At 42.8% G+C, this 116,297-nt stretch overlaps 5 protein-coding genes and 2 non-coding genes across 10 annotated transcripts in view; 2 read left to right on the top strand and 5 right to left on the bottom strand.

Moving 5' to 3' along the window:
- maml3 (mastermind-like transcriptional coactivator 3) overlaps nt 1–35,237 on the bottom strand; it is a 93,664-nt gene extending 58,427 nt beyond the window's left edge. The window contains exon 1 of the mRNA XM_070924944.1: nt 34,866–35,237. Within this exon, the coding sequence (XP_070781045.1) occupies nt 34,866–35,237 (372 nt within the window). The remainder of the gene's footprint in view (nt 1–34,865) is intronic.
- Nucleotides 35,238–55,993: 20,756 nt separating this feature from the next.
- On the top strand, nt 55,994–62,736 carry scoca (short coiled-coil protein a). 3 transcript variants are annotated; one of them, XM_070916111.1, is made up of 4 exons: nt 55,994–56,057; nt 59,645–59,716; nt 59,825–59,905; nt 60,896–62,736. In XM_070916111.1, the coding sequence occupies exons 1-4, from the start codon at nt 55,994–55,996 to the stop codon at nt 61,036–61,038; spliced, it is 360 nt and encodes a 119-aa protein (XP_070772212.1). In that variant the 3' UTR covers nt 61,039–62,736. The 3 variants fall into 3 exon arrangements, with proteins under 3 accessions (XP_070772212.1, XP_070772219.1, XP_070772227.1); XM_070916126.1 differs by lacking the exon at nt 55,994–56,057 and adding an exon at nt 57,860–57,960; XM_070916118.1 differs by lacking the exon at nt 59,825–59,905.
- Nucleotides 62,553–72,010, bottom strand: clgn (calmegin). The gene is made up of 15 exons (XM_070916100.1): nt 71,939–72,010; nt 69,105–69,377; nt 68,884–68,957; nt 68,645–68,703; nt 68,079–68,220; nt 67,814–67,895; nt 67,346–67,538; nt 66,999–67,188; nt 66,730–66,843; nt 66,452–66,608; nt 65,814–66,029; nt 65,552–65,668; nt 65,299–65,437; nt 65,018–65,202; nt 62,553–64,304 (listed from the first exon to the last, which is right to left on the bottom strand). Exons 2-15 carry the CDS (start codon nt 69,375–69,377, stop codon nt 64,230–64,232), a joined length of 2,016 nt encoding a protein of 671 aa, XP_070772201.1. The 5' UTR covers nt 71,939–72,010; the 3' UTR covers nt 62,553–64,229.
- An 859-nt stretch (nt 72,011–72,869) lies between these two features.
- On the top strand, nt 72,870–77,715 carry exosc9 (exosome component 9). Its single transcript, XM_070921284.1, has 12 exons — nt 72,870–73,010; nt 73,384–73,478; nt 74,365–74,484; nt 74,711–74,813; nt 74,902–75,039; nt 75,298–75,380; nt 75,882–76,014; nt 76,258–76,346; nt 76,433–76,579; nt 76,673–76,848; nt 77,106–77,184; nt 77,313–77,715. The coding sequence occupies exons 1-12, from the start codon at nt 72,945–72,947 to the stop codon at nt 77,371–77,373; spliced, it is 1,290 nt and encodes a 429-aa protein (XP_070777385.1). The 5' UTR covers nt 72,870–72,944; the 3' UTR covers nt 77,374–77,715.
- Nucleotides 77,716–78,103: 388 nt separating this feature from the next.
- trnaq-cug (transfer RNA glutamine (anticodon CUG)) lies at nt 78,104–78,175 on the bottom strand. Its single transcript has one exon. It is a non-coding gene; the product is annotated as a tRNA-Gln (tRNA).
- Nucleotides 78,176–78,494: 319 nt separating this feature from the next.
- trnai-aau (transfer RNA isoleucine (anticodon AAU)) lies at nt 78,495–78,568 on the bottom strand. The gene has a single exon. It is a non-coding gene; the product is annotated as a tRNA-Ile (tRNA).
- Nucleotides 78,569–85,937: 7,369 nt separating this feature from the next.
- LOC139292652 (high affinity choline transporter 1-like) lies at nt 85,938–106,434 on the bottom strand. 2 transcript variants are annotated; one of them, XM_070915017.1, is made up of 9 exons: nt 106,169–106,434; nt 99,169–99,377; nt 98,910–99,023; nt 97,465–97,620; nt 92,748–92,896; nt 91,284–91,427; nt 90,850–91,003; nt 90,450–90,667; nt 85,938–89,172 (listed from the first exon to the last, which is right to left on the bottom strand). In XM_070915017.1, the coding sequence occupies exons 2-9, from the start codon at nt 99,350–99,352 to the stop codon at nt 88,627–88,629; spliced, it is 1,665 nt and encodes a 554-aa protein (XP_070771118.1). In that variant the 5' UTR covers nt 99,353–99,377; nt 106,169–106,434; the 3' UTR covers nt 85,938–88,626. The 2 variants fall into 2 exon arrangements, with proteins under 2 accessions (XP_070771118.1, XP_070771126.1); XM_070915025.1 differs by lacking the exon at nt 91,284–91,427.
- Nucleotides 106,435–116,297: the final 9,863 nt, after the last annotated feature.

Below are 116,297 nucleotides of genomic sequence, written 5' to 3' on the forward strand. Positions count from 1 at the left end.
GAAAAAGAACAGTACAAGAAGAGGGGGAAAGAAAGAGTGAAGGGAGGGACTCCTGGCTTCACGGCCAGATGGTCACCAGGAGGGGCCTGACAGCTGTGTGTGTGTGTGTGTGTGTGTGTGTGTGTGTGTGTGTGTGTGTGTGTGTGTGAGAGAGAGAGAGAGATAGAGAGAGATAGGGACAGATTGTGTCCAACACCTGTCCTCCCTGGACACAACAACAAAAGGGAAAGCAAGAAAGGCCAGCTAAACTCAACACGGGCAACATCAAACACACACAGAGCAAGAAACAGAAAGACGGTGAGAGGACGGAGTGACAGAGAGAGCAACAGAGGACGATATACAAGAGAATGAATGAAAAAGATGATATTTAGTGGGAGGATATTCACCATTGTTTCTTCATTTATTATCACACATGTAGAGGATGACGTCTGCAGCCAAAAACAAAGTGTGTTTGTGTGTAATATCAGCATTAGTCTGTGTATGAGTCTACTGTATGTGTATATATGTGTGTGTGTGTGTGTGTTTCAGAGGGGCTCCTCTGATAGGCTCGGTCGGGCGATGTGCCACAGAAGGCCAGCGCACGATTGGCTGTGTCGAAACCCAGTCGGCTTCTGCCTCTGCCAGAGCCTGTCGTGAGGGCAGACTGGTGCACAACACACACACACACACACACACACACACACACACACACACACACACACACACACACACACACACACACACACACACACACAGATTTATGGATGCTCAGTAGCAGGAACGACTGTTTTCTCCCTCTTTTTCACCAGTTTTTCCCTCTCTTCGCTGTTGTCTCTGAGCTGAGGGGGGAGAGAGAGCAAGAGCTACAGTGAGGGAGAGAGGCTGCTATGGTAACAGATCACTGTGGCAGCGAGTGGAGGGGCCCTGATGGCTATTTGGCAGCACTGCCAGAATCTCACTGGCTGCACACACGCGTCAGTGTCAATGAGTGTGTGTTAAGTATGTGTATGTGTGTGTGTGTGTGTGTGTGTGTGTGTGTGTGTGTGTGTGTGTTGACAAGAAGACATGCTGAATGGGGAAGTGTATGCGTGAGCCTTTCTGGGAGGAATGAACCCATTGAGCTTGTGTGTGTGTGTGTGTGTGTGTGTGTGTGTGTGTGTTTGTGTGTGTGTGTGTGTGTGCGTGCGTGAGAGAGAGCGTGTGTGTGCTCTGTGCTCCAGATGTCCTTAGTCGTGCAGATCGATGGCCACACGAGAGCACATCCCACTAACTTGAGTCACGACACCCGTCTCCTTATTCCTCTCTCTGCTGTCTCTTGTATATCTACTTCTTCTTCTTCAATTAAAGATGTTTTAATCAGCAGTCGATCAACTCGCTTTACGATTTCAGCCACGATAAATCAGCTGATGAGACAGCAGCAGGATGTTGTCTGAACAAAATAAAGTTATTCCAGTTCTCTCTTCCAGGCTGCCTTCACTCTCTCTAATTTTTCTGTGTGTGTATAACTAGGTCATGCAGTAGTAGACTGCTGTTGCCTCGACGCCATGCAATTCCTTGAATGTGTGTGTGTGTGTGTGTGTGTGTGTGTGTGTGTGTTTACACAGCCTAAACACACATTTCCACTAGACCTGGAAAGAACAAAGTCCAACCCAGTGTGTGTGCATTCAGGAAACAAATGCAAGATCGTGAAAGAAAGTGTGTTTGTGTATGTAAGTATGCACGCACACACACACACACACACACACACACACACACAGATCATTTATGTCCTGTATAACGGGTTGGCATTTGGAAGAGGTTTTATGACCGACAGTGTGTGTCTGTGCCACACTTCTGTGTGTGTGTTGAGACTTAGGTTTACTCTCTACTGTACTTGACCACAGATTTGAAGTACTGACACTTTGCATTACATTTCAGAGGGACACATTAGTTTTGCTTCTGAGTAGTTAGAGCAGTCTAACCACACAGTAGCCACATACAACATCTGCATTTTCTTGCAGGTTAATGTGTCAATATTTTAAAGCCACTGCACACCCTTGGTACACCCACACTGGTGTTTTCACCGGCCTGACTAGACATGCGTGTACAGACTGTGCCCGACCCGACTCTTTGTGTTACTTTGTGCCACCTGTTGGAATGAGACAACTTCCACCTTTATCAGGGCTCAATTAGACCAACATTAATGAGACATTTTGGAGGAAAATTTCAAGTCTATCTCTCGGATAAAAAATGTTAACAGGTCACACACACAGCCCCACAAGTAGTCACTGTAGTCCAAAATCCCACCGCCATTCAGTTATTCACTTGTCCCTATATAATAGACAGGAGCGTTTACTTTGCAGTGAGCAGAAAACTGAGATTTCGGTCACTGATGAATCACCATCATCATTTTGCGTCGCTTCTATAGAATGAAACACTTTGCGTTTTGTTAACAGAAAGGAGTGCACATGCCACAGACACTACTTCTATTTGTTGCATTGTAGGAATTTCTGAGAGCAGTATATACAGTTAACACTTCAAAAAAATTAGGGTAAATGTAGTTCACTATATCGTAACTAGGGAGTGATTTCAGACACGGCTTTGGTCACCAACCTTCCAGCACCACACAAACGATTTTTGCTGTGCCACTTGGTCTGACTGGGCATTCTTATAGGTACATGTAGTTTCCCAGCATAGCTCCTCCCAACTTCAATCAAAGCAGAAGTCCAATCAGCCAGAATCATTCAAAGCACTTGTGTGGGTGTGCAGGGCCTCTGGAAGAATGAATACTTCTGCTTTTGATAATAATGTAATCTACACATTCTATACTTTGAGTTAAATAATATTTTAAATGCAGAGCGTGTCCTTTTAACCATGGTATTGCTGCTTTCAGTTCGTGAAGGACTTGACTAATTGTTCTGCCAGTGTAAACTCTTGGATCTATGTTTCCAGGCCTGGCATGTGTCTGAGTGTGTTTGTTCTCCACTCTGCCTCTGGGCAGAAATCATGAGAGAAGCCAGAAGATGGAAAGACTAATCTATCAAGACCTCGACAATACACCTCCCAATCCATCTCTGCCTCTCCTTCTCTCTCACTCGTTCATCCCATTGATCCCATCTCATGGCAGAATGCCTACAACTACAGCATATGCTGTGGTTATTGTTTCTGTGTGTTTATGTGTGTGTGTGTGGTCACTCTGGCTCTCCTCATGTAAACTGTACTTTTTATACCGAATCAAACAGACTTTTACCCTCCCTCTAGAAACCCATCTCTGCCCCACTCTTTTTCAGAATCTAACCCCTCCTCTCTGTTCCTCTCACTACATCTCCCTCCATCTATCCCATTCTGCGTTATGCATCATCTCTCTCATCTGTGCAGAGCGGGCAGACCCATCATTACCCCAGCATGCAAGTATTGATCCACTGCCCCAGTGTGTGTGTGTTATTTTAAGACGCTCAGACCTGTAATCAGTGTGTTAATGATAGTTATCGCCAAAGCGACAAGCTCTGTGTGGTTATTCGAGGCCTTTGGATACCAGCGAGAGGCTGGCAGCCCGAACGCACAAACACACATATTCGACCACGTCACGAGGGTGGGTGGAGGCGTGCTGGTGTTCTAATGAGGGTGAGTGCTGCTCTGGGGCTCGCTGGGTCAAGTCTGCAGCGAGGTTTTGCTTCCTGCTGTCTGTCGGTCATAAAAATGAGAGTTCATAGCACAAACACATCTCCATTATCTCCCCAGGGCCGCTGCAGGTGAATGTGTGTGTGATTGTGTACGTGTATACAAAACAGGTATGCATGGTGGCTGCCATATCTGAGAAAGGTGACGTCATCTGTGCCCATGAGCACTGTGGTTATAAAGATATTAAACACCTGAAGGAGAGTCTGGGATTGCATCTTGCCTGTTTAGATCATCTTTTATTTCTTGCATTAACTTCAACATGAATAAGTGATATGTGTGTGTGTGTGTGTGTGTGGGGGGGGGGGGGGGGGGGGGGGTATGGCTGTGCATGTGTTTGCACGTTGCTGTCCATCAGCAAAAGGGGAAGTGAGGCTGCGGGCTGTGACTTGCTCCTGACCAATGACTTCTGCATTTCCCCAAAACACGGCAATTTCATTCCAATTCCTATCAACAAAGGGTATCCTAACCGCTGTGCCCACACACACACACACACACGCATGTAAACACACACGGGTAGACATATGCCTTCATGCATGCACAAACACACATGCAGATACAATTCATCTTGATATATTACAGGATACAGGTGATGCACCCCCACACTATCATTCCAAAAGCAAATCCATATTCACACACACACACACACACACACACACACACACACACACACACGCACATGGATAAGCCCTATTTGGCAGTGTTGAGGAAGATGCATTTCAGAGGTAAATGACATCATTACCATATAAATGACTTCCAGCCAAACACATCTGCTAATGTAGCTACACACACAGACACACACACACACACACACACACACAAATATGATATGGGTTACACATACTAGTGCAGACGTTCGCAGAGTGTGCACACTCAACCCAAAAAGTCAGCCTTAACCTCACATATCACACACACCATACAATGTAAAAATAGACACACACTGTAGGCCCTGACGGGGTTTAACGATCGCAGGATGGGACGGCCAAACCCCGAGTTATATACACATATACACCACGTGGCACGCGCTAACAACACAATGTCAGCGGATTTAAAAGGGGAGTCTGAAGCCCAAATGAAGTTACACTTCAAATAATTACTGCTGTTCTAATGCTTACTGTGTAGAAACCTTTATTTATGCGGAGAAGGTTGAGTGGAAATATATTCAACTGCTCTGCTTCACGTTCATATATTTATTGTTAACACATTCACACCTTTCATTTGCTCAGAATAACACATATAGCTTTGTATTAATGGCCACTACAAGTGAAATGCCTTGTTCCAGCCACGGCGCTGGTGTTTGTTGTTGTAATATTGTCTGTGTTGTGTGTTTTGTATTGTGACGAGGTGTGTGAATGACATGTTTTTCACCATGGCTTTCGTAAGAGCAAACGTTGTACTCCAAAGTAAAACACAGAAAAGGTTACAATTAGGGCTGGGCAATAGAAACATCACAGAATACAAATCACATCACAGAAGCAAGGCTATTCCTATACGATCAAATGTCATTCCTTTAGAAAGCCATTTCACACGGGGGTAACTCAGAGAAACATGCTTGCATCTTCTTAAAATGGTAATGTTTTTGGGGGTTTTTTAATGGCAAAAGACATAATGTTAATACGGATGGTCAGAAATGAGGGCTTTATACTTGTGAACGTATCTGATCCAAGATATGAGCTCCCTGGCTGAAACACTTCACCATGCAGGATTTATAATGATTTGTACTGACTGGTGGAAGATTTGTGTTTATTTTTGTAAAACAAATTTATTTAAATTGAGTTTTTATTTGTAGGTCATATAATTCTATAATTTTTCCAGTTCTGAGTCGACTACTAGGAACTAAGGACAGCATGTGTGAAGTTCACAGCCCTCTTCTTCGGTGGTGCCCTTAATTTTCCAGCTTGCTGCTGTTTTCCAGCTGTGCTGCCCCCCATGGTGAATAAAAATGTCCAGAACAGTGCTGTAATGGCCGAACAGGCTCGACGCAGAATTTTTTTCCATATAGGAGACCTACACTATGCGTGAACAAAGAAAAGAGCTACCTTACCCAGATACAGTACCCTGCAACGATGCAGCTGCACGTGTGAGAGGAGCTTATGTGACGAGTACAAAGGAGTCAAAGGATTTGGTGTGACACAAGAATAAGCTCAGATAGAAGCACCGCGGCACCTATACAGACGGTCACTGGCTGCGTGTAGTGGGCGCTAACATAAAGCTGGCACCGGAGACACTCTCTCATGCTACAAAGACAAGAGGAGGCAGGTAGGCTACGCCGACTGCAGCAAAGCTGTGATGGCCGTTATTGTCCTCAAGACTGGGACGGCTTTTATCTGCTCTCCAGGCTCACAAAGAGGAGCGGGAGAGAGAAAGAGAGGGGTGGGGGGGTGGGGGGTGAAATAAAGAGTGAGAGCACACAGACTGCCTGCGGCTCGCTTTCAACATCTCAATGACTACATACACTCCTCTCTCTCTCTCTTTCTTTTCCACCCTGTTCTCCTCACTGGTCCTCCCCTCCCTCCCTATCTGTAGTTCTGCCTTTTTCTCCTCCTACTCGCTCTCTCTCTCCCCTCATGCCCCCAGGCCATAAACATCCGCATGTCACACACATGCCATGAAACACAATGAGCACACACACAAACTGCTGCGGACACACACACACACACACACACACACACACACACACACACACCACCAACACTGAGGAACACCAGCGGTAGGCTTTGTTCCAGAGCGCTGGTTCTGGGGTCCTGAGGAACCGTTCATGCAAAGAATAAGTGTGTGTGTGTGTGTGTGTGTGTGTGTGTGTGTGTGTGTGTGTGTGTGTGTGTGTGTGTGTGTGTGTGTGTGCGTGTGCATACACACATACACCCTTAACCCCCCACTGCACGAGCGCCCTCCCACCCAGACTGTCGCTTCTTAACACCATCACTTATTCATGTGAGTGAACATTAGAACAGGACTCTCCCCCTCTGTATCTGTCTCTCCATCTCACAACAGCGTGTGTGTTTTTCAGATGAGGGGGTTTGTTAGTAGTGCATGATTACATGGGTTATGTTGTAGTGTGTGTGTGGTGTGAATTTAGGAAGTTTATATTTCGGGGAAAACGCCAAAAATCAGCCAGACAACCAGTTCGCTCTTTACTTGCTGTTTACCCACCAATGTGTGTGTGTGTGTGTGTGTGTGTGTGTGTGTGTGTGTGTGTGTGTGTGTGTGTGTGTGTTTATACATATGTGCAGCATCTGAATGGGTCCCTGTGTACCAAGAGAGAAAGAGAAATAAAGGCAGAGAAAGAAAGCGACAGAGGAAGTTATTAATTATTTTAGCTCCTATTAGGAGGAACATGTCGAGTCGATACCCGGGAGACGTGTCATGAACGCCTCTTATTGTTCTCCAGCTGACACACGCTGCCCCCCCCCCCCCCCCCCCCCCGCCCCCCTCTATCCTTCTCTCCCTGTCACATGTACCTTTCCTCTCCTCCTCCTCCCCTTCCTCCTCCCTTCACTCTCTGTCCTCCCTCTCGTTCATTCCGGCTGTGACATGCACATCTCTCCTCCTACCTCCCTCATTTTCCTCTCTTTTTTTTTTGTTTTCCTTCAGCACCACATGTCTTCCGTCTCAACATTTTCACTCTAATTTCCCATCTCTGCTGCGGTCCCCACATCTCCAATTTCCCTCTCTCCTGTCTTGTTCTCATCTTTCATCATTTCTACCTCCTCCTTCTCTCCCATGATATCGCCATCCTACCTAGAGCACTTCATCCGAGCTAGCTATCCCGCCCCTCCCTCCATTTCTTTTCTGCATTTACTTCATCTCTGCTGCCTCTCCTCCTCTTCACCCACACAGACACAGCTCACTCATCTCTGTTGAACTGTCACACTGTTTTTCTTGTGTGTGTGTGTGTGCCGTTGGGAGATCATCTGGAAACTCACAGCCTGCCTCGGCTCAGAAGCCGCCTCGGCTTTTATCCCCTACTCAGTCGCAATGACTATAACCCGCCCACCATCCACTAAAGCGGCCAATGAGAAGATGGCAGGCCACTTCCTTATTTCAAACGGCATGTGGTTTAAAGAGGCATTGGACAATTACACACAGTGAGAAGAAAACAGACAGAGACGGAGGGAGACAGAGACAAAGAAAGAGGAATTCCCAGATTATAGATGCAGCTCTCGCTAAGGCAACTATCAGAAAAATCCTATTTGCTGTTGTTGGGTCAACATGGGTTAATCCAACCTGGCTCTGCAGCCCTGTTTATGTCCAGGTAACTCTGAATAGGTGAGCACGGGTTATGGCAGAATACCTATACTACACTGTAATGTGTAACTAGTTGCTATAATCCTTCTATAACACAAACAGAATAACCCACAGATAATCACCGGACTCTGCAGTTCTTCTCAGCTTTCCAGAGGGTTTGGTTTAGTCTCATCACCCCATCCAGCTGCAGCAGGCAGATGTATTCAGACCTTCTATTCAGACCTCTAATTTCTTGAAAATTGTGATAAGAGTGTATTTAGGTCGGTAAGTTCAGTTTGTCACCCAGCCCCAATCTCCTGTGTAAAGTTTCACTTTTAATGACATTAATGCAATAACCCTGTTTAGCCCACAGAACCTCATACAATCGGCTAGCATCTAGCTAGCACATAAGGAACTCTCTAATAAGCAGTCAGCAGGACGCAAGTCAAGACAGGAAGATCTTTGACCTTGGAATCCGTTAGGAGTCACCGGCCTAATACACAAATGAGACACTAATCATCTGTGTGCACACATGTGTTCACACACATTTGTGAATACGCACACACTAGCTTAAGCACGCAAACCGAGATCAAAACCGTGACAGTGTAGAGGTCTGCGACCAGGCACGTACACCCACAGCTCTCTACTGTCCCCCAGACAAAGACGGGAGTGCATCCCCGTGCAAGTGCCCCTAGGGGAGACCTGATTCTGCACCCACCCCTTAACCCCCACATGAATGCACACACACACACACACAGAGATATTAACCCACCCCCGTGCTTGACGGCCTATTTTGAAGAGTAACAAACAGGCTAGCAGACAGAAGTGGGGGGTGGGGCAAAGGGGTCCCTCTATGGTAACAAGGGCATTATAAGCCAATTAGGAGTGCCGCCTGAGTGACTGACAGACAGGGGGGAGAGCGTGACACGGCTCGCTGTCTGATGTGAAGAAGGTGTGTGTGTGTGTGTGTGTGTGTGTGTGTGTGTGTGTGTGTGTGTGTGTGTGTGTCTTTGTATCAAATTGCATTCCCCTCTCTTATAACTAAAGCTTTGGGCTAAAGGGCTCTAATATGTGCACATAAACAGAGTCTAACACACACACACACACACACACAGGGCAAACATCCACACGATCCCCTCCCTTGAAGTTCACCTCCTACACGCGAAGGCATTCAAAAGATCTCTTTGTCTCTCTATCGTGCCAGAGAAATAGAGGAGAAAGACGAGAGGAGGAAAGTGAGAGGGAAAAAAGAAGAGAGCAAAGAGGAGAAAAAGAGCAGCGAGAAGGAAAGGGTTTGCAGGAAAGCAGGGAGACCTGGGGGGGGGGGGGGGGGGGGGGCAGACAGAGACAGAGGGAAAACATGGAGCAGGAGAGGAACGGGAGGGGGAGCACAGAGGAGAAGAGAAGAGATGGAAGCTGGGAGAGAGCAAGAGACAGCCGGGCTCCAGCACTGCTCTGAACTCGTTTGATCCAGTTCGTCTCGCCAGGCGTTCCTCGAGATACATTCCTGTGGCTGGCTGGGCGCAGAGTGAGAGAGTGAGAGAGAGAGAGAGAGAGAGATAGTGAGAGAGAGAGAGAGAGAGAGAGAGATCAACAGAGACGGAGAAGTAGGGAGAAGCTTGTAGGTAATTTGTGAAAAGTAGAGAGACGAAGACCCACTAGAGGAAATTAAAAGACAAGGAAAGCAAGGGATCGACGAGCAACACACAGAGAGAAACCAAGAGAGGAAAATGTATTCAAGAGCAAAAGTTCACTAAGTGCCAAACATTACCTGATACAAAAGTTCAACCCACCCCTCTTTTTCTTTTGGTTTTTTTGAGTCAAGCAGTCAAGCAGCCAAGAAATAAAAAGCAAACACACAAAAAACCCTGAACAAGGAGAGGAGAGCCACAGAGAAAGGTTTTGTCACATTCAAAGTCACTGAAATAAATCCACGACAGAAGCAACCGAGAGCAGATGCGAGTGTGCGCGAGAGAAAAACATACCTCGGCATTGTACAGACTCACACCCCAGAGTGAAGACTGAAAAAAAGGGGCACCATGAGAAGTAATGGAAACCCAGGGTGAAAAGATTTATGAATCCTGTCAACACGGCCAATGAGAAGAAGATTAAATTGAAGGCCATTTTCTTATTTTCAATAATTTTTAAGTATCAAACTGCAGAAAGCCTTCCTCCTGTAAACACATTGAGAGTAGTAACACCCTGACATTAGACAATGAAAGTCATGTGTGACATTGCATTTGTATAAGGTCTACTTCTATTCAATTGGATTTGCTAATCACTAGGCTGCCTGTCTCCTGCCTGTAGGAGGTGCCACAATTTCAGTACTTTCCACCGCAGCAGGAAAGATTGAGCTCAAACAGCTGATTTCATAGTAATAAGGATGTTCCTAATGGCTCTAAACATGTGTTTAATGAAAGTATGTTTTGCATTTTTAATTGTCTATGCTGTTTCTAGATATGTGTCGGTTGGTGATGATTTTGGTCCACGTTTGTCCATGTAAGTCGCCCGCAACATGTAAAGTGACCGTGGGGTATCATGCACCATAAAATCCGCAGTTATATATTTGAATGTGAACCAAATGGTGCTTTTTTTTTTTTTTCTTCATCGGTAAGAACATGCTGTTTCCAAACCTTCCAAACCAGAAATATTCTAAATTCATCTTTCAAAAATCTTTCTGAACTTTCCTGACTGTTTCAACTATATTCCTTTATTCTAAACCAACTGTCAAAGCAAGACACCTTGACTAAGAGGGCCACTGGTGGTCATGGAGCGTTTGGGGCTGACTATTGCCCATCATTCCTGCAGTGCGTCCCGCACTGTTGGCTTTAGTTGGCCGTTATCAGAGACAGTTCAGCTGACTCAGTATGTTGAATTGGCATCAGAGGCAGTTGGTGGGAAAGAGCTGTCTGACTGGCTGCTCCAACCCAATAAAGGATACATTTGGTTTATTACACCTTGGGTCTTATATTTGTGATTTATTATTGCTTTGGTGAGTCCGACAAAGTCCGACGGGGCAAGAAAGAGCTGTCAGATGATCAGACATGTAAACAAGCCAGCAGTTTAGCCAGACTAAATCCCTTTATTTGGAGATAAAACCAAAAGGGAGTGCACCTAAAATGGTGGTAATAATCCCTCATTGTAGAGGAAAACTGTGTGCTTGTGAACAGAAGAAGCGAGGCATGGTGAGGTGACTGGAGGCTTTGATCAGACACCCTGGCGTGTCAGTGCCCAAACAGCGCTGCAGCTGTCTCAGAGCTTTCTGCTCACCAAGAACTACTTTATAGTACACCTCTACAGTTCAGACAGGAGAGACAAAGCAATCAAGAGTACAATAATGCAGGATTGTTATGCAATAAACCTTTCACCTATGGACGTGTTCCTTTATCTGTGACTGCACAAGAATATATAACATCAAATGCATGGTTATAGAAGAGCATGCCATCGATCATGTTTTGTCACTAGCGTTTATCACTGAACCACGTTGCAAAGCAGATGGTGGCAGCAATGCACCACTTTGTGGTTTTCCAGCTATTTAAGGTTTTTTTCAATGCTAAACTTTTAGACAATGATCCGATGACACCAGTGTGAAAAGAAAATCTCACATTAGTTTGATCGTAGTCTCAGTATGTATAATATGTGGCAAAGCTGTGGACGTAGTGAGCACATGAAGTCCAAAGCAAAGGTTCAAATTCTTCATGCGTGTCACTTTTTCAATAACGTGAGGGTCCCCACCTGCTGGAGGTTCCCCGCAGACTCACCTCACCTTCAGATTTTACACCTCGAATGTCGCCGCTCCCTCCCTGAACACGCCCCCCCTACACTCTCTCTCCATCCCTCTTTTCCTCTCACTCTTCCTCAGCTCACTGTCTGCCTCTCTTGTTCACATCTGGTGTGACAAGTCAAAGAATGGTCATCAATTGTGTGTGTGTGTGTGTGTGTGTGTGTGTGTAAAGATGGTCTAATTGGGGGGATAAAGGAAAGAAGAGAGCGATGGGTCAATTACTGCAGGAAATAGAGAGCGACTGTGTGCATATGTGTGTGCTTACGTTGGTGTGTGTGTGTTTGTGTGTGTGTGTGTGTGTGTGTGTGTGTGTGTACATACTCAGAGGTGGGGGAGGGTTAGGTCTGTCATTACTTCCTTCAGGGTCCCTTTTTACGCATCTATAAAAACGCCTGAGCTGCTCCAAGGCCTGCTCCCTGTTACTTCTCTGTCAATCTCCCCAACTCATTCTCTGCCCCACCCCCGAGCCACCTTCTTTTTACTGCCCCCCCCGCCACACCCCAACACACACACACATGTATATGCTCTGTATGAGCTGTTATTAGTGTGGTTCATGCACTTCTACTAACCTCCGGCCCAGTCCTCCAAGTACTGTACATAAAACAGCTGGACAAATTCACATCCACAAACTGTAGTCCATTCAGCGAGTGGATTTACAGAACAACAGTCAAAAGCTGTAAAGCAAACCCTCACATATACAGTCTGTGACAGCCTTACTTTCAGTTCCTTATTAGAATGTGACATACAGTCTTCATCACAATTGACTTCAGCATATTTCCCAAAATGTTGAACTATTCCTTTAATTGCTTGCTTGTCAATTTAGTTGCGTGGGCTTCTGAAGCTATTTTACCATCCAACAAGCAGATCCGACAGAGTATACTGGCAGCTTAAGGTTGCCAGGCAACCAGAGGAGACTTAAGGAACTCGCTGCACCCGACAAAGAAATAGTCCCAAACAAAAACCCTGAAAAAGCACAACATGGCGTGTCAACACATCGGTATTTATACGGATTAAACAAATATAACATAACATAACATAACATGTTCATTAGTCAGCTTTAGCTGGATTTTGTTACCTTTGAACAGAGCCAGGCTAGCTGTTTCCCTCTGTTTCCAGTTGTTATGCTAAGCTAAGCTGCTGGCTAGCTTTACCATAGTACATTTCTTGTTACAATGATGGCTCAGTAAAAGGCAACGCACACACACACACACACACACACACACACACACACACACACACACACACACACACACACACACACACACACACACACACACACACACACACACACACAGCACGTCCTCTCTGTCTCCTTTCAAGGCCTCAACCTCTTCCCCAAAGACCAGGGGATGACTCTGATTAAACAGGTTCAGAGGTCTGGTAGCCATGGTGACAACAACCACAGCAATGGTGAGACTTACAGTATTTACAGTTCACATGTTAACATGCATGTGGGTGTACATGTAAATGTGCAAACAGGCGCAAATGTCAATGTGTGCAAAGAAGCTAAATATCTGATCATATTAGCATACACAGCTACAAGAGATCTCAGAGACATGAAACAATGCAGGGGTTTGTGTGTGTGTGTGTGTGTGTGTGTGTGTGTGTGTGTGTGTGTGTGTGTGTGTGTAGAAGAGAGAGGGGGACAATACAGACAAGCCATTTCAGCACAGTGGCAGAAACTAGCATGGGGGAATGTAAGGTTCCTTGTAAAGTTTTTGGCCACTAGTGATGCTGTAGAGCAATGTTTTGATGAGCAAGTCCCCATATTGTTTGTATCTTGTGTTCTAGTGGTATCCATTCCAGTATGATCAGTATGATGCAGGAAGATACACTTCTCTGCTGACTGCAGAGGGCAATAGCAGTAACGTAATATGCCAATATTAGGCTTTAAGGTTACACATTTGTATTATTTGTAATATTGACTGTAAACAACAGTGCGTGTTTGTAATGGAGACCATGCAAAAGAACTTTTGCATGTAGCACTAGCCACGTGCTAGTAAATGTGGCTGGTTTGGGGATTACAAGACTGTACTTCCTTTTTGGGTAAAAAAACATTATTTTACTGTCCCACATTTACTGTACACCATCTCGAATGTTGATACCAAAATTGTGGTTTCTAGTTTCTAGTGTTTGTGTCTGAAAACAAAGTTTGTTGCCCTCTGAAGAACAGATGAGCGAGATGAAAAGCCCATTAATACATAACACCAGTCAGAGGTATTCTTTGTGTGTGCGTCACTATGTGTATCTGTGGAGTTAGTCTGTGTGCACCCAAACAAATGACTCAGTTTGGGTACAAGAATGGATTTCTGTGTGTGTGTGTACTTGTACACACAGTACATGCAGGTGGACACTCTACTTTAGTGTAGAATTACACACTGTAGCACTGTGTGTGTGTGTGTGTGTGTGTGTGTGTGTAAAAGTGTGTCTGTGGACCAGTGTCTTTAGTAGACTTGTGGTAATCCTCTTAGCGTATGCTGCTTGAAGCTCAGAGCGCATTATGTAACCCCTCTAATCCAGCACCGCATCAAGACAGACAGCAAAAGACCACAACCCATGCTCCCTTACACACACACACGCACACACACACACTGACTCCTAGAGTCCCAAAGACACAAAATGTCACTGGACGTTAAATCATAGGGTCTGTGTCAAATCACTGATGAACAAACACTCTAAATACCAAGAAGTGATACCCAGTATACAGAAAGACACTGATTATCAACACAGTTTGAGCTTTCAGTGCCGACGTCCAGTGAAGCTGCAGAGAAACTGAAGCACAGACACTCTCTCTTTGTGTCCCTGCTGCCCTCTTCACATATTCTCTGTATCTCCCCGATAACCTGAACATCCAACCAAAAAGAAGAAAAAAAATCTCTCACTCTCTCCTCCAGTGCTCTCCATTCTGTTGCCAGGGCAACAGCGGCCATCTTGCCGTGCCCCATCTGTCTTGGGTACACATCACAGGCCGGTCATGAATGTGGAATGACAGTCGGAGAGCGAGAGCAGAGAGGGTGAGACAGAGGAAGAGGAGAGGGGGAGACAGAAGGATGGAGATGGAGACTGACCACGACAATTCACAGATCGTCCGTCCAGGTTAAATAAAAAGCAGGGTTGGCCATCTAGGCACAACCTGATCTTTACCTACTATCACCTTTCTGACATGCTCATACAACACTAACCAGCCAGTTCTTCTCTGATTATATCATTGGGTAGAGCTGCAACAATTGGCCTCATTTGATAATCAATTAATCGTTTCAGTCAAGCAAAATGTCAAACATTTGCTGGGTCCAGCTTCTTAAATGTCGGGATCGGCTGCTTTTCTTTGTCCTTTATGTTAGTAAATGAAGAGTCTTTGGGCTTCAGACTGTTGGTTGGACAGAAGAAGCAATTTGAAGACGTCACTTTGGGCATTGTTCACGATTTTTTCCCATTTTATAGACCCAATGATTAATCGTGAAAATAAGTTGCAGGCCTATATCATTCAAAAATCTTCTATACTTCTACTAATACTAAGACAAACACCTTTATTTGATAAATATAAACATGTTTTTCAACAAAACCTTTTTTTTTTTTTTTTATTTAACAAAAGAAGCTTAAGTCCTCAGATATTAACTGCTGTCCAAACACAAGAACTTTGCCTACATAAAATACAGGCTAAACTTGGCCCAATTCGGATTTGAATCAGGAACCGTGTGATCAAAATGGACATGAAAACAAATCTGACCCGACATTCATCATCATCTTTCGGTACTTACGGGCACATTTAGGTCGGAATAATAAAAGCACTGCGACTCGATACCCCGCCTTACTGCCAGAATCTTTGTTCAAATATCGTGAAATGACACAACACATCACCTGAGGCCTCAAACAGCTCTCATCGATGCATCACACTTACAGGCTTTACAGTAATTTAAATCTGCATTACTTCCATCCATTTTAAGCTGCAGTAGATGTGAGATTGTTTATAGTTTAACTGCGCAAAAAGAGAGTAGACCCGATATAAAAAGTACAATATTTTCTCCTGATGTAGACACAGTAGTATAGTATAGGCCTGTAGTTGCAGTACAAACCATGTGTCTGTCACTCAGAAATCACTACTAGGATACTAACAACGTGAATCACAGTAGCAAACTCAAACACACTGTTGTACTTTGGAAGACTTGAGCCTTAGATGTGGCTCACAGCGACCCGATGATCAATCACTTTTTCACAATTCCCAAATCTAGGCTGAACAATGGCGGCTGGAAAATTCACTTATCACTGGACACCCAGACCTCATGAGTCTACTTAGCACTGACACACTGACCCCAACACACACATTTATCACTGAATTACTTTTGTCATTTCCATCACAAAGGGCCAATCAGGACAGAGGCACAGACCTTGTGACTGTGTGTGTATGCACTGCTACAAACTGGGATCCTCTTCAAAGTCTCCAGGTTGGACAAAAAGGAGTCGTAAAATACAACATGTTCTCAGCATTAAGAGGCCTGTATTTCACACTTTTTATTTTAAAATTGTTTTCTTTCTTTTCTGAACTCAAATAAAATCAGTTTGATTTGCAGTAATGGATGGTGATGCATTAAAAAAAACAAAAAAACAACCTTGTCTGAGACCTGTTTACAAAAAGCAAGATCACTCGAACATAAAATCCAAACTCAAAACCACAAGGTAACTGACTTCACACACACACGCCACTATAGAAAGAGTGTGTGGACTGCAACTGAACACAGTATTGGAGCTACAGTGGAGGCTGGGGGGGGGGGGGGGGGCAGCAGACACAGTCCTCTTGGTGTCAAGAACATTTGACACACGACTGCAACAGAGGCTACACAGAGAGGGGCTGAGGGAAATATCAAGGAAGTATGCAAGAAAAAGAACGCTAGCAAAAAGGAAAGACGGGGGTAAAACAAAGACAAGAAAACAAGACAGAGAGGACAAGAGAGACACAAAAAAACAAGAAATGAAGAAGAAGGGCAGTGAGAGGTGGAGATAATAATAAGTGTTGCTCTGGTCCTTCACTGGGTTGGGTTGGGTGTTGAGTTACTGTACGTGCACAAATACAAATGATGAGTCACTTTCTAAAACACACACACAGGCATAAGCTCGCACACACACAACTTTAAATATAGACTCATTATGCTCAGATTCACAGCAAGTCCACCACTCTCTGTAACTAGCCAGCCAGTCCCTTTTAAGTCCTGACCAACACATAGACATGTACTAATTCATGACAAATGATTACCTTTTTTTTTTCCTCCACTGCAACATTTCCATGACCTTTTTCCCAAAGCTCTGAGAGCAAAGAAAAAGATTATTTTTTTATAGAGAACCCCCCCCCCCCCCTTTCGCTTCTCTCTGCTGCCCCGTGTGCACGTCCATGCACACGTCTAGGCCTGCTCTTTTAACATTTTCTCAGAATTTTTGTCATCTTAAAGAGCACTAATTACAGGCTTAAACATGTGGGCAACTGTAGAGTACACACACACACACACACACACACACACACACACACACACACACACACACACACACACACACACACACACACACACACACACACACACACACACACACACTCCCACCCTCCCAACTCACTCAGCAAGTGAACATAATTAGAGACTTGAGAAGGCTATGAATGAGTGGGGAGAAAGGGGGGAGTTGGAGGAGAGGAGATTAAAAGACGGGAGTACGTTGATCTTAGGAGTTGAAGATCAGGGAGGAACTTCACACTGAGATCTCACAGTTTTCACTTTCAGACCACAGTTTCTTTGCTGGGGTTGAAGCTTTCGCTCGGCGCTGACCGGGGCCCGGACTGGCCATCGGGAGCACTGGGACAGCTCCAGGAGGCCTAGTCAGCTGATTGTCCCGGGAGTATCAGGCCAGTGTTGAATGAAATTAATCAAAGCGGAAAACACAGGGCATCAAGGGACATGGTTAGCGTTTAAAAAAAACAAATGACCAACAGATGAGTGTGCGGTGACTGTAGAGTTGTGACATCACAACCTTACAGAAGTCCTGACGGCTCGTTTAAAGGCACAGTTTCTGAATACGGGCTGTGTGCATTTCTCTGTGGACTGAGCGTTTTGATACTTTCACAGTATTTATACAGTACCTAGACCTGCTTTATGATCAAACAAGGCATGGAAATCTCACTTTCTACAATATGAGACCTTTTAAACATCACCTTCTAGCAACCACTTCTTTCCTTTTCTGTCAGTACAACATGACTTGTGGAGCCATAAAACGTGCTTGACACAGGTAATCCATCACGATACACATTTCATTGCCTTTGTTGTGAGAGATATGTTATCAAGCAGTGTCTGTTTAAGAACTCTTCCTTGCGTGACAGCGACCGATTAGCAACCTTTATATTCAAATAATCACTGAACTGACATTATCCGTTTCCCAACATCCATGCTTGTTTATCAAGGAGAGAAATAAAACAATTCAGTTATCATCATTATTGCCATGACTACAAACCTGTTCGTTTTTAAAGGTATGTAATTGTTGTTTTTTTCTGTGTTGAAAAAGAAGGTTAAAAAAACAGAAAACGCAGAGCTTAAACAACACATTCACTTCCTTTGTTTATGAGACACACACACACGGAAAGAAAGCAAAATCAAACACAGAGGATGATTTCAGGCACACCTGCCAAGGTTACATTCAAGTTGTGGCTCAGTTTTGAGTTTCATGCACACTAAACATAAACTAAAGCTTGTGGACTACAGCTGTGCAAAGGCACGTATGGAGGTAATATAACAAAACACAAACAAGTCACTGCTAACACCATATGGAGCTAAATGCTGAGGGAAAAGAAAGCTGCTTCACCTGTCGACAGACTCTGGGAACCCGCCTGTGAGGTCTGTTCCTAAAACTAAAGCTTAACAAAACTGTAAAGACACACCCTGAAAATCCATTCTCTCAATCAGCTTCTTAGGAGCGACATGAGGGTCTTACATGAACATTTTCTGCTTAAGTTTGGTTTTGGTTTTAGAGATTTCTGAATGTTTTGTTTGTCTGAATCTGAATCTGAATGTGATGACAGTTGACGGTTGTTTGCTTATGTTGCCAGCACTGTCAATAATTACATTTCCATCCGCCTGTTTTTATGAGCATTTTCAATTTGTACATAAAAAACCAGAGTACAAAAAACTTAAACATCCACTGAAGAGGTGAAAAATAGCAGCACATAAAAACATCAGATCTGCGTGGAGCAATGAGGAGACTGCAACCTTCCTCAAACGAATATATGAAACAAACACAAATACAATCAAACTGAGGAAAGAACAGGACATTTCTTATTTCTTTGTTTGATGAAAAATCTAAATTAAACTGATCTATTGGATTCAATTGTATCCCCTTAACTATTAGAACTCAGTTCTTTTCTGCAGCTGACTCTCAATCGGACATCAGAGCTTCCTTGAACGCACCATCAAGAAAGAGTTTTCAAACAGTCTCTGCTTGTGGCTGCATTATCACATGACAATAATGTTACTTTAACCAAAAATAAAGGAAAACTAAACAGTCACATGATGGAGTAACTCCAGTGGGCAGTGGGAGAGCATGTTCAGTTTGGTTCTGCACTGGTGTAAAGTGACTGCTCAAAAGGGAGACCATTTATTTTGAAAAACTTACGGGATGTTTTCAAAAATGGCAGGTAGTCAAATATTCACTTTGTAGCAAATGGGTTAAAACTCCCTTAAAGTGACAGCAGGTCCAGAGGACTGAACAACTCCTGCTGCTTTTTAATGTCATTTCCTTGATGCAGTTCTTATGTACAGAACTTGAACACAACACTTGCAATTCTTTCTTACATTTTGCCAGACTTTTCAAAACTTTCTTGCTGTTTACAACTCTTTGCAACTCTATCTCGTCTAACTGTTCATCACTACCTCTCTTGAACCCCTCTCTCTGTCTGTTTGCGTCTCTCTGCCTCTATTTTTAGCTCTCTCTTTCGCAGATTAGGGGCCTATTAATAGACCTCCTTATGTTGTCCAATAAGAGGGCTCTCCACGGGAGAATGGCAGCGTCACAAGGATTCACACACCTCCCACTTGGCACTGAGCCCAACCTCCCTCCCTCTCCTCCTATCCCATCCCATCCCACTATTCTCCTCTTTTCTGCCTCCCCTCCCTCATCTATACAGGGTGGCTCCTGGCACAGAGCCCACAGCTTCAGTGGAAACTTTACACACAGGAAAGAGCTTCACATTAACCCCCGACAGCCTGATTGTGTGTGTGTGTGTGTGTGTGTGTGTGTGTGTGTGTGTGTGTGTGTGTGTGTGTGTGTGTGTGTGTGTGTGTGTGTGTGTGTGTGTGTGTTTAAAAACTGTGTCCTACTTACATAAAGAGACAATAAAGACAAAATATCTACACCTAAACATACTATAATAACCATGTCTCAAACTGCACAGCACTCATAAACACTACACTCCCCTGGTATACAGAAACATATGCAGACAGACAGACATACAGATGGACAGATCTTTTTTTCTTCTTCTTTTTCTTAACTTTTTCCCCCTTGAAAAAAGAGGACATTACATAATTCTCCAAACACTTCCTCTCTAAGCCGAGAGCACTCTGGCGTTTTATCAGACACACACACACACGCACACACACTTGACATATCCAAGCAGACAGGCAGCCTGTTCGGGCTGTCTGCATCACAGTCGCTATGACAACGACGGGAGAACAATCCACAAAAACAGCCACTCGGGGGGGGAGAGACAAAGAGAGGGAGAGAGAGGGGGCTAATGGGAAGCTCATGTGTACGTGCAGCTGTGCCAACTCGGGCTGCGTGCCATTTCTTTGCCGGATCCCCAAGTCCATTTCCTTTACCTGCCCTCTTCAGGAAAGCAAAAGTCTCACAAACAGCGGAGTCGCATTTCATTTTCCAGAACATTTCCCAGAACATTTCCCTTTCTTTGTGGCGTTTCCAGGACTTTGTCGAACTGAGAGTCACAGATAAGCACAGTGACACAAAATCAAGATGCTGCCATTTAGGGCCGGGCGATATGGCCAAATATGTTATCTCAATAAATGTCAAATCATTATTTCTTTCAAGCTTAAAGAGGCTGATTTTTGCTCCCGAGTGAGTTTTATTCGGTGTCACTCATTTCGCTTACAGGTATTTTGCTTATTCCGCTCCAAATACAAGCCAGTTAGCGCCTGTGTCTGTAAGCATACCTCTATTCCTGCGACATGACTGGCTGTTCATCTTATTCATCTTCTGTTTAATGGCACGTGGTAACTAGTATTTAAGGTGCATTAGTGCCCCCACTCTCCCGGTGTATAGGAGGTTTAATTATATCGATCATTTAATATATTTCTATTGACGAAAATTATATCAAGAGAATTATCGCTATTGTTTTATCGCCCAGCCTTACTACCTTAAATTCCTACTGATCACACACAATACATATATAATTCTTCTACAGTACAATCCTCAACTGGATCATTTTGATGCTCAGGGCATTCAAGTCTGATAATCAGTGCAGATCATGCTGCAGAATGAAAAGACCCCAGACAAGAGACTGTGGCTGTCTTGACCACTCAGGTCCACAGCAGTCAAGTTGAAACTTCTTCAAATGTACAGAGGCATGCCCCTTCCAGTAATGCTAGGTGCAGTAGCTTTTCCTATTCTAGAAAAGCCACTTGTATTCCCCAACAGCACCATTTTTATTCCACATCACAAAGTGAATTTTAATGTGATTACTTCATGTATGGATTGAATATGCAACACGGGTACTCTGGCTGGAGTCAAAAGGAACAAGATGACAGAGAACTAGAGGCCACTTTCTACTTCCACTCAGAGATTTCACCACAGTTAGGAGTGGACAAATCTCTATCATGGTATGTGCAATTATATACAGCAATACCATTATATATTGAGATATAGTACACTTTCTGGAAAATCTATTAAGAACCTGTTTATGTATAAAAGAAGACTACAGCCACGCTGGTGGCTATGTGAGGCTGCACTTAGGTGCAGCAAAATGACATTTCTAATAATAATATGTTCAGTAGGTATAATGTTCAGTGCATTCAGCGTGTTTAGTTTAGCGTGTTAGCATGCTAACATTAGCTAATTAGCACTAAATGCATTGTGCAGTTGAGGCTGAAGGGAATGTCATTAGTTTTGCAGGTATTTATAACCGATGTGTCGCATGTTGCGCCAAAGTCAGAACGATTCATCCTCCGGGCACCATTGTAAATCATTATAAAAAGATCCAAAATGACCGTAAAGCAGCCCTGCTCATTCATTTACAACATCACCCACAGTGGCTCAATACAAGCAGAGATATTAGAGGGGTGGCTTGTGATGGAAAGAGATGCTATTCCCAACATGTCCTAAAAAGAGCTAATCACTGGGTAGTTAGCATGTCAGCAGACGTTTACATGCAGAAATATTTTAGCAACATGGTGTTATCATTAGCCACTTTAAGACAGCACGAGAAGAAAATCATCAGCCGTGACCCAAAGTACACAGTGTATTTCTGAATGCTGCTTTACATTTGTGACTCCTTGTCATCGCCATGTCTGAAACCACAGAAATCTTGTGTTTAGTCTGAACGGCCATCACTGCATAGGCGTTGAACAGTCCTGTCATCTATTCCCAGAGTCTGAATCCAGCAAGCAAGAGAATATCTCTATGTGTCTGTGTCCTTCTGCATACTGAAAGCAGCTTACATTTGCACAGACCATATTGTTGTTTTTTTTCCCCCAAACCCATTTGCTTAGCACACAGGTGTAATGAACTGGAAAAGCAATGGTGTGGAAAATACACTGTTAATGTTCCAAAATATTTAGTGTACTTGCAGATGAAGATTAGGACTTTTCCATCTCTCCAGGGACCTCCATTGGCTGACAGTTAGGATCCTCGAGGGGCTCTCTTTGTTATGTTTTGTGCGCTAGTCATTAAGTATCCATTAAAAAACTCAATGGCTCCTTAACTGACAACAAGCCAAAAATAAAACAAGAATCCCACACTTGCCATTTTCATGAGCAGGGAAAAGTGACAATTACAGTGCTTGAAAAGAGCATAATCACTGCTCTTCCGTGCGTGCCGCATTTTCAAACTGTTACAACTTTTCACAGACAAAAGACTTTCAGGGCATTGTCACTAAAGGGTTTCAGCTGAGCTTTAGGCTGCTAACTCCACAAAGCTCGCTTGACAAAAATCACACCACGTCTGACCCGAATCTGCTCAAAATCTTGGCTATTTTTGCTACTCCGCACTCATCTTGTGAGTTCCAGTGCGTTGCGTGATACGCTGAACTTGAACAGTTTGTGACAGCAGAGAGCAGGGTAAACATCTGTAGACCTTGTCTCCTCAGTAGAGTCCACAGTCTCTGCAAGAGGAGAAGGGAAGGCAGAGGGAGAGACAGGAAGGGAGAAAGAGGGGTAGACAGAGCAGAAGGTTGAGAAGATGTGGGGATATGCAAAGGGTGGCAGGCGGAAAGACAGTGCTGAGGGGAGGGGATGAAACAAGTGAGACTGAAAGGCGAAGGGAAATAGAAGACAGGAAAAGAAGAGGCACAGAGTGTCAAGAAGAAAGAACAAGAAGCAGAGTTAAGTCAGGGCACAGACAGTGTAAGAGATAACAGAGACAGACTACGAGATGCCGAGGCAGAAAAAATGCTCTCAGTGACATAGACAGACATTCTTAATTGGTCCAAACTGAAATAAAATATTTCAGGATAAACCATGCAACTACCAGGTCATACGTGCCATATATATGATTAATAAACCACACAACAACATGTCAGGCATCTCCACTACAGTCCAGCATGGTCACTCTTTCTAACAGGAATGCAGCAACACAACAGTCGAGGCAGTCTGTTGACATTCTCTGCATTGCAATCATGACAAAGCAGAGAAAGCTCTTAAAAGGTTTGGCCAAATTTTATAAAAGCAGATGAAAACAGCACAGGCTCATGTGATTTACGTTACATAGAAAATGGGATTGGGAAAGCAGTAACGGCAATCTTAACATACACAACTGCAGCTGCACATGCTTTTCTGCGAGCTTTCTCTCAAATGTCTCCCATTAAGGGAAAAGTTCAACCTTTTGGGGAAATACGCTTTAGGCTACAGCCAGCAGCCGGTTAGCTTAGCTTAGCACTAAGATGGAGACAAGGCCAGTTAACAAAATCTGCCTACCAGCAAAAGGCTCACTCATTGCTTTATTTAACTGGGTGAACACACAAGCAACACGTTAATTACTAAAAATCTAGAGATGCTAGTTGGAGGGTTTTTTTCCCCACTTTGGACAGAGCCAGGCTAGCTGCTTGTAGAGTGATAGAGTCTCAGCAAGACAGCGTATTTGCCAAAATGCCAAACTATTCCTTCAAATAAACAAATTAAACAACTGCGTAACTCATGAGATACTAAGGCTACGTTTTCCTCACTTGTACCTATCTCTCTCTCTCTCTCTCTGGAAAATATGTTCTAATATGATTACACGTTCCTGCATTCTGTTTTGGAAAACGGTAGATGATGTTCTGTTGCTTTTATTAACGTGAGACATGGTAGTTTTTCCATCGCCGGTCTAAAGATAATGAGCCACTGATGGCAAACAAAAGGGTGCTTTATTTTTCAAGTAGCTTTGTGACTACAGCTGGTTTGTGTGTAACATGAAAGGGTCATGATTAACAGAGGATGGGTCCTGGCCAAAGCTGTTTTTTATTATTTTGGTGTAATGGTGCCCCTTTGTACATGCAGATAGTCCTGGCATCGACTTCAAGGCAAATACAGTATATTAGTACTGTCTGGATCTAGATCCTTTCCAACATTTACGAACACTTCTCAATAATCTTATGACCATCCACAACTTTTATTTTCTCATTTTAAGAATTGTCGTAGAATTGCTGCAATTCATATCCAAAAATATAGGGTGTCCACTACGTTTTTGCTGAAAGTGTTTATTACTAGTAGAGCTTTTGGTAAAATCCTTATAATACCCAAGCCTAAGGAGAGAGGGCAGAAAGTGAGTGTGGTTTTGAAAAGAGCAGCTGGTGTGTTTCCTTGGTTGTGATCGTTGTTGCAGCTATTTTAGGAACCATTCAGGAAGTGATCTACAGACAGGCCGCTGACGGAGTATTCAGCTCAACCAAACACAGCTCAACCAAAACAAGTACAGCTGAATGGAGAAGGGAGACTGTGCCCACAGAGCAAAGAAGGCAGAGTAACCAGGAGGGCTGTTCTACTCAATCAATTTCTAAGTTTACTTCTGAGTAATTAGTTAAGTGGTGCGGCACTAGCTGCTTATCTCGGGACATGCTAGCACAGACCATGTACTGTGTTTGAGCCAGTTTCAGTGAGAGTGTGAGATGTTTGTTATCCCTTGCTGGTTTGCATCTTTAGTGATCTGACCTTTTCTCCCCATAACAACTTCAAGAATCAAGTTCCACAAGATTACATCTGATACGTCTTACAGCACTGTACATCATATTTTGACCATTGGACATTGCTTTCGTAACATTTTGAGCACTCCTGTTCCACACCTGCTGTAACCTGTCCAGAGGTTTAAACTGCACCCCCATCCAACTGGAGGCTGCTCCTCTCAAGACCATAAGATGCAACTGAAAGCTTCGAAAAGCAAAATGAGTGGACCTTGAGTTGAGATTCGTTTTTTGTCAAACTACCGTTTCCAAGGCCAAGAACGAACAACCCCGCTCAACATTCTTACAGCGACAAAACACTGTTTCCAAAACAGCATTCATTTAGACCGGTGTGAGGCAAAATAAGTCAGCTGACACCGACAACATCCACCTCAGAGACTCTTTCGCAGCCAGATGCGTTGGCTTCAGGTCATCAGACAATCACATATTTGTAGGTCCCACTGCTGCAGGACCATAAGACTTCCAGTCATCTGGTTATCAGACAGTAGCATAGCAACCATGTCGCTAACTGTCGGACCACACGCTTAATATCCTCCCTCACACTGTCCTGCTTTGCCCCACAGTGTCCTCGCTCCATCTTTCCCTCCGTATTGCCCTCTGCAGTATTATCAGATAATGTGTGTGCACTGCAGCCACTGTGGCACAATTACCCCGGCTGCTGCACTAATGGCTATTGATGCAGCTGAGGGCCCCACACACACTTGCACACGCAAACATTCATAAAAAATTCATGATGCTGGCTCAATAGGAAGGTGCAGGGGGTCTGACCAGCCCTGGAAAGAACAACAAATGTCATTTAACAAAAGAGGGAAGAGGCAGATGATACAGGTCTCGACAATATGACACAGAAAAGCAGAGACACACATGAATACAGATAAAATGTGAGCACGGTAATTGCATGAAGAGTCATCAGGTTAACTTCAAACAGACCTGTTACCTGCAATTGAACAGATATCTGTGTGTGTGTATGTGCAGATTTGTCGGTATACAGTAACAGCCTTTGTATATGTGTCTGTGTGTGTTGCTGGAGTCCGTGTGGTGGGTAATTCCCTCTTAGTGCGGGATTTCTCCCTGCCACCGACCTGCGCTGAGAGAGCTTTACAGCGCTAAGCCTGCTAGCTGAGACTGAACCAGGGATCACCAGAGACAAGGGGCTAAGAGATGGAGAGGGAGAGAGAAAGAAAAGCGCAGGTGGGTGTGAACGATCGAAAGGAAAGTATGGAGGGAAGATTACAAAGAGGGAAAATGAAAGGTCAAATGGTGGTAAGAGTGGAATGGTGAGGAGGAGAAGGAGAAGCAGGGAGGAAAACAAGACAAGGGCCCTAGTTGGGAATTAGCAGAGGGCGCTGTGTGATGGGTGGATGTAATAAAGGGGAAGGGAGGAAGGATGGGGGAGGGACATATGATTTAGAGCAAGAAAATGATTTTTCAGGGGGAGGGTTTTTTAAATGGATCCTGATTGACCCGAAGTTTAAAAACAGACAAACCGGGAACAGGGAAGTCAGTGGGTTGTTGCCTGGCACCAACAGGAAGCTGAACACTGGCCGTCAAAGAGGTGATATTTCCTCAGTTGTCACCGCTGACTAAGCACTCCTTTACTGCATGTGCACTTTATACTTCTACTCCACCACATTTCAGAGGGAAATATTGTACTTTTTACTCCACTACATTTACTTGACAGCTGCACTTTACAGATTAAGATTTATACATAAAATAAGTTTATAAATTGCATTATTAAAGATGAAACCAGTGGCTCCCAATGTTTATCGCCTGTGTCCCCTTACAAAAAAAGCAGTTGGGACCCATTGTTGTGTTTCAGATGTCTATCAGTTGTTAGCAATTCCCCCAAGGAGACATTTCAAATATGGTTTAAATAACCATCAGAGGCCTGAAGAGGTAAAATTATACAATATTTCACAAAAAGGCAAAGAGGAGAGGAAAGTTAAAAAACCAACCCTGAACCCATTGGAGGGGAACCACTAGATTACACCTAACTGTATATATAATGTGGTTAGAACTAGCTCCACCTCAACCTGCAACAACAGTAAAATGCTGCTTACACATTGCTGCATCAGTATTAACAAACTAATAATGTAATAATATACATAGTATAGAGTATTGGATTCTTAGTACAATTCACAGAGAGCAAGTAGCGAATAAGGGGAATGATCAGGATAAATACAAGATGAAATGAAACGATTGGCTTGAAGACTTGGTTGAAAAAGTACTGAACAAGTTGTTAACACTAAAGTTTTAATATCATGCCAATTTCCCTCGTAAGAGAACACAACAATTACACTATGGTGTCAACCAAAATAATTCAGCCGAGACCTTGTTTAGAGGGTTGTCACGGTACATTTCCTATCTAGGTTTTGTTTGGAGTGAGGCCTTTTAAAGGGAAAATAATGCTGGAGAAAACACCGACAAGCAAGGACACTGAAGGTTTTTGATCCAGAGGCCACATTTGATAATACATTCTTTATAAATAAAGTCACTTTAATTGTTATTAATTGGATTTTGAAACCAAAAGAAAGTCCCTAAATGATGGCTGAGAGGAAGATAAACTGCAAAGCTGCCAGAAGTGACCAGCACTTGGCTAACGACTACTTGCTGCCACTTGACTGCAACTTGTAGCAAACATGCTGACATACAAACACACACACACACACACACACTGTGGTCACGTCTGCTGTTGACACACATGTTCCTGCCAAGACAAAAGTGTCTTGCTTCCTTATGTTACACAGTAACATCACATTAAGACATGCATACTATTCTCTTAGCCATACAGACAAAGGTAGTGTGGGGAATGAAGGTGGGTGGTCAATTTCAGCACTTACCAAGGTCATTATTTTAGAAAGCCTGCTTGGTGGTAGAATAGTTTCCTAATAGGTGGTCACCTGCCTCACAAAGCGCTGGTAGTCGAGAAAGAAAAAAGCCACAGCCAAAATTAACAGGCACTTGGCAGAGGCTGTTTTTAATTTAGCTCTGTGGTGTGTGTGTGTGTGTGTGTGTGTGTGTGTGTGTGTGTGTGTGTGTGTGTGTGTGTGGTATGTACAGATGAAATTAACATGTCGTAAGCTACATGTCAGATGATGAAACAGAAAATTGTTCACATTCGGTCACGACAGTGGGAGCAAAAATCTTTTCCATCACACATACACTCAAATATCTACATGCACGATACATTCACTCTACTCTTACATTTATGGGGAATGCAACGCACATATGCACGTTAGCTCACACACTCACACAGGGCCGAGGCATCTCTGATAACATCCTCATCTATAATTTACCGTTGTGTGTGTGTGTGTATGTGAGTGAGTACATGAGGGATGAAGGGAACAAAGATGGGTTCCCACCATTCAAGTATCAATAAGTGTGTGCTTCTTTAATGCTATGTTACGCAGAGGAGCAAGCTAGCAGCCTTCTAACAAAATCCAAACAAAAGGACAGCACCAGCACGCAACCAGAAGAGAGATAAGACAATAGCACTGGAGATACTGGAAGAGTCCTTCCAGTGGTTGCCTGTTTACTTTGGAACATTTGTTCTGTCCCTCAGTGAGCCAGTGGCTTTGTATTGTTATTGGACTACATTTCAAACTATATCTTATAGAGCTAGAGCGAGCCAGGCTGGTGCAATGGCCAATATTAGGTTATTGTGCGTACATGTCCGCTGGTAAATGACAAGACGTTGCCGAACAGAAATGCCAAACATTGTGTGTCTCCATTAAATAGTTTGTCCTCAAGAGATCACTGACAGGTTTATTTTTCAACTGTAAAATGTCCCGTTCAGAGCATATCTTGGTCACATTATTCCGTGTATTTATATGACAAAGAGAAGCTGGAACCTGAGACCGTGTAGCATTTTTTCACTATTTTTGCTTGAAAACGACTGAAATGATTATTTGATTTTCAAAATGGTTGCCGATATTTTTTCTGTTGACCCACTCGGTTTATCAACTAATCGTTTCGGCTCTGATAATAAGTGTAGTAAATTTTAACTTACTCATAGAACATCAGCACTTGGCTACAATAAGTCTTGACTACAGCAGAGCCATACACCACCATCATCCATAATGACTTCACTTTACCTGAATGGGCTGCCCAACTATTAACATGCTTTGGAAATTACAACACTGCCTTCTGAGATTTACTACTGTATGTAACCCATTAATAGGACTTGAAAAATCTCCTCTCCATCGACAAATACCAGCAAGCAGGTGTTTTGTCTGAAGAGTGAGTAACTACGACAGTGTGGGTTTGAACGCCCTTTGTCACATGTCACCTCACTCTCGTTCAGCCATCGCGTCTCACATCACTGTAAGACTGGTGCATAAAAACACCCAAAGTGCAGCAAGTCGAGCTGCTCTGTGTACAGGAGTGGAAGACGGTGGCTTTATAGTGTAGCTGCAGAGTGCGAATGAGTGTAAATGTATAATTATGAAGCACAGAGAAACACAATATAACACAGTTGGCAGGAGGTGAGAAGACTAAAAAATATAATACAAATATTTGAGGACTGAAACATAAGCAAGGCCTTCTGCCATTCCCTGTTGAACCACCACTGATTATGTAAGTGCAATCTTCTTAATAGGTAGACTAAGCTAACTGTTATTAATTGCCAGTGTGATTAGCTTTGAGCTTTATTTAAAAGATCTTCACTTTAAGTAACTAAAACTTTCTGGACAGGAGTTTGTTGTTGCTCCTACAGCCCAAATGGAGGGAAAAGTGCTCCCCCGCTTATTCAAGGGTCTGTGCTGAACGTGTGTGTGTTCCTGTAGAACATGTGAACTAGCGTGGGTGGAAGGGAATGTGGTCGCAGCCGCCCCAAATCAAAAACATCCAGAGTTTTTTTTACGTGTGTGTAGAGAGAGACTGGGGAACAAGGGTGAGAAGAAGCTAAAAAAGAGTGGCAAACATTTGAATAAAGTGCACATGAGAGCAGAAAAGATAAAAAAGGGAAGAGTTTGACAGACACAGTCAATAAAGAAAACAGAGGGAGTCCATGAAATTGGCATGTAATGAGTCGAAAACAGCATGCCTGTGATGTCACGGTGTTCGTCGACGTCACACTCTGCGTGTGTGCACGTACGTACTGGCAAGTGTCAGCTCCATGCCAGCTCAGTGGTTTAAATATAGCACTTGGACAACAGTCCCAGCTGACGTTAACAATGCTATAGCCACCAAGACCCATCTACACTACATTAGCGCTGTGCTAACGCTGAAACCAGAGAAGTGGTGAACAGAGGAAGGGAGGGAGGGAGGAGAGGAAGGGAGAGAGAGAGAGGGAAGGCCTCGGATTCATGAAAACTCAGCCGCCCACACTCTGGCCTCTGCTGCCAAGAGTTGAGCAGGACAACAGTGTGTGTGTGTGTGTGTGTGTGTGTGTGTGTGTGTGTGAGAGAGACATTCCTCGGCGAGGTGGATGCCAAGGAGCGAGCAGAGCTGAAGACAGACTGTCCTGAGCTACTGTGTTTTAGTGGAACTAACGAGCCCCTCACTGTGCACCTCGGCCTCGCAGCTGTAAGCGTTGTTAGCGATTAGGTAATCAGATCTGACTGGATGTTTTGTCAAAAAAGTACAGGTCACAATTCAGTTTTCAAGCAACGTCGTGGCCCGTTGGTTCAGAGACACGTGCCTGTAGCCGAGAGGTCACGGGTTTGATCTTCACAACATGTGCCTCAATCAGGATCTCAACAGCCTGCTTGCAAAAACAGTGACAGCTACTGGTCAACTGTTCTGCTGTTTGTCTCTGCCCTTAGATAACTAGTTTTTAGACTTTTAGTAGTATAAAGTATAAAGAAATTACTCCACCACCAGTGACCTCAACAGGCCCGAATGCAGCACAGACAGAGGACGTGTTGTGTTTTGTGCCGCGACGCTGTTGCCGCCACTAATTCCATCTCTAGCAACATATGTAATGAACGAGCTCACACCGGGTCCCTGTAGGTTGTCAAATGTCATTCTGGGAGGATGAGCACACCGAATAACCTCGAATGCAACGGTCATCACAGACTGATGATATCTAACAGTACAAGATCATTGAAGAATGATTTCTGTGTGTATTTCAGATGCTCCGGTGTTGTAATGGTCCACCATTTAAACTTCATGCGAAGGACGACATGATCTCCCCCCCACTCCACTACAGCCCAACAAACATGTCACCCCACAAATATTGGCCTTGCATTTAACACCATAATGCATTCATATTTTAAAGAAAAGACTGCATTGATGCAAATATATAAATGGAATGAATCTATCAATATCATGTGTTGTGTTTCCCCTACACTAATGACTAATGGTCTCAGTCTAAAATTGGTTAAAACTGGTGAAGCTGGATTAATACTTGACGTAAGGGGTTATTGAAATTCCTGTAGATTCCTATGACGTGTGTTTTGATCTGTAGTTCAGATCAGATTTGACACTGCAACACCAGCTGGATGTACTGCATGTTACTAAAAAGGAAAAAAATTACTGAGCCTTTCTTCAACTTGCTTCACGTTGTCCTCAATCTTCAATGATATTAGAAGCTTACAGGACACAACATAAACTGACCAATCACAGTTCTTGCAGTACCCACACGGTACATGTAGTTACATTTTTGCACAGAAGCTATGGTGTAGCCAACAGTGGCTGCATGCAAAGACTCAGTAGCTACGCAGTAACTCCCTAATGCACAACTATAACTCCGGCTTTACACTTTCTTTGCTCTTTGTGTCCACATAGCAACAAAGGCCTGCATGATGCAATTTTGCTATCTGCCCATGTCCTGCATGGACCTCTGAGCATATATCCGTGTGCAGCGCAAAGTTTCTGGCCATGCGGGCTGTACACGCTGTCTGCACAGGCATAAACACGTTAGTTTACAGAGACACCCAATGTAGTAAAAACAGACATGTGCACATGCATGCCTGTCCTGCTATATAATTGGTCCTCATGGTGTTATGTGCCTTTTATGACTTAAATATTAGATTCATAACCACTGACAGTGACTGGGAAAACTGACACTTAATTCAGTTTTGTTGTATGCCCAATGAGGAGTTAATAAATATGTAATACATTACTAAATTAGTAAGATTAAACAGTTATGTGAGGTTGTCGTAGAAGCCACTGTTGAGGACCAACAGGGAGCTAACAACACTCCCAGCTGTACTGGGAATCAGTATCCCAGGTCCCCTTTACCTGTAGCTACTGCTTTGAACGTTTTGCAGTTTATACTCCTTGAATGATGTCAAAGAAACGGTGGGAAAGACAGAAGGGGATCCCAGTGTCTTCTTTTCCTTTCTCACTAATAGTTATCCTATAAACACAAACACACACTTTCCATAATTATAGGCTTGCCCCTGCCACGACGTGGGTGTGTCTGAGAACCATTAGACCCAAGCACACTGTACTGGGGTGCACACGACAATACAAAACGCTCAAGAAATCACCCCAAAACAGTGTGGGCCGTGGAATTAGGAGTCTATTACTTCCAATTGATAACTATAATCTGTCATAACAGGATAACCAATTTCTTGCCAATTTGTCAAACATTGTCTTGCTGCTTTTATTTCTTAGAAACACACTGATTTTCACATATTTCTTATTTACTTTTTACTCATATTTACTTTTTGTACATTGTAGACATTCCTGACATTCTTTGAACTGACAATCGACACTGCAAACCAACAAGTACAACAGCACACACACTTCACAGCCAAAGGGTCATTTTAGTTTTATGTTATGAAGTCTTAATATACAACTAAAACACAATATGAGCATATTTGCCACTGAACTCATCTTTTAGGTGTACGTGAAACTGCCTGCAAACACACCTTCTCAACACAATATGCTTCCAAGAACAGTCTGTAACATAACCCCGACAGATTAAGGCCCTCTGGGTATTTGTGTATGCATGTGTGCATGCAATGTGTGTAGCTACATTAACAGCATCCTTTGCTTCCCTAGAATGCCTGTTTCTGCAGTGACTACATACAGCCATCTAGCTGCAGCTCTGCTCTTCAGAGGAAAAGCAGGAGAGGGATGGCAGATTTTTCTCTCGTTTCCTTTTATCTCCTTTACAGTTCATGCCTAAACAATGGCAAGACCTTGTAGCATAAAGGGGTAATAACACCAAGGTCCCTGTAATTTAGCTATTGAATGCTGTGTGTGTTTGCATTCGAGGTGTCGCCATCAGTGACTGGGAGAGGAGCAGAGAGGCACAGAGGGACAGAGCAGAGGGATGCCACTGTGTCTTTAAGCAGTAATCCCTCCATTCTCTGAGCATTTGTTGCCGGCCATCTAATGGGCGGTTCGGTTTAATGTCCACAAGGGCCGCTGGGAGGTCCTGCACTATTAAAATCACTGCTGCTCTCTCAAGCTGTAGCTGGTCAGGCTTGTGTGGCTCTTAAATAACGGCCGAGGCCGTCACGAAATTAAAGACGTTCTGATTTTGCATTTCAAAAGGGGAGGAACTGGGCTCATTGCAGCAACAAAAGGGGATAACAATGTTGACATTCCCGACATGTATCCTTTGGTCTTTTCTAAAGGAAACCGGAGCTTGCCCACAGGAGATGTGGTGTGAACAGGGGAGACAGACACAGAGGGACAGAGTGTCTGTCGCCGTCTCTGTCACGTGACAGCCAAACATAAGGACATTTTCTTTGATAATTACAAAATCCGATCATTTAAAAAATGTCTGATCTGCAGACCTGCTCATCAATAAAAAAAAAAAGACTCCAAACCAAGATCCTCGTTAGACATCAGTCATGTGAAACTCAACAATCCTCCATGTTACCACTGCCCCCTACCAACAGGAAACCACTGTAGCATTCCTATAAAATCTACTGTGAGTTTATATCAACTCTGTTGGACTTACAGAGTATATATTTCCTAAAGCGTCATCGCATTATTTTTTATTAAGGACAAGCAGTTTTGTGGTACAAGTTGGGCCTCTTCATAAAATGTGTCATGTGATCACTGTATTATTTTGTGTGAGGCTCCCCAGTTAACTATGAATGAATCTCCAAAAGTTACTTACAGTATAAAACATGTGGCAACAGTGGCAGCCACCTAAAGTAATTTGCAAGTCTGTAGGCAGGGTACCTTTAATGAGGAGGTGGCTGTGATTAAGTGTTTGCAACACTGTGGGGACTGGCTGTTGATTTTGAGAGTATGTTACAAAGGTTACAGAACAAGCTGGAGCATAAACTGCTACAAGGAAGCAATGCTGCAACGTTTATGCTGCCTGTCTTGCAGAACAATTTGCACCCAAAAAAACAAAGAACAAGAAAGGAGAAGTTGTTTTCATGCAAAAAAAGGAAAAAGGCAGCCTACAAGGCTGCCAAAAGTTAGTTAAAAGTTTCTGAGGTGAACATCTTAACTTGACAATTAGCAGTGCCTTCCAAACTTTCAGCCTTCCTTTGAGCATAAAGCAGCACTGATCTTGCAAAAGATCAGACATCAGCTGTCAGGCTTGTCATTTCCAAATCCTGCAGCATTCAAGCCCCTAGCAGCCTGTTTTCTTCAACAAGGGCTGGATTTCTCTGTAAACAAAAGCACTAGTTGGCACTCTGGTTTGAAAAAGCGGAGTGTGCGTTTCCAAAGCAATTGCCAGCGCTCAGTGAACGTGTTTTCAACAAGTTTTCACAGTGGTGAACAAGTAGTAGTAGCGGAGCTTGCAGCTTGATGGGGGCCCAAGATTTTTGGAGACAGAGAAATGGAGGAGGGAATAAAAGAGTGTATATTGAAGTGTGTGCTGTGTTTATGTGGGAGTGAGGGGGTGTCTCGGGGCAGTCTTGGCCGTGATTCAGAGCTCGTCCTTACCGCTATGAGCGTGTTATTCCTCTGTTCCGTGGAGGAGGCAGAGTCCGGGTCCGGCTGCTTGCTCTGCGGCTGCTTGCTGCTGCCGCCGGCCGACTTCTTGGCCCTCTGCTCCAGACTCCGCTGGTACAAGCTGACCGTCTCCCTCCGCTCTATCTCCAGCTGCTCGGCGTGGGCTTGCTGGTACCTGTTCTCGCAGTTTACGTGGTGTCTCCGGCAGCCCTCTATCCGCTGCCTCAGCCTCTCCACCACCGTGCTGTGCTTAGGTATACCCACCGTCCCGGCGGGCACCACGCTCCCGGCGGCCGGGTTCATGCTGTTGTTGATGCAAATACTGCCGTTGGGTCCGGCAGCGGGGGAGGCGAAGTCCCCCATCACTGCGCCGAGTGGCTGCTATTTTGGAAGAACTTTTCTCCCCGTCAAGCTCACCGCCACCGCCGCCACCTCCTCCTCCGGCCACCTCCACCTCCACCACCACCACCTAGTGTCCTCTCCCTCTGTCCCCCCGGTGAAGGGTCCCAAGCAGCCGGGCAGCGGACGGAAGGTACGACCGACAACAGCCGCCGAGGCGAGCAAAAAACCGGGAAGGTTTAAAGGGCTGCGAGCCGAGCAGTCATATGTTTAATGGCTCGCGAGTGACCGTTTCTTCTTCCTTCCTCGGCACTGTTTCCAAACAAACCGCTCCCGAAAACACAAATAACACCTAGCTTGAGTGAGACCAGAGCAAGCCCCAACTGAATTCAACAATAAAGCCGCTGCCACGCTGCTAACAACAACTCCGCTGGAAAAAAACAACAATACCGTGAAGGTATGAACGTTAGCAGGCACTCTACGGTCATATACACACAAACCGTCCCGCGGAGGAGCAGCGGCGGCAGCAACAGCAACAGTCCATTCGCCGTTTTACGGCGTTGTCCTTTGAGAAAAAGTTTTGCTGCCTGAACCGAACGGGCTCCGGAGTTTCCCAGTGAACTTGCATCTCATATGGTTTTGGTTTGAAAGAAATCCCGGTGAAGATGTTGTTGAGTTGGGTGAAAGAGCACAAGCGCCCTCGGTAGTCCGGTTGTGAAGCAACTAGAGTAGCCCAGACGGCGCAAAACGCGGATATGGGAAGCAGTGGCGGAAGTCTGTAGTCACTGGCTGCCGCTTGCCACCATCACAATAATCAGATCCGCTTCTCCTCCATGCCAGCGGAGTGATATCAGGACAGGAGTTGAGTAAAAACCAGCTAGAGGCTGTGAGGAGCCCGCTGATGGACACTCGGAAAACCCGGAGTGGATTCCGGAGTGTATTCCGGAGAGGACCGGGCTGATCCCACCTACGACTTGTCCTGTGTTGTATCATAGGTTGCACCCCCTTTCCGGTAAGTTAGGGACAAACAATCTGTCTGCCATTGGTGTAAATGGGTCAACTAGCTTGCTAGCTAGCAAATAAGTAGCTAATTTCTTCATTGCTAGCTCACTACTTCATTACCTGAACCTGTTTTTGTTTTCTTTTTTGAACAATTAAAAACAAACAAATGTGTCATTAAGATGTTGATAAACAGAGATGTATACAGAGGCCCATGTGGGTAATTCACATAAGCAAAAGGACAGCAACAAAACAGTAAACAGTAAGTAAACAAAAGTACAGAAATAAGCACAATCCCAATAAGAGAGAATTAATAATAATAGGTCATGTCTAGATGGTAACCCTAACTAATAGTACAAATGAAATAATGGGCACCATAACACATCACCTGAGTGGTCAGGCCAAAAACAGCAACCCTGTGAAATGACACCATCATCTGACCGTCCACAATAACACATGAGCACTATAACTCTGTTTGATATGTTGAACTTAAGTTTTAGTGGCAAAGTGCAATACAAACAATTTAACCTTACAAACAAAATTATAGTATTAATGGATTACCGGATACTATTACTGTCATATTTCTTATTTACAGGGTACTATAATACTATTACACATTTTGGGTTTAGCAGTGAAGTGTTTCCGAACTATATATTCAGACCTGCATCACATGTGAATGGTGACTGGTTCTAACCTGGGTGTGAAAGTGGTTATAGAAATCATACCAGCTACTTGTACTTAATATACTAATTAACCCTTCACACTCAAACTTTATAGGATTTTTTTTTGCATGTGGCCAGCTCACGAGAGGTTAATGCAACATCTTGAATGTGTTTTTCTCAACATTACACTACATTGCAATTCTTAAATGGACCGAGAAGAGCGGAGTTTGGAAGGTTCATTGCCAATATCTACCACCCAAGTGGTATTAACCCTGTAGTAATGTTATTAAAATGCACCACAGAAACTCACCATGCTCCAGGGTGCGCGTGACATGCACTACTAAAACCACAAATCATCGACTCAGGCCAAATATATTGAGATCCTCTTTCAAAATTTAGGTAATACCCTCAGAACTGTGAAATAACAGTTTTCTGTGGCACAGCTAAAACAATTTAAGCAGGAATTGCTAATAATGACATAAAATAAGTGCATAGTACTGAGTAATATGCAGTATGTAGTCAGCTGAGGGCTATAGTATATATCCACAAGCTTCTGTCTCTTAAGTTTTACTTTTTTGTCATTTCAATCAGAGAATACCTACATGGAGTATAACTTTTCTCTCAAAACATGTTTACAAAATTAAAATAAGAAAAAAAGCTGAATTAATGATTTCATATCAGTGGATCAATCTCCACTGGCAAAACTACAAATAATATAACGGTGAATAGATAATGATTGTTTAAAATGTTGGCAGCTAAATCTCAGGAAAAAAAGGAACATAGGTGGTGGGGCAACAGGTGCTCCAACTTAAGCAAAACTCTGTTTTAGAGAAGAAGAACTGAGTCTTTATTTTTAAACAGCAGACTGTAGAGACAAAATAAGGAAAGTTAACCAGTTTACATTTTAGGGTGTTTAGGTGATTTTGCCAGTAGAATACGTTTCAGTTCCATTTAAATACCCCGATAATGAGGTGAAGTACCTATTGTGCTTTAATAATAGCTGTTAACGATACGTCTGCCACATACAAGAAAAAGAAAAGTAAATAAGAGATTTTTTTTATTTCAAATCACTTGTAAGCACTTGCAAGGTCCTGCTTGTCCTTTATGACAACCATGTGATTCACATCTTCCTATCATCTTCCAGGATCTAACATTTGAGTAATAGTTTCTCATGAAAATATGACCTTCAATGCAGTGAGAACTGACTGATGATTGCTTGTAACAGCAATGTTGTGAATCACAGGTACTTTTACATTGCATGGTGATAACCATACATGGCACTCCTCTTCCCAATCATCAGGTCAACGCCAAAGAATGATCACAGGCGCGCACACACACACACACACACATTCACACAAACAGACTTAATCTTATCCTCACAACTGCATGTGGTTTAATTCAAGGTTATGTCTCAGAAGAGGCCATTTCTCTCTCTCTCTCTCTCTCTCTCTCTCTCTCTCTCTCTCTCTCTCTCAGTGTGTGTGTCTCTCTCCTGCTTTTATTTTTATCTGCCGTGTCATGTGGGAGTTCTGAGTTCCATCCCCAACTGTTCAGGCCATATGTGCTCCCTTGTCTCTTTCTAACCATCCGACCAACACACACTCATGTGCTCACACACGCAGTCATTCACCACCACACATGCTGTAGACCAGCAGAGACACGGATTTGCACGCTCACACACACTCGCGCAACATGCACGGCAATTAAAAGACCACTTCATTGGGTGTTATAAATTTCTGTGTCCTGTTTCAGTGTTAAAAGACAATTGACGAGGGGATTCTTGCATGAGCATCAGTGATCAAAATTACATGTCAAAGTCAAATGTGTGTGGGATAGCAGTTAGTATTTGCTGGCGGGATCACTTACCCTGTGTACACGACTTTTTCCTTTTTGGCTGGACCGCTTCATGTCCCATACTTACTGAGTGATGAAGCTACACCATTGGTTGGTCATGTGCTGGAGTTTCCCCATTAGCTGTTGCTTTTTCAAAATGAATAGGCGCAAACAGTCCTGAAACGTCCCCAGGGGGCTTTTGCGTTGTTTATGCTTGCACGCTATCCTAACACCGGGGGGGGGGGGCTACAAACAAAACAATCTGTGAAGAAGCAAGAAGTCATTGAGAAGTATCAGAAGTACCAAACATGGCTGCACACTCTGCTATTCACATGGCAGCCATTACCCCTGGCGTCGTCCTCAGGATGGGAGCTCAAATGCTGTTATCAAAAGGATAATGTCGTACTGCTGTGTTCCAGGTTAGGAATATGACAAATCGTATGAATATTTTAACCCATAAGAACCCAGACCCATTTCCCCTCAAAGGAAAATTATGGGGAATACACCACAGACCAAGTGGACCACACTGAAGACATTTCTGATGTGTTTTTTTTATACTACCCCTTAATGTCAAAGATCTGTGATGGGCGTTTATGGTAAATTTACCTGTTTTATTGTTTTATATTAATTTGTTCAAGAAATATGGTCAAAACAGGTTGACTGTATACAGGACTATTAAAGCATTAGAATCGTTAAATGGGTTTTAACTTACCTTCAGTATCAAAATACAGGCTTTTTGAAATGAGTTGCTTCCTTCACTTGTGTTTACGTGTCACACCACCATTTTGAAAAGGTCCCGACCTGTCACAGTCACATGACTGCGACATGACCACCACACCAGGATGTTACGTATATGTCGCTTAGGGACTTAATGAGTTAAGATCAAGCACAAAGCTGTATAAGGAAGATTCTGGGGCCTTTGAAGTGTGTGTTACACTGGTGTCACCATGGGTTCTTATGGGTTAAGGTTGACGGGTTAAATGTTAAGTGGAGCTCCTTCCAGAGAAAAATCTTGTGGAGGCCACGGAGGAGGGCACAGCAGCGTCAGAGTAAATAGAAGCAAAACAAAGTTATCTGGAGCAGTTATAGCTGAATGTACAAAGACATTATTAAAATATGCAGAAATGCAAACTTCATCAACTGAACATCCTAGAAAAAATTATAGTACTGGAGACACTGTCTGATCACCAAGTAAGCTGTGTCTGTGTATCAGTTCAATACAAAACCGCAACAGCAAAAACACATATCACCAAAATGTAAAAACAGGGACCTCACATTCCTTTTTGATCGTGACATGACAATGGCATGGAAAGAATAACAGTATCAGAAGCAAATTACAACTGCACTGTTTCTGACTATTTCATCATCCCCCATCTGCCAGACCTGAAGCCATGAGGATTTTCTTGGAACATCTTGGCTTTCTCTCTGCTTTGTAGACGGAAAGGCTTTGGTTCGCTTGTTGTTGTTCTGGGTTGAGAAAGGTGATGTCTCCACTGGCCCTGGGCGAAATATTGGCTCAAATAACTGTTGCTGGAGCTTCTTTTTACGTGCCTATAGTGCGCTACACCTTAGAGGAGAGTAATCTCTTGACTGAGACAGTGCCTTACAGATTTCAGCCAGTGACTCTAGAATTGAAATTCAACAGCTGATTCTTCCACCAATGATTCTTATGTTTCTGTCAGAAGCAAACACACTGTACAAACTTGACTATTTGGCCTCAACTACTTTCTCCAGATCCACATTATGTCTATAAACCCATGAGATGTCAAATAAAGAAGTATGGTAACCCTGCAAATAATTGTTAATAAACAGCTACATAGATGTCCATTTCTGATAATACTGACAAATTGGTGGTAAGTTACCTCTGACAATGTAATTGAAAGTTTTGATATCTGATCCCTTGATATGCAGCTCTACACTGTAGCAGCTGAAGCTAACATTAGCTTCACAGCAATGAATCCTGGAGGACCAGATTCAGAGCTTTTAATGTAATAAAACATTGGGGGGCTGTACCTAAAATCCATCCAACAGATGTTGAGAAATTTCAGTCTGGACCAAACTGGTGGACCGACCAGCAGACAAACATCGCCCTCCCTACAACCACATTGCTAGCATGGCTAAAAATGAACATTTCAGCTTTTAGGTATTTTAATTGGTTTACCATTTTTATTTCAAGCTTGTTCAACATTATTCCTTCATTTGATCAAATGAAAGAGAGAGATCCTAAGGCTTTTCTGGTGGCAAACATCATGTTTTCAAAAGACGTTTTCAAACCTCATTAATCAACGGGATTCCCACAACTCCCATAAGTGTCCATCAGTGTTGGGAATGAAACCGAAAACATGTGAGTCACATTCAACTGGGTTGGACAATGACAGAAAAGTACTTCAAAATCAATGTAATCCTTATCCGCTTTTTATTCAGTTCAGATTTAAGACAAAAAACTTGTCTGGAAAATATTTGACTTTGGTCTGACTTATCACTCTAACTTCCTCTTCTACTCCCCTGTGCACCACGAACCGTGACCACTACTTTGTGTCACATCGACCAGCTAACTCTACAAGCACAGTTTGATAAAGACACTCAGCTGTGTGTCTGCGGATGTGTGTGTTTTCGTGTGTGAGTGTGTGGCTGTAACTGGTGCTCTGGTGCTGCTGGTTTAGCCTTCAGGAATGAATGGAATGTTGTCTTACACACGGCACAAATTATCCACATTTTCAAGTACTTGCTTTCACCTAATTTAACTCTGTCTTCTGTGTTTCTTCTCCTTGTCTGCTGCCACAATACTTACAGATTTCCTCTTTTGAAATTTGTTGAAATTTGTTAAACTGGTTGACTGGTTTTCACTTTCCGTCCATTTTGGTTGTCAGCAGTGACATTGTGGGAGTGGGTGGTTGTGGATGTTTGCAGGATTTTGGAGCGGGGGAGTGTCCAACTGTAGTTTGGCTCTGAAACAGCCATTGTTACGTTTAAAATATGGGTTTCCCTCCATAAAAGAGCTCCAAGCTGAGCTCTCTGTGATGCATTAGGCTAGTGTAGGCCTATGCTACATTGTGCAAAGGTATAACAGTGCTACAGATGGCTTTAAACACTTGCACTTAGCCAGTCATCCCCATTAAAGAAGAGAGTTGTTTTTGAGAAGTTAAAGTGATTATTAAGAGATGTTAATAGCTGTTTTCACTGGATCTGCCTCTGCGTTGTGCTCTTACACAAAAGCACAAACGATCATTTGTTTTTTGCTCTCGAACAAAGGAGAGACATATTCCTTTTCTTTTCTCACTGTCATGCCGGTTTGTCTGCTCACGACTTTAAGTGTGGGAGGTAAAGAATGAGTTTACACACACACACACACACACACACACACACACACAAACGCACACACATATTCACATAGAAACATACTCAGGGTTGAGAACTGAGAGCTGGAAGGAAGTATTGAGTGTTGTAAAAATCAACAGGGCAAACAACGAGGTCTGTCTGACGGCGTGTTGCTCTCTTTGTTACACCATAAACCAATCAAACAGATTCAGACCAAACACAAACATCCACAGAGAAAAAAAAAGAAAAATGTGCTTAACCCAATTTGAGGATTTCCTCCCACACTGACGCCACATATCTCCTCCTCCTCTTTTTTTTTCCATGTGGCCTTTTCTGTCTTCCTCTGCCCTCACCACATCGACTTCCACAGCGTTTTGACATTCAGACCACGCTGTTCACCCTGTGATGACCCCCTACACGCGCTCAGTGATACCCAGGGGGGAGAATGGGGCTCTCCTACCCTTCGGGCTCTTCCGGAGACTCCCCTCCCTGGAGTGGCAGAGAGAAAGACAGAGAGAGAAAGGACCCTGCCTTCTCTGCCTCGCTCTGCCTCTCTCTCTCTCTCCCTCTCTCTCTCTCTCAGTGGAGCGGTTGCATTATAACGCCTGTCTCTAAATATTTAATGTACGCATCACTGCCTCAGAGAGCAAGATAAAGAGAGAATCAGGGTGGCTGATATATTGATGAGCCTCAGGGAGGGCAGGGGATTGGATGGAAGGAAGGAGGAGGGGTGAGAAATAGAGGAATAAAAAGAGGGAGGACAGAAGGATGTGAGAGACAACCTTGCTCAAGGGCACACTGATGGTCGTTAGTGAGGGAGTGGGGAGAGTGGCTTGTTTGCTGTCCACACCCAGACTTTTTTTTTCATCCTGCTCCAAGATGGTCACTCGAATACAGGTCAAATGCAGTGAAAATGTTCCATTTACACAGTGTTTCCACATTGTTTTCTAACACCTGACCATCTTGACCTGCGGATGTCACTAGTGGAAGATTATTACAGACTATCCTTTGGGGAACATGATTGTTTGTACCACATTTCTTGCCAATCCATTCAATAGTTGTCAAGGTCCTTCACTTCAAACCAAAAATGTCAACCTCATGGTGGCGCTAGAGGAACAGTCAGGAAAGCACCAAAGTTATGACAAAGACAATCCATCCCATATTTGTCCAGATATTTCAGCCTGGACCAAAGTATTTAACCAACAGAGCAACATTACCACCCCTTGAGCCTAAAAGCTATGAAAATTCCTTGTTGTCCACACTCCTTGCTGAGCTGTTTGCTGAGACAGCTAGATGTCACACAGACTACACAGACTGTAGATGCTTTGGGATATGAGACGTAAAATGATCTGTAATAGTGAGTAAACAGTGATTAAACCTTTACTTTTTTATGAATCTTGTAATAAGCTGAACCATGATGGTGAATGAGAATGGAAAACTCCAGGACATATTGAGCACACAGTGTGCAAGGTGAAGGTATGAGGAATGTTAGATAGGACATCCATAAATCCGTTTTTGTTTTTGTTGTAACAAGCTTGATACAAATTATAATTGTGTCTGGATCAAGGGAGTGTCAGTGAGCGGTCAAACAGACAGGGTGCGCTCTCTCGTGGAGGGGGAGGATGATGTAGATGCCATTGTTTTTGGGAAAGGAGCATATTGGCAGCAAACACCTGACATGAGAGAAAACATTGGTGTCTAACAAAGCAGAATGTAACCAAGGGGCAGATACATGCTACAACAGGTGGAGTCTGTAGTATAAGAAAAGGCACACACACAGAGTCCACTCAGTCGCTCCTGGGACAAGCTCGATTTATTGAACTCTGTTCTATTCTTCAATAAATCTACAATGTACCAGACTCTTAAGATCTAGTACGGACAGTGTGGCAGGGCACCTGAACCCACCTGGCCTTCTCCCACAATACCTCATGTTTTTGCTTGTTGCATCTGACACAAGAGATAAGCTTCTATTTAATCAATACAGTAATAATGGCTCGTGTTTCACTCGCGCTATATGCCTGTAATCGCAACCAGAAGTTCTATGTCTATTTTGTTCTATTTGATGTGCATAACTACAGTGATTGTGTGTTGGCAGCATTCTGACTTGTTTACGTGTAACAATTACATTTTCATAGTGCTAAATTGGTTGTACAACTTGAAGAAGCGCACTGGACAGGCTAGTTAGCTGGCTAGTAGTCTTGCATAGCCAGAGCCATAGCTATCTCCACACTCTGTTTTAGCGCTGTGCCAGTGCTGGAGAAAGGTCTGGCTGGACCCATTATCATTCTGGTACCGAGGCTGAAGATGATGCACACAATCCATCCTCTAGACTAGACTATTCTTTGTCTGTAGATACCATTAAGGCAAGCAAGCAGGTCTCATTTTAAGTCACTTCCTATTGCACATGGTCTCATGGGAAATGGAGAAAAAGATTTTGAGGAGAAAGAAAACTAAAATCAATCGGGCTACAATTCTGTGAATTTCACTCGTCAAACTTTTAAGGAAAAAAAGTTTCTTATTAGAAAATATGATGAGCCAATGTACATTATATGAGTGTGTGTGTGTGTGTGTGTGTGTGTGTGTGTGTGTGTGTGTGTGTGTGTGTGTGTGTGTGAGAGAGAGCACATATGTGCTCAGTGTGTCCATGGCCTAGCATTAGACTCTGATGTGCTGCAATAACTGCTGCTTTTCATACAGGAATGCTATTGTTACCCACACATACACACACATTACCACAGTGTTTACTCCCAGTGCACGGTGCCGCGACGGTCTAAAACCTCTGGCTGGGAAACAAGAAGTGGTGACCACACTCGCCGTGAAGGCTGGAGAGGAGAATTATATTGTTTTCTGCCTGATCAGCTGTTTCAGGAGAGTAAGAAGCACAAACACAAAGGATGTGAAAAACAGTTTGAAACCAGACTTCTGCTGAAAAAGACGTTAGAGATTTTCTTATTGTTACTGTTGGTTACATTCCAGTTAAAGAGGCAGGCGGTGGAAAGAAAGAAAAGAGGTATTAATGAAGAAAAAAAAAACGAGGGGGTGGACTGCTAATGACAATAAAAAAGGCAGAAAAAAATAATCTGCCCTGTAAACAATACAAACACACGCACACATACGCACACCCACATGTGCGTGTCATGATCACAAAGGATGCTGGGTAATTATGCTAATGATGCCATAATGAGATGCATATGCCCTCTCTCATTAAGGAACGACATCTTCTTTCCTTTCAAAATATGTTAATTTCTTAAGTACCATGCACACGCTACTGCGACATCCAAGGACACACACACACACACACACAATTATGACTGACACATCTCCTCTGCTTATAGTTAGTTAACCCTGTATACATACGCAAGCACAAAAACACACACAGGCCTACTACACTTTTGCAAACACAAATGCTTAGAACCACACACACAAACACACCTACTACCCCCCCCCCCCCCCCCACACACACACACACACACAGATATAAACAGGAGGCTCTATTTGTATACCCACAGCAGACTGATTTACTGATGGACCTGTGGAAACGATGGAGATTACATGGCTGCCACAAACAATGCTGTGACATCAGACTTCATAGAAAACAAACACGCACAGACAAACACACACTCATGTCTCACAGATCTACAAAGAATCATACAGCGTACAAGACCAACACACACTCATGGCGGACAGACCTTAAGAATTAAAAGATAAAGTTGAATTGATGATAAAAAAAAAAAAAACGCTTCATCAAACCAAGTCTGTTTTGATATAATCATTCAGTGTGAAGAAAACTAGGATTTAAGACACACTCACACACACACACACACACACACACACTGACACACAACAATGTGACAGTCTGACTCTAAATTTAGATCATAATATGTGTTCATGACTTCATGGGTGCGTTTATGACTTCATGACACCATCGAGACATTCCGTGTCCACACAGGTCAGCAGGAGAAGCACCACCACAGACTGATGTCAATAACTCGACCACACACACACACACACACACTGAGTCACAGAATCCTCACTCAATATCCCTTAATGACTGTTATTTGGCACTTTCTTGCCATGTCATGGTGACGCAAGGCAAAGAGAACAATTAAATCGGACTGTTTCGTCTGTGCAAGAAACAGGAAAACAAGGTGGCGCCGACGCTGCAGCTCTGATGCCAAAATCAATCGTTTATCAAGATTCTTTCTCTTTCTCTAAATGTTTCTTTTTAAAAGACTATTTGCCCACAGTGTTGCAGCTTACATTTGATAGCACAGCACCAAACTAACTGGCGTTCGCAGGGCACTGCGAAATGTTTAGGAAGGTCGTCACCAAGAGGAGATCTTGAAGTTTGAAAGATTGTGTTTTGTGCTTCTCAAAGTCAAAAGACTCTCCACTGCTCCGCTGTGAGATAAGGAAAGTGGGTGAATGAGTGGTATCAAAATGTTGCAAATGTAGTAAATTGCCAATTCCCACCTTGTGCTATAAGCAGCTATTATCACTGTATTTATAATAATGGATCAAATGATTATGTGTGAAGGGCCGCCCCCCACTCTGCAGCTCCCCCCAGCTCTACTACTACTTCACTGTCTTGGATCATTCTCCCAGCTGTCGTCAGCACAGTTTCACTGCAGCAGTCAGACAACCAGCAACTAGCTAGTTACCAGAGTGGCGCATTTAGCAGCTACAGAGTTCAATATTTACCCAGTGGAGACCAAATACAGAGCTAAAAGGAGAGTGAATATTGGACTTACATTCATCACATGACTCTAGATGAACGATAATGTGGCTCCATATCTGCTGGATGTGTAAACGAGCAACTGTTTGCTAACAAGTTTGCAACATCACCTTAAAAGGTGCGTGATGTGTCAATGTTTGTGGCAAGTGGCCAAAAAAAAAAGAATTACTGCAGGTTCAAAGCCTCTGTGTTGAGTGATTCTGCTGTGATTATGGACTTCTGCAATATAACATGAGGTGTGAGGGTCTCTGATTAGGATCCACAGCTGAGTCAGGCATTTTTAAATCCAACGCATTAAGTCTTTGAGTGATCCACTCAAATATTTTTCAACATGCATCTCAACCATTTTCCACGGTTGTATTGATTTTCGATATGGTTCTGGGCGTGCATGTGCATTTGTTCATGTGTCTGACTGTGATTGATGTTGCAGTGGACAGAGAGAGGATGCTGGTTATTCTGTTTGGTTGTGCTTTTATGATTTTTTTTATTTTTTTTTATGGGCTGCACTGCTATACAAGGGTAAACACATCATGTACCGTACTGTCTCACGTACAGTGTGTCTCACTTAAAAACACAGTCATGTGCAATATAGAAGTTGTTTACTCTTTCACATCTCCACTTCTTTAACACATGCTTACACATGTACATGTACAGGAGGGTAGACAAAATGAGCAAACTCTACTTTTCACTAAAATTCAAATAAGTTCACTTGTCATGGGGAGTAGAATTTAGCCTGCGAACGCAGTTGTATAAAATCTTCTGTGGCTCTGAATGGACCTTTGTAAAGTCTGAAAGAATATCCTTGATGATGGCACCAGGTTTATTCCAGCTTGGGCTTGGAGACTACAAAGGCTTTGATACAAATTGGGAATGTGAAGTTTGAAAGACAACAAAAATAGTCTATGAAGTTGCATTATGGGAAGTGTAGGATCCAGGGTTTTCGGAGCTTGACCCTTAGAAACTAACTAAAACCCCAGGAATGAGTCAGCATTTTTACACTTTGTTTCCCTCATCTCAAAGTCAACTGGTTTTTGGTTAGATGCCTGAAATAAGCTCTGTGGTTAAAACAAGCTTAAGAGGTTTTCACATTTTGTTCTATGATGTAAAATACGTCAGTAGGTACCCCCACTTGAGAATTTTGAAGCTTTTACGTGTCTTAAAAAAGGTGGTTGCTAACAAGCGGCTAAATGAGACTACAGAGGTTGTTGCGGACATTAACGTCTTCATGCCGAACACGGAAAGTCATCTACTCACTAGTCCGCCTTTACAGCCTCGCTGTGTTTATACTCTATATCTATCCGTCTATCTGTCTATATTCTCTTCTTAAAAGTTGAGCTTAGTGGTGGTGATGTTAAAGTCATGCGGCCGTGGTGTAATTCGTTTACAGCCTAACGTTCGCTTTTTACTTCTGTCGATTCCATTTACGCTTCAAAAATCCCAACAGTGGTGTTCATTAGTGAAAATTATCTCACTGAACAAAACTTCTAAGTATCACAGCCTTTTGTTTGCACCACGTTTCTGCAATAATCCAAAAGCCAATGGAAAAATCCCATTGGCTTTTTGTCGAGGGAACCAGGATGATGTTAACTTCCGGGTTGGCCTATAAAAATACATCCTCCCTGCAGCCCTCTATTTACCTCGCGATCATTGTGACGAAAGATAATAAATAATAGTTGCCATCGTAATAACTTTCCAGAGTTGCCCTGTCTGTGAGTATTACAAACTTGTGTTTTGTCATCTGAGAAGCCTCTAAATACACAAATCTGTTTCTCAAACTCAAAGTCCTGGATCGCATTTCATTGCCTCACCGGTTCTTAAAACAGCACGCCCCCACCAACACAGACCCATGTTTTAACGCAGGACTGTTTTCAGACTGAATCCCAGCTAAAAGTCAGGGTATCCTGGCCGCTGTAGCATGCTTTTTGACCTTTTTTTTTTTTCTTTCTTGAATCTGTCCCCTGCAATGGGCTGCATGCAGTGTCAGTGTGTTATTCTGGTAGACAGTGGAGCAGGTGAGGTTGATGACTGCTACAATCCTCCACTGCTGACGAATCTGCAGCTCAGTTCTGTCCTGTGGTTTCTGGCAGACAGAGAGTCAAGAGAAATGGCAGTTCAGAGTGCAGACTACTACTCTACTCACTCAAGTATTCTTACAGGAGTGTGTGTGTGTGTGTGTGTGTGTGTGTGTGTGTGTGTGTGTGCTCCCCCTGCAGAGTATGTGTGAGTGGGATGAGATTGAGGCAGGAAGAATAGAGTGAGGGAGAAGGGGGGAGAGGAGAGGAGGAGGGGAGGTGAAGGGGGGGGGTGGCATGTATGGTGAAGATCGTAAACTAACACTGTAGCCACTCATGGCTGCCTGCAAACCCTGGAGTGGATTTTTACTGGAACAGGACGGAGATACATAGATAGATAGATAGATAGATAGATAGATAGATAGATAGATACATAGATAGATAGATAGATAGATAGATAGATAGATAGATAGATAGATAGATAGATAGATTACTGCTCAGTTCTAATGAGAGGAACAGTGAAGACGAGAGGGATGATGACACAAAACACTGATCCTCATTCAAATGCTTAGTTTGCCCACAAGCTGCTGAATATTTTAGAGCAATTCAATTAGTCAATGGATAAGGCTACAAGGTGGGACAAACACACACAAACACACACACACACACACACACACACACACACAGGCAAACCCACACATTTGGACACCGGCACACACATGAACATGGACAAGGAAAGCTGGTTACCTCGATTAGTTGGGGGCTGGTGACCCTCTCTGGAAAGTCTGAGGACATTCGGTGTAGTGCTACGGACTGTGTATGTGTGGGTGCGTGAGTTTGTGTGACTACTTTACTTTTACTATGTCCACCGTCTTTTTTTGTCCCAGCTCGGCAAGTTACAGATTCCTCTCACAGATAGAGATAAGCTTTATTGTGCCATTGCATCTGTCTGTATTTCTCACTTTCCCCCTCAATAAGAAACAAAAGGGAATGAAGTGAAAATGCAAGCACACAGCCATGTTTTTGTGACTCACAGTCCCTCCCCATAAAAAGAGGAACAACTGTTTAAAACTCAGCAAATGAATGAATAGAGGAACAAAACAAACAAACAAAGACTGATCACTCCCACCAGAATTGTGGGTAAACATGCAGACAGCCAACACATATAAATAATGTCCAAAATATACATTTCTTTCTCTCCTAACAACTCTTTTTGAAGTAAAATCTCAAATTCAACCTTTGTTTTTGTTTTTGTTTTCTTTTTGCTTGTATGTGCATCTCACCAGACCTCAACTGTCACACGGAGCTGTGATTGTGCATGCTAAAACTACACACAATTAAAACTTCTAACGTCTACATCTTCTTCAGTTGGAGGTTGAATTCACACAGTGTGCTTGTTAAACTGCAAATCCGCAAATCTTGAAAGTTGTGGTTGTGACGGATTGTCCGAGTGGTGGAGGGAGAGCACACAGAAGCTGGAGGAGTCTTCACTCGGTGTATGTTTCATTTGTAGTTGGTACGGTCTGAATCCATTGGATGCTCTCACTTCCTGTTTGGTAGTGTGGACGCATGGCCAGCAGGTAATATGGAGTGGAGCTCATGCAACAAATGTTTGGTTAATTGAAGTTGAAACAACCAATAAATTCATTTGAACTGAATGTATTGATAGATGAATTGAGTGGTTTCTCACTTTCTTATGATGTTGATGCGTCTGTGCGGTCTATGTCTGACAGAGGCTCCGTCATAAATTGACATTATATCCAGTTTTAAGCGACAATTTTATGCTACACTTTTTTGATCCATGTTGTTTTACCTACATGTTTTAACCGAGTTAAAGAGCCCTCACATTGACACCCGTGTGTGACACCCGTGCTCTTAGGCAACCATGGCAACAAAAGGCAGAACGTAAACAGAAAAAAGACAGGTTTTATTAGAGACACTGAAAGGCTATCTGGCAAATTATCAGCAATCTGTCAAAGGTGCAAGAGCGAAATATTTTGCCACTGTCATCTCTAGAAACCTCCACAGTCCCAAAGCTCTGTTCCACACACAACTTTTTCCCTCTACGAAAACTGATGGCATGCGATCTAATATTTCACCGCCCGCCTACGATCCCTCTCTGACGTCTGCCTGCTCTGCCATCCTTAATGACTTTCAGCCTGTGTCTCTGTTCCACATTTATGACACAATCTCTCACACAAAGTCCACCACCAGCCCCCTGGACATTGTTCCTACATACTTTTTAAAGGAAGTATTGGACACCGTAGGCCTCACGATTTCCCTTATTATAAGTGGCAGTCTTGCAAATGGAACCGTCCTGTTTTGAACATGCAATAGTCCAAGATCTTTTTTAAAAGCCTAACCTTGACAAATCAGTACTAAACTATTTCTGTCCCATCTCCAAGCTCACATTCCTGTCCAAAGTACCGGAGAAAATTGTCTACACACATCTTCAGTCTTGTCTAGACAATAACAACATTACGGAGAAATTGCAATCAGGCTTCAGGGCTCGTCACAGCACAGAATCTGCCCTTGCGGCTCTATCATCCACAAACACAACGTTTCCTTTCACTGTCACGCCGATGACATGCAAATATACCTTCCACTGAATCAGGGGGATTCAAACTCCATCACATTCATCCTAATTGCCTCCAAGGATGTGAAATGCTGTTTGGCAAAAAACTGTCTGTTTCAGTTGAGTCGTAACGAGACAGACTTGTTTTTGGGTCCTCCAAACACCACAGGCGGTAAAGCTAGCCACTTAGGGCCACTGACCTTGAGCCTTCATGTCAGGAATCTTGGTGTGAAATCTTGGTGTCATCTTTGACTCATCACTGAAATTTGACAGAGATCAACTCTGTGGTGAAAGGTTGCTTTCCAGCCTTCGAAACCAGCCACAACTGAACCGTGTGTGTACACGCATGCATGTGCGTCATAACAACAGATTTTTTACTTAGTAAGTAAACTTTTACTTACTTATTAAGTAAAAAAAACAAACGGAGGTGTTTTCTGTTTTTAAGGTAATTTATATTTGTTGAAGATTGTAAATGTATATCATCTGTTAGACCTATCTGTAGGCTAAGTATCAGTGAAGGTTTAATTTAACATGTTAGCCATGGTAAAGATGATGGAGACAGGGAGGGAAGGGACGATTATAGTGTCTTGAAGTAGTATAACATCATTTTACTATGCCGTTAGCGTTGCCGTTAGCATTGTCATTAACAGGTGGCTATCTTTTAAAGGTTCATTATTATGGTTTTGTATGTCTATGTAATGTAGCAAAATGTTAACAATTTTACTTTCTCAGTCCTGGAAACCCTAACCCCAACCCCCATAAACTAACCCTCAAACAATTTTCTGATGCCCCATAAAGTATATATTTAAATAATTAAATTAATATCATAAACATGTAGCGATTAGTTGGCTAATGGCTTGAACTAATGACTACTAGTCGACTAGGAAAATCTTTGATGGGGGGTAGCTCTAAACAAGACTAAGCCATTCTTGTGGCTGTGTTTAGGCACAGAGGTGCTTTGAGCTAAATGCTCATGGCAACATGCCCACAATGATAATGCTGACATCCTGATATTTAGCATTGGTCATGAACTAAAGTATTGGACAAATAAAATATTTTACCTTCTGATGGTGATAGGTAAAGTCAAAGGATCACCAAGGTTCAAGTTATGCAATTCACCCTCTGGAGAACATGTTTGTACCAAATCTCACAGCAATCCAGTAGTTGTTGAGATATTTCAATCCGGACCAAAGTGGAGGACGGACCAGCCAACCAACCAACAGACGGACTTTTCCGTCCCTTGAGTCATGCCACTAGCACGGCTTAAAATATTACTCAGTTTTTTGAATGTGTCATAAGCCATGACAAAAAAAATGTTTCCAAAACATCAATAGATGAATCAATAGAAGAACAAAAGCTTTCATTATTCATTGTTTTTAAGACACACAAAGAAACATGTTCAAACGTTCTGTTGGAGAGGTCAGAGGTTACGGCAGATGTAAATCAGCCTGTTCACTTCCTTTCTGCCACTCTGTCCCACTTCCATACTACACACTAATTCCAAGTGGGTTTTTAACATGTGGTGTGTCACACTGGGAAAATGCAAACAATCAGCACAATCAAAGATTCCAGCGTGCATACTAAATTTGTATGATTTTGACAGCTACAAAGTCACTGTTTGATGCCAGTCTACACACATCTTGTATATATAAAAAGGTCAGTATAAAGTATCGGGACCCAGCTTGAGTCTTTGAGCCCCCCTCTGTTCCCCATAACTTGCACTCCTTATTTTTCCTGAAATTCATCCAGGTCTCTCAGGTGACTTTCATGTTGCTATGGCAATCAAGATGGCAATCAGGGAGGAGTAGAGATGAAGATGCATGAAAGATAAGATGACAAAGTTAGAGGACCGAGTGAGACAAAATACTTGAAGTTTAATCACATCTTATCAAACTGTGAAAAATCACACAGTTTGATGCTTTATTAGTCCTGTCTGGATTTTGGCCTTTTCTCACCAAAGGTTAAGGCTTTTTTTTTCCATCACAATTTTTGTTTGTTTCCATGCCTTACTGCATCTGAAAATTGTGTCATTTTATTACTTGAATTCCGTGATCACTGAATAATAGAAAACTAGAGGAAACAATTGATTTTTATTTCTCTACAGCGCTGAATTTAGCTTCCACTCCGCAGAGATTCATTGTTGGGTTCATTCATAGACATGCTCATACACACACACACACACACACACACACAATGTTGAGGACACGGTAGGGAGACGCAAACATGCTGATGTGCTCAGTACCAGAGTAGCCGGGAGATGGACAGATGGACGAGTGCTCTTTTTACAGCCTCTTCTCTTCCCTGTGTGTGTGTGAGTGTGTGTGTGTGTGTGTGTGTGTGTGTGTGTGTGTGTGTGTGTGTGTGTGTGTGTGTGTGCCCCATGCCTAGCATAACACTGGCAGAGCGTTGGTGCCAAAGTGGGCATCTGGTCTGTGGACTATCACAGGGGAGAGAGAGAGAGAGAACAGTCACACCAATATACACACTCCTCTCTCTCTCTCTAAAGTTGTGGATGCAACTAATCCTGCTACACATCTTGCTCTGGTTCTTGGATGTCGCTGCACAGCAATAATTAACTGCACACACACACACACACACACACACACACACAAAGAAAGGGAGAGAAAGAGCACACTGGTTGCATAACAGTTGTTCAATATACAAATAAAGAGAAACGTGCACTCACACACAGGGGCCAAAATAAAGGTCAGACACACTCTGCTCCTCAGTGGTTTCATTTTCTGGCAGAATGGTGTTGGGGGGGGGGGGGGGGTATTTCAGTGGACTGCTTCCAGGTTGTGTAGGGGGTCAAACTGTCAAACTTGAGTATCGCAGGTGCTACAACCTAACACTGGCCACTAACCATCACACACACACACTACACTAATAAATACACGCCTATCTGTTGCAGTCAGAAGTTTACTCGAGTGTTTTGGGTGGAACCTCTGCTTTAGTGTCACCAGCCAAGTTTAGCTGGCAGTGTCGTTCTTTATGAGCGTGAGTTACAACGCTGATCTGTGATCAGCAGCCATGATCAGAGAGAGAGCTACAGGCAAGCTTTGGGTTATCAGCACACTGTTGAGTGTTAACGGCCATTCTTTCCTCGTGAAACTGTTCCCATAAATGTCAGTTCCTTCCCGGCTTTATGGGGCGGGTGGATCCTGTGCAAACACACACGCGTGCGAACACAGACACAACAGAACATAAGCAAGTAAACACACTCAGTTATGACCACGAAAACACCAAAGAGCATAGATGCACAAAACCACCTACAAATGTGAACATGAACAGATCCACACACACACACACCCCCACACACACAGATGCAAACACATAGTCTTTCAGACAACACAACCACATGCTGCTGTAATACATACTATCTGCACAGAGTGTGTAAGTAGTCATTTTCAGCTGGCTAGACTTAAAATACCCAATTTGACGTGCCTGCTGGAGTGTCCTTCTCTTGTTTGTATTATTATGTTATGATATTACATAGTATTTCCAGTCTTCCAGTCACTGCTATTAGCACAAAATCTTTAAGCAGCACTTGTCTTCTGTGACATCTCCGTTCATCACTGTTATCCAGTAAATGGCCTTTTTGTCAAAAAGGTAACAAAGCAGTGACAGGAAAAGATGTTTTTTAACGTTTAAGGCCCTTAAAGATTGAAATCCAAACAATTGTAACATTATGTTGTCAGTAGTGGCAACTTGGGATCCACTTACTAGCTGTTTCCAGGGCTTTCAACCACATCTCAGGGTACAGCTGTAGGATTATTCTGTTTTCCTACAGTTGCTGCATAATGTGCTGAAAATATCTAACCCACGTACCTCTAAAATTGATCACAGGTTTGCTATTTAAAAAAATATATTTTTCATAATCATGCTGTCTAATATCAGTGCTTTAATTGTAACATACAGCTCTTGACCATGACAGCCTCCGGCCTTTTTCATTGCTGCGTACGCGTGTGCGTAAAGTGCACCATCACTGCAGGCTGCTCTCAGATGGATCCTGATGGAGTCTCTGTTGCTTGTCACTGGCCTGCAGTGTTCAGCAGTAACCACCAGAGTGCAGGCTGCTCCCACACATATAATGAAACTGGTTTCCCATTCATGTCCTCTCCTGTCATCTTAGGTCAACACTGTGCTGAGGCGTTGTCTAATTAGGTGAAAATTGACATGAATAATCGTGGCAAAAGACAGAACATCCGACTGTATTTACATGCTCTCATCATCAACACACACTCTTACTTTTCAGGTTAATGTGTGACCAGGTGTGTGCCTCCACTGCTGTGCGTGACGTCTTTATGGCTCTCTTTCACGTGAGCAGACCGGGATTTAAACTTTGACCCCTGATAGTTTTCCTGCTGGGGCAGGCTGTCTCATGTTGTGGTCCAGTGGTCGCCATGGAGACCCATTCCCATGACAGCCCTGTAACCTGAGCCGCCGGTCAGGTAGGGCAGGTAACCGCGACGATGTGAATGATTAAGGCAGCAGGTGTGCGTGGAGGTAGGGCCAAACGACAAGAAGAGAGTAAGAGAGAAGAGACAAGAGCAAAGTTTAAACAAAGAGGGACACACTAATGAATGACTCGGTGAGGTAAAATCTAAAAGGAAACCAAGCTGGAGGAGGAAAAGGAGGTTCGGGCCATGGAGGCAGAGGTGGACGAGGAGGATGGGACGTTCACAAACATCTCTCTGGCAGACGACACAGGTAAAGCCTCAGGAGACTGTTTAGCAATTGTTTTGGCCTTTTTTGCACTTCTTATGTGCACAAAACAGACTGCTGTTCAGTTCCCTCTTATCTGAACCTGAGGAACCAGTCAAAATATTCTAGTAGTAAAGTGACTTCCATTCTTAACATGTTAGATGAGATCTCTCAAGACTTTCAACATTTCTAAATCCCTCTTTTTAAATTGTTTTAAATGTGCAATTCTCTGTTATATAGCGTAATTGCCAAAGATACATTGTAAATATGGAATCTACACTTTTAATGACACTTTCCTTATATATTCATTTCCTTATATCCCTGTTTTCTGTTGTAAATGACACATGACAGATAGTTAAAGCAGTTGTTGTAAATGTGTGACTGAACAAAGGGCAATAAAGCTGGAACACACAGCTGGTTAAACCAGAGTTGTTTTCTGTGACAGGACTGAGGCGTGGCTCCCTCCAAAGCTGCAACGCTTTGTTTTTGGTATTCACTGCATATCTAATAGACATGGGTGTGCGCGGGCACACACACACACACACAACTGTTAGTAAGAAGTTGTGACTTCTTAACATTTCCCAATCTTGAATTCCATGAATACAATGAAGCCTGTATTTTAGCTACATAGTGTCACTTTAAATAACTGTTCACAATTAAGTGTGAACATTCACTCTTGACCTTAGAAATAGTAAAATAATCTTAACTAACTTGACCCACTTGTAAGTTACTTACCCAAGTAAACTCTCATAGCTTTTCAACTGTCTTCATCAAATGATGGAGTTAGCTGACTATTGCCCTGGTGACAGTTGTCATGGTGGCAACTTCATCATTAGACGTGAGGTGCAGTTGAAAGCTCCCGAGAAAGCAAGTAAGTGGACCTTAAGATTATTTTGTCAAACTGCTTGTGAGCTTTAGGAGTTTTGACAGGCTGCGTCTCCTGTTGTTATGTGCTTTCCACAGCTCTCCGGTTGGCTGTGGCTCAAACAACTCTCACTGGATGCTTTCTTAAATACAAAAACTGAGCTTGTGAGATGTAGTCTGGGTCCGGGAGGCTACACTGAGGACTGAGTGCTCAAACAGTTTTTCTCCTCACAAATCTCCTTTGCAGACATTGATTATAGCTTGGTGTGTGTGTTCACTCGCTGCTTTGTCACTGATAAATTATCATTCAGAAAGAGCCAGAGAGTTGGAAAGTACATATTTAGAAATATTAGTAGTTGGGGGGGGGGGGGTATGACAGTTTTGGCACTTTCAGCCAGAGATATCTTGCAGAGTTTGGGAAACACACACACACACACACACACAGCGAGAAAGCTAAAGAGGGTGTGAGAAAAAGATGGAGCGAGAGTAGACTGGTCATAGAAGGCTCTTGGCTGAAGCAGCAGTGTCTCCAGGGTTTGGTTTGGCTAACAACAAGCGGCAGCATATGGACTCCTCAGAGCGAGCAGAGAAGCAGCGCGGAGGCTGCAAGGGTACCACACACACAGACAGACATGTATATATTAATGTTCACTGCATGCATGCATACAGACAGATGGACTGAAAGAGAGCTTGATGCACAAAACCAAACACACACACACACGCACACTTAGGTCTGGTGGGGATGACATTGCTGGTCGGGCTTTCATTGCCAACTGCTGCTATGACTCTCTGCGTTTGTATGTCATTTGCTACGCCTGAGCATCTGCTAGGACTGCAGCAAGTGTGTGTGTGTGTGTGTGTGTGCAGAAGCTGCTCCCCCTGTTGGTCGGTGTAGTCACGTACATACAGTGACGTGATGACGATGTTGATGGGTGAAGCGCCAGCTATCATCATCATCATCCTCCTCCTCATCACCACCACCACAGAGTCTGTAGTCTGTTTAAAGGGTAACTCCGCTACACGGAGAAGACATTTCTTGCTCTAGGTGAGTTGAAACGCTGATATTCGCGAGTTGTTTTGTGTAACAGAACGTTTTGAGTAGCTAAAGCCCAGGCAGCTGTTCCATTCCCTTCTAACGCTTAAGCTAGCTAGCAGCAGCAGCTAGCTTATAACAGTTAGCAGCATTCCGGCCGATGTCCGTTGGCACTTTATGAAATATATTTATCAGAGTCGCTTCTAAACGTGATACGAGCTACACGCTTGACTTGTTTGGTCGTTTCTGGCGAGACACTAACTTCGCACTTGGTGAGTTAGCTTATGTTGCAGCTCCGTTGGCGCAGCTAGCCACAACGCTATCTAGCTTCCATAGCTAACGAATGCTAACGCGTCCATTATCGGACGCATTCTCTGCATTTTTTGTGCCATTTTTTGCCCTAAAGGTTGATGACAGCCTCCGCAATGATCAACCCACGGTTTTATACTGGATGTTACAACGTATCTGCACGTTTGATAACGATGCAAACACGTTTTCGGGCTATGTTATGGAGTCGCTTCAATCTCTGTTTACGGATATCTGACTGACCTGCTGCCAACCAAGCTAGTGAAGGCGATGGTAGACGGAAGATGGCCCATCTACGTGAAAGGCGAAATGATGAGCAAGGAAAGGCCAGAATAGGAGCAGCTGGACTTTAACTAACCGCTAACAGGCTGTCCGATAACAAAACTGTGGCTCTGAATGGGGGACTTGGTTAACTTGACTAACGATCGTCTCTATTTTGGCGTAAGTCGCTTGTTTATTTGTGGCTGTAGCGGCAAATGTGACTACACATGAGATTTTTGGAAAGTAGACAGACAAACACAATGAAGCCTACCCACATCTAAAGGAGTGTTTGGCGCTTAACCGGCATTTTGATGATCATTTTGCAGGTCAGCATCGTCTCACAGCCCGGGCCTGGGTGCGGTGTCTGCGCCCAGCCAGCCGCCGCCACCCTCAGCAGGCAGGGATAACATGCCTGAACTCTGCTTCCACAGCTGTCAGACTGACCTTAAACTAAACAGGAATCACAGGAATCCTGTTTTGCAACATATTGTGTGTAGCAAATCCAAGCTAGTTTAGTGGTTCTGTTCACAGTGGTGCCCTGCAGTGATCATTTGTAGACTTTTATTAACACCAGATTCCGTTATATCCTTCACTATCATGCCCAGGGTTCCCCCTGTGTTGTCATCGCAGAGGTGAGCCACCTCTCCTAACATGAAATACTTTGGTGGTTCCCAACCTGGGGGTCGGGACCCCCACAAAGGGTCTCAAGATAAATCTGAGGGGTAACTAGATGATTAAGAAGATAGGGCAGAAAATATTCCAGGTTATATTTAATATTTCAGACTTTGCCTTGCAAATTACTAGACAATTTTACAATGAATAATTATTCAGTAAAACAAGGAAAAAAAGCCACTCTTTGGTTCAACTTGTTACAACCAGTACGCAGATTCTGCCTGTGAAGTCACAAGCTGAAAAGGTTGGGAACCACTGGTATAACTTATTTGATCACAAGATGTGTCAGGATCTGCTTGGCTTCCCACCTCGACTAAACAGTTTCCAGGGGAATCCTCCTTATTTGCTGTTATTTATAATTTCTGCTGTCTTTTGAAATGGTCCCGTTATAGCATTGTATTATCAGTAGTATGACTTCTTCATGGAGCTCACAGTGTCTGTTTCTTTTCTGTTACAGCGGACAGTGGATCTGCAGCCCTGTATTCTAAACAGGAGAACGAGCTTTTCATCATGAACTGCGACATAGACGGTACAGCTTCATGAAATGATTCATGTCTGAGGGCTGCGTCATGTAACAATAATGAGATAATGTGTTGTAAATGTATGTGAACAGCGTCCGTGTTTGTGTCCACTTCAGGAGACATGGAGAACCAGGTGGAGATGGAGGAGAAGACGAGGTTAATAAATCAAGTTTTGGAACTTCAGCACACACTGGAAGGTAACACGCACTTATCACTCACACAACTTTATATTTACTGTGTGTTCTCCAGGGTGGGGAAATTGCCCCCTTGTTTGGTAAAGTCAACAACAGCAGTCCAGAAAAACTTAAATATAACCTAAAGCCTTCTCACTCCTTGTGTATAAGTCCTTGTCTTGCTCTCTAATACAAACCAGATTAAGGAAGACCCCGGACACTCAGGTGTTGTCATACATATGCGTCTTTAATGCTTGTTGAGCATGAAGTTTTAAAACACTGGGTGCTTCTCCCTTTGCTGCTGCTGCTCTTCTCTCTCTGCATTTCCTCATCTCAGCCACTCTGCTGTCTTCATACAGTCCTGTGTTAATGCACTCGCTCTACCTCTTACGCTCTCTGTCCGTCTCTTCTCCACATTCACAAACGGCACACACAGACACACACGATTTTTCCCAAAAGAAGTGGTGACAGTTGGGAACCTGAACAATCTCAGATGTCTTTTTGATCAGGAAAAAAAAAAAGCGAATTCAGTTTTGTGCCTTGTGTTAAGTAGACGTGAACATTTTACATGTCTTGCAAAAACAAAAATAGGAATGAATGAAATGAAACCGATCAATTACCCAGCCCTACACCGGTTTGATTGCTAGGTGTCATGTTCTTTGCTGGCTTATAGCTTTGTGTCTCTGCGCAAAGAAAGTTGTGTTTACATTCTGTCAGTCAGTGGAATAGCATATGTTTGTGCATCCACAAAATGGGGACCTGTCAAAGCAATGCTCAATAACACTATTAGTGGTCAAAAACTCCACATGGTACCTTTTTAAACTGTTTGGACTCACTCTTTCTTAATAATGTAATATAATTTTCTCAGTAACATGTAGTGGTGTGAGCAGAAAGAGAAATCAGAAGAAATTGTATTAGTGGCTATTCACTGTGTAGATTAAATCTGAGACAGGGTAGGTGGATATCACTGGATCTATTCGGCTGTGATGAACCCGTTCTTTATTTTTGTTCCAGACTTGTCAGCACGGGTCGACGCAGTCAAGGAGGAGAACCTGAAGTTAAAGTCTGAGAACCAGGTCCTCGGTCAGTACATCGAGAACCTCATGTCGGCCTCCAGCGTCTTCCAGACCACCGACACCAAGAGCAAACGGAAGTGAGGTACCCTTCGGGGGTAAACCCTGAAGTCCCGGGCCGGCAGCTGGGAGAGGAAACCCACCATGGAGACATAGAGAGGGGTTTGTTTTCTCAGCGGACCTGGGTGTTTCCTGTAACCATTAAAGAGTCAAAACTAACAATTTAATCATCAAAGAACATAAAGTGACTCTGTCACCCGCCCCGCTGGCTCAGAGATAGATCAGTTTAATGTTAGTCTGTCCCAGGTCTGTTTTACAGCAGCGCCCTCTCCACACTACAGACGAGGTAGACATCACCCTTTAATCACTGACACAAAACAGAACCAGAATTTGTAAGTGGTTAAGGGTCATTTGTACCTTGAGTTTCTTCTCAGCGCTCCCTGTCAAAGTAGTATCTGTAAAATAATTCTAAATAGCTGCTGTTTTACCTACTTTGCTTTCTGTTTGAGAACAATTCTGACTTTCTGTGGTTTTCCCAACTTTCTGACACCGTGTTCCCGTCTCAAACCATAAATATTACAAATACTGTTTGACCATGAACCTCCATTTTCAATTATTTATTTTGTAAAGTATTTTCTACGTCAGCTGGATCTGAGCTTTTGGTTGGCCTTGGATGTCATCTTGTCTGTATTCCTCTATTTAAAAGCTGGCAAACTGAACAGTATTACTGAGAATGAAAAATGTATTTAGATCGCATGTACGAGTAATACACCTCCTGAGTAAGTTTCTTTCTGTTTGACATTATATCTAATGAAATGTCTTTAATTCAATAATCACTGAATTACTGCGAGCCTTTTAACAGTAGGAGGTGGATACTAGATGCATAAAGCACAGTGAAACTAAAAAAATGAGCACTTCATAAAAGTGTAGGTTTTAACTAACATCAGTGATGTTTTTATTGCCAGTGGTTGATTTTTAAAATCACAATGGCAAGATTTTCTCTCTGTGCTTAAAAGTATTTGTAAGCCGTTCAATTGATCATGTCATAAATGAGTGTTGTGGCCCAAAGTGTAACACAAGAGTGACAAAGGAAATGCAGCAGGGCTCTGTCAGATACAAACCCTGCATTATTACATTTTGTGTCCTTTTCCAGTAACGTCCATTGGGGGTGGGGGGGCTGAACGGACCAAATGACATGAGAAAAGAAATGAGACAGGTTGATGAGGAGGGGAGAAAGAGATGCTTTCCGCTTTAACGGCAGGACCTAAAGCAGTAAAGAGGCCTTGAGTGCTATTGATCCATTCAGCCAGGCCTGGAATCCATCAGCTGCTAGAGGATGGGTTTGACCGTAAATGTGCTCATGTCCTGCTCATGTGTACAGCAGAACGGAGGGCGTGTCCTCCAAGACAGATGGAAAGAAACAAAGGATTAAGGAGGAGATGAAAAGTAATGTAATCTGAACACATTTGTATCCCCTTTTAAACTGAAGTATCCAGTTCAGTAATGTCTGGAAAGCAGTAATTGGTGTGTAAACATCAGGTGACGTGGTGTTTGAGAAGGAAGGAATTGGTACTATCACAGGAGGCTATAAACTGTATATGCTGTAATTTCTTTTTAATGTTATTTTGATATTTAACAGTTGTACAGTAGTATTTCATTCATTTCTTTCTGGCATGCTGAATGTGCCCTACCTACACACACCCTGGTACCAACTGTCTTGTGTGTAGACACCCTGCACCTTCGCCTTTAAACATTTTTGTTGTAATAAAAACCTAAGACCACTCCTTTCTCTGTGTCTTTTGTCACCTACACAACCAAAGAGAAAAGAAATCAATAGCTCCAAAACAAAGGAAATAATGTGCCTCATTTGATCAGACTTTTAGCAAAAGTTCTTTCATATTAAATAGTTTTATTTTCAAGAGCAATGTACAATTTGCAAACGAATGTAAACAGGGATATCTGCCAGCATCTGGCAAGACCATGAACTACAAAATCTTGAAACAATATAAAACAAATAAATAAGCTTTCCACATCTTTCCAAGGCAACAATCTAGGATGTGAACTCCAGCTAGTCTAGATGTTCTGGGAAAGCACTGCTGTGTACTGACCGCGACGTTTTCATTATCCAGCTGTTTGCAGCAGAAACCCACACGATTAGTCTGTCTTACTGACATTCAGAATGACCTATTTCTGCTGCAAGTGCTGACAAAGTCAGTGTTTTGATCATAAACTTTACTAAGGTAAAGCATTTCGAACAGACCTAGGCTCAGACTAAGCAAACCAGTGGCTTATTGCATTTAAGAAAACTGCCTCAAGTCACTGAAAACACTGCATTATTACATCTTTATTCATACTGGCATAACATTTTAAATCAAACAAATAAATAGGGTTATCAGTGCTAATCCTTCATTCTTAAATTGCTATAACTTAGTAAAAAACACATAAAAGTAACTGATGCTCCTTACAAACTACCTAAAATCTAAACAAGAACATCCATTTTTTTAAAGAGGTAAACTTTTAAACCTAAGCTGAGGCGACTTGTCAGCTGAAATGTCCTAACACCGCAGGAACATCTCTAACAGCATTTCCTCGCAGCCCGGAATCCTCTCCTCCTGGCCTGTTCTCGAAACCCCAACAATTTCAAACAAGGGAGGAACTTTGTCAAACTGTGTCCTCGAACATGTTCTTTAAAACAAAAGGACAAGAGAATGAAGTCTAACTGCTGAGATGTAGCCCCTATGATATGCTGTAAAATGGTACTGGAGTCGACGGCAGTGCAGACGCTCTCTGCTGCCTTCGCTCTCAGAGGAGACACACTGGCAGATCTATGATGGCAAATATTCAGAGAGAAGACTGACAGCAGGAACAGAGGTGGAAGAGGCAGGGCTTCTTTTAGGCCGACGGGCAATTTGACAGCAACGGCTTTCGAGGAGAGAAGAAGGATGAAGGAAGCGTGGAAGCTCAGGATGGAAAACTGATAAACGCACAAAATCTCCAGGAGATTCATCTGACAATTCACGAGCAGACAAAAGGGAGAGAAGAGATGAGGGATGATACAGGATGTGTTCTGGGAGGCTGCGGACCTGCGGTGGGTGTAGCTGAGGGATGGAGGAGACGTGGATGGGGCAGCCGGGGTGACTGCGGGCTACCAGGTGGTTTGGAGGAAATGCATGCTGCTCCACTCGTAGAGGGGCGGAGCAGCAGCAGCAGAGACGGCCCTTCCACCTCCTCCGCATCGGGGGAGAAAGGAGACAGTAGGCGTGGGGTTCACCTCTTCAGTCTTTCCGTACCCTCCTCTTCCTCACAGCTTGTTTGTGGCTCTCTTCGGCAACGTCTCCTCCCTCCTTCGGCTGCGGGACAGATTGTGAATGTAAAAAAACCCAAAACAAAACAAAATGTAACGGATAATCAGGTCATTTCTATCAAGACAAATTAAATATTTAAGTAGAATGAAATACAGGATTATTCTTACAGGGGAAATCACTGAAAATGAAAACAATTGCCACTGGGTGATTTTCCAAACATTAAGCAATTCTTTTCACTATCTTCTGTTTATTAATTTTTCACATTCGTGTTAAAACATGAGACCGTTTTTAGAGACATTAATATGTGCATTGTGTAAATTCATTAAACTAATGAGGTGATTATGGACCGGACCAGTTCGTCCTACATGAGCTCAATAGTACGTCAAATTTCTTGTGTCACAACAGCGCACCTTTGTTTTGTTGTGGAATCTGAAAACATGAGACATCAGCATGAGGAAAACTGCTGCCCCACCATGTGTGTTAAAACTAGAGTGGCTGCCAATTCACACCAACAGACCGGCTCTGACAGATTGAGTTTTGTATTAGCAATACATTTTGTTACTGAGGGAACTAAACGGAGAATCAGTGCCTGGATTTGAGTCTTCAAAAATTCCATTTGAATAAAATGAATTTCATTAATTCTATTAACAATTAAAAACATCATACATAACACTGTTATTATCCTGTGCCAGATTATGTTGGATACCGTGGAACCTTTAAAAGATCAAGGTAGATGAGCAGGTACGAGTAACACCAACCTCATCTTCTAATGTTCTCTCAGGAGCTTTGCTTTCCTCTTCTCCCTCCTCCTCCTCCTCTTCCTCTTCCTCCTCCTCCTCCTCCTCTTCCTCCTCCTCCTCTTCCTCCTCATCATCATCACCCTCTAGATTGTCACCTCCCGCATTGGCTTCCTCCTCGTCCTCGTCCGCAGCGTCTTCTGTTGCTTGAGAGATAGGGAGAGTAAAGGTGATGTCCGTGAGGACAAATGAAATACTAGAACAATGTAGCAGTAAAAGTCTGGTGAATACAGCACCCTAACCTGCAGCTGGTGCTCCTTCTGCAGCTGCTTTGTCTTCCTCATCTGCTGCTGCCTCCTCCTCTTCTTCATCCTCCTCCTCTTCTTCTACATCAGCCCGGGGAAGATCCACCTTCTTGTACACGTAGTCGTCGTCTGATTTCTAGGACACAAATAGGAGACGGGACCAAAGTCAGGTTTAGAGAGTTGTCTGCTGTGGTTCTGCATAAATCCGAAAAACATACAATAAATAAATGACTCGTTGGGTGCACAGTACCTTTGGCCAGCAGAACAGCACAGCCAGTCCTACAGGCAGGCCCACTGTCAGTATGTAGATCACCCAGAGCCACGGTCGTTCCTCTGCTGCCATCATCAGCTGAGCAAAAATCCCCGGCTGGTGAGGAAAGACAAGGGACCAGAGAGCAAAGAGCAAACAGTGAGCATTTGTGCATGTAAACTATATGCACATGGTGACAGTGTAAGTGCCTGTCAGGGTGCTGCTCTGTGTTCCTGTTGCCCTTACAAAACGCCACACTGACCTCGTTAGCGCTGGCCACCAGCTTCTTCAGCCCCCAGCTGTCAGAGGCCCAGCGGTCGGCCACCTCCTTGTGAGAGGTGATAATGAAGTTGTCAAAGTAGATATCCGAGGTCATGGACCACAACTCCAAGCCCACAGCCTTGAAAGGCGTCATCCTGAACGGCTGCAGGTCCTCAAAAAAGTCTGGGTTATCGGTCTTACGTGGCTTCCAGACACCCTTGGGAGAAGACGAAGGACATGGAGGACAAAATAAATTAGAAGGAAGAAATCACAAGATGGTTTCAGCTGGTGCACAAACATACAGCTCTAAAGATAAATTCATCATTAGTGAAGATTGAGCTATTGAGAACAGAATAGAACATGAAACGCAAACTAGTTTGGTTCCAGCTCAAATATATAATTATGTGTATATTACTGGCCGATATACAAACATCAGCCTCTCCAACAGGGCAGGTTAGAGGTGCTGCATGTAACACAGTGTTAACTGTTTCTGTGCTGTAGTGTGCACATCATCTTCAAAAATAAAACGAGGAACAGTAAATATGAGAGTAGGACGGATCAGATATCAGTGTGTAAGTTTGATTTTTCTGGCCCATGTAGTAAAATAGGCCTGATGGTACCTGGTTTAGTTACAGTTACCTGATAGTTGGGGTTGTCCACCAGAGGGGCTTTCCACTTGCCCTTGTACTGAGGGTTGTTGATCTTGGGACGCTTCCACTCCCCACAGCCAGGAGCCGTCTCGCAGGCCGGGTTAGGAATCTGAGGGGCTTCCCACTCTCCATCCATCTCCTCGTCCCTGCACACAGAGGAGAGCTGTCAGGCTGGGTCCTTTCCTGAGTGGAAATACTGGAACATAATTCAGATGCTGCTGGTTATGGGTTCGTTTGGGTGGAACTGCAGAGAATGTGTTTATCTACCAGTCTTCTGGTTTCTCAGCGTTAGGGTCGGGGACAAACTCTGGTTCGTCGTCCAGCCATCCCTCTGGCTTCAGAGCATCAGGGTCCTCAATCTTTGCTGGAGCATCTTCATCCCTGACACACACACACACACACACACACACACACACACACACACACACACACACACACATACACACGTTTGTTATTAATGGCCGAGGCCCTAATGTTTAAACATGTCCAGTCTGCAACAAATCTGTCCTCTCTACTAGCATTGGGGTTATAGTCACCAGTCATCGGGCTTGACAGCCTCAGGGTCAGGAATCTTGGCCCTCTCGTCCCAGTCCTCTGGCTTGGAGTCATTTGGGTCATCTATCTCTTTGGCTGGGTTGACTGGAGGCACCACGTCGTGCAGCAGGCTTCCGCGGCTCACGCTGGACTGGTCGATCAGCATCTCGTAGCTGTTGTCTGGGTTCAGGACTGACAACAGGGAAACATGCTGAATGAATGTGCGAGCAAAATGAGAAATGCACACTTTAAAAATGCACAGGAATCTTTCTGCAGGTACACGTACAACTGAAGTTATTATGCTTCAGTAATGGCATTAAGGAGATCTTAATTTTAATTGTCTCCGTACTCAAAGTGTAGAGGTGAGTCTTCTTGTCAGTGTAGAACTTCTTGAGGTCGACGTCGGCCCTCTTGGCATGCTTCTCCTCCAGGTCTTTGTTCAGAGGATTCTGGTGGCGGAAGATGAAGTGCAGCTTGTAGTCCTCGCCACACTTGTCTGGTCCAAACATGATGGTGTAGGGTGTACGGTCCTGGAATTGCTCCTGCAGTGCAGAAGAAACAAGAGTTTAATTTACACTAGAGTGAGTGTATTAAGTTTAAATCCAGACAACCTTCACACAGTTCTACCACACATACACGAGACAGAGGAGGAAGGCTCTGGGTTTGGATTCTGTTTCCACCAATACTAACAAAGATAACATATATAGTGGTCCAGAATAAGATCAAGTGCCCATCAAGTGGCCTATATGTGCTGTTTCAAATCAAAACGTTACACATTATGAATGAAGTAAGGTAGAATGCCAACATGTTAACCTACCAGATTGAGATCGTCAGTGTCTGAAAGCAGTTTGATGTACGCTCCACCACAGTCGATACCATCCTGGAAATTCACCTCGTACCTGCAACCAGGACACAACAAAACAATGAAACAAGTCACACGCCACATGAATCTATAATCTTTTGTTAATTGTAAAATGCAAATAACAGAGTTTAGTCACTCACTCCACCAACCACTGTAGCGGAAGGAAAGGGTCTACTTGCATGAACAAAAATTAGACTGTGTGTGTGTATGTTGAACTCACTGTAAGACCAGAGGATCGTCCTGGAAGACAAAGGGTCTGTCCAGCATTGCGGCGATGGCGTGGTGCTTGGCCCGGGACTTGAGCACCAGACCCTGGTCTCCTGGAACTTTGTTCTCCTTCAGCTGCTCCACAGCCCACTTCCCTACAGCCGGAGAGGAGAGGGGCGGACATTCAACAACCTGGGTTTTTTTTCATGGTGATCATTGTTATGGGTTATGATAATATCACGATAATAACAGCTTCATTGCTGGGGCGTGTGGTTGCAGGGTCTCTGCTTTAGTGTTGTCAACAGAACGTTGCAAACACTGTTTTAGTGTCTCCAGCTGAGGCTTTGTTACCTCACATCTCAGAAATTACACTGCCAAGTGAAGTGGTATCATAACTAATAGGGAAGGTGGCCAAAACTATAAAAATAAGACCCATGGTTGTAAATATCTTTCTTATTTGCATCATACATGAGAAAAGAGGGTCTGTGAGGGGTAAAGATAAAAACAGCAAGTTGTGTCTCTGTACAAGCTCTCATATGAACACATCTGGATTAGCAAAACGGGGGAAAAGCAACAAACCGTCATATTTGGCGATGTCATCATCTGCATCCCCCTTCACTGTCTTTGACAGCTGCCATCTGTGGAGGGCAACATCTCAAAACTCTTAGCTTCCACACAAGACAAGGTGAGCACACGCACAAACACACTACAACCACTGACGGTGTAAGTCTATCCTGGTCAGAGGCTCATGTATCCTAACATGCATCAAATATTTACGCTGTATTTTCAGCAGGACTAGTAAATTTCTCAGTCTATACCTGTCCAGTGATCCATCATCAAACGTCTCTGCAAAGTAGACATCTCCAGTGGGAACAGGAGTCTTATATGTTACCTGGGTAACAAAAGCCATAAATTATAAGTTGATATACAGGCCATTTTATGTTAATCCAGAGTTTTAAATTAAATTTTACTAGCTTTGATATACTTCATATGTGCCATATATATATGCCCTTTACTTGACCTACGACCCATTCCTGACCTGGAAGGAGACGTTTGCATCCGTTCCAGCCTTCCCACTCGCTGTGTCTGTCTCATCAGAGTGGTCTTCATCCATCACCGTCGCCTCCTCCTCCTCCTCCTCCTCTTCCTCCTCTTCTGCCATCAGAACCTTCAATTCGTCCTCGTCCAAGCCCACATCTTCATCGATGTCTGAAACATCAACCTCCAACTGGTTCTCCTGTGCCGCCACAGCTGCCACAGCCAGGGCGGACAGGAGCAGCACGCACCACATCCAACCCCTGTCCAACTTCATCTGTAGAGGGTAAAAATAGGGAGGGGGGTGATGAACATAGTGTGAGATAAGGGCGACAGAGATGAGCATGGTGGGAGCAGCAGAGTGAGGAGGGCGTGGTATGGGAGGATGAGGGAGGGGGATGGGAAGAGGAGGTGTGAGTGAGATAGATGTTATTTATGGAGAGCGAGTGTGTGTGTGTGTGAGCAGCAGGGAGGGTGTCAATGATATAAATAGAAAACACAAGTGCGTAAAAGGAAGGAGGGATGAGAGGGTGAGGGTTAGAGAAAAAACAAAAGAGATTGAGGTCACATTAGTACACAGTGCTGCTTGATGTGGGGGCCTGTGTCCTCAGATCACATCCTTATCTCAGATTTGTCGCACTATTTCTTTAAAAAACCTTTAACTCTGCCCCTCTCCGATGTAATGCATTCCCAGCAGATAAATCATAAAGACAGACCCCTTCTACGCAGACGCCAGAAACATCTGTGCTTTCAAATCTGTAGCCTCTTTGGGTTTACAATATGTTCTCTTTCCCCAAACATCCTTACTACTGTAGTCCTAATTTGTAGCAGCAAAGATCAGATTAGAATTTTTGTGTGTGTCCTAATATGCATTTCAAACCTTAAAAGACACCCTGCTGAATAATGGTACAATTCAGAGATATGTTACACTGAACAATAGCTTCAATGACCTCCTATTGATCGGGCCACACCTGCTCACTCTTGTTGTGAGCAGCAGGAATTGAAAAGCATCACAGCAGACAACAAAGCAGCACGCTTTCATTAATTCCTAATTAACTTTAATTCCCATACTGCTGTTGTTCTATCTGCTAACATCAGAGCGCAGGAGGATCAGAAGGATTCTGATAAACATGAGAGAGATGATGAACGGGGAGCACTATTAAGGGCTATCTTGTCTTGAAAAGCATCAAGACGCTGCTCATTTATTTGCATCTTGGGTCTGAATGCAAGCAACGCGACAGTTTGTAAGAAATGCAATGCAGTTGTTGAAATCAACACAAGAGTATCTCAGAGGTAGGAACACTTGATGCAAATATTCTTTTGAGCTGTTGCTTTTTGCTGCACAGAATCTGACCAAGATATTAAGTGGTCACATTCATAACAGTGCAGCATTTGTTGGGAGCCCTCAATGAATTGGCTTCTTGACTTTAACAGGAATGAGTCAGGCGTGGTTCCCAATGAGTGACATTGAGAATCAAGACTGAACAGTCAGCCAGTTCTTAGTCTTTGACTTTTATTTGTATCCATAAAAGACCTAACAGCTGAAGAGGCATAGTACTTGAAGGAAATTTCAGCTGCTTAAAACATGAAGAGGGTCATCTACCTTTACTTTCACTTCACAGAAGTGGGCATGGCTTTTGCAGTGCACACATCATGACAAGCTCAACAGTAAAACAGTTTGAGGGAAACCCTTTATTGGCTGAAACCCTTTACCCCACAGTCTTCCTGTTCTACATGACATGTCTGCAATGTATGTCAGGGATAGCGAACTGAGTCAATGGTTAAATCTCTATGGAGGGGGCAGAGATGAATTTTAGATCAACCGGTGTAAAAATTCAGTGTTGCTCTCTGACATAATTATTCCAATTTTGGCCTTTTTGTGAATCAGCTTTAGGCTATTCCCTTGTGAAACAGATATCACAGATCAGCCATGCGTGCTGACAAAACACAGACAAAATTTAACAACTGAAATGTGGAGCTCATACACTCCCAGCATTCAGACATAACAAGCAAGTAGGTTTCCTGCTGTCAATCCAACAGTAATATAGGGAACGTCCCACTTTGGAGAATGAATGCAATTGTGGCCACAGTATAACCAGGTATTTCTAAACAGTTGCCACTGTCTGTGATATGCCACCTCAACCCCACATCCGTTAAAACAAGCTCATCATTACCAGACTAGTGTAGGCGAAGGATTATGTGTACCAAACGGGTCATTCCCCAACTTATTAGACAAAATCAACTAGCTATTCTGTCTGGATGTCAGCTACCACAGCTAATTCTATTTCGTATTAAAGAGTAATAAGTCCTCCTATCCATCAGTAATATTCCACTGTACTGGGGTAATGTCCCTTACCAGCCTCTAGTTGACGTTAAACAGTGCTAACAAGCTCTTATTTTATTTTTAATACTATGTAAGAGAAGCTTATTACTGACCAGATCTAGGAACTACAGAGGAAAGGTCATAGGACACAGTTGTGGAGCTAATATGGCTGCCATCGAACACGGCAATGTCCAAACTCTTTTAGAAGAACGGCTCTGGCTGCAGCACCTGCTCCTGGAGCTAGCTAGCTGGACAGCGCGCGCATCACAAACAGCAAACGTTAGCATAACATAAGCTTAGCTAGTAAACTAACGGGCATATACAAGTAGCCCACCAATTAAACATGTCATGGCGTTAAAAAACACAAACGGCAAAAATTAATGTTAAAGTAAAGGGTGGCGCAAAACGTCTTATAAGACTACAGAAATGAGTGGATGCAACGGTTAGCTTGCTAAATTAGCAGTGATGTCGCACAGGGAGGGTTGGAGAGACTGAATGAGCACAAGCAAACAAACCTTGCGCCTTCTTGTAATTGCAGAGAAAATTTCTCGATAAAAGCTGCTTCTCCGCTTTGAAAAAACAGAGGAAGTATATTCTGCGTTTGGCCCGCTGCAAGTATCGCCGAGGGCCCGCCGTGTACGGTTGGGAAAAACACGGTTGTCTGCTGGAGAAGATAGAACGTAGATGACAGCTTGGCCCGGATAACGGTGCTCGGTTGATGATTGCGAGCGAGTCTCTACAAATAGGCATGCGCATTTCGCGCAGAGGGAGAGCGTGAATGGTGCCTTCACGTGCCGGACAGTTGTAACAAATAATTGGAAACAAGAGCATTTAACAGAACTAGTAGAGGCATTTCGCCTCAGTATTTCCGAGACTCTTCTTTTTCTACTAATAATGTTATTCTTCTTTTTTAGGTTTTGAATAAATTACCTTTACTCCTGAAATGACTAGAATGTTATATATAATTTCTAAACTTGTTGTGTTGCGTAATTGTGTTGGGAAATTTCGTTTCTAATAAATATGCACAATTCTCAGTACAAACACCAACAAAAGTACATGAATGCGTGATACGCATTTATATTTCAGAATTCCTCAAAAATACTGCAGGTACTTGCTGACAATATTTACAACTTTGAAGCCCCAAATTACGAGCTCACACGGAGCGCTTTAAGGCATCAGAAACTCGCTCTGCAGCAGGATTTCAAAGTAAAAGCTTATTTTCAGTACATTCTACTAAAAATGCTCTGCGGGCACAGTTCCAACAGATATCTGGGTTATAACAAATAAACACAAGTAGACTAACATAGCATCCATTTCACAATATATTTAGACAAGTCAAATTAATAGAAATGCCCCCCCCCCCACACACACACTCACACACTTTTACTATGCCATGTCGTAGCGCTTCCGGGGTAGAGTTCAGAAAATATTGATGGTGGCCACATGCCTATGGGAGCAGAAGCAGTACAGTTGTGAACTAAACTATTTAAATCTAACTGCAGCCACTCCAAACCCCGCAGAATGAAGGACACGCCGCTGTCCAACTGTGAGCGGGATTTCTTGCTCAAAGCCATCGAAGAGAAAAAGGTGAGCTGGTTTCTGAACGTTGTGTCCACTTCATGGACTGACTTGTACAACTGGTGCAGAGATTGCTGCTCCACAAAAGGAAAACAACAGTGTTAGCACGTGGACAGTTACGACTAACTAACTCTATGTGATCCAGAATAAAGAATCTTGATCTCAATCTCTCTGTAATTCATCCAATAACCGGAGGGTGGACAAACACTACATTTCAAGTCAGTCTTCAGTAATTGTAAATGGAGAGTGTCAGTGTCTTTCCGTTGCTGTGTTTAGAGACTTTGGGGGGGTTGTTGTCCATGCCCACTACATCCCATAGTAGTCCCTGAAAAGTGGTGGATTTCGTGGGACTGCGGTAGTTTTACCTGTCCTCTCCCTGCAGCGCCTGGACGGACGGCAGACCTACGACTACAGAAAGATGAAGATCACATTTGGGACGGACTATGGATGCTGCTTTGTGGATCTGGGGAAAACCAGGTGAATCCATGGCCCCATATGTGTAACGTCTTTGCTTTTTCTACCTGGTAACCCCATTAATGTTGAACCTTCCTCACAAATCTTCCACTACATTTTGCTTAATTGTATTGTATATGACCTTTTTTCGGTTAATATTAAGTTTCTTTGTGCCTGCACCATTCTATCATATAGGAAATTCAAGATGTCTTGCGTGCATCATTTTAGAAACATTTACCCTAGAATTTAAGATGACAAATCTCGGGATTTTCTAACACAAGCTCTATGGGATGAACAATGCTTGCCTTCACAACATGAGTTTGTAGAGAGGAACCTGTCAGAATCAGAATCAGAATCAGAAACTGTTTATTGCCAAGTAACATACATTACAAGGAATTTGCTGTGGTCTGAAGGTGCTATTGTTTTGATAACAAATAAGTAGAATATAAAAGCTAAAATAACAATAAGAATAAAAATAAAAATAAGATAAGATAAATAACAAACAGTGCAGTGACCAGAATAAAGTAAAGTAAAGTGTCCAGATAAAGTGTCCAGTAGGGGGTGAGTGCGTTAATGTAACGCAGTGGGGACAGGGGTGATGTACGTTAATATAACGTATAGCTTGTGGTAGTGTTCGGGGGGGTGTCAGTGAGAGTTTGTCAGGTTGACTGCAGAGGGGAAGAAACTGTTTTTGTGGCGGGAGGTTTTGGTCCTGATGGACCGCAGCCTCCTGCCAGAGGGGAGGGGGTCGAACAGATGGTGTCCGGGGTGGGAGGGGTCGGCAGCGATCTTCCCTGCTCTCCTCAGGGTCCTGGAGGAGTACAGGTCCTGAAGAGATGTCAAAGGGTCCTTGGGGTTGAGGAAGTTTATCTTTTGTGATGACTGAACGTCAACGTGCCACGCTCGACAGGGTCATGGCCCAGGTGTCGTGTGAGCTGGTGGCTCCCAAAGAGAATCGACCAAACGAGGGAATCATGTTCTTCAACATAGAGCTGTCACCCATGGCCTCGCCAGCATTTGAACAGGGCAGGTGAGGGGAAAAAAAACTAAATAGATGATGTTTCTGTGTTGTTCTCTACTAATACATCAGACCGATTATATGTTACTCATTCTCTCTTGTTCACTGGTTTCTAATCACGTCATAAAAGTATTTTAAGGGACATATTGGACCAGGACTGTGTCTGAAACATGGTTCATTTAGTCAACCTGTTTGTGCAGAGAGTGTAAATCATCTGTGGGGCTTTCTTTCTCTCCAGGCAGTCTGAGTTGTCAGTGAAGCTCAACAGACAGCTGGAGAGATGCTTGAGAAATTCCAAGTGCATTGATACCGAGTCCCTGTGTGTGGTGTCTGGAGAAAAGGTAAAACACACACACACACACACACACAGAAAATAACATTATCCAGTGTGGTGGTGATGATGATGTGTGTGTGTGTCTCTGTGTTCAGGTGTGGCAGATCAGAGTGGACGTTCACATGTTGAATCATGATGGGAACCTGATGGATGCTGCCAGCATTGCTGCTATCACCGCTCTGTGCCACTTCAGGCGCCCTGATGTCGGCATCCAGGGAGAGGAAGTCACGGTGGTGAGTCGGCAACAAACACAGCAGGTGTTGTCTCTGCTTCACTGAATCAGCTGGGGGACACCCTACGCTCCAAACTGCTCAGTTATCTGGTTATCTGGACCACAGGTTAATCATTAATGCTATTTCATTTCAGTGCCAACACATTTACAACATTTGCAGTTATGTTGCACCACCGATTTTACATTGTAACTCATGTCAGAATGGTTTTAATTTACTTTATACTTTGTGACTTTTGTGTTTATTCCTGTGCTCCCTTAGTACAGTCCAGAGGAGAGGGACCCTATTCCTCTGAGCATCTACCACATGCCCATCAGTGTCAGCTTCTCCTTCTTCCAACAAGGGTGAGGCACATTTGAATATTTTCTGTCCAAAATGCTAAGACTTTTGATTTGAAGGGTGCCCTGTTGATTCAACTGTATGGTCACTTTGGGGGATGTGGTGCTGTTGAACTGTGTTGCATTGTACAGAGAGGTGTTTCTGTTATTCAGCCTACCATCATTGACGTAAATGTGGTGGACAAAACAATAGAAACACCGGCCTGTCAGTTTATTGCAATACAATTCAACAGCACCACAAACTGCATCCTCTCTGCATCGACACCTCTCTAAAACAGGCTGTACTATAATGTATATTATTGATTGATTGCAGGACTGTTGTATTAAACTGCATTAGTTGTAGCTATGCGTACCTAATGAACTGGCAACTGAGTTTTTATTTAAAACACATGAGTAAAGACCATAAAAACAAAAAAAGTATCTAGTAGACCAACTGAAGTGATTGGATGAGCATTATCCCTCCTCACACCGAGCTTTCTTCTTCTGCACTTCCTGTTTGCTCTGTAGAACCTATCTGCTGGTGGACCCCTGTGAACGGGAGGAGCGGGTGATGGACGGCCTGCTGATGATCGCTATGAACAAACACAGAGAAATCTGCTCCATCCAGTCCAGCGGAGGCATCATGCTGCTTAAAGAGCAGGTTAATGGAGGCCAGATAATACTGCGCTGTTGTCTTAGTTTTGCAGCCATTAAGATCTGTTATCTTATATTAATCTCTCTTACTGCACTGTCAAGCTTCACAATGAATCCCAATCAATGAATGAATGAATATGAATATAATCATCTGTGTAGTTATCCTGTAAGAACAAATGAGTGAAGTCACATGAGAAAAATATGAAGAGTTTATCACCAACTTATTTTTTTTGTGTGTGGGGTGTTGAAGGTTATGAGATGCAGTAAAATAGCCAGCGTCAAAGTGTCTGAAATCACAGAACTCATCAGCAAAGCCCTGGAGAATGACAAGAAAGCAAGGTGAGCACTTCACCATGCTGCAGTAGTGCACTGTGGAAGTGGACATTAGAGAATATATAAGAACTCTGTACTTTTATGTTTCCCAGGAAGGCGGGTGGTAGGTGTGGCTTTGCAGAGTCTCTGCCTCAGGAGCGAATCACAGCCCTGAAAATGGACGAGACTCCTGTGGAGATGACAGATGTGTCAGATAGAGCCAATGACATCGTCCAGAAAGCTGAGGCCCCGCCTCAGACGTATCCTTTTAGTGACCTCAGTGACAACAGCATCTGCCGAGAGAACGTGTGGAATGTATTCTATCCACTGTGGCTCCTTAACGTTCATACCAGGGTGCCTTCCCCGGTGGTGCCCGTACCAGGTGTGGGCCAGGTAGGGCAGGGGCTGCAGAACTCCTGGGGGCTGGAGGAGGATGATGAAGAGGAAGAGGAGGAAAATGACAACAGTGGTGACGAGGAGGAAAAAGTAACAAAGATGGAAGAGCATGAAAAGGAGGAGAGCAGAAGAGGTTATTTACTGTTTTTTTTTCAGTCTAATTTCTGCTTCTAAAGAGACAGACAGGAAAAGAGCATCAACACATTAAAGTTGTTTTAAAAACAAAAGCAAAATAAAATGACACAATAGACAGGAATCAGATGTCATACCAGCACAGTGACAGGCCCAAACATATTTAAATTTAAGTTTAAATTTAGATTATAAATGATCATTCTGTCAGTATGTTCTCTTTTAAATAACTTAAAACGGGGAGTTTGTTTTGACTTACAGGAGATGTGGTTGAGATATCTGACAGCGAAGAGGAGGAAGTGGTCATACTTCATCCGGAGACACCAGACAAAGCTCTTAAGTAGGTGCACCAGTTGTCTTGTCTATATGCTGTATATATCAGATCTGAGGAGATATGCACACTTTACACAAAGATCATCGGGTAGTTTTTTTAATTAACATCTTTCTTTTCTTTTTTTTTGCTCTCAGAAATACAGGATCAAGTTCCAACCAGAAGAGGGCAGCAACATCAAAGAAAAGACAGAAATAAAGCAAGAAGGCTCCACTAGAGCTCACAGCAGTCAGAGATCTGCATATCTACAGCGGTGCCAGAGACTGCAGCACCTCTTTGTAATAAAGACTCCTGTCCTGGCTAAAATGATTCCTACCTGCTATAGCTGAGAATTAAACATCAAATAGTTTACAGTACAGAAACACTTCCCAGTGTTGGATTCTTACTCAGAACATGAAGGTCACTTCTTGTCTGTAGCCATTTGGATTTATTTCGAAACAGACTGCGCTTACAGATGTCTAGAAAATGATTTGTTACATCATTTTTATTAACAATGAAAGGATGTGTTTGATAAGTATGATTAAAATTTTATATTCTCAACGAGTCTTTGGTGTTTGGCAGATGTTTTACACTCAGTTGCGTTTGCAAAGTGGTATATTTGGTTAGGAAAAATGTGATCAGTGGTGCTGATTGTGAATCAAAATAAGAAGGAAAATATATAAATCTTAACTTTTTGGAAGTTTTCTGCTTCGAATCAAAGCAATTACACGTTTAACTAAAAATACTATGCAGAAATAGTTTTTTCTCTGTATGCAGTGTTAAAGGTACCAGGAAGAACAAGTAGTGGCAGGAATGGCAAACATTACTCTGAGAAGCTCAGAAATAAAGATTTAATTCAGTATTTAACTCCCTGTCATTGTGTAAAACGCATAAACATGCAGTTAAAGACGTGACATTATGTGGCGAGGAGTGACGAAAACAGAAAAGCAGGTTCCACCGAGATTTGAACTCGGATCGCTGGATTCAGAGTCCAGAGTGCTAACCATTACACCATGGAACCTCCTCTTGCCGTCTGTGGCTTGGTATTTTGCTATATATAGTTACCCAAGTTAAAATATTGTGTCGTAGTATGGTTGTTTGTCTACATATTTATGCACGTGTTACTACTGTTACATGTAGACTGTACATAAGAGTTCTACAAGGAGAAAGATATCACGCAATTTCACGCACAGTTGTTGTTCCCGCTATCATTAATCACGTTAGCTAGCATATCTATGATGAAAAAGTTATGGAATTAAATGAAATGGCTGTAAATCAGTGGTTATCATCTTACATTTGCTAATAGTGTAGAAGTAGTGTATCAGAATAAGATAAAGAGTTGGCCCGTACGGGGATCGAACCCGCGACCTTGGCGTTATTAGCACCACGCTCTAACCAACTGAGCTAACCGGCCATGTCGATAGCTGGAACAGCTAAATCTTCATGTTTGTAATGCAAATAGTATTGTTTTACTTCAAGGTAAAGTAAAGCTGTTTTTTTGTTTATAGGACCTTACTCTTGAGATGCATCATCTCGTTTTCAAGAACAAAGAATATAGTAAATGACTGTAATGAGAAGACACAATAGGATATGAACAGGAAAAAAAGTGTTCAACAATTTGAACACAAAGTCCTCACAAAGACAAAGTCCTCATTTATCTTATACCTGCCCTTTATGCAGCCCCTCAGTTCATCTTTTATCTGAAACTGTATAGTTGTGACATCACAACCTTACGGATATTGAATAAAATACACATACCACAATACACCAATACACCAATACACATACACCAAGAGTACAATTAGCTAAAAATGGGTACAGCTCTGGTTTGCTTTTAGCCAGCACTTAACCTTTGTTGTGAAAACACACACACACACACACACACACACACACACACACACACACACACACACACACACACACACACACACACACACACACAGACTAGAAACACGTGTGTTGTGCGCCCAGTCGTGTTTCCATCAGTTCAGAGGACAATACATTGACTTCCATTAATTTCCCTGAGACTAACCCCCTAACCTAACAACTACCTGCCTAACCCTAACCTTAACTTAAACCTAACCTAACCTTAAACCAAGTCTTCACACTAAAATGTAATGATTTACGTTATGGGGACTTTTCTTGACCTGGCTCGACTGATTCTTATTAGACCAGCATATCATCGACAAACATCTCAGCTCTACCAGGGTGTGTGTGTCGCTGTGTGTACAGGAGGAGTGGCATTGCAGTTTTCTATAGCGTGGAATGGTTTATTGGTGTAAAGAACGTAAAACTCCTGTTTGCTCACAGGTGGAGCGATGCACAATAACAGGAATACAAACAGTAAAACCTGCAGAGAAAATCGTATCTACGTCTCCCTTGTAGACCAGGCGAAGTGAAGTTCTCGGGAATCTGATACTAAACCCCATTACTGATCCAAATCCATGCACCACTCAAATGAAGTGTGTGTGTGTGTGTGTGTGTGTGTGTGTGTGTGTGTGTGTGTGTGCATGCATATGTCGCTTTAAACCAAGAGAAGGAAGCAGCAAGCTACTGTGTGACTCCTACTAGGCTGGCATATCGTCAGTGTGTCACCATTTGTGCATGTGTTTATTTGGGATGAATCACAGCTCTGGCTCGTGCACATGTTCAGAGTTGCACTCATGATGCCTCGCTACACGGCCTGAGGGAGCCACATACCCTCGCTCAGCCACACCCCTGCCTTTTGCTTCAGATTTTGTGGGAGCCATATCAAGCACACTTTGAGGTGCCAGTGTTGGCAAGGCTTAGCAGATGCACATGACTAACTGATATGTAATACTGCCTAATCTGTGCTGGAGTTTAGGACTTCATAAAATGATTGTTGTTGTTTTTCCCCCTTTCTGGTTGGCTGATAAGGTGCAGCGAGTGCAGCTGTATTTTCTTTACACAGGCACACAAGGCACTTACGCACACACACACACACACACACACACACACACACACACACACATGCAGCCTGGTAGTCAGTGGAAAAGTACTGGACAAAGCAGAGACTGTGACTGCACACCAACCCTCAACGCTGCCATCGACAGTCCGACACACAAAGCCACGGTCGCCTACTGAGTGTATTGAATGACACACGGGGACACTGTGTGAGATCAAACTCATTATTGGACCACTCCGTGCATAATCGGTGTCGCTATTACCGCCACAACAGCCACTACAGTGCATAATTTAAGAGCCTCGACAGTGCACTTCTGCATCTAATGTAGGTTTTTTAGTGTGCAGTTTCGCAGTGGACGGGGATGGACTGTAACCACAAGCTTTCCCAAATGTAACCATACCATAGTTGGCAAACAGTGGCACTGAATGTAATCCAGCATTTTGCAGAATCTATTAACACTGACATTCTTGTCTGGTGATTGGGTTGATCCCACAGGAAAAGACACATGTTGCAGGAGCAGGCAGTCAGCATCACTATTGATATATATATATATATATATATATATATATATATGAAAATATGAAATGCTGTTATTATTTGGATTACACACGCAGTGACTTCCAGTAAATGCTGCGCCTCCAAATACGGTACAAAATGTTCAGTCTGTCTCTCTCAGTCTGTTCCCCAATTGCTGGGTAGGCTTGTACTCTGACCTGCTGCTACAGGAAACAGTAAAAGCTGTCAGAGAAACAGGGACATGACATATGATGTTTATCTATGTATAGTTCCTCTGTGTAAGGAGAGGCTATTTCTTTTTACTTTTAAAGGCACTGATTGAGATTTTAAAAAGTGGGAGTGGGATGGTGCATCTGCCCGAGCACGCAGTAATGATCAGTTATCCTGAGGGACCTCTGACCTGCGCTGTGATGCATTACAGCCAACAATAGTGTTTTTTTATTCCTAAACGTGTGTTTCCCTCCTTGTGTGCAGCCACTGGTTTCCATTCATTTACATACTTTGGCACCAATAAGTGCAGACATGATGGTAACGGCGCTGGACTGAAAACCAAAAACATTTGAACACTTCACAGCTTGCTTTGGAAAGCATTCAATAGTAATGTAGGGAATATGTGATTTTTAGTAAATCAACAAAAACACAGGGCAGTGATACAACCCATCACATGAACACACACACCACAACACTTCAAGACAGAAGGAAGGGCTGGTTTCCACAGGAGATGGCATCGGTGGGTTTGTCTCCTCTCCGGGAAGAAGTCCTGACTCCAGCTTGAAGACTTGGATGCCAGATCTCAAATGACCAGGGCGGGTGACATTTCAGACCAGCTGCTGGAGACAGGTTAACAGGGACACAGCAGCATCTCTGGGACAGGGCACCAAAGAAATGAAAGAAATCAGATGAGGGGACGAGAGAGGAGAATGGAGTAAAACCAGGAAACAACCGGAGGAGGGAAGAGTAGACTGTCAGAACATTGTCTCGTAGCTGTCTGGTCCATAAAGAGGACGCTGTCTGTCTTTTTTTCTATCCATTATTTTTTATGATTTTGCTCTATTCAAACCCTAACCCTGGCCTGCACCAGGAAAGAATACTTGAATGTGGGGTGACTTTTGTTTTTCAGGGAAACTGAATGCAGCCATATACCAATTAGCTGGGGAGCGGCTATAATTAAAAGCAACAGTATCCTTTGCTTTGAAACACGAGCTCCTGCCTCCTAATTAGAGTGTGTTGATTGCATCCATCTGTTATAAATAGAGTTGAGCGTGGTCCTCGGCAGCTTTAAGTGTTTGTGTTTTAGCAAGAGATTACATTTTATATATTTTATTTGACGTGAAAAATGTTTGCCACCCAGGGTTTTCATGAACTCTCTCTCTCTCTTTTCATTAAGTCTGAGGCTTTGCACCAAAATATAAACATCCCACCAATCCATCAAAGCCCTCACTTTAGAACATTATTCATTGCTGAAGAAAGCCGAAACAATCCTCAGTTCAAGACTGGACCATTCGAATTTTACAGGGAACAATGTTAGACAAGTGGAATAAGGCCGACAAGCTCAGCCTATCACACAGCGTCAGTAAACTTTCCAGTACTTGACAAAGTCATGTAGGCGGCTGCATGTCGAAGCCACTCAACATAGTGGGTAGTTTTGGCCCCAAGCTCAAATGTCGTCTAATGTCTGTTGGACCAGAAGTGATAAATCGAAACTTGGTCATATGAGAGCATTTGCACTTAAGCAGTCTGTATTAATAGTTCTGTTTGGGGTGTTGATGGCCAGCAGTCAAAGTGCTGGTCTTTGTGACAGTGGGGGTGATACATGGCTTTACACAAGGTTCCTGGTGGTTCGAACACAATGGGACTGTCGCTGTTTAACACAAATATGTCGTCTGTCTCTTAATACAAAATGGCTGCAGTTTAATGCGCTGCTGTGCTTTATTCTTAACTGTAAATACTTGATAGAAATCTACCACTAGAGGTCACTACTACATCTACTACATCTGAATGGACCGACCCGTCCAGTTTGGGAACTGGTCTTCGCAGGAATCATAAATGAGCCAGAACACCACAGAAACAATCTACTGTTGCATGATTCTGTCTTCGTCAGTAGTGGGCAGCTCAGCTGAACAACATGTCTCTAATTCAGTTACTTGAAGCTGTAAACAGTTACATTGGCAAAATATACAAAATAACCACGTTGCAAAACTAAAGCCAATTTTGTGTTTTATCATTTACTGAATGAGATAACTACACAGGACTACACAGATCATCATTGTGTGGTCTTACTTGTCTCACCTGTGTATCATCAAGTGACCTTAGATCTGCTCCAGCATACAGTTTAGCAGCAGTTCAGCTGGACCTGAGCTTGTTTTAACAGGGCAATCACCTTAAATCTCTAAACGTACCAGTTTAACTGAACCATTAAACCTATAGCTAAGCTATAGGACTTAACTGCTCACACTGCCAGAGCCCTGATGTTTCAATAACCACAAAAAGGGGTTTGAGGTCCCATTGAAACAATGCCTCAGGCCACGTCCCCTGTCAAGTCCTCATTCAGACTTTAAAGCAACAAGCTAACAGAATCTTTCGCGCCTCATCTTCTCTCAGTTTAGCAGTTGGCTAAAAACCCAAACGTCCATACCGTTAGCTTTCTAACTGTGTGGTTTAATAGACCCATTTAGGAAAAAATGACCAGATCCTCTGCTTTGTCACAGCCTTGTAAAGCTCTGTTGTGTCACATGTGACTCTGGCAAACGTGTTAGATGACAGTCCAAATGCTAACTGCTAAGCTGACAGTACTGCAGGAAAAGTAGTCCACAGCCTCCCAGCCAAGATGTATCTGTTTGGCTTTGACTGCTCAACATAAAGTTTACTGTTTTGACTCAATAAAACAAATGCAGATGATGTGCCTCATTCCCTTAATCATAATTGTTGAATGGCTCTTTTGTAACCCTGCATGTTGGCTTTAATCACATGCAAATCACATTTTTGGCTGGTTGAGCCACAAGAGTACGTACTGGTCAACAAAAACACGTAATCTCACTCACATGTTTCTAGTGCGTGGCAGTTTTCATTGAAACTGTGTGACTGGGTTTGGCTCAGATCCACCTGAAGCATTTTATCTTGCACATTGAAAGAGCATCATTTGTCAAACTGGAGTTCCAGCTTGAGGGGCTACTTGGAAATTGTCTTGATCTGGGAAATGTTGAACAGGAGATCCATAGTGATAATACAATGATGATTATAGTGGTTTGCAAGTGACATACTGTATGTTCCTGTGTTTTCTTGCACTCCAGTGCTTTGGATGTGAAATGAAACGAATGAAGACGGTGGGGGAAATGTGCTGTGAAACACCCTCCGTGGCTTCTCTAATCACCGTTCATTAAAACTCTGAGTTAGTTAATAGTAGTCTGGAGTAAAGAGTGCACAGTAATGATCTGGACGATTGTCTTAAAAATCGGAAACCGTAGTCTGGCTCCGTCCAAAGGCAACAAAACCCGCCCACCAGCACCCCTAAAGCTCACTAACATGTTAACGTTATATCTCGTTTGTTTATTCTGTAAAAAACCCTTCACACAGAGCCAGACTAGCTGATTCCCCTTATTTCCAGTCTTTATGTCACACAGACCCGAGAGTGGTATCAAAATATCTGACTATTCTTTTAAGTTGAAAGTCAGCACCATAACCTCATATTCACTATTTCATTTAAATTCCAATGTAGTGGAGAACAGAGCTAAAACAATGAAGCATAATTGCTGTTCACTGAGAGCAAGACACCTTGTGCAATGGACTGCGTGCCTTCAAAGTGATGAAATTAACGCCTCTTGAATAATGCACACGGACTTCTCCGGTGGACTACAGTTTATATTTGGACTGCCACAACAAAATTCAATTCTCAAAATAGAAACAAAATACTACAAGACTTCTTGGAGCTGTTACTCTCCAGGAGCTTGCAGTGAAAAAGCAACTCCTTGGCAGAAAAACAGAAAAGACACTAGAGTCTGAGCTTGGTACTAATGTCAGTTTAAATCCACTCAATCAGGGATCCTCAACTTGCTTTGTGTGTATTTATACGTGTGGCTTGCTAGATATTTATTGATTTTGACAGACCAATTATGGAACTGAGACAGATGGACAGGCGCTTCACAGCCGGAGACGGAACGCCTGTAGTTGGTGTCCATCCGATGAATAATGGCACTGATCCTAGCTAACAGGTCATCAAACTGGGCCCTGGTCAGCCTCAAGTAGCGCTGGAAGCTGCAGTCATCCAGACGCAGTTTGTAGGTAACACGAGGCTAAAATTTGCTTCACGTTGAGCTACGTCTGAGCTAAATGCTAATGTCAGCATGCTAGTGTAATAATATATATATAAAGGTATAGCATTTATCGTGTTTACTATTTTAAGCATGCTAACATAGGTTCATTAACACTATGTACAGCTGCGGCTGAGGGGAATGTGAAGTAGAAAGGGAATTCGATTTGGTGGTGTCCGGTAACAAACCAAAGTATTTGACAAAGTGAAATGTTGATTTGATAATGATGCAAGATGAAAGGTCAGGGAATGATCAAAGATATTGCAGTTTGTCGTCAGGGGGAACATGAATGTCCATATTTCACTTAAAACCACAAATGTCAAACTGCTGGAGTGAGACTGTTATTAGGATGCATCACCTGGGAACCATGAATGTCCAAAATTTCATGGAAATCCATCTAATAGTTGTCGAGGTATATTTGTCTGAGTGTGTGTGTGTGTGTGTTACCAGCTGTACATGTTGTTCTCTCTGGGATCGTACACGCAGCCATCTCATGGAGAATGTGCAGTCTGACGGCTCTGAATGATTGGACAACTGAACTATTTTACAGACAATACCATTAAAACCCTTTGAAGTTAGAGCAAAGAGTGCAACACAAGATGGTTTCGCTACACACAGATTAAGGCGTATTATGTACTTTTTATATAATCTTTGTTTAACCTCCTAAGACCTGGCATCCACATGCGTGGACATCAAATTTTGGGTTATACCATGTTACTTAATTCTGCATATATGGAAATTCAAAATTGTCCCCGTATGCGGAACCACATCATGCCAAAAGATGATGCTTAGTTTTTATACTTATTAAGTCCCAATAAGCCCAAATAGCAAAGAGAAATTAAGATAGAGCTTGGGTCTTAGCAGGTTAAGTAGTGGTATTCTGTTTTTACTGCCTGCATGCTTCGAGCAGCTTGACCACCACTGACCTGTAAAGTTCTCTGAGTGTTTAGTAAAACTCATTTATATGTACAACTTGGGAGAACTCACGTGTTGCATGACCCATTACGATGATTTAGACAGCAAAGAAACGGTAATTTGGTTTCAGCCTTTATTCTGACAGAACATCACCCCATGGGGATTTACATTAATCGATTACAAAGTAGGACCTTGCCAAGTGGCAAGAGAGAACAGCCTTCACGAAAGTTCCATATATAGACATGCAATCAACATGCATAATAGTATAAAACCAAATACATATTAGGGGAAGATATAGCATAGAACTCACTACCAAATTATATTATGAAACTAACAACTGTCAGTGATGATGTTTGACTCCCCCTTCAAAAAGTGATGAAATGCTCAGATGACAATAGACATACAGTCCATTATCAAGTCGTTGCCTTCCTTCACTATATTGTGGACGACGGAGTTTTCTCTCATCAAATGACGTCTGGAGACATTATCTGGCAGGAGTGTTTGCTCTACATGGCTATTACTTTGACTCATCGACATGTAACATGTTTTTCCTGTGATATGTGTACAACGCATACCTGTTCACTGCCGCCCAGTTGATTTAAACACGTGTGAAGGAGAAATTACATTTAATGTTCTGCAAAATTTAAGGTGATTTTACTGTTTTACTTTAAACGCTGCTAACTCGAGATAAAATACACATTTGTGTTGTTCTTCTAAAAACTCACAATGCATAGCGATCAACTTTGATAAAAAATAAAAAGTAAATATACAAATCATGATTAGACTGTACAGTACAAGAGTATAATACAGGTAGAAACCACAATCATATAAAAAGGTGGATGCATTGTGTCCTGCATGCGTCCTGTTTTGAGACAGTTTGTTCTGTGCGATCAGTCTTTGGAAAGTGACATTCATACAGTATGCTTTGGATAGAAGTCAGAATCATAGGTTAAAGGTTTGTATACTTAAATCCAACATTACCAGTCCATGAGGTATTTGAACAGTGAGTATACAACCATTTGACGATGGCTATCAAATAACCGCTGACAGCGGAGTGAACCCAGTTTCCAGTGATATTAAAAGGCGACAGTATGATAGAGGAAGGCTTTCTCACTGACACTCATTAGCAGGAATCTCTTTCCACAACCAACTACTAAGTAGGCTCAGTACAACAAAACATACATTAAAAAACACAAGGGTCATTGAACAGTATGCTCTCTAACAAACTCTAGTCTTGAAAAGGGAGTAAAATTTGTACTGTTGTGAACCTTTAAAGTCTCAGAATCTTAGCTGCAAACATTTTCACCACTTCATCAAAAAATGATCCCACTGTAAACTACACCCCCGCGGACAGTATATAACAAAAACACAACTAAACAGAACAAAGTCTCTGACAAACTGAAAGGCACATCTCTCACACTGATGGATGGAGGAAAAACAAGGAGGAGGAATGGGTGAGGAGGAGGGAAACGAGGGATACGTCTGGCATTCTTTCTCTCCGTGCAGTTGTAGAAAACTGCTACATTCAGTTCTTTATCATCTGAGTATATTGCAGCTGAGGGGAATGGGCTTATAATAACTGCGGCATGCTGGGAGATTAACTTCTGCAGTTTCTATCTCTCCTTTCTGCTATTCAACAGGTAATATTAAATAGTCATTAGAAGAAAAGAGTGTTTAAAAGCTTGAAATAGTGTTTTTGGTTGCCGTGTGTGATTTTTCAATATAGCTTGCACAACAAAGCCACCAGCATTGCACTGCAACCCAACTCAGAGCAGTCAGACAGGGTGGGACACATTAGTCATCCATAGCTGGGTGGTCACAGTGTGGTTAAAAAAAAAAGAAAAAAGTGTTAAACTTGCTGGTGTCTACTGAGCAGTATCTGAGAGGTGGAGGTAAAAGGTGCTCTGTGAAAATGTACATGTAACTATAAACCTTCACATCTTAGATATGTTCACACAACTCTGATTGCCTTCTCCTTGCACACAGATTCAGGAGTGTGCTTTTGATCACAGTCGGTCAGTTTAAAATAAAATCACATTGGTGTATAAGCAACGATTGTATGTATCTAAGTAATATTTTAGAAGTTAAAAACTGATTATCTAAAATGAACTAGCAAGCCAAGAAGAATCACTGTATTAGCTTGAGGCAGCAGATCAACTAGAGAAAGGAAGAGACCAGATCACATTCAAATAAACCGTTAAATAATAAAATGTCTTTCACGAACGCGCCGTGGAACAGTGCAGAGCGTGCACTCGTTCTCTGGGCAGCATTTCTTTGTTCTGGTGTGAAAGTGAGCCCTGTCATGCTGCAAAGAGCCGCTAATCATTTACAGAGGTTCACACTGAGAGAGAAGCTAGGTGGACTTTCTGTACAGTACAGCGGCCCTGGGTGGAGCTGATAAATTATTATTCAGGATGATGAAGCGGGTGGCTTGTCGCAGTCCTGTTTTTCAGAGAGGCTATCTGCGTAATCTGTACAAATGCACAAGTCTGATCTTTATTGAGGAGTATCTAATGAATAAGAGGTATATGTTGTATTATTGTGAACATTTTTTCTCTCCAATGAATTTAAATGGCTTGATGATTGAACTTGCCTCTGGGTTCTTTGTGTGGATTGCATCCATTTCAGTGATATATATAAATATATATATGTATATATAAAAAATATCAGATCGCACTCTGCTAATGTAATTGGGTCATGTCATTGCTGCCAGCCTTTGCTGCTGTTCCCCCTTTGCGAACTCTAGCAGACGAACAAACATGTCCACCTACAGCCAGTGCCCGTCTCTCTCCCTCTTCGTGAGCCTGCTCAGCAGCTGGTGGTGGTGTCCAGTAGCTGCTTGGCCGCGGAGGCTTCTTCGTTGTCAGAGTTGGTCCTCTTGCCGTCCGCGGCTCTGGCTGTCGGTTTCTGCTTGCGCTTGATCTTGAACACATCCCACCTCTCGGACAGCAGGCCCTTGTTGAAAATGATTGACGCCAGCCAGGAGACGAGCAGAATGGATGCGAGCGAGATGACCATGATGGCGGTGCGGAAGGGGAAGAACTGGGTTAGCTTTCCCTCGGCGTCCAGCCGGCAACCGGGGAAGTGGATGGCAGGCGGGAGGCCAATGAGGGGCTCGCCGCTCAGGACCCTCAGGACGATTCCCATCATGTAGCCCACGGTGGCTCCGTACCCGTTAGACACCTTGAAGAAGAGGACGCAGACCAGCTGAGGGAACATGATGGTGTAGGACATGTCCACGCCCACAAGCCAGAAGACCAGGACGCTGCTGTCCAGGAAGGTGAGGGCAGTGCCAGCCAGACCCACCACCACCACTGAGATACGGATCACCCACTGCATCTCACGGTCTGACGCCTGAAGGAGTGGAGAGAAAGACAAGAAAGACAAAGAGAATTACATTCCATTTACACCTTGTTGTACAGCGTAAGCACCTCAGGATCATATGACTTCCCGGGCCAAGAGACCCCCTTACAAAGACACAGTACCCATAAGTTGCCGCACTATAAGAGCCCAACAGTGAAGTGGCTCATTATGTGGAACATTCCTTGTGGGTGAAATAATGAAATAGATCATTGTTATAAGAGAGCAAACATCATGAACAATACTCAGCCTGAAACAGTGTACAATGTGTACAGTATTGTAAAGTCAATAGCTACTTTGTTGCTGCCTCCAGCTTGTGTTGTGAGTACAGTATAGTGATAGAGTCTCTGGGCTGTACATGTCATTTTGGCTGCCCACACGAGACTTACTGAAAATAACACGCCTGTAGTGACCATCATCGTAGATTATTACTGTAGATGAAGGCAGATTTAAGATCCTAAAAGAGAGATAGCTACATTGAATGCATTTCATCAGTGGTTTAGCACTGATTCACTACTGCACAAAGTTCATCTTTCAGTCAGTGTTAAGTGAATATATTGCAATATTAGTCGTACAGAGTTTTTCTTGTCTGAGGAAAATGTTGATATTCTCAATGGCCCCATCTTTTCATTATGCCTTTGCATTTCCTGCATTACATTACCCGCTTGCTAGCATGCTAAATTGTTAGCTTCGGTGGATGAGGAGTCTTTTGGGGTCCATGTTGCCATTGCTTAGCAGCAGTGTTGTCACAACTTACCACTTGAACGCCAAGCATACGACATCATCAGGGTTTTCTTAGAGCAACAGAATACAATATACAATTGTTTTCACACGGTCCCTTTGACTTCAGCTGATAGAACCTGTTAGCTGCAGTTTTGTCTTTGAACATAAGAAGGTTTAACAGAGGACTATACTGCCCTGCAAAGCCATAATGCAGTACTTACATATTTGGTCAAAATTAAGAGCTGAATCAGAATTTTTGACATCTGTTTGAACAAATAAAAATTAGCATGCCATATAAATGTGCAGTTAATAAAAAACAGCGTGTAAAATTCTCCAACATCTTTAACGTAAACGTAAATGAGGCAATAGCTAAATTGAATTACTGCCTAGCTTATCAGAGTAGCAGTAACTGCCTTACAGTACAAAGAGCCTTCAAACTTCAAACCCTTTTTTCTCAACTTTACCATTTCTGTAGTTATTGTATAGTAATGTTGTGTTTTTTTCTTTAATATTTGGTTATGGACATACACACCATCTAAAATTCTCACCTGCTTCCTGATGATGTTCTTGTAGATATTTGAGGAAAACAATGAAGCTGAGGACAGAAGAGCTGAGTCCATGGAGGACATGACAGCAGCAGCTACAGCTCCGATGCCGATGACAGAGACGTAGGCGGGCGTGAGGTACTGCAGGGCGATGGGGAGGATGGAGCCTGCCTGGTCGCGCTCATATGGGGTGGGCAATCCATAGCTGGTTGAGTTCCAGTCTGGGAGGAAGAACAGTTGAATATTTGGATTAAGGAACCAAAGGAATGTTTGAAAGATCGACGGGAGGAAAACATGAATCAAGCAAGAAATGGGTTAAATGACAAAACAAGGCCAACACACACACTAGGCTAAGGACGGCTGGCATAAGAACTTTCCAGAGCTTTAAGGTAAGAGTGTGTACCTGTAGAAGCAGCTACAGCACCGACCAGCACGGAGGGGATACCCAGCACCAGGCAGAAGGCTGAAGAAGCGAAGCAGGTCACTTGAGCCTGGGTGTAAGAGGAGGCTGACAGGATTCTTTGGTAGAACGCCTGGTAAGCCAAACCGCCCAGAGCCTGACACAAACACACAGTTTAGACATGATGACAGCAATCAGTTTGTACAACAACAGGACAAGAAGGAACAATCCTCATTCCATCATTTTGCTGTTGTTGTGCTTGGCTGTTTGCTCCTCTAATCGAATAAGCCCATTTCGATTTAACTGCTGGGTTCAATTTAATTTAACTGCTGTGATGGCAGGAGTTATGTAAATACTGCATAAGCTGTGTATTAGACCACATTTAGTGCTGTCTGTGTGTGTGTGTGTGTGTGTGTATAATGACCATTCCCACTCACCAGCAGCATGAAATCGTCAAACCACTTGCCAGCCTCATCAAGCTCCACCGTGCCAACCCAGGGAGCCTGGAAGGTCTGGTTGTAGGCCGTCAGTGAGATGTCCACAGAGTGAGGGTTGGTCAACAGGAAAGGAACACACACCCACTGTATACACAAACACAAGGATACAGCTAATCTGATTATGGGCCCAGTGGGGGAAGATTTCAGTCTCTCTGTCTGAATCTGAACCTAGTGTTGGAGTTAAAGCTCCAGTGTCTGAGCGGTGTACAGCACTCTAATGTCACATTATGGTTAGCTTACATAGTTCTCATTCATCCAGAATTATCAGTATTTAGTTGACAGAATAATAGGACTCTTGATAGAATTTCATGGAAGTTCAACATCTTTAGTTCCTGGGCACTGGGCAAATTCCTGCTGCTGAAGATCATGTGGAATAATCAAAAGATCCAGAACAGCTATTAAATGGACCTTGTGGGGAGATTATTTTTAAGGTGAAGAACAAACTATTTACCTCAGTCAGTGTTTTGGCTAAGTGACCGTGTGCCCACCAGTCAGGGTTTGAGGTGTTAAGGAGTGAGAGTAAAAAGCAGCTTTAAGTAGCCCAGGCTTTTGCACTTTTGCACCAAAACCAATTAGTTCCAATAAAATCAGTGGTTTTGCTCCAAAGGGGCTTTGTAAATCTGAACAAATGTTTCGCGTTGAGTTGACCAATAGCATGTCATCTTGACAGTGCTGAACGGAGCCAGACAGTCCAAAATGGAGGAAGCTAGCTTCTAGCTTATTAGTTGCGAGTCAATTCAACAAATATGTCTTTTGTGAACAAGCTAATGAGCTTGCTAACTGACAGTTGGCTTGTTAAGTCATTCACTCTGTGATCTTTCATCCCCTTTTTAAATAACTCTTCATTGAATGAAATAATGCACAATACTGAGAACACAAAGCCAGGGGGAGTAAACAACACAGTACAGGGAAATAGAAAGAAGTTAAGAGAGCTGGTGTGGCCGATGTTCCTGGCTGGCTGCAGTGTTAGCAGTTAGCTCGCCTGCTAGATCAGTTCACCAAATAGGTCTGCAAGTTGTCCCTATGTCACCAAGTTTCCAGAACCACATATTTTGCAAAGATGTGTTAACTTTTTTGGACGGAAGGCATTTTGAAGACTAAGTGAAAGAAACTTCAAATAAACTTCACAGTTGCCAAACAAGCTAATGAAATCAGTACATGCATTAATTTAGCAGGTCATTTAATCATCTTAATAAGGTACAGGCTACCTCTGCTGGACTATATATTTGATCCCTCTATATTCTTTCATCCACTTGTTCCTACAATGTAGTTGAGTGAGTAATCTGATGGGACACGAGAATGATCTTCAACGTTCAATAGAAGAACGGAGCTGGAGCTCTAAGGTTCCCCGACATGACTGTTCAAAATGGCCGCTGCGTGAACGGGTCAATAGATGTTACGCACCAGACTGACAAAGATCAGGATGAGCTGGATGACATCTGTGTAGGCCACAGAGTAGAGCCCCCCCAGCAGTGTGTAGGTTATGGCCACCACTGAGGAGATGATGATGGAGTAGACGTAGGACAGGTCCAGGATCACACTCATAGTTCCACCTGGAACAACACAGCAGAGCAATGAGCATCGGAGGACTGACGTAGGCAAAAAGTCTTACAGCAAGTCGTCTAATGTACAGGCGTTGGTTGCTACAGATAGCTACATGCAGCTGCTTACTGTGATAGTTTAATCAGTGTTTTATTAATTAATTGTTTTATTAGGTTTACACTCTCTTTTAAATCTTTCTCTCACACAGACACACACATATACATGCATCCACTCTTATGTACTAATACTAATACTAATACTAAGATTATTGATAAGGTTTACTGAGAAGCTAGGCTATGACATTGTCTTGTTGTACTGTTCATGTCTTAATGCAGTATTTAAAAAACAAAAAACACTTTGACAAACAAATGACCATTTTACCAACAAAAAGCAAAACATTACATTTCTAGTCATTTAAGTCAAGTTATACTTAAGCATGGGTGGCTTTGGTTTAAACCTTTAAAAAGCATCCAAGAGCTTAGATAAAGCAAGAGGCCAACATAAAAGTGATAATGATAAAATTATAACCAACAGAACTGTACAGAAACACGTAACAGAAGCAGCCTATTGATTGTGACTCCAAAATATTCCTTTTTCACCCTCTTGGGTGAATTCTCACCCTTATTGATAATTCTTAAAGGGAAGATTTGCCACGTCTTGTGGATGTCCATTCAGTGTTGATGGCAAATGTGGTCAATCGAAGCATAGAATTCCTCAGTGTGTGCTATATTGACCAAACAAGCTGAGTACTCTTGCTGCAAAATCTGTCGTCCTTCTGGCACCTGCCGTCAAAGTGATGTAGTTTGACGCATGGAAGAACTCCAAACTACTTCAACTTGGATTTCTAGTCTTCGCCTGTGGATAGCCGCTCAAAAACGAAATTTGTTCTCTTCGCTTGTAAACTTGCTGTTTCCAACAAGAAAATGTCATCCCAAAACGTGCGTGTGTGATGAGGATACATTTTACAGTGTTTCGGCTGACTCAGATATTCAACTGTATTATGGCTGAAGAAATCCAGGAGGATTTGGCCGGCGGGGACCAACATGAGCTGCCAAGAGCAAACAGCGACTGGTGGTGCCTTTGCTCAAATAGCCCTCCAATGCCAATAGAAACTAAATCATTCTGCTGCAGTGAATATCAGCGAGGGCAGTTTTTGTTGGATGCTGTTGCCGACGGCAACCCCAAGAGCCCGTGTGTACGTTACTATGCATGAAAGTTTTACTTATACTAATTATTTCATATATAAACTGGGAAAGGCAACCAAGACCAGCAGGGCAGAGAGGGCAGATGACCACTGAGTGAGTATTTTTGTCACTTGACGCTGCTCCCACAGGCTGTGGCAATATTAGAATAATGTTGTAATATTGAGGGAAACTGTATGAACGTTAAGCCTCATTTGAAGCAAACTGAATAACGAGAGCAGCAGGTTGGGTGCCGGTAACTGTTTTTTCATGTTGCTTTTTGTGTAACTTTATACTGCAGTGCTAGCTCAGCTAGCGTTAGCTTTGATGTTAGCCAGTTCTGCCCCTCACTGTGTGTGTGTATGCAAGTTTACTTCATGGACACGGCCTGAAGGTAACGATATAGCTACGTGTATAAAAAGAAATGGTCAAACTGCAGGAATGCATTTCTTGGCAACTTTGTGTAACTTTGATTAGCTGCACTCAGCAGCTAGTTTACTCAGTGAGGGACAGCGTCAGAAGGTCGCGCGCAATGCATGCTGGTACATATAGACAGTGCTGGCACAGCGAGCAGGAGAGCTCAGCTTTCTCTGTCAATATAGCACGCACTGAGGAATTTTCTGCTCCAATTCAGTACATTTGCCATCAACACTAAGTGGACATCCACATAAAACGAGGCAAATTTTCCCTTTAATTAAGTAAAAAAATCAGGAAGAAGGTTAAAAGAGAAGTGTCTTCAAGTAGTGAAATAAATGTGTGAAAAAATGAGAAAACTGTATTTATAAGTAAATGTAAACAAGTGAATAAAAGTGAAAAAAATAGACATCATCTTGTTACTCAAACAAGGCAAGCAAAACGTCACTACCTTCACCGTCTCTTCTGCCACATTGCCAGGGTCCCCCCAGCCGCAGCCTGCAGCCACACCACAACAATGCCCTTAAACAGAGAAGTGTCAGATCGGCACCATCGATCGCCACTCACCACCCTGCTGACCTCTAACACCCCTACCGACCCCGCCACCCCTAAACCACCCCGTCTCCACTTCCTGTCTTCCCCACATATTACAGTTATTAACCACCTGTCCACACTTGGCACAGAATGCATCTTGTCGGCTCTAAATACATTTAGAGGTGGTCAGTGACGCAACCACAACGCACCGCCAAGTTGCATAACAAACCTTTGAACGAAAGGTACCATGTTCTTTTTCGCTCTTTGCTTTTATTTTGCACTTTTTTCTCATTTTAAGCTTTTCTGTGTAGCTTTCGCTGTGTTTTGTGTAGTTGCGTAGTAAACTGAAATGTTATCAGGGAAGAAAACACGAGATTGAGATGCATTCTGATGCCATGTGTGAACTGAAATCCATCTCATCTACATCTAGATCTGATCTGGATACACATCCAGATCGAACAGAGCCCAAGTGTTGTTGTTTGTCCTGTAACTTCACTGTATCGTAAATAATTCCTGGTTGGTCTGTTTTCCAGATATAGCACTAGATCTCTCATCTGTTCTGTGCTGAGCTGTGATATCCCCCTCCATGCTAAATTTAGGGAAGGGAAAGGTGGAAGGAGATTCAGGGGCCTCTGGGACTTAATGGGCAGCACCAGGGATGGACAGAGGGAAAGAGCTGCCTAAATACCCCTGTGTTGTTTTTAGATCCTTGTCCCACTTTCAAAACTCATGCATGTGCTTGCGTGCACACACACACACACACAGAAGTACACCCTTTGCAACCTTTCTGTCCTGTCCCTGATTCCTTCCCGGCAGAAATTTGACCATGACTGTGTACTGTTGATACTAAACAGCAAACTGACAGCACATGGACAAGTGTGTGTTTTAAAACTTAAATCCTTTCTGGCACTGAACGACCACACACACACTTGCTCAAGCAGACCATGAAGCTCAGTTTATACATACACATACACACACATAAACAGTCTCCCAGCAACAACGCCCCTGTGCGTCAAATGCTCAGCACACTCTCTGGAGTGTCAAGTGTTTATGTGTGTGTGCGTGTGATGCCAAACGTATTCATAACTGTTCCAGAAACAACGACAGGAGGTTCTACTGAGGAGTGAGGGGTCCCCTAACTCTATATTGATTTAATAGGTTTGGACAAAATCGTCCGAGGAACATTCCTGCCTCCCTACCAGTCCTTTTGTGGAGCGTCAGCACTGCATACAGCGCTACCTTGGTGACTCTGACACTGTCAATGGATTTCACGGTTTCCCTTCAAGTCTTGTTTAAACCTCTTTTTACACACAGAAATGAAATGATAATTCATTTTGTAACTCTACCCTCTGTCAATCAGTCTGAGCCTTGGCACAAACAATGGAAACAAGTCTCTAATGACACAACAATCTGGTTTGAATAATTGATCACCTTTCACAATCAACAGGCTGCTCGATGTTTAACCCCCTTTTTCAAATAACACTGGAAAAGAAAACAGCGTTAAAAACACACGAGAAAACATTATTACACACACACACACAATCTTTCACGCACATTCACACTGTAGAGCACACGCACACATGCATCCACTATCAAAGTGCATAAACAAACACAAACACACACACACACACACACACACACACACATACACACAATTAAATGATCACTTACAGATTAGAGAAACAACAGTAAAAACAATAGTGTCAAATGTAGTAGCTTCTATTTAAATAACAGTACCATTACATAAACAACGCTAATTATAGCACAAGGAAACACTTTAATAATAATCAAATAAGTCATCTTGTCATCTGTTTTCCACACTACACAATAATAATCCACATAAATAATAATGATAATAATAATAATAATAATCCACCGCAGCAGTCAGTTATTTTTAGTGACTGACCCTGAGCATTGTGCTGATAATGCTATGCTTTCACACATATAGATATCCAAAGCTTGACAGGCCAGCTGTTCCTAATTATATTTGCTAAGTTATAATTGGACAATTGCTGTATGAAAGGGGGATAGCGAATGGTCAATTTCCTTTGACTTTTTCACAAATATTGTGTCATTTATATAGTGTTTTTTTTTTTTTTTTACTTAATATATACTTCTTGTTACAACATTACAACTATTTATCTACTGAACCAAAGCAGCAAAACATAGTGTGGACAAACTAACAGAAACGCCTGACAACTGAAAAGGTAATCCAATATAATGGCTCAGAAATAAACTGTGATGATTGATTGTGTCAGAGGGAGTTCATTTATAAAGCTACAGTCTGTGGTGGTAGTTTTATTATGTTGTCAGGTGTCCCCCGAGCTGCTTTGCTTCTCTAGTGTTTGTGCACATTGTGTACCCAGATCTGTGGGTGCCTGCATGATTGCATAAGTATGTGCGTGCACACATTATAGTGTCAGACAGTTTTACAGTGTGAGGTAACATACCCAGGCTGACGAGTGTGCGTGCCACCCACAGGACATCGGCCACCAGTGCGGGAAAGATCAGCGCACTGCTCAGAACGTTCCCATACTTCTGTTGGAAAGGGTCCATCATTGTCACGTACTTGTTCTCTCTCATAGGCTTGGCAAAGAAAAAGCCACCTGGAGCAGGAGGAAGGGATTAGCATAAAACCACAATCACGCTCTGGAAATGATGAAGCCATCAGTTTTAAAACATGGCCATATTTCTATCATTCAAACACCCAAATGAGAGAGAAAGGAAGAAGAGGAAGAGGGTGAGCTGGACATAACAAGTGTGTGTGAACAATAAGAAAAACAAGTGTTCCTTCCAGATAACACAATAAACACCTTCAGCTGAACTCATGGGTCCACTTGGCCAACAATGCACAAGCAGAGCGGGGAATGTTATATTTCCTGATCAGGGACTGGAGTTTCCAGTTCTCATTACTCTCACACCACGCAGGCCGTTGTGACATTGGGGCCCGAGCGCTGATGATTTCACCTGTTGCAAATGTTTACAGACGACCACTGAGTTTGTCAGTTTGATGAATTCACGAGTGGGCGATCTAAGTCCCTGGGGGAACTCATCCCTTTGCACCTGTTGCCTCAAGTTACAATCCTTAACTGATTTCTCATGGACCTATTTTTAACGTGAGTGACACTTTTATTGGTGCGTGGAGTCAGATGGGGGTTGGGGGCATGGGAGCTACGTTACTGGTCAACAAGTCTGTGAAGTTCATTTTTATATTGTATTTAATAAACTGTGTGTAGAAACTTTGGGAAACTTAACTTTACAGTTTTCCTGAAGTGGTTTGATTACTGCGGTTATAATGAAAATATTAATCCTATATATGCTTGTGTTTGTTGCTAAAATACTAATACTTCAAATTACATTGTTGCTAAGCTAAGTACCAAGTAAGAGTGTCACCATCCCACATGTAATTCATCAGCTATTGAGTGTAAAACAAGGGATGCTTTGAATGTTAAATGTTGACATTTTTCTCCTCCAAACCTGAGTCCCGACCTCACAAAGATTTTACGGAAAAAAAGACCAAAGTCTGTTTTCAAGTGAGGCTCCAGTGTGTGAATGTTACCCGCAAGTGTGGCAAGTTCCTGCCAAGCACTCATTTTACTGGCATTTACTGGTGCTTGCCAGACCCTGTATTCAAGACCATTACACTCTGAGTACAAGACTATCTATGTTAGGCTGCATTAAGTTCATGTCTATTTTCTCACTTGTGTCCATTTAAATATTTAATCCTGCAAGGTGAGGATAATGTGCACCATTAAATCAATGTAATCAGCACGGCTGTATCCGATTACTCGGCCCAGATCAGTTAACATAATAAAAAAAGAAGATGAAGACAGTAGAGGGAGGTCAGGGTTCATGGTTCAGGGTTTAAAGCTTGGGGGTCAGTGGTGCTACTCACCTAAGAAGAAGGTCAGGACATAAGGCACAGGCATGAGAGCCCACACTGCGCCTAGTGTTGGGTTGTATGTTGCCTCAGCTATACCGAGGATGAAGCCTCCACCCACCCATGTAGCTGCAGAGAGGCAAACACATATTAACACCACCACTAGACCAAACATAAATGATTCAAATATTTAATGTAAATAACTATTTAATCAACACATTAGAACAAATCAGTTGATTGAAGTGTTCAGTTGAACTGAACCCCTTTTCTTTACCAGTAAGAGTGAAGATGCCGACTAGCAAGTTGATGTTGCGTCCGGCCAATAGCGTTATCTCCATGCCATCTCCTGAGCACTTCTTCTCCTCCCTCTTGGAGCGCATGGACGCCCAGATGCCTGTGCCCAAGATCAGCAGGTAGAACGCTGCCATCACCACCAGACCCGGCACATTGAGAGACATGCTGAACCACTTCTGTGTGCGCTTCCTGTTGAGAGACAGAATAAAAAAACATGACGATTTGAGTTGCTAACAGCTAGAAAAAGAAATATGCAAATGCTATTTGAAACACTATAACGTACAGTTCAAAAATGCACAAACAAAATCGCATTACAATACATATTCATATTTACTGTTTGGGTAAAAGATATTCGAGGACTGCAGGACAAGGGGGGCTGGGGAGGCAAGTTTGCACAAATTCAGGTGTCATCTAAGATGATTCTGACAAACAAAAGGTTCATTCATCATGTGCAGAAAGCTATTAAGCTCATATGATAAACAATAATGAATAGAAAACAGCAGCAAGTATTCAAATCAATAAACAGAGGAGGGTGAGTGAGATGGAAAAGTAACTCTATGCCTTCTTAAAGAAAGGAAGTGAATAAAGAAAAGGCTGCAGTGGAAAAAAAGAAAGCAGCAGCAGCATCTCAGATGACCTGGTTCTGCTTGCTTGGCAGACGGGGAGATGGGGTGAGGAGAAGAGGTGGAGTGGAGGAGGAAGAAGAAGGGTGGGGTGGGCAGACGAAAGGATAAAGAATCGAAGAGGCGAAAGGGGTCTCACCATAATACTTGGCAGCACTGACAAAGATGGCGGACAGATGTTGTCCCCCGTCTTCATTGGTTGGGCGGCCCAAGTTTCGACCCCAAACATCAGGAAGTGAACACAACTCAGAGCCACGTTAGTGTGTACACATGTGTGTCTATGTGTGTGTGTGTGTGTGTGTTACTGTAACTGTGCATTGGGAAGATGGTTTTCTAAAAGAAGGACTAAAAGATGAGAAAAGCCTTTGCATCTATAAAAAAAAAAGCGTTAGTCTTGAACTGCTGGTTTGCACCTACTTGCACCCACTTCTCTGCACATTAACATGGCTAATGTTGACTACACTGCAGCAGCTGTGTTAATGCAGTCCAGGAAAGTGAAAGACTCAAGACACGTTTTCTATCTAAAATATCACAGTAAGGCAGCTTCTTAGAAAAACGTTTTCTTTATTATAGACAGAAACTCATTTATAATAAACAAAGCCATCATTGTCATGGTGAAAAACAAGACATGGCCCCCGCCCAACGTAGTGAAAAACACATTTGTTATACAAAAAGCTTTGGCTCGAATCAGAAAACTCGAGGAAGAAAGAATGTATGTATATCCACTTGGGAGAAGAGGGAGAGGAAAAAAAGGGAATGTTTGTGAAAGGAATGGACTGAAAGATACGGGTACCAGTTAAATGTGTGTGTGTATGTGTGTGTGTGTGTGTGTGTGTGTGTGTGAGGGTTTATGTGAGGGCATGGAAGGAATGGGTGAGGGGCTGGGGGGGGGGGGGGGGGGGGGGGGGGGTTGTCTCTGTGCCAAAGTCAACAAAAGCCTGAAAAGCTCAGGCCCATATGTGTTTTTTTATGAGTTATGTATGTGTTTGTGCACACTGTTGCAGCCTTTACACACCAAACTGCATGTTGTTTTGTTCGATTATAGTACTGATATTTTATGGCACAAGACATATGGGTTCAAAGAAAACTAAGACCTGCACTCTTGCCAGTACCAGTACACTTACAGCTAATGGTACTGCGGGGTGTCAGGAACACTGGGAGATAAAACATAGGAGTAGAAACACAATCTTTATATTGAGAAACTATACATTTTCTCCACAACATTTCAGAGCTACTTTATGAACTTATCTAGCAAGCAATACACAGAAAAGACACTTCACTGTGTGATACACAACTGGCAGTACACAACAACTAGATGAGCTCCAACTCACCCGTATATTAACCTCTGAGAGAACAATAATTGTTTGGAACCATTCCAGGGACTCGTGAATTTTTTACGGGGCTTTATGTAATGAAAAGGGTGGCAGAATTCTCTGTGGGCTCCCTCTTGTAAAATAAAGGAACATTTGAGAAGGAACTGAGGACACCATGTCCCAGTCCCATGAATTTCGGAGACATTTGCTCTTGAGATGTTTACCCTTTAGTAACCCACACCAATTCTGAATTTATGGACAACACACGTCACCCTTAATTGTTGTTTAATATTTCCTTGTTTCCATAAAGCTGCCTCGATCAATCTTTTAGTTGTATGCCCAGTTTTTTTATCAGCTATCACAGTCCAGACATGTTTTAGTTTTTAACAGTATGTAAGATATTTCACAGAGCGCAGTCAGGCCTGGGGTCCGTCTATAGAAATATGCACGCTATGCACGCCTATGACCTATTTTGGAGTCTTATTCGTATTATGTGTCTCCCTCCCTCACTACACACTTGCACAAACACACACTTGTGTGATGATTGTGATCTCCATAAGGACCTGGCCATTGCTTGTGATCTGCCTTCCCTCAGTGAGGCTGGATGTACTCCCGTTACTAACCTCTGGTCCAAACGCAACACAGGGAAAATGCATTATTTCTAATTTTCAGTCACACTTCATTTACCTTGCCATACACTAAACGCTCCATATTTCCAGCAGTTATTGAAGGTCTGGATTCAATATAAGCTGAATTTCTCCCATATTTGCATCCTGAGCCAGATCAAGAAAATGTTTGACTGAAAGGATGCCAAGTTAATATTTATGCCATGTGCGCTGAAGGCAACTTCCAACCAGGCAACAAAACTCTCACTGCAGCAGAGTTAGAGAAAGAGTCAACAAAACCTGATGGGTGTTCCTTTTAAAGCGCTCCAAACAGGTTGGCTAATGCATTGATGTCCAGAGTCCCAGAATTCTTTGATTTGGTCAGAATAATACATCAAGTAAGTAGGTAATTAAGGAGCTTTGCCTCAGACCTTAAAGCCCAAATATGGCAAACAGCATCTCATCGCTGTCACTGTCACATCATAGTCATGCCTTTATGGTCCATACCAGAGCATGAACCATGTAGACATGGTTTGGGGGGTCTGTGTCATTCATTTACTTTTGGTATTCGTTTGCTAGAGAGAACCAATGGCAAGACTGTGGTCTGTTTCTAAGATTTCACCAACAATATTGTGAGAATACGTCTGTTCTTTCAAACTCTTTGCACTTTGAGTGGTTTCCCTGCAAGGCAGACTGAAGACGCAAGCAAATACACAAGTTTTGAAGCAAAAATGTGATGATTCAGTGAAGTCTCCCAGTGCATAGATTGAGGGTTTTCCACATTTATGTAAACTACGCTTTGGAGTGACTTTAAAGATGACTGAGAATAAACTTTGGAGTCAAAAGTCAGATGTCAGGGTCACCTTTTTAGCCACAATATTAAATCATCTGGCGACATCCTAATCTGTTACCAGAAAAGTGAAAGACGAGGATGCAACACAAGAAGCTCGGAACAGTAGAAACCAGAAGTGGTTTACTTCCATGTTCAAAGCCACCTGACTCTGGGATCTAATGACACTTTTTGCCACAGATATCATTAAAGGCAAAAGAAAAAGACACAGAAGCAAGAGACACAACACACCTAACAAGGTCATGAATATGAATACATGCGCAGTGCTCGATGTGAGGTGTGTGTGTGTGTGTGTGTGTGTGAGTGGTAGAGGAGAGCATTCAACTTTACTCTCCTGCCTCCAAATTGGTCTCTGGTATCCGGCCAACATTATCAGTTGGCTAAGCACATGTTTATCTCTGTCTGACTTGCACGCATGCACGCACGCGCACGCACGCACACACACAGCAACAGGGCTTGAAAGAAACCTGTAATAGCCCTTTTAATAACCTCTTTCACACAAAGAAATGCTCAATCAATTACATGCATCAGCGTTAACACCTGGTAACTTTCCGTAACTCCTCCTACGAGGCTCAAGCACAAATGCAATGCAGGTAGAATAACAGCCACAAGGGTAGAGCTGACGTTTCTGAATATATCTACATTAAATTTGCATGTTGTGCCGCCTCTGTAAGATCCCCCTACGTTTTAAATTGTCAAAAAGCAATAAAAAATAAGAAGAACTACAAAAATACAACTAAACTTTGATGCCTTACTGATTTTCCGGCTAGGCAATGTATTGAAAATGTATTTTAATGTAATGTACAAGGTGCCTTGACAACTATTTGTTTAGTAAACTTTGCCTTGAACTTCTTTAGTTCATGCTGGGGATGATCCGCACTTTACGGTCACAATAGTTTTGGACTGGGTGATCGCTTCTTCACTGATCCTCATTCAAACAGAAATATGGAATACTTTAAGACAGGTGAAGGTTTTGAACCCTATTGGTGTATGTATGAGGCTAGGATTAGCAAGCAGTCGCCACTTAAGCAACTTATTTGACTGTAAATGTCTTGTACGAGGAGTTCTCCCACAGTACAACACTTGAATAAATCTAATGCTGACAGTGGATATGATGCAGGTTTGACACTGCCTAATGACATTTGAAGGCCTTTTGCCGAAGGGAGAATGTAACCTTTGGCTGTGAGAAAGCAGGCGCAGGATTTGTTGCCTCTGATGTGAGTATCTTTGGACATGAGTGCTCTCTTTGTCTAAATATGCCATGTGGCATGTGGCACCTCTTTCATACAGGTGCAGAAGTGTATCTTGGCACTGACGCAGCTACAACACTCTTTCTACGAATACAGCCCCCCCCATCCCCACACCTCCTCATCTCCCTGCCTTTCAGTACTTTTCCATTCAGACTGACTCTTCTGACGACTGTGTGATTCTCCACCTCCACACGTTTACAGATTTTATCATCTGCTTTTAGCGGGTGGCACTGAACTGACGGTAGGTAACTTTCACTACAAATCTACTCGTGTCCGTGCACATGCACATCCACACGTTATAAGGCTGTAAGACTTCAGGTTGATGTAGAGTGCCAGTGAAATGTGACCTCGCTACGCTCCAGACACCAGCGTGTTGTCTTTCACAGAGAGAGAGGGGAAGAAAGTGAGAGGACCAACGGAGAGATCTTCTTCTCCTTTGTCAAAACCCCCTGTCTTTAGTCTTAACATGGACTGACTTCCACTGCAGATATTAGTTCTCTGAAACAGATCCAGCCTCGATTTAGAACGTGTCTGGGAAATCATCCATCAAGACTTAACAAGCAGAACAAGAACCAAGACAACTGCAAAGAAGAGACGGCAGTAAACTGTAAACAAATTAAAAATAAATTACTGCTGCTCCGTGGGTTTTGAAAGGGACTGAACCAACAAGAGCATTCAGTCTTTTCTAACACATTGGCTGTTTGCTGAAAAATTCTCCTACATATTTAAAATCACTCATGTAACTACACTGAGTATCTGTATATTCTAAATCTAAAGTTACATGCCGCTGCAGGGACGAGCATTTTGATGGGCAGGGCACTCCCCACCCACAAATTCTCTACTCCACCTCGATGTCGCAACACCATTCATAATGAGACAAGGTGCCTTGTTCAAACACTTTATTCCTTTAAGAAACCACGAATTTGACATGTTTTCTAGACCAGTTCAGTCACAATGGATCAAGATGTACAAGAGCCAGAAGAATTATTATTATTTTTTAGGCCAATAAAAAACTGATTTCAGGTGAGAACAATTCAACTATTCCATATATTCGGAATGGAAAAAATGGACCTTTTCTAGCGATATTTAACACCAGAGTGGTACCAAAATTGCACAGAGCCACTGATATGCATGACAAACTGTAACACACCCAGCTGAGCCACTCTACTCGCAGCGCAGACATGTTCAGTTTAGACCACAACAATCCCAAACCGTTGTAAACGCCCAAAAGCTTCTTTAATGACAAACGAAAATTGCGGAAAAGCCTAGTTTAGAAAATGTGTCTATTTTTTGTTGATACTGGTGTACCTTTCCCTCATTATGTGAATTGAAAAATAATAATAATAGCCTAATACAATTAACACCAGCCAAGAGGGTACTGTGAGGCGGGGGCATCAAAGGTTGGGCGGGCAACAAAAGGATCTGTCAAAAGTACATGTTGAAGAGATTATAGGCAAATTAAAGCTAATCTCTTCTTAGAGGGAGCTGCTCCCTCAAGGCGCTGTCATGAGGAGGTTTCAGGGTGAGGCAGCCCACAGGGATGATGACTTTGATTAAGGTGGGGGAACGATTTGAATGAAAAAGAGAAGAGAGGAGGAAGTGACCGTGACAATGTCAGACCGAAAGAGTTTTTTCCCCCGACGTAGTGAATTGCCAGGAAATACCCCCATGAAAACCCCCCCACAAATATTGTTGTCACAGAAGACCGGCAAATTACAATAAACGTAATCTACAGTGCCGTAGATTATAGGACATATTCAAAATGAATGACAGCAATTGCTCACTGCATCCTATATCTGAAATATCATTTAGTTATACAAGAGTTAGTGGAGTCTCAATACAAACATATTTTTCATTGCAGTTTTCCAACACAGTATTTCTTCAAAACAAGATATAATCATTAAAACTGAATCAAAATATATGTTCATTACTCTGAATTAGTCTATGTACTGCAGTCTGACCATTGTCTCAGCCTCCCCTACTCCATTCTCAGACCAAATGCAGTGGAAAATTACAGCTTTATCAAAACCATTGATAGAGAGAATACAGAAAACAAAGATAAGCAGCTGTAGTCACAGAAGACAAACCACAAGAGCCAATTTGGCACCGCAGCAGTGAACCCTCAGGGCTATTTCTAGGACAGGCATGACAGTGTGTCCCAACTTGACTGAGCTTAAATAGCTTTACCAAAGACAAATGCCCATATACTATACATGCACACAGATGGAAACACTACAGGAGATTCAAAGGTTCAGAAGTAAATAACATGACAAGAAAGAATATTTAACAGACTGAGAACAGGACTCGTAAGTGAGCATATTCAGTGATTGAATACATACCTAGGGTTAACGGTACGTGTCAGTTCTTAGTGACGATGTGAAGAGGGGATTATTCTCACAGGACAGAGAACTGGCCAGGTGATAAACTCAGTCCAGGAGGAGCAAGACTCATGAAACACTCATCCACAGTGTTGGGGAGGGAAAGAGACTTCCAAGAGTTGGAGGGCAACGCAAAGAAACAACTGCTGGTCTTCAATCTCTTACACTTCAGAGGGTTAAAGAAAAAAACAAAAAGCAGTCTGAGTTCGAGTTGATGCCCAAAGCTCATCAAGCAGGTTGAACGACGAAGGATGGAACTCTCTAGAATCAGCAGAGCCTTCCCCTGGTTTTAAACCTCACAGGGTGGGAGGGGTCAGGCAGGATACCAAAGGAGAGGGAAGCTGCCACTACTGCCACCTGATTGGTGACTGCGTCTGTGCTCTGGTCTGTAGCCAACTAGCTGTGTTCAGAATGCAGGGGGGCAGGTCAAGTCCCTGTTTAGTTTTGGTCCACATGAGGATGACAGGGCGGCACTGGCACATCCAGGGCCACCACTCCCCCTTCCTCTGTGAAACTCTGCCTCCCTCCAACTCAAGCATCTCTCATTCTTCTCGCTTTTCCCCCTCTCTCTTCAAATTGCATTATTTCCTGCAGCTTCTCTCATCACTACTCCCCCTTTCTCTACTTCCACCCATCAGAAATGACTCACTGCACCTCTCTATCTCTCACCTCCCTGCTGTGTTTCACAGCGACTGTACAGCCAGTGTGACAGATGCCACCAGGATCCTCACACGCCTGCAACACATGCAGAAAAACAAATCTCCTTCTCCAGGCTGTCCCAGTTTTTTTCTCCTTCAGTTTTATTAGTGTGTGCTCATGTGTGAGTGTGGGCGCGCACAACTGCCTCCTTGCCCAGGACTTCCACAAAGCTTTGCTTGTTCTGTCCATATGGTTTAGCGTATCAACCATTTAGTAAATATCATGGGAGGAACCAGACAGAACATTTGGGGCAGCAGAAGTTGCAGTGAAGAAATTAGTTTGACTTTGGTTAAAAATAGACAGAAAAATAAAAACGCTGTGCTCATGTTTGCGAGCTCCCTCCTCGATATAAAATGATTTAATTTTGAACGTGAGTATATCAAAGTCTGCCCAAATGCTATAAAGGCATCTTGGTCCAGGTGAAACCAAATGTCAGCTATTTGTCACACACGGCCTCAAAGTCAAATATTTTCAGACGGTTTTCACATATTCTCACACTGGTGGGGAAAGATGAAACCACTTCACGTTCAACAAACCTGACGTGTGAATTCTTCCATAGTAGCAGAGCGACAACACCTCAGTGCAGCTCGTCATTCAGCTGCCAGCCTTCACAATAAACACAGATCAAATGTACAAAGCACCGCAACATCAATAAAAAGTTGTTAAAATGACAATTGTGCCAAGCAAACTAACAAAAAACATATTTTAAGACCCATTTTTATAAGCTGGTAAAGATCACGAGATCAAAAACCAGCATCCTGTTTTTTTTTTTACAGACGCTGAAAACAGAAAGTCATAGCTGACTACCACTGGGAATTTCAACGCCACCTGTCAACCTCATCTCCTGCTCTCGTCTTCCCTCAATTACAAACATTAAGCGGCTCGATCCAAACCTTTTCCTCCTCTGCTTTCTTTCCCTCACATCGAATCAACAAAGAGATCATATGTGCAGAGCTGAGGTGACGCTGTCTCTTTAAGAGTCCCCTTCCTGTACTGAGAAAAGCTCAGGAACTCTCTGCTTTGAGAGTGAGAGTGAGAGTGTGTGTGTGTGTGTGTGTGTGTGTGTGTGAGTGTGTATGCATTCAAATATAATCAGTCCTCTCCTACACTGCTCTTTCTATTTGTTTGTCACTTTGCATTCCTTTACATATCTACTCTCTTGCAGGTAGGACCGGTTCCCATCGGGTTCCTTTTAAAGTCTGTAAAAGACAGAATCACAGGGCAAAAAGTGTTTCTATAGATAGATAGATAGATAGATGGATAGATGGATAGATGGATAGATACTTAAGTAAGTTGAAGTAAGTTGTGTAAAATGAATGTAATAAGTTATCAGTTACAAGAGATGTATTACACTCTTTTTTCTCAAGCTGTGGCAAACTATGCGAGGTACTTTTACAATTATGTATTACTGTTATTACTGCATAACAATATTAACAGGTAATCATAATTACTATTGTCTTTAAATATTTGCTTTACATGCTCATTTCTAGTTAATTCTAAGTATCTTAAAACAGAATCTGCCTGAAAACTAACAGCCATTATGGGGTAAAACAAACCTACATAAAACACTTTGACACACACTAACATTTTGCTGAAAGGTGAGGAGTTTGCATCTCTGCACACCTGTATGTATGGTACCACCAACAGTTGCTGGTTGTTGGAGACTGGCGGCTCTCACAACCTGAGGCACACATATGACAAACCTAGCAGAGACCATATGTATGCCAACTGGTTGACAAGGAACATGGAGAAAAATGAAAGAATATCCCACCATCAGGGGTGAAAGTTGCTATGTCCATGTAGTCTCCAACGCTCACATAGGAAGTTTCACCAGGGCTCCTGGTGGAAAACATCTGGAGCCCTGTTACTATTTTTTATCTGAAATAAAACTAGATTCAGAAGCGGCTTAAGTGATGATTGTGGGAGGCATCAGTGGCGCCGGATTCAGTCTGGCCCCTAACCCTTGGTGAGATGTTTTGCAATAATAGTCTGCACGTGCCCAACATATTCTGAGAGGAGGTCTAATCAAGCCAAATAAGTAAAAACATCTGTGTGTGTGCACTGAAACTGTGCAGGGGCTTGAAATCTTACTATAAATGTTCGTCAATCTAAAACATTTTGACAGGTCATGGCAGGTAAAGTGTACCGAATGACGTTATCACTAGTAAACACTTTCTTCAGGTGCCCAATAACAAAAACGCCTTGGATGAGCGCATGTTCAGATGATGATGGCACCAGTCCGTCTGTGTGTGCCTGTGAGGCATTACAGTTCCAGCATGCACACGTTGTGCAAGAGTGCCTGTGAAGGATGCACCAGAGAGGAAAACACTCTAGCCATGTTTATCACCTTCTATCATTTTCGGTCTCTGCTCTTTCTGTACAAAACAAAGCGCTTCCTGGATGTTCTGTGTATTGCTGCAAGTTAGATTCATGCCAAACTTTTGTGATTTGGCACTCTCAGGGCACTATCGTTGGTCAGATTTGGTTTCTTCCTGCCTGGAAACTGCTGCATGTACACTCTGTAATGGCACAAGTAATGGCAAACAAGAGCAACAAGTAATGCAATCCCCAGCAATGCTGGAGTTTCACTTTCATTGCAGTATGTAAATACTCATTACATCATTTATCATATTTTGTATGTCAACATGACAGTTAGGTAGGTCAGGTATTTACATGCCACAGAATTCTGGTTCCTACTGAAGTACTCCAGCTATTCATTCATTCTTCATTGTTATGACACTGATGTCTTCCTGTCAGTAAACCTGTTGGCATGTCATAGCAGGAGGAGGGCAGGTGTGACCATTGACATTTTAATTTGAGGGGAAGTGAACACATTGTGCTTTGATTTGACAATTATAATCCCTTGAATAGGTATATGTCAAAAACAGGAATGACATACCAGTTTGCCAGCATGTACAATACCAGGGCGCTGGCACTACCACCTGCAGCCATGACTGAAGTTATCGGCTACATCTGTGTTTGACAAGTTGAAATGAAAAGGGATCTATTGATGTGTGATTTGTTTGTGATTGTGTAATAATTTGTTAATGATGTCTGCTCGTGGCTTGTGTTTTTGTTTTGTGTGTCATTATAAACGTATTTTTGAAATAATGTTAACATCAATCAAGGTGGTTCGCTCATCTGATCAGTTGAGATGTTTAAGAAGATTATTGCCTCAGATTGTTTATAATTAAACACGTTCACTGCAAGACATTATTTGCAACATTAATCCCTACTAGGCTGGGCTTCATTTCCCAAAATCATCTTCAGGATAAAATGAATTTAGTCCATGGAGTTACAATGGGGCTTTGGTCGGTAACCGCACTCTGAAGACGGAAGAAAGTGAGTCACACACGTGTGTGTGAACTGAATGCTATCAAGTTTTCTAATTTAACTTGTTACAATAAAAAAGAGCTACTTTCATACTTTTTTTGGGCCTGCACAAAATCTAAGGCTGTGTCTGCCTAACACTGTAGTTCCACCTGAGAAAATTCAGATAAATCTGATTTGTGTCATATAGAGGCTGCAGCAACAGTTTTCAGTAACTGCCTCATCAAAAGAAGTATTTAGGACAAAGAATGGGTGCAACTACAATACATTGGTTAGCAGCTAAATGCTGTACAAACTTGTCCACATGAAGAACAGGAACAACAGGAATGTCCTGAGCTGAGATAAGAGGATCTGCAGAGAGCGGCTGCACAGCCGGGGAGCAGAATAACCACATCATCACTACAGGAGACATGTGAGGGAAGAGAAGGATTTTAATTCTACAGCTCAGATCATACATCACTAAGCTGCTGGAGCATCTGCACACAATCATTCAGACATGTATAGCACCAATTCCTCCTGACACACAGTATGCATTTACCTGAGGGGGCTTCTCAGTTGATAGTCTAATTTCTACTTAGACTGTTTTTTCTTTCAATCCGTGCAGTGGCATGGACACACTGCATAACAAGGCTAATGTTAGCCACATAGACTAGTGTATTTAGCTTTTTTTGTCCTGGGCAATACAGGAAAATCAATATGTATGGCTCTCAAGCGATATGCTGTGTATTTACATAAACACAGTCTTCCTTAAGAGTTGGCGCCTCTGCCAAAAAAACCTCACCTACAGCAGCAGGATCCATGACCGGATGTGATCCTTGAATGCAGGCATGACGATAGGCGAGATAAGCCGCCCCCCCCCGCCAGCCAATCAGATGCAAGTTGAGTCGGCAGCTTAGACCCATTGACTGGTCAGTGGGCAACATGCTGACTTTGCAAAAATTCGTGATCTGATGCTACTTCAGTGTCACATACACAGATGGGAAATTTGTGTCACATATTCAGATACCAGCATGGAATCTTCATTCACGTGCACACAAAAGGTGATATACAACTAATACAACTACCGGCTGTGAAATTATTTGTGAACATTATTTCACAAGCTCAAAATATGAATTACCCTTATTTATTTCCATAAATTCAGGCCTCAGAGTGCAGTTGGCAAGGCAGAGAGGGCCTGTGTGTGTTGTTACATAACAGTGGCAGAAGAGCAGAAAGAGTGGGGTATAGGCTGATCATTATCTGCCAGTGTTTTGCTGACATTCAAGGGAAATCACACCAGATGTACAAGATGCACCAGACCAGAGGATGTTAGACAGTTTATCTACTCCATCAAGAGAAACAAACACCATTACATCTGAAGTTACTTCAGTGCGTTTCCTATTGGCCTCTGAGCCAAGCTGTTCACTTCACCAGTTGAGGAAGTTGGACACAGATGACTCTTAACTTACAACTTGATTTACATTATGCATGTAATCTGAAACAAACACCAACCTATTTCATATGATGATCAAGACTAAAACTTTGCCACTACGTTCCTTTAGTTTGTGATTAGATCCCAATTCACACTCTCTCACCTTTTGTTACCTAAACAGGTAATTTCATTTATGGTCAACACTTAATATCACAATTTGTTTGATTTGTAATCCGTTATATTAATTATTTGTTTCTTTGTCTTTGAGATACCGCGGTTGTTGGGGAGGTTCCTTCCTGGTCCAGCAAAAGGAGTGGCTGAGGGCTGAGGACTCTTAAATCCTGGAGCCAGCTCACCGGGCCGAACCATGTGCTGCCTTTTCATGGGGGGTATTTGGGTATTTTGAGCCAGCGATTGCTGAAATCTCAATGCACCATCATCATTTAAAAAGTACAGACAGGAACAACACAAGGATTGTCAGATGACCAGACAGGTTGGGTCAAACTTATTTGGCAGAGAAAACAAAGGCAAATGGTTAAATTATTTGCACGGGAGGTAAAGCTGGTTAGAGCGGGTTGGGGGTTCGATCCCTGGCTGCCCCCGTCATGTCGAAATGTCCTTGAGCAAGACACTGAACCCTAAGCTGCTCCTGATGGAGACCAGCATTTCGCATGGCAGCTCGGTCGCCATTGGTGTGTGAATGTGTGAGTGAATGGGTGAATGAGACTTAGCTGTAAAGCGCTTTGGGAACCGTGAAGGTTGAAAAGCGCTATATAAGTGAAATCATTTAATATGGCAAAACTGTCTGCTTGTTTACAACCTGCATGAATGCCTGACTTCTTGTGTTTTTTGCTCCATAGGACCTATTTTTTGGGATGTCGCTGCGTATTTCAAGGATTAGCAAATGGAAATGGAAACATTTTAAATGCAATAATTGATCAAATTCTAAATTCATTTACTTGGACAATAAATTGAGGCATTTATGAAACACAAATGATAAAACAAATTAATCGGTGAATATTTTCATGTTACGTAAATGAAACAATTGATATGCCGATTAATAACATAAACATAAAATACACATTATGCAGTATAAAGTATGAGTAAGTAAGAGTAAGTATAAATCATCATTGGTGTAGAAGTCACATACACAGGTGTGTAGTCAAGGGGTTTTAATTGGTTGTAGAAATACAATTTTATGATTTGTGGCAAATCTTTATCACAAAGACAAAGAAACACTCCAAGCAACTCCACGAACAGGTGATTGAAAAGCACAAGTGAGGGGATGGATACAGGGACATTTCACTTAACATCCCTTGGAGTACAGTGAGATCAGAATCTGCCTGGAGCAGCAAACTGAGTGAGCGTGAAGGAAGGAGATGAGTGAAGGAGGCCACCAAGCGATCTATGACACCTCTGATGTAGTTCCAACATTCAGGGGCTCAGATTGGAGAAAGCGTCGCAGCTTTACGAGAGTGGCTACAAAAACAGGGTTAGATATCATCTCAGCTACAGTTTGTGGTGGAAAAATGTAGCTTTTTGGCCTAAAGGCTAAATGCCACGTTACACTTTGCGGTTGAATTTGTGGTTTGACTTTGACTGAATGTGCAAAGCTGATAGAGACCTATCTGCACTGTAACTGCTGCTACTAAATACTGACTTGAAGGGGGTAAATACTTCAGCAAAGTATTTTGTGTTTTATAGTTGTAATGACTTTGTAGAGATCTGCTCTCCCTTTGACTTTTGGACTTTGGATCGATGTTGTACAAACAAAACATTAAAACTCCCAAGGTGGGTGAATACTTTTTATAGGTACTGTGATGTTCACAGTGACAATAGCATTACACCTACATATATGTGTGTACATAGCAACAGATCCAAGAAGCTCCAACTTAATTTAAGCACTGGTCTAACTCAGTGTAGTTTGTGGGTAATCAACAATGAGCTAACCTGCCAGTTCAAAAGTAAAAACAGTACTCATTCAGCAGCGACGCATGAGCGGCACCTGATGCAATTTGTTTCAGGTTGGAGATTACGTTTCTTTAACCTCGAATAAACTCTAACCTGCTGTTTGAATTCTAGTAGATGCTGGTTTTATTGACACAGAGAACACATTTGCCCAGGCAGGAGCGTTCAATTGATCTCAACCATCACAATAACAATGTGCAATAATCTGCAGGTATACTGTAACATAGCCATCTATGTATTTTCCTTATAACGTGGCACTAGCACGGCCGGCTCATACTTGGCGATTCCAAGAAGTCATTCAACATCTCATTTCCATGGAAGTAAAACTTGAAACCACAACAAAAACACAATGAGTGCCCTGATGAATGCCACTCTGGCAACCTAACAGAGATATTGGCTCCTTCTGTTACAGCTGGCCTTGAATACCTGGCAACACTAGCACTGGGGACATCTTTGTTATGGCAATTGCAGGGGAAAACTGAGCCCAATGGTATCATGTGTTGTGGAATAAGAAAATTATCAGAAAACTCCAATAAGAAAGATCAATTCAATTCTGTATAACAAGAGGGGTAAAACATGTTCTCACTAGCTTTTAATGGATGGATGGATTATTATCACTACTGTAGAATAATAATAGGCAATTATTTATTTATTAGAATAAATATTTGGGCACGGCAATCCATCCAACAGCTGTTGAGTTTTCAGTCTGGACCGAAGTGGTGGACTGACTGACCGACCAACAGACTGCCATTCCTCTAACCATGCAGCTAGCGAGGCTAAAAATACCTGCACTTTGGAAATAGGTAGAGAGTAAAGAGATGCTTTACACTTTCAGCTGAGCTTGAGCGTGGCTGGGAGGGCAGTTATTATGGAGGTAGAGGAAACCAGGAGGTGTACACTGTAATAGGCCTTAGCCAGGCAAGAAAGGCAGGTTGCTGTACATTTCTTACCATATATGGACATGATAACAGAGGATGCTGCTGTGTCAGATCATTGTGTTCTTACAGTCAAGTCTGTGTTGTCTGCGATCACGATGTACTATCCTCGATGCCCAGTAGGCCGTCAAATTTTTTAAAGAAAGTACGTTTATTGATACAGAGCAGACACAAAGTGCTTCACAATAAAAGATAAAAGACCTGCACTGCAGCGATTACTGGCAACTTAAGTGTTAGTCATTTGTACTTTGCAGTCTTGAATATCAATAGCCTTCATTAAAAACGCATCATTTATGTTGTAATGTATCTCTAATTAGTTTTTTTTTCCCTGTTTTCTATGAAGACTCAAACTATTGTCTGGGTTTTTACTCATCAAAAATTACTATATATTTCAACACCACAAAAAGGTATGTGTGGGGAGGGGTATGATAGAGACGCACTGTGAGAGAGGCTCTTTATTTTCATTATTATATGTCATTATGAAAGACGCCCCAATAGTTCTGTCTGGTTTACGTTAGACTGCATGTTTACATAATTAGTGACTTCAAGTGAAACTTTGAGCAGCAGTTCTTCAATATAGTCAATAGTCATCTAAAACAATTACACTAAAGCCAATGTCTCAGTAGGAAAACACAGAGGCAGAAAGGTCCACAGGGGAAAAAAATGTGTGAAATAAACTTGTGCAAGCAAAGGTGCTCCCAGAATCCTTTGTGTGCACAAAGCTAACAGACCAGTCTTAAGGGGAGAAACTCTACTCAGAGTGAAACCAGACCAATGCAGTCAAACTTCTAATGAAAGACAAACTTCCATGAAAGATAAAACAATCCAGGGACATTTTGTCAAAACAAACAACAAGCGAGCAAGTCTCATCAGGATAAACTGGTTGTTTATAAGCGTGTCTCTGCTCTTGCTCATGAATTCAAATTGATTTAGATTGCATAAGTCAGTGAAGTATGGTCTACAATAAGTACGTCTCTGTGTGAGGGGCTTTTGGCACAGAGACGTGTGATACCGCTTTAAAGGTTAGACTGACTTCAAACAAGTATTTATATCAGTGTGGGGGACACATTACAACCAAAGCTTTTCTCTAACCGACACAGTACTACACTGTATGTTGTATGTTTTAACAGGCTTAGGCACACCAACTCCATCTTAAAAGTACACAAACTCACTACTTTACATTCAGCCCTCTCCTCTAGAACAGTGGTTCCCAAACTTTTTTAGACCACCCCTTCAAAGGAAATGTATCATCATGGCAACATAAGCCACCTGACCTACATATATGTACACACATGCTCCCTGGTCTTCACATTTTTAGATTTAATATTATCATATTATATCATAGAGCACAACCCACAGGTCTTAGGTGGTTTCTTGTTTTCATGTATACCACGGATGACAGAGCCAGATCACAGATACATGATATTGGGAACGCGCAATACTGCACTGAAGGCACAGAGAATGAATCGAACAATGATGGATATCCGTCTGCAGCCAGTGTTCAGCCTGATATATCTCAGCCCTCAACACAGTCTGACAGGACTGAATCTGAGCCCACCAAGAAGTTTCAGCTTGACTTTGAGCTCTGTGTATTGTGTTGTTTATCTCTCCATTGCTTTGCCTGACCGACATGTCATTGGCTGCGGCGCAACTGCATATTACAGTTTGTAATAGTAATTTCCATATGTATTGCTTTTTTCTTCATATTTGAAATGTTTGAAAACATAACATAAAGTGTAGTGTAATG

The sequence above is a fragment of the Enoplosus armatus genome, chromosome 2, assembly GCF_043641665.1.
Source record: "Enoplosus armatus isolate fEnoArm2 chromosome 2, fEnoArm2.hap1, whole genome shotgun sequence".
Classification (NCBI taxonomy): domain Eukaryota; kingdom Metazoa; phylum Chordata; class Actinopteri; order Centrarchiformes; family Enoplosidae; genus Enoplosus; species Enoplosus armatus.

Bases quoted from the DNA above. Each gene is read 5' to 3' on its own strand.
- scoca (XM_070916111.1), top strand. From the start codon at position 55,994: ATGGAGGCAGAGGTGGACGAGGAGGATGGGACGTTCACAAACATCTCT. The intron at 56,058-59,644 runs GTAAAGCCTCAG...TTTCTGTTACAG, and splicing joins CTCTCTGGCAGACGACACAG to CGGACAGTGGATCTGCAGCC. The intron at 59,906-60,895 runs GTAACACGCACT...TTTTTGTTCCAG, and splicing joins ACTTCAGCACACACTGGAAG to ACTTGTCAGCACGGGTCGAC.
- clgn (XM_070916100.1), bottom strand. From the start codon at position 69,377: ATGAAGTTGGACAGGGGTTGGATGTGGTGCGTGCTGCTCCTGTCCGCC. The intron at 66,844-66,998 runs GTGACTATAACC...TGTGTGTGTCAG, and splicing joins GCTGTCAAGCCCGATGACTG to GGATGAAGATGCTCCAGCAA. The intron at 66,609-66,729 runs GTAGATAAACAC...CTCTGTGTGCAG, and splicing joins GCTGAGAAACCAGAAGACTG to GGACGAGGAGATGGATGGAG.
- exosc9 (XM_070921284.1), top strand. From the start codon at position 72,945: ATGAAGGACACGCCGCTGTCCAACTGTGAGCGGGATTTCTTGCTCAAA. The intron at 76,580-76,672 runs GTATCCTTTTAG...CGTTCATACCAG, and splicing joins GCTGAGGCCCCGCCTCAGAC to GGTGCCTTCCCCGGTGGTGC. The intron at 76,849-77,105 runs GTTATTTACTGT...TTTGACTTACAG, and splicing joins AAAGGAGGAGAGCAGAAGAG to GAGATGTGGTTGAGATATCT.
- LOC139292652 (XM_070915017.1), bottom strand. From the start codon at position 99,352: ATGTCTCTCAATGTGCCGGGTCTGGTGGTGATGGCAGCGTTCTACCTG. The intron at 99,024-99,168 runs GTAAAGAAAAGG...GCCTCTCTGCAG, and splicing joins CGGCATCTTCACTCTTACTG to CTACATGGGTGGGTGGAGGC. The intron at 97,621-98,909 runs GTGAGTAGCACC...CTCCTGCTCCAG, and splicing joins TGTCCTGACCTTCTTCTTAG to GTGGCTTTTTCTTTGCCAAG.